Source organism: Dasypus novemcinctus, chromosome 20 (genome assembly GCF_030445035.2).
Source record: "Dasypus novemcinctus isolate mDasNov1 chromosome 20, mDasNov1.1.hap2, whole genome shotgun sequence".
Taxonomy (NCBI): Eukaryota; Metazoa; Chordata; class Mammalia; order Cingulata; family Dasypodidae; genus Dasypus; species Dasypus novemcinctus.
Window position 1 is genome coordinate 53908477 of NC_080692.1, and position 120007 is coordinate 54028483.

General features: G+C 40.3%; 1 protein-coding gene and 1 pseudogene across 1 annotated transcript; both read right to left on the minus strand.

Annotated features, from left to right (window-relative positions):
* Positions 1-26482: 26482 nt before the first annotated feature.
* On the minus strand, positions 26483-92197 carry SYT10 (synaptotagmin 10). The gene is made up of 7 exons (XM_004461948.4): positions 91665-92197; positions 69445-69802; positions 57380-57947; positions 39623-39743; positions 36994-37165; positions 35059-35188; positions 26483-32418 (listed from the first exon to the last, which is right to left on the minus strand). The coding sequence occupies exons 1-7, from the start codon at positions 91813-91815 to the stop codon at positions 32347-32349; spliced, it is 1572 nt and encodes a 523-aa protein (XP_004462005.1). The 5' UTR covers positions 91816-92197; the 3' UTR covers positions 26483-32346.
* Positions 58489-58580, minus strand: LOC111764984 (U6 spliceosomal RNA; annotated as a pseudogene).
* Positions 92198-120007: the final 27810 nt, after the last annotated feature.

Here is a 120007-nt window from a genome sequence, read left to right on the forward strand (position 1 = left end):
GGCTTTGATTCAACCATATCAGAGGATGTGAGTCAGGAAAGAGCCCCTGTCCCCTGGTGGGCTGATATAAATGGACACTCATTTAAGAAGACAAATGGGAAGGGAGAGAAAGTTCTGTCATTTTTTATCCTGGGGCCCTGGGGAGAGATGAGCCATTCAACTGATAGCTTACAGCTGATTTTGGGAGGTGACTGGCACAACTGAGACTGATCTAGAAAGCCCAGAAAGAAACAAGCCCTATGCCAAGAGAGAGAGAAAGCCCTGAGAGACAAGCTCTATGCCAGCCTACAGCTGAGATCTGGAAGAAGATGGGCCCTCAGAGCCCTAACAGGAAGAGGAAGTCAAGAAAGGAGAGACCAGGCAGAGATCCACAACCATCCTGCTTCAACACGTGGCAACTGGCTTTGGTGAGAAAGCAGGCTTGAGTTGGATTCTTTAGGACAGGGGTTCTTAACAAGGGGTCTGTACACTTGAATTGAAGTTCAAAAAAAAAAAAACATTCTTGTGGGGATGTGTTGGTTCAGGTGTGGTATATTTATTAACTAATACACAGTATAGTGTGGACTTAATAAGGGGCCATTGGTTTCCACCTTGACTGGCAAAGGAGTCAGTCCATGGAACAAAAAAAGGTTAAGAATGCCTGCTTTAGGGCCTTGTAATTATAAGCTTTTACCTCAAATAAATACCTTTATAAAAGTCAACAGATTTCTGGTTTTGCATCAGCACCTCTTTGACAAACTAATACAGTATCTTAATTATATCATATGATTGCCTTCTTGCCTCCATGGTTTCTGAAGAGAAATCTGCATTAAGTCTTATTGGACATTCCTTGTTTGTGATCTTTTGCTTTCTCCTTGCTGCCTTCATAATTTTCTCTTTTTCTTTGACATTCTGAATATTATGGGTCTTAGGGAAAGTCTATTTGGATTTATTCTAATTGGAGTATGCTGTGCTTCCTGCACACATATTTTCATATCTCTCATGAGAGTTGGGAAATTTTCAGCCATTGTTTCTGTGAATACTCTCTCTGCCCTATTCCCCTTCTTTTGTCTTTCTGAAACTCCCATCACACGTGTGTCGGTGCTCTTCATGCCATCATTCAACTCCCTGAGCCCCAGTTCAATTTTTTCCATTCTTTTCTCTTTTTCCAATTTCAGCTGTTCTTTCCTATATATCACTGATTCTTTCTTCCATCATTTCAAATAGCTGTTGTGTGCCTCTATTATATTTTTAATCTCATTTTTATGTCTTTCCTATATGCTTTGTTATATTTTTATTCAAGATTTCAAATTTTTCTTTGTGCTCTTCCAGTGTCTTCTTAATGTCTTTTATTTCTTTAGTCATATTGTCCCTCATCTCCATGATTTTATTTAGCAGATTTATATGAACCTCATTGATTAGCTGTTTTAAGTTCTGTGTCTCATCTGGAGCTTTGATTTGTTCCTCTGCCTGAGTCATATCTTCCTTTTTCTTAGTATGGCTTGTAATATTTTGCTGATGTCTAGGCATCTGATTCTGATGCTGAGTTTACTCTGATGCTCATTTTCTCTCTTGCCTAGGGATTTACTGTTAAGTAGCTGTCTGCTACCACTGCTCTTTGACTCTTGGTTCACTTTTCTAGATATTTAAGGATTGTCCTTGTTTAACTACTCAAACTAGGACTAAGGGCCTGGTAATGGTGTACAAGCCAGTCTCCAAGGCCTTGGAGAGGGAGGCAGTAGAGGCACATGATTTCCTCTTTATTTATTTATTATTATTTTTCCCTTTTCATGAACTTTTCTGGTTTGTCAGCAGATGGCACTCTTTAGCAGCCTGCTCAACTCAGACTCCAGGTGGTGGGAGGAATGCATTCAGTGTAGTTCTGTGATGGGTGGTGCAGGAGCACTGTCCTCAAGGCTGGCCAAGCCTCACAAACAAACCTTCTCAGAAGCTGTTCTCCACTTTTAGCTAGCCACATCTTCCCTCCCTCTGCCTCCTCAGCAACCAGCCCAGGACAGCAGGGAGGGTGTTTAAAAAGGCAAATTATTTTAACTCCTTGCTGGCTATCAGTGCAAACAATTTCATGGTCCCACCCAGCCTGGAAGTGTGTGATCCCACCAATGCAGCAGATCAAGTTTTTTTTTTTTTTGGCAAAATCTGGATTTGCTGTAAGCTGTGTCTCTCCCTCTCCCCTTTCTTGGGAAAGAGGAGCCCTGCAACTCCCTTAGTCCACAGCCACTGCAGTCTGTGGCCTGCTTTTTCTCTGAGGGTGGGGGATGGGCACCAGCTGCTGCTTCTGCAGCTCTACATACAGGATTTTCCAGCCAGTTGCGTGGTGTCTCACCTTCCCCTGGTGTCCTGAGCCCCAGAGCAACCCTCCAGGTAGTCTCTGCCTGTCTTCTAGCTAATTCTTCTGAGACAGAAGTAATTCCTCTGCCTCTCAATCCTCTATCTTCCTGGAAGCCCCAAGTTACTGTCTTGGATTTTCCTTTCAACCTGCAGAACTCAATTTAGTAATTCTTAGAGGGCAACTTATTGATAAACTCTGTCATTTTCTGTTTATCTGTGACTACTTTAAACCCACCTGTTTTTTTTGAAGGACAGTATTGCTGGATAAAGAAATGTTGGCTGGCAGTTCTGTCTTTCAGCCCTTAAATATATTATTCCACTGCCTTTTTGCCTCCATGGTTTCTGATGACATGGCACTTAGTCTTACTGATCATCCTTTATAGGTGGTGAATCACTTCGGTTGCTGCTTTATATATGGCATTTGGCATTCTTGTTAGTATGTGACTCAGAGTAAATCTACTACAATTTATATTATTTGGAGTACACTGCACTTCTTGGACATGTGTATTTATGTCTTTCTTAATAGTTGGGAATTTTTTGGTCATTATTATTACCTCAAATATTCTTTTTTCCCCTTTTCCCTTCTCTTCTCCTCCTGGGACACCCATGACACATATGTTTTTGCACTCTGTACTACCAGATACTGTTCAATTTTTTCTATTCTTTTCTCTGTTCTCTCTGTACAATTTAGATGGTCCTGTCTTCTAGCTCACTGATTTTTTCTTCTGCCTCTTCAACTCTGCAGTTGTATGCCTGCAGTATTTTTTAAATTTCTATTATTGTGCCTTTAATACCTATAATTTATATTGTGTTTCCTTATATATTTTCAAATTCTTCTTTATGCTCACATATTGTCTTCTTAATATCCTTTATCTCTTTATGCATATTTTCCATCACCTCCCTAAATTGATTTAGGAGATTTGTTTAGGTATCTTTGATTAGTTGTTTCAATTTCTGAGTCTCCTCTTAAGTTTTAATTTGTTCCCTTGACTAAGCTGTATCTTCCTGTTTCTTAGTATGACTTGTGTTTGTTTTTTTCCTGATGTCTAGGCATCTGATTATCTTGGTGAGTTAGCTTTAGCTCTGAAGAGTTTCTCCCTCTTATCTAACATTTCATTATATTGTTGATTGGCTTTGTGTTAAGGCTATTTGATTCTTTGTCTAATTTATTCTAGACCTTTAGAATGACCCATGTTTAAGTGTTCAGATTTTCTCAGCTCTTCATCTGATTCTTGCCCTGGGTATGTGGTGCAATTTTTAAGATTGCACTTTTTGTACAATTGTTTCACCTCCAGGAGAGTTTCATTTTTTTCTATTTCTTCTCCAGGAATCTTGATATGTTCTATTGGTTTGTGTGAAGATTTTCTTCCCAGCTCCCAGGATTTGTTTAACTTCTCTCTGTCACTCAGTGCCCTATTTTCCTCACACTTTTCAGTTCTGGGACCTGTCCTATCTTAAAGTTCAGTTTAACTCCTGCTTCTTTCTCCCCTTCTGCGAGGCTTTCCTGCTTCTGGTTTCTTCCCTATGAGGGTATTCCGCCCTGGGAATCAAATCATAAAGGTGGTCACTTCAGGCAAATCTGCTTTGTCTTTACGTGGTCCATGGTCCAGCCTAGGAAACAGGATTGGTCACAACAGTGCTGACCAGCCTCTCTATGGTGTTCTCTCTTTTTTTCTCCCCTTACAGGTCCTTTATTTTCGTTTCTTTATTTTTTTGTTGTTACTGAGGGCCCTTTTGCATGCAGTACTCCTCAGTGGCTCATGGTCTGCCCTGGTCTCTGCAGCCTCCAGTCTCTGTGTCTGGATATGTGCAGACTCTGACTTGGGTTCACAGTCCCTGACCACAGTTAGAGGGGCCAGGGCTGTGCTGCCTGTGTCAACCCCTGAGCTGTCAGGGCTGGGCGAGGGGGAGAAGAAACAGGAACTGACTCCTGGTCCACAATGGACTTCTCCTACCTGAGGTTTTTCTGCTGCTTTTGGTTCATTGTTTGTGGAGTCATTCTCCAGTCTCAACCATCCTTCAGAATTCTAAACAAGTGGAATTTGTCCTTGCATTCACATAATCTCTGGGGAGGCTTTTTCATGGGATGTTTATATGACCATGTTTGTAATTAAACATTTTTTTCCTTTTCTTAAAATATGAACCAACAAGGTCATCCACTGCTATTTCTTGTAATTTTCTCCAAGATTTCTTTCAATGGTGACAATAAGTTTAAAAACAATGAGAATAGCCTTTTTAGATAATGCATCAAAGGAATTTAATTCAAAGCATATCTCTTTGAGAGTTTTGATGTTGTTGTCGTCATATGAACAGGGTGAGTATCAAATAGGCTTCAATATATAACTAAAATTATTTTAAATCAATTGGCTTTTTGAGAATATAATAGCCATTGCTTTCTTTCCCTGCTTTCATGAGTATTTGTATTGTGTATTTCTCAAATTTCAAATTTATGAAAAAAAGACATTTTGACTTTCAGAGAATATAACTCTTAGGACCCCCACCTTTACAATTTCTCTAAGTACTTAGTGTGAGACTACTCGATCCTTTCTCAATTTAAGTATAAATCCTTGTCAAGGCAAGAAAAGCTTAAAAGAATCTGCCAGTTTCATGTCTACTTGGTGCAGAGTCAGCCATTGCTGCCTCTGTTAAGACGAGAGATTCCAAAACTATAGTGTTGAGATTTGCTGCCTTTGCGGTCCTTAAACCTACACTTGGGGCTCTTCTTGGCTGTTGTCTTTGGGGACCTTCCATGGATCACCTTCCCCACCATTGCTTTACATCCTTGTGTTCACTCCAGTTTACGTTAGTGTTCACCTCCCTCTATCCACATTTGGACAGGTTCTGAGCTGACTCTTAGACTTACATCCCCTGAGGTTGGTAACAAATAATGTATTCCTGGGTGGGTCTCCTGTTTCACCTCTTTTTCTTTCTGCAGTACTGTGTGTCTACTTGGTAAAGTAGTTTTCTGGTGCAGTTTTCTCTGTTCCCACCTATATTCCAGTTATGATATTGGTGTTTTGCCTGAACATTAACCATCAGTTATTTTGGAGGCCTGAATATTTCTGTTTGTTTATTTGTTTTTAGGTATTGGGGGTCGAGAATTGAAGCCAGGACCTTGTATATGGGAAGGTGGCACTCAACCAGAGCTACATTGGCTCCCCTGAATTGGTCTTTTAGTTTGTTTTGCTTGCTGTTTTCATCTTTTTTTAGGAGGCACTGGGAACTGAACCTGGGACCTCCCATTTGGGAAGTGGATGCTCAACCACTTCAGCCACATCTACTCCCTGTTTGTTGTGTCTCTCGTTGTGTCATCTTGTTGCATCATATTGTTGTATCAGCTTGCCATACCAACCCATTGTGTCAGCTTGCTGTCTTGTTCATCTTCTTTAGGAAGCACCAAGAATAGAACCTGGGACCGCCTATGTGGTAGGCAGGCACCCATCTGCTTGAGCCACATCCATTTCCCCGATGTACTCCTATTTAAGGATATAAACTAGGACAAGAAACAATATGGTTAGGGAATGTATAATTATAAGGAGCCCTGGCACAGTGAGTTTGGGATTCAATCAAAGCCACCTCCTTTCCCACCCAAGTGCTATTTGGTTTACTGAAATAAGGAAAGGAAGAACTATCTTATTTCAGGCCTCCCTAATCCATCCATATAAGCAGACAGAAGTTAATATTCCAATACCCAACACTTAAAGGCCCTATAAGTTAGTGGTAGAAACTTGACAAAGTAGCATCAGATGCCCTTGCACTCTCGTCTATTATCCCTGATCCAAAGGCAGACTTTCTTAGGCCTAAGACACCTTTCAGTATAGATCAAGCCAATAATGGCTGAAATGTTAGCGAGTCCCCTTGGGCTATGACCTGACCTGAGTCTTGACAAAGTTGCTTGCTCTGGGGAAAATCTGGTGGATTGAGATGGATTGCGTGTGTTGACACACCCCAGGAATTGTATGCCTGCATCTCTTCCCACAATAAAGGAAACTCCTGCTCAGACTTTCATCCTTTGGAAAAGTGATGGAGCTGGAGCTTTGGCCTTACTCTCAAGCCCTTTCTTATCTGATTGGTTGCTTCTGGGGACGTATGATCATCCATTGATTCACATGAGACAGTGTTGTTAGTGCATTGTGTCTCTTTCCCTGGACTTCAGTGTAGTGGCTTGTCTTGAATGTCTGGTTCTTAGGAGGTAAGAAATCCAGCAGAACCTTCCTCTAGCAAGTCCATCAGGCCTCCCATTTCACTTCCAGTTTCTTCAGCTCTGATAAAGTAACATGGAAAATGGTCCTTTTCTGTTAATCTTCTTCTCTTTGACTTAGGTAGAGGTGGCCACATTTAAAAAATTGGGATACAAAGCACATTTACCCAGAAGCTTGGATAGTTTTGGGTAATAATTATAATACATTATGATACATAGATTTTCATTTGCATTTTTTATTTTCTGAGTCAGATCCCTGATGGCAGGAAGGGGGGCTGGTACTTCTAAACTAGACTCACTCCTCTAAAACTATCCATACAAACCCCGTTGTTCTTATCTACTCATTCTTATCATTGAAATTATTTTTGCTCCTTGTTGGTCTTTTTTTACCAGAGCTTTTAGACAAGAATAGGAATACTATTTCTTTCTGAATTGTGGAAATGTATTTACATTTAACTTTATTCATTTTGCTTAAGAATCCTAAGTTTACTAATAGAAGGACCCAAATTATTCTTGTCATTAGGTTAGTAATGATCAGGAAGAAGTTGTTCCTTTTGGTATCCTTTGGAACCTTTAATTTATCTAAAAAAGTGAAATAACCATCCTTAATGAAACTTCTAGTGAGCTCTGGTTTTTTTTTTTTTTTAAGACTTATTTATTTAATTTATTTCTCCCCACCTCCCCCTTGTTGTCTGGTCTCTGTGTCCATTCACTGTGTGTTCTTCTGTGTCTGCTTGTCTTCTCTTTAGGCAGCACCAGGAACCGATCCTGGGACCTTCTGGAGTGAAAGAGAGGTACTCAACCTCTTGCCCCACCTCAGTTCCCTGTGTCTCTTATTGTCTCTCCTCTGTGTTTCCTTCTGTTGCATCACCTTGCTGTGCCAGCTCTCTGCATGGGCCCCACTCCTGCATTGCACCAGCACCCCACTCGGGCCAGCTCACCTTGCAGGCCAGAACTCCTGCATGGGCCAACATTCCGTGTGGGCCAGCACTCCATATGGGTCAGCTTACCACATGGGCCAGTATTCTGCATGGGCAAGCTTGCCTTCACCAGGAGGCTCTGGGAATTGAACCCTGGACCTCCCTTATGGTAGACAGGAACCCAATTGCTTGAGCCACACCTGCTTCCTATCTACCAGTGTTTTATGACTTCTAACCTGCTAGTGACAAGACTTTTCCTCTGCTGTTCTAACTTATACTCTGCCCTTTATCTTTTCCATTCCTTTTTGTTTTATCCTCTACCCCATGCCTGGGTCAGGCAGCTCCAGTATCCACCTCTGGCATGTCCTTGCATCCACTGCAAAGTTTTGTTTCAGTCAAGGTGGAAATGTGAGGAATTAAGATAAACCAATTAAGATGAAAAGAGTACAGACTTGGAATTTTATATGAAAATTTTTCAACTTAAGAACAGTATTTTCTTCAGCAAATCTGCTGACCTTTCTGTACTTCAATTTTCTCTTCTGGGAAATAAGAATAATCTCCAGATTGGATTACTTAGATCCTGATGTTACACAAAACATATGACTTAGATTTTGGGACACTTTGATATGAAGAGCCAGTCACCCTTTCTAAAGTTATTCCTTTCTCAGGAAAGGTTTCCATGACATTGGACTGGTCCATTTTTTACTTACTCTCTTTCCCCTTTCATCTGAAGCCCCACCAAGCAGTGTAGTAAAATCAGTTCAGTTAAATAAGCCCAAAGGCAAATTTAGAGAAAAAATTTATATTACATGTTTTTATACCTATATTAGATAGGGGTATGTCTGAGTGAAAATAACAGAAAATCTGTCTACCCAGTGGCTTAAAAAGTAGGAGTTTTATTTTCTAGCAAAACAAGAAGATCTAGGTGGACAGGCTAAAGCTGATGGCAGGACTGTGACACCCTCTGTCACACAGCTATTCCTTCTCGTCAGCTGGCCGTCCTTTGCAGGTACGTCTTGTCTTCACACCTGCCCTGTCATGGCTGCAGGAAAAAGATGAAGAGCAAAGGGCAAAGGGCTTAAAATGTTACCTAGTAATTTTCACATCCTTCATATTGATCAGGGTGGACAAGTGGTCAGTTGAAAAGGGAGCTGATGAATATAATTTTTTAAGCTGAACACACTGTTGCCAAAACAAAATCAGTTATGAACATGAACGAGAGAATGGATGTTGGGTAGGCAACCCACAGGGCATGATGGCACAACTTCTACTTCCTCTACAGCTTTTTTATCATCCAGCTTGCATGACTCAATCTGAGTAATAATTTATTCCAATTCAGGTAATAGCAAAGGGCATGATGGCACAACTTCTACGTCCTGTACAGCTTTTTTATCGTCCAGCTTACATGACTCAGTTTGAGTAATAATTTATTCCAATTCAGAGCAAGATGAGAAACAGGAAGGAATAAGGACCTGGTTAAGAACTGTGCAGGATGGGACAGCAGCTGTCTCTGGTTGGTACAAACCGCCACCAAAGCCTCACAGGTTGAGTGCTGTCTTTACCTCTCAGGAGTTGTTTTTGTTATTTATATACATGTCTTATCTCTCCAAATAAATTATAGACTGATGGAGAGAAGTAGCTCAGAGGAACAAGAGATCATTGTGGGTTTTGAATATTTAGGAAACGCTGTTTGGGAATATTAAGATAAGAACTATAGATTTGAGAATAAGATGAGTGGACAGTGTCGAGTGTACCGAGTCAGTGCAGTCCAGGGTTTGAAGGGATTGCTGGCAGGCAGCTCGGCTCTCTCCCGTTTGTCCTAATGCTAATGGCAGGTGTGGGAAGTCGTGCTGCAGAAGAGGACGGTGAGAACACTTCCTTCTGAAAGAGAAGCTGTGGGACTTTCATCTTGGGCCTTCCTTGTTCCTGAAGGGGTTATTTCCCTTGTCTCTACTCTCTTGCTTCATGCTTCCAAGATCACTAAAGTTCTTAAAGTATTAGGAAGCATGGTATCATTTTGGAACTCTCCCTGTATATAATTTAGGAAATGAACTTCACATATGAGCTAAATATGTTTCGTGGCATGTGGAGTAGAATGTGTTTCTTATGCCAAGGCTGAAAGCTGTTTCTTAAGTCAAAACTTTTGTGAAAGTAAAAAGCATTTATATACCATATTTTAGAACAAAAACTTATTCAAAGAGTACATATAAGGAAATGGTATTTGTAAAATTCTGCAGTTTTATTTGGCAAATACTATTCTTTCACATGAAGCCTTATAGATTAACTCCATGTTTGTGCTGTACACTAGCTAATTGGTATTTTGTGCTCACATCACCCCCAATGTTTATTTTTTTTGCTTACCAACTGTGAATTTTACATGAAAAGCGTATCACAGAAATAATAAGCATATACAGTACCAGAATCTTTTTTTAATTATTTTTTAGAGAAGTTGTAGGTTTATATAAAATACAGCGTACCCATACACCACCCTGTTAGTAACACCTTGCAGTAGTGTGGCGTATTTGTTACAACTGATGAAAATATTTTATGATTGTGCTAACTATAGGCCGTGGCTTACAGCAGAGTCCACGCTGTCTGTGCAGTCCTGATTTGTTTTTTAAACCCTGGTTACTGGACGCCTTAGGACAGGAACCTGGAGGCACAGAAACTGGATGAGGACGTCGCCTGCCCGGCACTGGCAGGAGCAGCCCAGCACCGCGCAGTCTTCTGGAGAAAACAGACCTTGCCCGCTTCTTCATTTTGGGCTTTTTCTAAACTCAAATCCGTTAAGCCAAAACCAGTCTGCGGCATTGGTGCTAACACTGGCAGCCAGGACAGGCGCGGGCCGGCGGGGCCCAGGCCGGCTTGGGAGCAGGGAGCGCGGTGGGCGCACCGCGCGGGGAGCTCGGGGTGCCGGGCCCCCGAAGGTTGCCGAATTTTCTGGGGGACGTGCAGCCTTGGATGTAGAAAAGGCTGGTTTTCTAGACATGTTGGTCCTCCTGTATAGCGCTAGTGTTCATGTGCTTTTAGTCTCTACACCATGCTTTGAATTTTTCTTTAAAATTACCTCAAATGAAAAACAGCACATTTCTTTACATTGATGAGTTAGTTTGACTTTTAAGTCCCATTTAGAAGGAGAGCCTTGCCTTTTTAGGCATCTGCATTTCGATTACAGTTGTCCTGGTTTACTACTCCACAGTCATCTTACCCTCTTGCCTCCCCGCTGCTCACAGGAGACTCACTCCTCAGTCCATGGCAACAGCGTTCTATCTTCACTTACACTCACAGCATTTCCAACACAGTCCACAGGGATCGGACCCAAGATTAACCAGGCACCAGGGCTATTCCACGCTCTCCATTCCCTTTACTGCATTATTGTTACCTTTGATTTCCAGTTTTACCCAACCTCTATTCCCTGTGATAGTGCTGACCATCTAGCTAAGAGAGTAATTTCTGTGATTAAAATTTCATGGTTTCTTATATCTAATTTTTTGCCAGAGAGAACACTGACTATTCTCTAGATCAAAAATCAGAATATATATTTTGTTGTTGTTGCAGAAACTTACCATTGCAAAACTTCTAGCTAGTGCCCTTACCAATTCTCTCCAAGAGATGAAGAACGATGGTAAAAAGTGGCATAGCCAGAATCAGTTTTGAAAATTAATAAAATACTACCTTTGAAATATAGTGTTGTTATCCAGGTTTTATTTCTACAAACAAGTAGAGAATACAACAATTGAAACGATTAAAGAAGAATATTTTATGAGAAATTTTTAGTTCTACATTATTTCCAGTCCCTCTATGGCTATTGATCCTGCTGATACGATCATGTTCCCAAGCCTGTTTTTTTTTATTTGTTTGTTTTTTAAATGAGCCACAGATGTTTTGTGTAATTAAGAATTTGGAGGGGTAGTCTTAATTGAATTTAGAATTGTTCATATCAAATGAAAGGAGAAACTTTTCTTATAACCCTGATGTGTGCCTAGTCCTGTTATATGCTCTAAAGGAATAAATAGCCATTATTGCCACAAAATTTATAATTTTGACAAGGAAAGAAGTAGAAATAGCAATCAAGTATATTATATATGTAGACAATCAACTTCTAGTTATTTCAGTTTAAAAGCTGAAAGATAAAAGAAATTCAGTGTGTTGTTACCTTAAGGGGACAGTAATGGGGGCGTCTAGATTTGGGTTGCCCTTGTGGGGAGGACACACAGAGGGAGAGGCAAGGAGAGGTCAGTTTCTATCAAAGAGCGTAAAGCCCTTCCTGCTGGGGCTGTAAATTTTGATCTAATCCCGAATTTTCAATGGACCAGTTCTCTGCAATATATACAGTATTCTCTTTAGAACTGCAGGATTTTCAGTTTTCTTTCTCCTGACAGAAATTGGAGGACCTGCTGAGGTGAATTATGCCAAGAAAATTATACCAGGTTCAATGATGTTCAATTTCTTTTGCATGTGTGTAGACACAGCCATAGCTCCAACAGGTATTTATATTTCATTCCAGTAACAGCAGGTTAAGTGGTAAGGTCACATTATGATTCAGAGTAGAGAGACAAAATGTTCTGAGCCAGATAATAAAATTCAACTGAGCCTGTGACCAGTTCTCAGGTACTAGAATTTGAAACATTTTTATGTTGGAGAAAAATACCAACATATGAAATACGTTAAAATATGTCACAGGCAAAATAAAACATCTGATGTTGATGTTTTCTACATATAGTGCGAATCACACCAGGGAGCTGTAGAGAGGAGGGTTTTTTTTTTTTTAATAGTAAATGGAAATATTACAGATTTAGTGACTTCTGGGCAATCAGGCTTTTTTTTTTCATGCTCTACTCAACTTGGAATCTGTTCTCTTTTTACAGAAATTCAGGGAATATAGATCCTTCCCGATGTTATAATGCAGATGAGAAAGAAATTGCAAGACAGAAATGGTGAAATATAAAGAAGATGGAGGCGCAGAGAGAGAGAACCAGAGAGAGATGTGGGGGCGGACGGGGCTTCAGCCAGCTCCTCCCCGAGGTCTGCACCCGGGTGTCCGAGGAGAAAACGTGAAACCGTGCGCTCAGCCGAGCTGGAGCCCGCGTCGCCCTGGAGAGACCAGAGAGACGCCGGAAGCAGGAAGTAGGCAGACGGGGAGGGCGTGGCCTGCAGCGCCGCGCCTCCGTCTCTTCCGGTCCTGTACTTGGCGGGCTCGAGCCTGGGCTTCCAGAAGGCGCTGGGGGGTCCTGCTCCTTTCCCCGTGCAGACTCGAGTGTCTGCCTCTAGATGAGCGGAAAGGCAGAGGCCGGGCCTGTCGCGCTGCCCCGCGCGCGGCCCCGCGTGGGCCTGCGGACACGCCGCGAGTCCCGGGCCCGGGTCAGCTGGGCCGAGGTCTGCGCAGCCCCTGGTCCGGCTGGCCGGGGGTCGGCTGCCGGCCTTGGCTCCGGCGCGGGTGCCCTGCTTGCCTTGCCACCGCTCCCCTTACCTGGACAGACGCAGGGGACGGAACGCGACGGCGCTCAAGGACTGAGCTGACCGGTGCTTAGGAAGTAGCGCACTCGCGTCCTCTCGCGCTGTCCCGCTGCCCGCCCAGGGCCCGCGCACGCGTGGGTGGCCGGAGCCGCTCCCCGGCGATGGGCGGTGCGCCCTGGCCCCCCGGGCCGAGCCCTGCGCGCCGACCCGGGACCTGGACGGCGAGGCCCTGCCCGGCCTGTGCCAGGCCGGTTTCCACTCGCAGAGTCGAATCCAACGCGCTCCACCGGCGCGAGGAGCGTCCACGTTTCAGGACGTGGGCAGGTGCCCGAGGCGAGGGGAGGGGCGGGGTCGCCGCCGGGCGCCGGGTCCGGGCGGGCGGCGCTCTGCGCATGCGCGTCCGCCGTCCTCGGCGCGCTCGGCGCTGGCCGCAGGCCTGGCCGCGCAGGCTGGACAGTCGTGGGCGCACAGGGGTCCCTGCAGCCCCGCAGCTACGGGCGCGGGCAGGGCCCCAGACCAAGAGCAGCAAGCCGCGGCCACAGCCAGGCACCGCGTTTCCCGCGCTCGAGCCCCGGAAGGCTTCCCCCGCCGGAAGGAAACGAGGGCCTCCGGGTGAGGGTGACCGGCGCAGCGGACCCGGCCTTGAGCCTCCGCCAGCCCGGGCGACCTGGAGCTGCACCGCGCCCCACGCCAGTTACAGTGAACCCCTAAACTCACCGCAGTCGCAGGAGCAGCTCCCGCCCCTTCGCCCGGCCTGGGACATTGGGGGGGACCCAGGGCCGCCGCAGGGCTGGGCAGCGGTCCCGCCGTGTGCGTGGACGAGCGCTCTGGGCCTCGGGCGGGCTTGGCTGTACAACCCCGACTCCTGCCGCGGCGCGCGAGGCCCGCTCTTCCCGGCTCAGCCCGCACGCGGAGCGAGCGGCCTGCTGCACGCCGCCTCCACCGCCCACGCCGGGGCCTCCAAGCAGGAAGGCAGCGAGGAGCAACCTTTTTTTTTGACGGTCACAACTCTCCCCTGAGAAAAAGTTCATGGAATATCTAGCTGTTTTGCCTATGGAAAGCAGAGGAAGAAAGGGGTGGAAAAAGTCAACTCAGGGAAGGAAAGTTAGTAAATATCTAAAAATATTAACCTGCCACGTGTTTTATGCCATTAGCAGTGGGGTGTGCGCATATGAGCCCCACTTGCTAGCTCCACCAGGAGGCAGTTAAGGAACTGAGGCAAGTCTGAAAGTGGATGGTGTGACGCAGATTCACACCACGGAGAGAGAAGCAACGCCTTAGGCCAGTGCCCTCGAGGGAGCAGCGTTGCGCGGGGAGCTGCCTTTGGGGTCACAGTGATGAGGGATCCTGTCGTTTAGTGAGAAGAGATCAGGGACGCACGGAGCAATTGCCCAGCCCCTTGCTGGCTTTTGAGTGCTCCGCAGAACGCCACGTGTATGAAAACCTAGACCTTCCCTGCTTTATGTATAAACACAAAACAGCTTTTGTATAGTGTTGAAATATATTTAATCATGCAAGGAATGGAGGCTTTGATAGAAAATTGCAGTCTGTTTTGTATGGAAATTTACCAGAAGTTGCTATCCAGTAGGGAGCGTCATGCCTCCAGTGGTAACCAGCTGGTCTGCTGTGGACTGCAGGCTAGTCCCAAGCACCTGGCGATTATGAGTCAAGAGATTTGGCATCTATGAATTTATTTCCGAGTATGAAAGGGAGTTTCACAATTTTTTTTTTGTAATAAGGAGGCAGCATTGGGTCATCTAGGGTTGAGAATCACTTTATTAAACACAGCCAGAAGTGACAGTGCAGGACCTTACCCTGGGAAGAAAGGTAGCTGGGCCGGCGTCAGGGCACGGACGGTCAGCCTCGTCAAGGTGGTGCAGCGCAGATTTTGAAAGAGAAGTTTTTGGAGTTGGGCATCCTGAATAAAAACTTGGCCTTAGTATTTATGAATTGCGTGATTCAGAGAAAGATATTGAAAGGTTCTAGGATTGTTTCTTCACCTGGTGGTAAACTAGGGATTGTGAAAGTGTAGGAAGAACTTAGCAGTCACTGGTAAATGGTGATTGTCAGTATTTCTAGTATTACTAGCTTTTCCTGGCCAACAGCAGAACAATTCAGAACCACAGAAGTACAGGCTGGATTTTGCAGGACACTTCACTCAATCTTTCTGGATGAATTGAGGGAAAACAAGCTGTTTGAAACGAATTCTGAATTCTGGAGATTGAGGAGCCAGAATGGGATCGTCATTTGTCTCCAGAGGGCCTCCTGAGGGCTTTTGTCTGAAAAAAGAGAGTGTTTCCAGCAAACATCTTTCTTATTCCAGAATTGCCCAAGTCCACTGCTGAGTTACAATTGAGGTAGAGATCCAGGGCAGCAGTTTGCTCACACAGTGACTGCTGGACTGATGCTTTCTTTGTGTTGCTTCCCTAGCCCGTGTGGGGGAGCAGCCCCTTCCACCCACAGCCCAGCAGCTAGCCTACAGCCTGACCCCAGAGCACTTTTCTCACCCAGAGTGAGCAAACCGCATTATGTAAAGAGATTTTGTAGTGCTTTAGTCATTGCTTTCATGATATAGATACAAGTTATGGGAATATACAGATGATTCACTTAGTTGAAATGGGTTGCATAAATTGACTTATCAAAAACAAGTTAGAATTAGAGAATCAGTAAATTGAAGATTGTGTGCTACCTCAGCTGAGTTTCCATTTATGGTAGGGGCATATCCCACTTTATCCAAAGTTAAGTGCTACCAGGCAGCTGAGAGTGAAAACGCACACTTCCTACTGGAACACTTGCTTCCTAGATGAACCCAGAGGGCGCTGCCTGGTGTTTGGGAAAGGAGTGACCCCTGCTCCCAGCCTTTACTGAGAGCTAGTCATCTTTGTTCTTTTGGAGAAGTATGTTAACTTTTTCAGAGAACTGAGGTATACTTGAGCATGTCAGGTAATGCAGTTTAATAAAAGAAGAGCTCCCTGGGAGCTTCTCACAGTGATCAGCCACACTGATCAAGAACTCTTGCTCTCTGCTCCATCGCAAAACCTGACGTTGTTTATAGACTTCAGCCACCCCAGGGTATAGAAAGCACGCCCCTCCAGGGACTGCTAGGATGAAGCCTGCTACTTGGCCTTGCTGCTCTCCTCAGACCCTCCGGTCACCCAGCCGCTCCCAAGTTCCCATCCTCCTCACCACTGACCCAGGCTCTCACCTCTTCATATGCCTCACAGGAGTACCCTGGCTTGGTGTTCCTGATCCGTGGTCAGTGGGCTCTTGTGTAGCCTCACTTCTCCCGTAGCATCTCTCAAGCAAGGCTTGGCACTTGCCCCCACTCATGTCCAAATCATATCATGTGAAACACACATGCTATGAGTATTTTGATCTTTTGCCTCAAATGGTACGTGCCCATCCACCTGAGAGTCTCACTTTCATGGGTACCTCCTGTACTTCTTGTCACCCCCAACTATTCTACCTTAAGATTCCCATTTCAGACATCCCACTGAAGGATACAATCTCTTATATGTCTTATCCCCTTAAACAGCCTATTGGGATAATTGTTTTATTTTTATGCTTCAGCCTACCAGCACTATCCTCAACTCAATGTAACTTTCTCAGGCTCTTCAATAATTGTTTCTGATTATCACTTCTCTCTTCAAAGAATTAACTCTCTTTCTCTCTTACTCTCAGCAAATGATTTGCACTTAGATATCCATCTATTTGACATGGGCATTTAGACGCCTTAGTCTCAGGCCTCATTGGAAGTTCCCTCAGCATCCATATTTCTATCAGCATTCTCTTCAAGGCAATCTGAGATGATTTCGAATCATCTCAAAATTGGCATGTGGAAGAATCTTTTTTGAAGATTCATCCAAAAATACCCCTCCTTTGGTGTTCTCTACTCTTGCTTATCTCCCATCCATTCCCTCAGTTATTTCAACATGTAGACATGTTGCTTTCCTGCTGCACACATCTCATTGCCCTTGTTAGAAAGTTTCAGTGCTTAGTAGTCATGCTATTGCATGGGATGACTCCTCCCTATCACTGTAGACTTATCTTATGCTACCCCCCACCCCAGTATTTTTGTCCATTCATGATCAGCATTTTCTTTGCACAGGCAGCTTTCTTTATTGTCCTTAACACCCAGGAAATAGCTTGCAGCTTCTCATTCTTTAGGTCTCAGCTAATATACCCCTTCTTCCAATGAAGCCTCCACTGACCACGCTCTCCGAAAGATTAGGTTAGGTCTTCTTGTTACACAGTATAATAAATAACTGCAAGTCTGAGGACCATTGATTAATACCTCTTTCTTACTCTGAAAGTAGACCCCACAATATTAGGGTCTTGGTCCATTTTGTTCACCCATACAGATAGCCAATAACATCTATGGAACCAATGAGTGAATGACAGTGATGAATCAATCTGTTTACTATGTTTTGCCAACTGTAATCACTACACATTTATTGTGACTTGCAGTGGTTTGACTTTCCTCATAGGCATAAATAACCACAACCCCTTGATATCTCAATTTCATGTGCTTTCCTCTTAGATCTATATATCCTTTTGTTCCAGCACACTCCTTTTAGTTCCCTTGTTTTAGTTTCCTAGGCTGCTGTGGCAGTTTGATAGTATTTGTGAATTACAAAAAGAGATATTGATTATGTTCTCTGGGCATGATACCTTTTGATTGTGTTAAATTCAAAGGCTTTTTACTTGATTAAATCAAGATTAGGGCTTTGATTCTACTATGTCATTAGGGTCTGCATGCCCCCTTGGTGGGCTATATAAATGGACACTCAATCAAGAATATAGAAGTAGAAGAGAAGAAGAATACAGAGGAAGAGAGACAGCTCCATAGACACTGCAGAGGCCCCAGGAAGAGAGCTAAGCCATCCACGTAGTAGTCTACAGCTGACCTTGTGAAGAAAACAGAGCAGCTAAGCCCAGAAAGAAACCAGTTCCAGGAAGAGAGGTGAGCCCTATGCCAGCCAGATCATAAGAAGTTGGACCCATGGAGCCATAAGAGGGAAGAAGAAGGCTGAATCCTTGCAGACATCATCCTCCATCTTGCTTCAACATGCGGCAACAGAGTTCGGTAAGGAAGTAACCTTGAGTTGACTCCTTAGGGCCTTGTAATTGTAAGCTTTTCCCCCAAATACTCTTTATAAAGCCAACAGATTTCTGGTACTTTACATCAGCATGCCTTTGGCTGACTAATACAACTGCTGAATTCAGATACCATAAAATGGGTTGACTTTTAATAATTGGAATTTATTAGCTTACAGTTTTGAGAAAAAATGTCCAAATCAAGGCATAATCAAGGCAATGCCTTCTTCCCAAAGACTGGCAATGCTTGGGTCCTCCGCCATATGGCAAGGTGTTTGGTGGCATTGGTTGGTCTCTCCTCTTTCAGGTTTCATTGCTGTATTAGTCAGTCAAAGGGGTACTGATGCAAAATACCAGAAGTTGGTTGGTTTCAACAAAGGGTATTTATATGGGGTAGGAGCTTACAGATACCAGGTCATAAAGCATAAGTTACTTCCTCACCAAAGTCTATCTTCATGTGTTGGAGCAAGATGGCTGCTGACATCTGCAAGGGTTCAGGCTTTCTGGGTTCCTCTGGGCTCAGCAACTCTAGTTTCTCCACAAGGTCAGCTGTAGGTGATCAGGCAAATGGCCCTTTCTTTCTCCCTGGAGTTCCAGCTTAAGACCAGCATTAAATTCCAACATTAAGTATCCTCAACTCTGTTTTTTGTTGTGCCTTTTATCTGTGAGTCCCCACCCTTTGGTGGGTAGGGACCTACTGGCACAAAAGGTTTACATAATTACTTAATCAAGCAAACCTATGAATCCAACATAATCTAATATGCCCAGAGGAAAAGATCAGTTTACAAATATAATCCAATATTTCTTTTTAGAATTCATCAATAATATCAAACTGCTATAATTGCTTTCAATTTTTTGCTTCTGTGATTTTCTCCCTTTGTCTCTCTGTATTCATCCTGTTTATAAAGGACTCCAGTAAGAGGACCCCAGCCTGGGTCATGCCTTAACTGAAGTAAACTGTATTAGCCAAAGGGGTGCTGATGCAAAATACCAGAAATTGGCTGGTGTTTATAAAGGGCATTTATTTGGGGTAGGAGCTTACAGATACCAGGCCATAAAGCATAAGTTGCTTCCCTCACCAAAGTCTATTTTCATATGTCAACGCAAGATGCCTGCCAATGTCTGTGAGGGCTCAGGCTTCCCGGGTTCCTCTGGGCTCAGCTCCTCTGTTTTCTCCATGAGATCAGCTATAGACTATCAGGTGAATGGCTCTGTCTCTTTCCCCAGGGCTCCAGCTTAAGACTTAGCATCAAACTCCAACATCAAAACTCCAATATTAAGAACCCTCAACTCTTTCCTTTGCCATGCCTTTTATCTGTGAGTCCCTACCCACCAATGGGTGGGGACTCAATACCCTAATGACATGGCCCAAGCAAAGCCCCAATCATAACTCAATCATGTCCAGGTATAGACCTGATCACAAACATAATCTAATATCTATTTTTGTAATTCATAATCATATCAAACTGCTACATAACCTCATCAAAAGATCCTCCTTAGAATAGGTCCACACCCATAGGAATGGATTAGCTCTAGGAACTTGATTTTCTGGGTTATATATAGTTTCAAATGATCACTCCACACTCTGTACCCCCAAAAGTCATATTCTTTCTATATGCAAAATATATTCATTCCATCACAATATCTCAAAAGCCTTAAATCATTTCAGAAACAATGTTTAGTACACAGTGTCATCAAAATTGGCTATAGATATGGTTTGTCCTGGGGCACAGTTCCCTTCCATCTGTGGACCTGTGAAACCTAGAGAACAAGTTATCTGCTTCAAAAATACAAAGGGGGGACAGGCATATGATAAACATTTTCATTCCAGAAGGGAGAAATTGGAAGGAAAACAGGGGTCACATGTCCCAAGCAGTTCTGAAGACCTAAAAGGCATTTACCAGTAGATTTCAAGGTCAGAGAGTCATTTCGAGGCCTATAGGTCCTTTGGGACCTGATGGAGTACAGCCCCCACCTTTTCAAGGGCTTATGCAGTGACCATGCTCTCCTGAAATATGGGATGAAGGTTCCACCCCCTTCCAGCATTGAGTTGGTGACCAGACTCTAGACTCTACTTAGGAAACATTGTGGTGGTCTTTTTCTGTCTCTTTTAGTCCATCCTGGCAGTGGTTCAATTCATACACATCCCACAAAAAGACTTGTCAGTTTCACAGGTAGTACACAGGGTTCCAACCATCAGACAGTAGGAATTTCCACAGATCCTTCTTGAATAAATACATTTACAATCCTGACTTGCAGCTGACTGGTTCCATGTTCAGTTAAACCTTCAAATGGTGAACTATTCTCTGGGAACTGCCTTTCTACAAGCTTGGAATTTTCCAAACCACCAATTTCTGGTTTCTTTGTGCCCAGGAGTTCAGTTTTCAGCTTCTTCTCATATTTACTCTAAGCTAGAAACCAGGCTGCACTTGCCACATTTAGTTGGGACATATCCTCAGCTAAATATCCACGCTTGTCACTTTTAATTTCTGCTTTCCATTTTACACCAGGACTCAATTTTGCCAAGTTCTCTGCCACTTTGAAACAAGAATCGCCTTTTTTCCAGTTTGCAGTGACACATACATCATTTCTATTTCTACCTAAGGCCTCATTTGAAGTACTTTAGCATCCACATTTCCATCAACATTCTCTTCAAGCAACCTAGGCCTTTTCCTGTCAAGCATCTCACAGTTCTTCCAGCCTGTCTACCCATTATCCAATTATAAAGCCATTTCCACAATTTGGGTATTTGCAGTAGCAGCACTCCAGTCTCTAGTACCACATTTAAAAAAAAAAAAGCAAGACCACTTAAAGCAGACACCATGAAATGGGTTGGTTTCAAACAATGGGAATTTATTAGCTTACAGCTGAGACTATGAGATGCTCCAATCAAGTCATCATCAAAGTGATGCTTTCTTCCTGAAGACTGGCTTTCAGCAACACTAGCCACCTCTGCTACATGGCACATGGAGGTGTCTGCTGGCCTCTCCCTTCTCTCCTGGGTTTTGTTGCTTACAACTTCTTGCTTCCATGGCTTTCTCTCCATCTCTCTTCATATTCATCCCATTTAAAGAGGACTCCAGGAAGAGGATTAAGACCCACGCTGGGCCATGCCTTAATAGAAGTAACCTCATCAAAAGGTCCTACTTAAAATAGGTAAATGCCCACAGAATGGATTAGCTTTAAGAACACGATTTTCTGGGGTACCTACAGTTCCAAACCATTGTGGTCTTTCTCCATCAAAACCTTGTACCTGTAACCCTGAAGCTTAATAAGGCTGTAGAAAAACATTACTATGCTGACTTGTTCCACTTTACACTCATGACCAAGAACCTTGAGGAGACCCTTAATTCTGGCCAGCAATTACAGTCCATTTCCCTAGTCTGCTGACTCTCCCACTCTTCTGAAAGAATGTCACAGCTCTTCCTTTCTCACACTTTGAATATTTTCCCTGTGGCCTGTCCTTCTAGCTGACACCTTGATTGCTTCTTCATTGAGAATACTGAAGCATTTAAAGAACTCCCCAGACGCACCAGCTCATCTGCCAAGTTACCAATGTATGTGTCATTTGACTCCTGGTTAAAGCCAGTTTTTCCACTAATTTATTAAGTCCCAGCCCCTCACCCATATGAGGACATTGCTCAGGAAGTCTCCCCACCCACTCTTGGATCATTTTTGCCCTTTTTATGGTATCATTCCCGATGGCATACAGGAATATTTTTTGTCCATATATATAAAAAAAGAAAACTTCTCTTGACCTGACTTTCCCCATCCCTTAGGGTTCCCTTCTTCTCCTCTTCTTTGCAGCAAAACTTCCTTGAGCGATTTCATTGTCTCCAGTTTCTCACTTGTCATTATCTCTTAAATCACTCCAGTGAGGCTTTCACCCCATTTTTGCATTTAAACTGTTCTTGATAAGGTCATAGTCATCTCCATGTTGCTAAACCCATTCGTCAATAATCAGTTCTTCTCTTACTGATCATTCTGCAGCATTTGACTCAGTTAATGACATCTTCCACCTTAATACAGTTTTCCTACCTGATCTCTCCTGATTTCTTTCATCATCTTTGTTTAGTCTCCTCTCCTGCTTCCTATTGCACACCTCTTAATGTTGGAGTATCCTGGGGCTTAGTTCACCTTCTCTTTTTTTCATTTATACCTATGTTCAATATTCAAGTTGATGATGAAACTTGACTTTAAATTCCAATTATATTTTGTTGATTTCCAAATTTTTATGTCACCAGCCTGGACTTCTCTTATAAGTACAACTGCTTACCTAATAGCTACACACAGATGTTTTAATTTGTTCAAAACTGACCTTCTGTTCTTCTGCCCCCAAGTCCACTCTACTGCTTTCCCATTTCAGGTGAGGGCTGCTTAATACTCTTAGTTGTTTAGATCAACAAACTTGGAGTCATTCTTGATTCCACTTTTGTTTATACTCCCCATATTGAATCTACCAGGAAATCCTCATATTTTAAACTTTAAAGTATATTCAATCCCAGTCAGTTCTCCATGCCTCCAACTGCTGTTACTCTGGTGGGAGTGGACTATCATGAGGTTGCTTTCACTGGTGAATACATTTTGCAGCACTGCTGAACTGCATGGATTAGTTTACATTGTAGTTTACACTCTCCCCCAGTACATTCAGGGGATTATTATTATATTATATTTATATATTATTATTATATTATTACTATAATGCCCAGCATCTGTCCCCACAGTATCATTTAGGACAACTCCAAGTCCCAAAAATTCTCCTGCATCTCATCTCTTCTTACCTTTCCCTACCCTCAGCAGCTACCATGGCCACTTTCTCCACATTAATGCTACATTTTTCTTCCATTACTAATCACAATAGTTCCAGAATAGAATACCAGTAAGTCCACTCTAATCCATACTCTATTCCTCCATCCTGTGGACCCTGGGGTGGTTATATCCCCTCTACCTCTATATCAAGAGGGGGCTTAGATTCCTCATGGATGATGGATGAAATTCTGCTTGCAGTTATAGGCACTCTTGGCTCCCTAGTGTGGTGGTTGACCTTCTTCACCTCCCTGTTAGCTGACTGGAGTAAGTTCATTAAACCAGAGGGTAGGAGTTGTACGTCTGTTGAGGCTCAGGGCCTGGCTATCACATGGACAGTCCAGAGATTCAGGTCCCCTGAGCATACACCAAACACCAGTGCCAGCCACAGGTCCGGTAAAAGTAACAGGAGAGGCTTGTGAACAAAGATCACATCTGAGTTCAACTCCATCACATTTAAGAACACAAACTCCAAAGTAGGGTCAACTGACATGGAACTGAACTCCATGGAACCTGTAGGTCTCTGTAGCCCTCAGAAGAACCAGTACTTGGGGTTGTATCTACTTTGGCTGTCTCTGGGACCCTGATGAGGCGTGAGTAAGAGCGACCCCTCTGATGTCCTCCCAACTCTTTTTTGGAGACTCCTAGCCATATAAACTCATTTGTCCTTTCCATTTCACCCTTTTATTCAAAATCAAAAAGCATTTTTTGACACTTGATATTACATATAGGCTTAGATATTCTGCGGGTCTGAGTTGACCCTTTTATTCAAGGTAGTTTTCTAGGTACATCTTCAGCTGATGCTGGGTAGTAATCCCTCCGTGCCAGGGAAGCTCATCCCCAGGAGTCATGTCCCATGCAGGGGGGAATGTAATGCATTTACATGCTGAATATGGCTTTGAGACTGGCCACTTTTGAGCAACATGGAGGCTCTCAGGAGGTAATTCTTAGTCACCCTGAAACTCTAACCTACTTTTTATTTCAGGTGCACAGGCTCACAAGCATAGTCATTAGAATCAAGGCTCATTGTTGGACCATTCTTCTTTATCCTTTATTGGTCTTAGCCATTGCATTTGGGGGATTGTTGCTGTTCCAGTGGGGAATGTGAAAGAAACCCTCCCCCTCCCCCCCAGCTAGGAACTCAGCACTCCCTCAGTTGTTGTTTTTAACTGTAACCACTATAAAAATATCCAAACATTTTTATGTACTCTGTATACTTGCCCTGGAGAACTTCCTTCCATTCATGTGCCCCCTCTCAATAACATCCACACCGTTATTCCTCCCCTGCCATAGTTGCACCTCTCTGTGATCCAAAACTTCTTCAAAAATGAAACCTAATATATTGCCAGGTTGTTGAGCACATTTTATGTCTTAAGAATCCATTCCTTATCTCTAAATCATTTCTATTTTCTTATGGAATTTTGAAAGTTTTCATTTGATATTTAATCAATTTGAAGTTGAGTTTAGTATGTGGAGTGAAAAGGGGATCCATATTGACTTTTTCATATGAATAGCAATTTTATAGCTGAATTTACTCAATAGTTCCATTTTTCCTATGACCTAGTATGTTCTGTCACACATCTTATTTCCATAATTACTTGATCTTTTTACTCTCTTTTGTTTGCTTGTCTATCCTAGAACTAGAACTACACTGTCTTAGTTACTATAGTTTCATAAAAAGCCATGATGCTTGGAAGCTTTACGTCCTTCCTTTTCAGAAGAATGGCTTTTCATAGACTACCTTTCAATGTACATTTAGGGATCCACCTGCCAAGTTCTACTAAAAATTGTTTCCAGTGGAAATTTAAATTTAAAATCTTTATGCTTTTAAGTCTTTCTATGATTGTCACATGTCATTACTAAGAAACTCAAAACCATTGGCCAAGTGTGCCTAACCCAAGGTCAAAGATCTTCCTTGGTCTTCTTTCAAAATTTTATAGCTTTAAGCTTTACATTTAGTCTGATGTGTCTGAAGTTAATTTTTATTAACTTCAATGCCTATTGGACCTATGTAATTTGGTAGCCTGCTTGTTTGTACCTTGTGTTCTCAATATGATTTTTATCTATTAGTGCCTTCACTTGCTGATTTGAATTTCTGTCACTGACTCAATTCTGGCTTCCCAGTTAAGGTTAATTTTAAGTTATATATGTTCTGAAATTTATTGAAAGAAACTTGCTCATAAAACTGTACACAATCTAATCAGTTAGACTCATATACACTCACAGTGGAGATGAATTGCTGTTCACATTATTCATATTTGGAAATTTGGATGATTTTTCATTTGGACAAAAGTAGATTCAGGAAAAAAATCTGTACCTGCACTGTGAAGTGTAAAGTGTGCCAAGTGTCCTATTTGTGTATTATTCAATTGTTGGTTTTGTTTTTATAGACATTAATGGATATATCTTTTCTTTGTATATCAAGAATCGAAGTTGTTCAAATCTTGTATAAAAAGGAATTTTGAACAACAATATTATAATGGTTTATCTATAAATAGGATGTGTTCAAATTCTCTTAGATACACCAGTGGTGACATCCAAATCATCCAAAAAATTGTTAGGATAACAAATCATACTTTTCAACTGATGATAACTTTTTACATATTATATAAATTGATTTTACAGAGTATAACAGAATATTATGCTTTCCTTCTTTACAGAATGGTGATTAGTCTGATATATGGTATTATGAAGGAAATTATCTGCATTAAAAAAAAAAAACAAGAGAATAAAATCTTTAATAATCAATAAAGAAGCAAATCCCAACAGGGAAATAGGAAAAGGATAACAACCAATGAACAAATTAAGAAATCCAAACTATCAATTGATATATAAAAACTGTTCAATCCCACTAGATTAAAAAAGAAATAGGAAAACATTGATGAGATATCATATTTGCCACTTTCAAATTGACAGATATATAAATAATAATGCCAAATGTTTACTAGGTTACTTGAAACTCTCATGTGTTGTTAGAAGGGATATACATTTTAATCCAGTGTGACTGTAAAATATAAACACTCCCTCGGGAGGAAGCTTAGATTTCATTCAGCCTCCCACACTTTCTGGATATGGGAAGTTTAACCTGGGCCAGAAGAGTCAGGTCATTGACTCATTTTTAGCCTGCATCCTACACAAAGGCTTAGACTTATTTTTATTTTTGTCTTCTTGCTTTTTTGAGCTTTTTTAAAAAAACAAAACAAAACAGTGACTCTAGGAATAAAGTATCTGGTTCATTTAAATAATTTAGGAGTTCTTTTGAGTCAGTGCTGTGCTATCAGCTCACTAGTTGCTACACATACATTACTTATGAAAATACTTTTGAAAATCTGAGGCTAAACAGAAACAAATAAAACTAGGGGCTTCACTCCTTTGGAGGCAAGTTTAGCTAATATGTATACATGGCATTTAATTCTTGTAACACTTGACTTATGATTGTTTCACTACTTCTTAATGGAAATAATCCAGGGAGATAAATGAATAATTTTGTGATAAAAATATGTATTAAAAGAAATTTTAAAAATGTATTCAGTTGCTTAAGTTATTGAGTTATTAATAAAGGAATTACTCTGCACAACTAATGGGTGCCAAAAATAATAAAAGAAATAGTTAATAGGATAAAGATCTCAAAATTAAATCTGGAAGATATATTTTCTTCAAATACAGACAAAAATAATTGTTAATCACTTTATTTCTTTTTCAAAATACATATGAAACAGTAAAATTATATTTCAAGTGCAATTCCATTTTCTTTTACAAAAGTAATCATAAACTGTACACTTCATAATAGCTTTGAGGTTTCATTGTTACATAATTCATCTGAACCTGACAAATATGTTTACACATTCTAAAGAAGACATTGTAAAAATGCTGAAATGTGCCACATCTTTTAAACATGGTTGCAAAAACCTTTGTTCTAAGTAATACAATTATATGCTGTCAAGTTTCACAACTGACTGGTTAACATGTACAAAAGCCAAAAGCACGAATTTCAAGACTTAAAAATTTCTGTTCTATGATATGGAAGTCAAAGATACCGATTTGAGCAATGGCTGTGTATCAAATCACAAACTGCAGTTAAAAAGACACCTTAAGAACAATGACTGGAGGGTACCAAAAATGAAGACCTAATAAGATGGATCTAAATTATTTGATGTCATGTGTGAAATGCAGAAGTTTAGTGGTTTCTTCTAGTTTAGAATATTTGGTAAATACCTTGGACTATTCATTAACAGAGTCATCACACAATGTGAGGCAGTTGTTTTCTCTTTGGATTCTTCTGCTCTTCGGTTTTAAATGAACTTGTTTCACTGTATTCTGTAATTTCTCCATATTTTCTCTCAATTGGAAGGGTCAGTAACAAGTTAATGTGAATGATGTTAACTGGGATTGACCTTTTTGTTTATGAAACAAACTGTATATGCGAATATTTTATATATTAGAGTTTTTCTAGTGCACCTTACTTACACAGTGATTCAATTTATGAAGCTACTGACTCTGGGAATAACTATGTTTTTTAAATGGAAAGCTTCTAGAGTCTTATTGAAGACAAAATAAAACCAAACAGTTATAATAAAGTTTACAAAATGATCTATATAGATATAAGGAGAATAAATCATGCAATTTTTATGGAGAATGATTCTGTGGCCAGTTTATACATAAAATCAGAGCCAAATCATAATACACTATGCTGATTTTCAGATTAGAAAAATAGTAAAACAATTTTGCAAACTTTTAAAAAACAAACAATGCATTAACCTCCCAACAGTGAAACACACTTCCCTTAACAATTTGTGACACATCTCTAAAATAATAGGAGTTGACATCCAATAAATTGTTTTTGAGGGCACAAAATTGTTAAGCTGAATAACTGAAATCTATCAGCTATCAAGTTAACAAGGGTTCTGTGTACAGCAGATGCAAATAACAAAGTTGCAGAAGAAAGTGGCCTATTTTCACACTTTTATGATAAGATCAGGCATAGTTTTGCTCTTTGGAGAATTTTCATGATCCAGGTGAGCTTAGAAGAAATTGTTATTGGTATACGATGAAAAGATATAAACACTATCTGCATCTATATATCAATAAAAAGTCTTTTCTAGTGTCTTAATGTAGATAAAAATAGGATTACTCTAATCAGTCACTCCTGGCAGGAGTATATTTAAATCATTTCAGGCATGGAAAAGCCTATTTTTCTCTTAAACATTTTCCTCTTATTTCTTTTCATCACCATTTCAACTATCAAAATGTTTGCACTCAACAAATCTTTGTTATATCTCACCTCAGTTTTAACTTAGTGCTCTGCTATTAGGGATCTATAGCATGATACTATCATTTGAACAAGTCTGATCCTGTTTGTTGATCTTCATGATGAACAGGGTGAAAATGAAAGCAATGCTTTACTTGGATGAGAAGATACTAAAACTGAGTATTAACTAACTGTCCCTGTTCAAATACCTACCTTTTTGGTGAACTTTAATGGCAGATGACAAGTAATTATCAATACATCTTTTATTAAATTACCATTCACTTTAATTGACATAAGATCACATAAACAAAGGAAAAGTCTTTTAATAGAAAATTCTAGTCTTAAAGAGTATTACTAAATAACATAGTGGAAAAAGCATTTAATTAGCTCTGACATGTAATATAGAAATTCATTATTTTCTTTTAACTAATAGGTCCTTAGAGTAGGTTCAGATGTATCATATCCTGAGCAATATCACTGAGTAAATATTAAAATGCTGTGTAGTTGGGTTTTTGAACAATGGTTGAGGATTCATTTTCCTTTGAAAATTAAAATACAAAGATTTTATTTGATTTTGCATCTCAATTTTTTTTATACTTTTAAATGTCTTTTCTTAGCTATAATTATGTGTACTTTTACTCTAAATTATTTCACTTTCAGTACTTTAAAATCATTCCTCATTGGTAACAAATTCTAAGCCTAAGGATTATAAAAGTTTAGATCAAGTAAATACCTCAGAACCACAAGAGCTGTGTGAAAACAATTTGTGAAGAAAGCAGATCTCCACATTCTATTTAGATATAGTAGAGTTTGAATGGTTTTCTTAAATTCTTTTCAATCCCAGTGTTTGTTTTTTTAATCATCAGATAATTGATTAGCGAAATTTTCCCCTTATGTTTCTATTAAAACGTAATAATGACAACTAAGGTGGCAAAAAAAAATATCAGATGGACTTGCATTCTATGAAAATATATATTCTTAAATAACATGAAGTACTGTTTTTAAAGAGGCAAAGAAATTGCCATATGTCCAATGTTAGGATTTTGTGTCCCTATTTGTAGTAATCTGGCTATCTTGGCAACTCATTCTGAAATAAACAAGTTATATTTTGTTTTATGGATAGCAAAACTTGAGTCAAGAGTGGAAGTCAGCTTTTTCATTTTGGAAGCAATCATTAAATAAAAGACTGATAGCTCTTTATTGAGTATGCAATTTTTAAAAATAATAAACATGGTAAGAGATAAACACATTTGGAAATGTCAGTTACAACCAAGTAGGTTCAAATGTGTTTGCTTTAATCTAAAACCTGAGTTCAGTATTGATCAATTGTGATCTCCCTGCAGTAACTATTAATAGAACATGTTCATACTCCCCAAAACTGCATAAGAAGAGGATGTTTGGTGTGGTGTTTCCATCGATACTTCCCTGGCACCAGTTCTAATGGTATCTTTTACTGAACTGTGAATGTATGAATTCCATGATTTTTACATGTAAAACGCAGTACTGGAAATAGGGCTCCCCTGACAAAGAAAGTTAAATTTGTCAAGAAAAGTATTAGAAAACCAGTGTAAAAAATTCTGATCAGTCTTTGTAAACATTGTATATTCCACAAATATTTTAATATTCTTTCCAGATTCAGTTTACTCATTCACCTGACTACCTGTACGTGAATCAGATAAAAACAAAAGAAGAACAAAAAGAAAAAAACAAAAACAAAACCACTGTTGTTATGCTGATGAATTAAACACTCCTTCTATCTAGACTTATATTTGGTAAGTTCCTGAATAAATCCCTGAAACTGGGTGTTCATTATACACCTAAGCGATAGCTTTATAAGGTGCCAATGAGGTCATTAAAATGTATTAGTGAAGGTTATTTCTAACACCAAACCTTATTTTAAATACTGGCACAAAGATAATCCAGCTTTAATCACAAGCAGAAAGAATAAATCACGTGTTCGTGGAAGTGCGACTGTGTAGAGTGTGTTGTGTGGTAAGTGGTAGGGTTGTGTTTCTGTGACGTGAACTTCCATTTTAAGTGGCCATGCCCTAGCAGCACGATGGTGGCCCTCTCCTGTACTGCACGGAAGAGGCATCGTGCAGAATTTCCTCTCTCACCTCTTCTAGGTTAGCAAGCACTCTGGCATGTCAAGTTTATTCTAAATCCTAGGAAACAGTATTCTTTACATTTCTTTAAAAATTTATTTTAATCTACAATCTCCAGTAAAAGTCTCCTGAATGGTGCTTGTTGGCATGTTCCCATCACAAGCACTGGCTTTTCTCCTTAAGAAGCAAAGGAAAACATGGGCTTCAAAGGATGAATGAGCCCTTAAAAACATGTTTTTGGTTGGAAATAAATGTTACACTCATTTAGGAAATGTAATTGCTGATTTGCGTTAAGTTGAAGCTACATCTGCCAATAAAACAGTTGTCTTCAAAAATGGCCTTCTAGGACTAGGTCTTATCCCATTTGACAAGTTTTTATTTCCCAGTTAGACAAAGAACTCCAAAAAGGAAGCATCAGCTTTAATATTTCTGCTTACAGCAAGCAGTTCTTTAAGGCTTCATAAAGTAGCCAACTATTTTAAAACAGGTTTTTTTCTAGCACTTTCAATGGGAAGATATTAGCTAGAAATAAGCATTTTCATTAGGATGGCACAAGGATTTCTGTAAAATTTTAGATGAATTGTGTTTGAAATGTTAATGTATAAAATATTTACATATTAATTAACAGTAATTCTATCATGAGCGATACCAACAAACAAAATTTCAATGCTTTTAAAACTTTTAAAAAATATTTTAAAAATGTGATTTTACTAAAAAAATTGTGATTCCTGTGTTTTTAGTTATATTCTAAGTACAGATTTTCTCACTTTTTTCTGGTCCTTCTCATCTATTTTGGGATAAGTCTGAGATATACACTATCTGTAGTGCACAGCTCACAAGTAAGGTTGGGGCAATTCAATAGGGCCCACAAGCAAGACAATAAAGATTTGACCTGATTTAAAAGAAAGTTCTGTCTTGTAAAAACATTTGCATAGTTTTTACGACTGGTCACCTGATCCCTGATCTTCAGGAAGGCAAACACCTTTCATGAAAGGCCTGTAGGACTGGGCCTTTAGAGTTAATTTGTTTATTTTATTCAATGTTGAAGCTGTATTATTTGTGGTATATTTCTATAGTGTGCTGAAAAATAAGTCTACCTTTCTTGAAGAAAATACTCAATGCCAATGCTTTGTTTCTGATTGAGTTTAAAGTCACTGTTACGGTGCAAAGCCAAGCGAGAGTGGGCACAGGTAGTTTTACTGTTGCTTTGGTGCCTGTTGGTACAGTCGCTCAGTAATAAGTAATCTACACTACAGCTTCATGGCACAAAAATTACATGTCACAGGACTTGGGAACCATACACACACTTAAGAATGAGCAACTTCGATTCTATTCACTTAGGGATACTAATGCCACATGTGAGATGAATATTATTAGAAATTTTAAAATATCAAACAGTCCAACAGATGTTTGAGCTAATATAACACTGAGACAGTATAAAATGGTAGCCAAAGTGGCTCCCTCTCAATTTTCCAACTATTAAATATTACTTTTCAAATTCATATTCAAAATAGTTCTTTAAATTTACAGCTTTATCTGTATGCTTTAAAGAACAAGCTTGAGAGACAAAATTTTGCGTTTGGTAGAGCCAAACCTCACAAAGCAAATAATTTGTTAAGAATGAAAGAAAAGTATATTAACAGATAAGTGATATTAATTTGATTGTTCAAGAATTTAATGCTGTGTAAGTTCAAATTTTCCATTAAAGATTATATAGAACCATGTGCACAGTTATAAATGGATATACCTGTAACCAAATAAACACTATACACATGACATGTGCTATTTTACACAATAGCACAATAACTATATTACATTTTAGACAAGTATGGGCTTAAACTTATTTTTCGTCTTCTGCAAAGAATTACAACTTACTAAAGCACTCTTTGCATTAATAGGCATATACCATGAAGAACAGAATGCCTATGCAACTAAAGACTATTTGTGCTCAAGTAAAATATATTATGATGTTCAAAGTTAATAAATAGACAAAAAAAGTAAATTAAAAAATTGACCAGCAAATTTGTTCATTGCTATGGACATATTTTAAAGGAGGAAACCAAACCTTCCAGTTTTCCTGCTCTGATGAGCACATGGCCCTTGATCCTTATGAGAATGGTCAGACCTTCCAGCTTTCCTGCTCCGAAGAGCACATGGTGCTACATCCTTATGAGGACGGTGGCATTATGGTGTGGGCGGTGGTTTGGGAGATGAGCAGGATCCTTGACTATCAAAGCTGGTGGCCCGGCCAGGTAACTGAAAGACAATCATTTAATAATAACTGATCTAGAGCAGAAAAACAACGAAGTGGGTCACACTGGCTACCTCTGCAAAGTGACTATTCACCCATAATACTCAAATCTCTGAAGGGAAGAGCTACATGACTCCTTGTGCCCCTCAGAACATACCTTCTTGGAGAGCATGAGGTGGCAGAAGGGCCTCACAGAGGTGATTCTAACAGAGTAGCCCTGTGCCGGCACCATGCCGAACGGTGGGTTCAGTTTCATTTAATGATGAGTTTTCAGTTCTTTTCATAAAGCAGGTGATGACGTCCTGTGCCCCCACTGCTAGATAAGAGCCACGAGCGGATCTAGACAGAAGACTCTGCATGCCACCTGCTCCAAGGCTGGGGGTGGTTTTTATGGAGGCAGTTCACGGGAGGAAGAGAACTGAACTCTGCAGTGGGGCCATGACTGATGAAGAACTACTTCTCAGTGTCCCTAAATATCTATGTGTAAAAGGTTAATTATAGCAGAGTCATTTGTTGATTACCTAGATAGAAATAATCAGGTTTTCTAAATGATGCTCTCGTCTCTGTTCCCCCAACTTATCCAGCTCTTGACTAATTGCTCCCTTCTCATTTTCACCCCATTCTTTGCCAAGAACACACTTAATTTGACACTCATTGCTTTCCCACAACGCAAAATCCATCCAGTTCCTAGGACTCTAGTCCACATGTTCTATTTAACCAATGAACATAAAGCTGGGGTTAGAAAAAGGGAGCTTTTTTTTTTTTTTGAGAAAGTATATTTGAATAATCTTTTAGTCCCACCTAATAGTCAGCTCCAGAAAAATTGTTGGTAATATTTTCATGCCCCTCTGGTAACTTAATCTTCCTGTGCATCTTATGATGGTGGAAAAGTGCCCACATACTCTCTGACACAAATGTGTCAGTTCCACAATTCCTCTTCATCAGATAAACATTCACTGCTCATTAAACAGAGCTGTAAGTAATTTTAACATCCCTTTATGACCCATGCAGAAGCTTTCCTCTTATTAGTTCAAAATGCCTATTCACATTTATCTCCTTTCTCCTCACATCATTCCTGATGTATGTAGAGACATGAGTTTCTGTTTTCATAAATACAGAGAAATGCAGTTGCAGGTAGGGACTGCCCAGGCTTAGATAGTCAGAGGGCATGTGTCCTGGGTCCGGGAAAACATTCCCCCCCTAGATTCTGAGGAGTATTGTTGACTTTTCAAACTTTCAGTGAAAACAAGGATGAGAACTGGGGAAACAACAGTAATCACACAAGAGGCAGTAGAGTATACTTTAGGCAGTACTCTCTGTTGAAACGAAAAGCAACTTCCCAAGGCTTGTTGGGTTATTCAGAGAAATACACTAGAATACACTGTGTGAATGTGTGTCCGTCTCTTCTGTGATTTAAGTTGAGAGAGGAAGTGCGGTAAAGACTTGGAATATTCTATATAAGCAAGTAACTCATCTATGATGACAGTTTACCTTCTGCTGTCTGAGCATGTAAAGCTCATACAATGTTTGTCCAGGTTTCCCTACAATATACTGAATCACACAACCAAAACCACATTTTTGTGACCAAGCTGAAATAAACCTATATCCGGTGACATTCAGTCAATTACCCTCCATGATCTGTCCCATACAAACTGGTTCCTCATGCCAGAACAAAAGCAAGGATGCTGTTTTCATTTGCTGAGCAGTCCTTATAACAATTCTTTTTATTGAATTGCAATAATCTATCATCTATCTACCCTGTGTCACCCTGTATTACTTCTCAATTTATCAGGTCATGTAAGTGACTTACTTTGTGAATCTTTAAGAGTCTCCAGCAATTGTGTTTGGGAGAGAAAACCATTTGATCTAGCAACAATGTATATTGAATAGACTGACAACAGACTTCATGGTTAAAAGTCCTGTCAGAAAATGTGTGTGGATACTTCAGTTAATGTAGTATTAATGGCAGTTATAATATACCTAACGTGCCACACTCTGCACAAAGCACCTGATGGTCAGCATTTTGTCTAGTCTTACTCTGTGAGTTTACTACTATTACAGAGAAACAGCAGAAACTTAGGTTGAATAACTCACCCAAAGATTCACGATGCATAGTCAGAACTAGGCTTTGAACTCAGGCAAACTGACTCCCCAATATTTTAGAAATTTGTGAGCAGTTTTCCTCCCTGACCAGAGTTGGGGAAGAAATACCGGTGCCCTTGCACAGAAGAGCTGCATCAGGTGATAACAGCTGCACTTGGGGAACCTGTGGCACTGTAGGGGCCTGTGGCTGCTTTCTCAAAATAGAAGCATCAGATTTAGTTCCCAGTTAGTGATTAATTTACTAGATTGTTCCACCACTCATTTGATGTAAATGTTCAATCTATGTAAAACAAACAAACAAACTTGGAGTTTCAATGGGCTTATTCAAAGATTTATCGACCAGAAAGTCTGGTGGTGTTTAAATTCCAACTAGGCATCCACCATTTTGAATAGTAGACACTAGGGACTGTGGGGAAAAAACAAGAGCACTGTCTGTTAGCAGAAAACACAGGTGCATTCCTAAAACTTCAGGTAAATGTTAGCAGAAAAATAATATTTAAGCAAAAGAGTTAACAGAGTCGACATGAGGCAGCAGAGCCTACCTCCACCAAGGGGTGCCAGTGTGTGATGGGTTTTCTGTGGTAGGCCAGCATCTCATTCCAGTGGTCGCGCCCGAGACCCTCAGCGTCCAGCCCTGCTCGGCACACCCCGATGACCTCGTTGTGTCCCACCCTGCGAGTCACAGAACAGCAGACTTTCATTCCAGCATTCAAAGAGAAAGAAGTTCACACATCCTCATAGAATTTTAAACATAGGACCTAGACATGAGATGATGCTACAGATTCAACTTCTTCAGGTCAAATGAAAAATCTTAAGTAAATGAAAATGTATTAAATAGGATCGGAATTCAAAAATACATTTGAGAGCTCATTACGGGGCAGCACCGTGCTGAGTACTTTGAGCGTCTGACCCGTTTCCCCCTCACACCGTGTCCAGGGGTGTTTTCCCGAAGGTGAGGACTGGCTGGCTTTCCCACCACGAGGTGCAGGGCATCGACTCAGGAGCAGCTTGTGCTGAGCGTTTAGGGGAGTGTCTCTAGGGGTTGCTTTGACAGGCACCTCTGATGAGACTTCTAAGACGATTTTAGGACATTTCATTACTTTCTTCCTGTCACGGACCCAGAGATGTATGTTTGCTATCACCTCCCTTTAAGAAGTTTTGCAGTTTTTTAGAAATCAAGTTTGTTTATCATTTCATTTTATTGATCATCAGAAACCATTTCTCTAAAATCGTCTGGGTGACTAATGCTAAATTTTGACTCCTGCAGTCATTGCTGTGAGAAATCAATAGGGATAAGTGGTAAAGCAGGACAAAGGTTGCCAATAAAAACATTCATGGCATTTTAGGGTTTGAAATTTCAACTAATTTAAGTGCTCTCTCCCTCTCTCTCTCTCTGCCCACTCCCCAACACACACAATCTAAATATTCACAGTTTTTTGGTACTGTGATGTAAATTCATTTCCAGTAGATAGTGTCAATCTTCTTACATTTCCGTGCTCACTTTTGCTCTGAGCCAGAGGACAGAACCAGTTCCCCAGGTGGAAGGGTCCTAGCATGCCCGTGGCACCACAACACGACACTTGGGTTGTGTATTTGTGTCTGTGTGTTCTGCGCCGCTTGTCTCACCATTAGCACAAAATTAATCCAGGAAGGCACTGTCCAGGTGCTGATAATTTTGTAGGTTGAAGATACAGTATTATTTTCTAAAAAGTTTATAACTATAAGAAGCAAAACAATAAAAGAAATATATAGTATGGGCCAAATAAGAGATAGGAAGATTTAGTGGGACAAGGGTCCAGAGGAAGAAGAGGTGGGTCAGCTGAGAAAGACGGAGCAGAGGGCGACATGGGCAGCGCTGGGAAACACACTGGGTCCAGATGCACACAGTGGGAGCGTTTGGGACAAGGGGGCCGTGGGGGGCCATCTGGAGCTGCACTGTGAAGGGCCTTCGGGGTGGCACGGGCAGGCAGAGCTTTGTCCTGTGAAAGGGGAAGTGCCTGAAAGCCCGAGAGCTGGAAGACCAGGCACAGGCGTCCCTGAGGCAATGCGCAGGGGGTCTGGCCTGCCACAGCACTCGCCTCCCACGCTGACGCTGACAGCCAGAGGTCACCTAGCTGACGGCCAGAGGTCACCTAGCTTGGCCTTCGCTGACGCTGACAGCCAGAGGTCACCTAGCTTGGCCTTTGGCACAGCTCACGACAGGCAAGAATGGAGCAACTCGTGCGCCGGCCAAGTTAGTAAAACAAAGCCTGCCGATGGCAGGCCTGGGTTCTGCTGTGACAAGGCTTCACAGCACTTCCTGTAACTTACTCAGGGCTGCTTCTGGACCCATCCGTTCAAGAATAACTTCTTTTGAAAAACGTAATAATAACGAATTTTGGCTGACCCGTTTCCCTCTTGTGGCCTGAACTGCCCGCTGTGGCAGTAATGACCTGAAGAGCCGAGCCCTGCTCCGAGGACGGACGGGGCCCCTTTACCTGTCGTAGTCCACCACCGCGATGGACAGGCTGACCTGGTCCACGTTCTCGGGTGGGATGTCAAAAATGATGGCCTCGTTGTACACGGGGTTTAGGGTGCTCTTCTTGGTGGTCGTTTTCCTCTTTTTCAGTCGTCGACCCTCACACATCAGAGACACCTTGACGTACGGATCTAAGAGTGGGAAGGTGGTTTTATTAAAATCAAAGTAGCGGTACAAAGCACAAATTGCCCTGCAGCCTTTTCTACAGAAGCAGCTCGCTTTGGTGGTGCACTTTTGTGTCTGAGCCAGGCGCAGGCCTTCCCCCTGGCGAAGGGGCGAGGCAGGGCCGGCCCTGCTGCCGACACACCTCTGACTGCATCGCTCCACCTGTGACAAGGGCGATTTCCTGCCTGTGCAGTTGATTCATGAGCTGTTGTGAGAATTCACGAGGCAATGCTCTAAAGGCACGCGTTCCTCTGGTGAGAGGCTCCATATAAATAAAAAGTAATCTTGTCCTTAATTACAGCTTCAAAGCTGTTTGCTTGTCTCAGAATTTGATCTCTTTTGATCCATGGCAGAAGGAGTAGAATAAACAGTAATTTGCCACGTTCACTATTTATCTTAAGCTCTCCAACATTTACTGACTGTAATGGGTGAAACTCTGTTCCCCAAAAGACATGATTAAGCTCAAGCCCCAGTCTCTGAGCATGACTTCTTGGAGACAGGTTCTTGAGGATGCTAGCGGTGAAGGACCCTGCCTGCACGCAAGGCCGGTGCCTCGGAAGGAGACGCACCAGGCAGAGGGGGGACAAAGCCGAGCAGCGCTCGAAGCCCGGGGGTCCCCGCACTACCCAGAAGCCAGTGGAGCAGACGCTTCCTCCCCGGAGCTGCCCTGGGAGCTGGGCACCGGCACTGCGGTGCTGGACTTCCATCCAGATGGCCAGACATTGGCTTTCTGAATTATAAGCCGTCCTGTCGGTGGTGTTTTCTATGGCAACCCTTGCAAACTATGACACTGACCTGAGGCTCTTTCGCCAGATAAACATGGAATTTTGCTGCTGTTCTTTTTTTCAAGATTTATTTTTACTTTATTTATTTAATTTATTTCTCTCCCTCTCCCCCCAAGGCCCAGTTGTCTGCTCTCTGTGTCAATTTGCTGTGTGTTCTTCTGTGACCACTTCTATCCTTATCAGTGGCACCGAGAATCTTTGTTTCTTCTTGTTGCGTCATCTTGTTGTGTCAGCTCTCTGTGTGTGCAGCGCCGTTCCTGGGCAGGCTGCGCTTTCTTTCACGCTGGGCAGCTCTCCTTATGGGGCACACTCCTTGCGCTTGGGGCTCCTCTACGCGGGGGACACCCCTGCGTGGCATGGCACTCCTTGCGCACATCAGCACTGCGCATGGGCCAGCTCCACACGGGTCAAGGAGGCCTGGGGTTTGAACCGCGGACCTCCCATGTGGTAGACGGACGCCCTATCCACTGGGCCAAGTCCGCTTCCCTGTTCTGTCTTTATATATGGACTATGTATTGCAATTTTTAAAAAATGAACAGGTAACTCATGAGAGTTCAAAAATTAAAATTCTATAGAGTTACTATGAGACGTCACATTCCTACCTGTCCCTGTTTCCACTTAATCCCTTAATTTGGGGTATTACTCCAGTATCTATGTAAATTTTAGCAACATGAATATATATTCCTCATTCTTACCCAGAAGGGAGCAAAATATCCAATTTATTTTTGCAAAAATTTTTATTCACGAAATACATCCTGGAATGCTGGCCACATCAGAATTTAGAGAATTTTCTCATTCTTTTTGTAATGCAATTTACTTCTTTTTGTTCTGAAGAACCACAGAATTATAGGGCAGCTCTCCCCTTCCTCCACATGTCATTCTTTAACATAGCTCCACGACTGTTTCTTATTTCTGCTTAATTCAGCAAATGCTTATTGACCTCCCTACACTTCCCTGGAACTGTGCCAAAGTTCACGTGTTAAGTTATAAAAAATCCTCAAAATGGCAGGAAGTTAGGAGGATGGAAGAGCATGATGTGGCTTACCTTTTAGCCAAAATTTGCACAAGGAAAAAATCCTTTAGGAATTTCTTTATGAAACATCAGAAGCATTTGTTTACGTGGTATTGTTTCTCTCAATCCCCACAGATGCCCAAGGTTTTAGTCAGAAGGGAGGCAAGAATGCAAATAAAAGTGGTGGTCTTAAAACATGGCTATTTCTCTGTAGACCAAGTAAGGGAAATAAATTCAACCTAAATATATCTTCATATGGCGTTCACTTACAAAGCTGTGCAAGCTTGAAGTAAATGGCTTAAAGTCTCAGAATTTTCCTTGATAAGCAAGTGAATAGCTGGAAGTGGGGAAATGGATGGTAAATTAAGTATTTGTGAGAAAGAAACTAAATTTGTAGAGAAAGAAATAAAAAGAAACCAAGTTAAAGTCAATCTATATAATAGTCTCTAAAAATTTCACAATGATTATGTACATAAAAGAGACATGTTAGAGCAATTTAATTTGCAATCTTTTTTTCTCCCTTTATAGTTCCTCATTATTGACAAACGAAGTCAATAATTCAATAGACATATATAATTTTAGATAGAGGGAATATTTTACTTGGGAATGTGCTCTTGGGTACGTACCTGATGAGCCAGTAATATCCATAGCCTTCAGATTTCTACACTTGATGACAGTCAGTGTCATACGCCCCGCAGTGGGCAAATAACAAAGGGAAAACATGATTTCACCCAGGTCTATACTTTCCTAGAAAGGCAAATGGTAATATTAGCGATTTAAAACACCAGAGTGAAAAAATATAATTCAGGGTAATGAGTGAAAAATCATTTTAATAGAATATTTGGATGTTATTTTAAATTGTTTCACCTAGGATACAAGATAACACCGCTACAAAGCTCTTCTGAACAGAGGAACAGGTATATCCCTGTTATTTGCCATCTCCAGTTATACTTTTAGCAGGCAGCTCAAACTTAAAATGGCCAAAACCAGACTCTTGATTCCAACCATTTTGCATCATCATCCAAACCTAGCCCTCTGTCACTTTTTCCCAAAATGATCAACTGTCATCACCATTCACTCAGAGATGGACACCTAAAGCCTACTAGTCATTATTCTTGACACTTCCTCACCCTTAGAACCAACCCTTGTCTTGTCTGTGCTGTCTACAAGTACATTCCAGCTAGGATATGGGATCTTCCCAGGATCTTGCCGCTCGGATGCAGCAGAGCTGGGAGTCAAACTTAAGTTTAGCTCTCTCTCAAGTTTATGCCCTTACCGCCAGGCTCTGCTATTTCTGACCATGAACAAAGAAATGAGAATGACAAATCAGAAGCCGAGCTGTAAGAATAAGTCCAATAAATATTTGTCATGAAGAAACTTAGGCATCTCCACTGCAACCACTCAAGCCATCACCCCTTTCCAGGAGTGCAGCAATAACCTCTAAAATTGATCTCCCATCTCAGAAGTTAATCTTCACATAGTAGCCGAAGCGATCATTATGAAACGCAAATCCAGCCACATCACTTTCCTGTTTAAAATTTAGAGCACATTCTAACTCCCTGCCCTGGCAGGGAAGTCCTGCTTTGCCTGGGAAATTCCCGGTCTATACCTGGTGTCCTGGTGGAATTATGAGGTGCATTCTCCATCATCACCACAAAGTCGCACCACGTGTAGTTCCCTGCTGATCTGACCCCTGCCTGCTTCCTCTGCCTCGTGCCCTGCCTCTCACCCCAGTTCCTTCAGCTGCAGACACAACGGCTTTCCTTCCGTGCTCCAAACAGATGAGGCCCCTTCGGGCGTGTGCTCTGCTTTCCTCTCCCCTGCGAGGAGGACCTTTTCCTCCTCTTTTTCATGGCTGGCTCCTCCCCAGCCTGTGCTCAATGAGAGGCGTGTTCCTTCTAGCCAGAGCCCCTAGTCGCCTGTAACCGCTCCAGAGGCGTCACCCTTTTCACAGCTCTCGTCACCTAATGCTCTCTTAATCTAGTTTTGCCTCCTCTGGTTTTCGTACACACGGTATGACAGCACACTTCTTGTCGGTCTCATTTTCTACGTCCTACTGCAGTGCCTGGCGTAGAGCTGGGTCTTCCTACGTATTTTTTGAAGGAATGAATAAATCAATTGATCTGGATAAAAAAACTGTTTTGTTTCATCTCTAAAGTGCAACTGCCCATGGTGACCGTGCTATTGACACTTGAAGGTGCTGCTGTCATTCGCTGAGTTGACGGTGCCCGATGAGCGTGCATGTGGGCGCTGAGTAGTTGAGGAGCTTCTCAGAGCTGCTGCTGCGGATTCTATCACACCCTTCCTGGTGGAAGGTTTGTGGTAGAGTAATTCTGGGGGAAATAAGTAGCTGATGACGCACCCAGCTCCAAAGAACTAGGTTCTTAAAAATTCTTCATTTTAACTCACCACTAATGGGACATACTCCAGCTCTCACTACGATCGAGGAGTCCCATTTCCTAACTTGTGGTCTAGAAATAGCAGAGGCTTGTGCCTAACAGCATACACAACCTTCAGTGTCAGCGAAAATCGGGTTTGACCCCAGCTCTGCTACTTCCTAGTGTGAGATCCTAGAAAATTTCAGCTCTGAATTTCAGAAATTTCATTTTCAAAATGAGGATAAGGCCCACTTTCAGGATTGTAAGTAGGAAATGAAATAGTGTGAAAAAGTCTCAGGCTTTTAGCACAGTGTCTGGCCCATGACAGGAATCAGGGGTCCCCTCTGGACTGCTGGCACATGGAGCAGGCCTTACACACAGTGGGTACTGAGGAAGTACTGGATACATGCAAAAATTAGTAAAGGGAAGCAATTATTTTTCAAGAAAATTAATAAAAAAATAAGCACTTTAAGACAAAGGTGTATCTAGCTGGGTATTCTCTGGACTGTCGGATTGGACTACTACAGATCAAAAGAAGGGAGAAAGAGTTTGTAGGAGAGAGCTGACCACAATAGGGAGAGCACCAACTCCAGCTGAGGCTCAGCTCACCCAACAGCAATGACTGAGCGCCTCTGCTTGCAGTGGTAAGTGCAGAGAAAACAAGCCAGAGCCCATCTCCATCTGATGAGCCTCTCCTTGTTTTCCTTTCTGTCTCTTTTCCCAAGAGCCTTTTCTTTGTTTATTTTGTTTTGTTTTAGGCTATGGGCCGGACTTCTCTGCCTGCCAGCTGCCCCCTTTCCTCCACTTCCTAGCTAGAATATTTCTCCTTACAGGAACTATCAGTAAGAGGAGACATGTTTTGTTGACAGCTGGTCAAAGTAAGAAATCCACCAGTGAGTATAGAGTATTATACCAAATTTTACCAAAAAAACACGGTGAAGGTGGCAGTGAGAAGTTGGAACACAGTAGCCATGGTCTCAGGCAAAATGCTGCATATGAACAAAAAACCATCTAAGTGAATTAACAAAGAAAGCACCCTTTCACATGTGTGATGGATAGGGTTTTACTTTTAGTTCTAAACCATCTGTGGCAGTAATTTTTCTACCTCTCTATGTATATCAGAAGATTATTGGCTGGAACAAAGAAAGTTCACCATGTTTGTTCTGATTTCTAATAGACCCTGTCTATGGATTTTGCTGAAACATAATTTTGGCCATCTATTTTTAATAGATATTGGCAAATATAAAGGTTAAAATGAAAGAGTTCACCAAAGCACTTGACCAAATTAACTGAAAACCACAAGCACCATTTTCCAGCAAGTCTACATTTCAAGCTAGTTGGCTTTGTACCCACAGCAGTAAGTAGGAAATCTACTTAAACATTCAAAGTGCATGTAATACAAAGTTTTAAGGAAAGTGGTAAAAATTTATGTATGCTTGCATAATAACTGCACAAGAGTTTGATTCTTCATTGGACTAAATTCTTCATTCAGGAAGATGAATGTAAAAGAACTGCAACAACTTACATACTGAAAAGGACAGAGTGCTCCTTAAGAAAAATACCAATATTCTTAAACATTTTACCTCTGGAAGGATCTAAGAGATAATCAGGAGGAAATGAGCGTAGTGAATAAAGGGCTGTCCTGTAACGCATATAGCAGAGCTCTAGACTGCAGTCTTTGCTCTGGGCTGCAGCATGCACTGATGAGTCACACCGCTCGAGCCCCTCCCTTCATGGGTTGTCCAACCCCGGTGATGTCCCCCTCCTTGATCTGCCCCAGTCCACTGAGCTCTTTAACGCCCAGCTCAATGCAACCACCTGAACTCGCTGATGCCAGCAAAGAACGAGGCAGGAAGGCGAATGGTCTGACCACGCAGCATAAATGCAGCAAAGCTACACAGTAAACCTATCTCAGGCGAGGAGACAACGTCAGTTCTTACTCTGCACTCGTTCTTACTCTAGACAAGAAACTAACGAGAATGTTGACTTGGTATCAGTCTACAGCAGGTCAAAACCCACAACTCTAACAGTGGTAGGTCTAGTGAGGGCAGCAATGAGTGACAGCTGCAAAGACACAGCACGTAATATAGAAAAGAGAAGTAAACATTCTACAAAGGACAGAAATCTAGAACCATTTTGTATGAAAGGAAACTAACTCTAAGAATGCATTGATACCTTAAAAACTGATTTTTTTTTACATTTTACAGTGCTGAACAGTAATTAATATTTATAATCATGACTGAGTCATCAGGATAAAGAAACAGATCCTACAAATTCTGTTTAAGAAGTTAGAGGACTTTACAGTATATTTTAGGATTTTAAAAATCCCAAATACTTAAAATATATAAAGTAGGAATTTTGGTGGAAAATAAGAAAGGCTCTACATGTCTGGAATTTTATTTATGTGTAATCACATTTTTTTTTACAATTCTAAATAAACATGAATTTCCCATATTTACTGTTGAAAAACTCTTGTATCAAATATTCATTTGAAAGCCATAAAGTGCCTTTCAAATAAGAAGATCTTTTTTCCATGCTCACTAATTTATTTGGCTGGACACTTGCAACAATAGTCTTTTGAGTCTCTTCTTGGAAAAAAGGCTTATATAAAGGCTAACACTGATGCTGGGATTCATTTGATTTCTTCATCCTGGCTCAACTTACCTAGCCCAGTGTAGATAAGGATCATTTTCTGATGATTGGCTATAGTCCACCTCACAGACATACTTATATAATATTTGTAAAGTTTATTTTTCTGTTACTGTCTCTCCAAAATAAAAGTCACTGGAAGGATAAATTGCTATGCAAATATTTATAGTGCACATGCTAATTCAGGTCATCTGAACTAAAGTCAAGCTATAGATATAGAGTAAAAGAAGTGGGTAGAGAGGAGGATTAAAACCTGGTAAATAGAGGATGCAATAATCAAGGGAAGCATTCTTGGAAAGGAATAACCCTATTGAGATTTGAACGGTTAAATGGGAATTCACAGGAATAAGAGGAATAAGAGGATCCATTTCAGAAACAAGAACGGGCAGGTTGCATTGGGAAATATGGAGTTTAGGGACATGCTGGAGGAGGTTTAAGGCTAGATCTATGGGTGGGGGACTTGGCCCAGTGGTTAGGGCGTCCGTCTACCACATGGAAGGTCTGCGGTTCAAACCCCGGGCCTCCTTGACCCATGTGGAGCTGGCCCATGCTCAGTGCTGATGCGTGTAAGGAGTGCCATGCCACGCAGGGGTGTCCCCCGCGTAGGGAAGCCCCACGCTCAAGGAGTGCACCCCGAAAGGAGAGCTGCCCAGCGTGAAAGAAAGTGCAGCCTGCCCAGGAATGGCACCGCACACACGGAGAGCTGACGCAGCAAGATGATGCAACAAAAAGAAACAGATTCCTGTGCCGCCAACAACAACAGAAGCAGACAAAGAAGACCCAGCAAATAGACACAGAGAAAGACAACTGGGGTGGGCAGGGAAAGGGGAGAGAAATAAATAAATAAATAAATCTTTAAAAAAAAAAAGGCTAGATCTATGGTCAGGGCTTCTGTCAGTAGTACAGAGTTCCAGGTAGTGGAAGCATGAATGGGTGGGAGCCTGACAGGGTGGAAAGGACACATGTTCCTGGATCCAAAAAAACTGGGGTTCACATCCTAAATCTTTCCATTACTAGTTCTTAGTACAAACACTGAGACCTCTCTGAAATACTTGGCCCTCCAAGCCTACCTGTTAGTCACAGGTGAATGGGGATCATCGTATCTACCTTGCAAGGTGGCATTAAGACTAAGTAAAATCATACATGCAAAGTGCCTGGCATAAACATACACTAAAAAAATGATGTTGATGAAAATAATATTTGAATAACATCAATTTAGTAGATTATATTAGGATGAAGAAAGACAGAAGAGATAGGCTGTTCCATTAAAAACAGCTGTAGGAAGGTGTTGGGTGAAACAAAGTTTGAATTCAGAGATATATGGGGAAGAAGAGTCAGTAAGACTTATTGGGAAAAAAAACTTTAAATAAATAACTGGTTGCCATGGTGACAGCAGTCCTCACATCTACTTAGCACCATAAATGCAGCCTGCCTTCCACATTTCCTCAGTGCTAAGTAACAGATGGTTTTCCTCACATTGTTACAAGCAAGATGTGTTACTAGATCAAATGAGCTTCTTGACCAAGTCCAAAGTCAGTTTGCCTGCTCACAAAATGAAGCTACAGAGAAATGTAGACCCAGGGTGCGTCTACTGGATTCATGCTACCGTAGAATTTTCATTTCGTACTTCCTTTTCTCTTGAGAAAATCTTCAACCTTGAGCAATTCACTTAGACTCACCTGACCATGGTTGCCTTGGTATGAGGGTATTAAAAGAGATAAACTCATTAACTTTCTAGTTCTAAGACATTATGATGTTAAGCACTGGTGAAGTGCAGTAAACTAGAACATAGAGTTGATAAGCTCATTTACTTTCCAGTTCTAAGACGCTATGATTTTAAACACTGGTGAAGTGCAGTAAACTAGAACATAGAGTTCAGGTGGGACAAGGGATGCCTAGGCAGGCCCCTTCTGGGCACGTTTGCTGCAGAGCTGAGGGTCTCTTTGGAAAGATAACAAAGGATCAACTGGTGCTAATAGCTTGATTTCCAGGTCAAGAATAAGGGGTTTTAGAAACGGCTGTCGCTTGTATTTCTAGACTTTGCACAAGCCGCTTAGCCTTTCTGAACATCACACAATTAGACCACAGAGATAGAAAGAGAGGTCTGTTTAATTTAAAGTGCATGCAATTTGACCTTGTGTTGTAGGTGCTTTTTTGAGGGATTCTTAAGTTTTAATTTTAGGAATTTAGATGAAGGGTACCTGGCTTTCCCCATGAGGACCTGGGAGGGCTTCAGGTAGATGATGTTTAATCTGAAGGTGATGAATGAGCACAGGAAAAGGGAACTGAAAATCAGAGGGCACAACCGATAAAGAGGCAGGAGGTGAGGCACAGGTGTCCAGAGACCAGAAGGTGAAACACCGACCCGGCTCTGATAGTGATGAGGTTCAGTAAATGACAACACACTGGTCTCCTCTGGAATGGTTCATGAGAGCAATCCTGATTTTCTCTGAAGTCAGAATGAGATTCATTTTCATGGCTAATAACAATAACTGGAAAAGTTGCAGCTATATTTCAAAGGGAGAACTTAACAGGATAACATCAGTAATGGGCCACATGGTAGATGCTCGGGGAAAAATACTCCTTTTTCTCGTTCCTAATCAGTTTTTCTGGGGTCAGTGTCTGGGATACACTTGATGTTCAGTGTAAAGCTTGTTGAATGAATAAGTGGGTGAAAACCAATATCAAATCATCAGGTCATGCCTTGACTTCACCGGCAGCAAGAGTGAAGGTTACACAGTGGCCAGAGAACAGGCATCAGCGAAAAATGGCACTTTTATGGATGTGCATGTTGTGTATTGTGGTCTTTGTGAGCGAAATCCACAGAATTGTGAGGGGTCTGTCCATATACAGTGGTTCTGAGTATAAACTAAATTAGTAATAATAGTTTTGAGCCATTTAGAGACACCCTAGTGGGGGCTGGGGAGGTAAAGCTAGAGGATCCTTACGTATTAGTTTTATTGAACCTTCTTTCTTTATTGCCCCTTCTAGTCTCACGTGATCTGGGACTATATTTGCTGTAATTCGATAGCACATTGGAAATTCAGAATCAAATATATCTCTGAAGAACACAGATTGGCTTTTTTCTTTGCGCATCTGCCACCGCCCCAGCCAGCCAGAAGAGCAGTGGCTGGCGAGGAAGAAGCTGTGACAGAACACAATTAGGAAATGTAATTAACTCTACAACCCTTCTCCAGTCTCTCGCCCACTTCTTGCCTTTTCTTTCAAAGAACTGCAGTTTTTCCCACAGCACTTCCTCCTTGCCCTTCCTCCTTTATCCAGTGATTTTGATTAAACCAGATTTACTGTATTCAGTGGGGGTGAGGGAAGAGCAGGAAAAGGCCTCTCCCTGGGTTTTCACGTTGTGGTTCAGCATTGATTCTTTCTCCACCATCTCCTCTTAAAGACAGAGACAATGCTCGTGAGGTGCCCTTTAGCAGGGCCTCCCTCCGTGTGTTCTGCACACAGGAAGAAAGGCATTTTGTTTTGAGCACGTCATGTGAAGCACTGTGCTTAGCCATGGCACAAAGTCCAACTGAAACTTGGCTGAAGTCAGTGCAGGAAGAAGGCAGTGTTAAAGACGAGATAATCCCAAACCCCTCGAGGCTGTAAGTGACTAAGCGTGGCATCCCCCAGCTGTTACTGCCGGCAGGCAGGAGATCCATTTTCAGTTCCCACTCCAAGCAGGAAGCACTTCTGCTGGTCAGAAGGGTTTAGCTCTTATCCTATCCTGAATAGCTGTGGGCTGTGGCGACCAGGAGCCATGACCTTCTCAGGTTATAGCGACAGACTGAGCAAGCCAGGGCCCACGACTGCCTCCACAGTAAGGACTGGAAGCAAATCGGGGCTGGCTGGGCATCGACCGGATAAGAGCAACCTGGGATGTAAGAGGAGGATACAATATCCATGAGAACCCTTTCTTTAACTGTCCTGTTAAGAGCTACCATAAGCTTTCTTGGTGAAAGGACCTGGAGATCTATTCTCAAGCCTTAGCCTTCCTGTGTAGACAGGGTCATAGAAGTTGGTGCAGTAAAACTGAACACAGCTCTTCTCAGTGTGTCCAGTGCTTCCCAGTGCTCCTCTTTTGGCCTTTTAAAATTCCAAATGAAAGAAACCCTTTAGGAACTGCCCTAGGGAGACACCTGAACTGGATGGACTTGCCCTCATTATTTAGAGTTTACCTTACACTGTTTTCTGTGATTCTACCCTTGCCCCTCAAAATCTATACTGCACACAGTATCCAGGGATCTTACTGATACCCCCGTGAGACCATGGGTCTCTTCTAACCAAAAGCTTCCGGGGCCTCCAGGCCCCAGCTGAGCTGACCCTTGCTGGCTGGCTCTCTTACCTCACCCCCTGCTCTCGCCAGGGGCCCCCTCTGACCCCTGCCTAGACTGGTCCCGCCCCCACCACTCTCTATTCCTTGCCCTGCCCCATGTTTCACTTGTCTTCATCAGACAGCTTACATATTTACTTAGTTATTGTCTTTCTCCCTTCTCCAGAATGGAATGGGGCAGCTCATGTCCTAAAACCCGTAGAAGGGTGCCTGGTTTATAGGAGAACTAAGTAAATATTTGTTGAGTTGATGAACATAAAACGCTTGTTGTATGAGAAAGCAGAATAGGTAACTAGCCTCTCTTACAAAATGTTCACTCAGCCATTGTTTCTCTCTTGATGTGAAATGTCACACTTTCTACTCAATACATAATTGTAATTAATATTAAAATTAGAACAGTAGTCTAATTGGCATGCTAACAGCCTGTTTGTGGCTGCAAGGAGAAATAGTTTTCTGTTTCCATTTACCTGAGTTCTTCTGTGACATATTTGATAACTGCACTCGTAAACCATTCATAAGGTATGAGATTTATGCATACAGTATTCAAAAATGTTAAAGAATTCTATCATTAAAAAATGAATATTCAGTCAGTAAGATCTCTGGGTTATGGATTGAATTTATAGAAGGATATAATGCAAAATATGTTCTAGCATAGTCTTTTATAACATTGTCATGTTTTATTCCATTTCAAGATTTAGTAAAGGAGTTAAGGTTTAAGTAACTCTCTCATTTTAAAAAATGAGGGTAATACATTTGAGAAATTTTAAAAATAGGGTAAGAAATTTAAAAAGTAGCAACTGGAAACCACATTTCACAAGCATTTTAAAATTCATTAAATGATTTGATTTTAATGCTGTGGTATTACTATAAACCTTTTATGTTTGAGGAAACAAATTCAGAAATGTTACATGGCTTGTCCATGGCAACGCCCCCACGAGGGCAAGGCCAGAGTCAGCGAATGGTCCAGGCCAGGGTCAGTGACTGGGCAAGGCCAACGCCCCCGCAAGGGCGAGGCCAGGGTTCTAATGTAAGCACTCACTATGATTCCTGTGCTTTTCTGCATCATTCTGTGACTTTTGTTAATGGAAACAGTGCTTCAGATTTTAATTGCCAAAGAAATAAAATTGTTCTCATAGCCTTAAATTTCAGAGGGATCAATGAAGAAATAGGTTTCTTTGAAAATTCTTTTTAGAAATTAGAAAATCAGTGGTGAAATGTGAAATTCCACATTTAAGGAGTTGTTTTGAAGTTCTCTCTGTAATAAAGAGTAGAAGGGTTTGGCAATGGCCCAGGTTCCTCTCATTTTCTGTGGTTGAAGGCTTATCTCATTACCAAGCTTTCCCCAAAGGTAAAGAACACACAAAATAGCTAAATACATGGCATCATCGCTGAAAGTTACAGGAAATTAGCCTGTTTGTAATAAGGGTCATCTTCTTTCCTTAGGACAGGGACCCAGCAGGCATCAGATGGATGGACACAGCTATTGGAGTAATCTCAGAAGGCTTTAGCTCCGGGTGTGAGCAGGGTGTAGGGAAACCACTAGCGAGAGCGCAGCCACTGGAGCTGGACAGCAGAGACTGTAAGGAACCAAGGGCTGGAGGGCCAGGGAGGGGCAGTGCAGGCCTGAGGAGGCTGGGCAGGAAGAAGAGGCTGCCTTGAGGGGAGCGTGCCCTCAGGTGAAGGCCAGGGCCAGCCGAGCCCATCCTGCAGGGAAGGAGCTGAGGAGATCAATAGCCCGCCATTTTCCTTCCTCTTTAAAATCTTTTGTGGGAGCTCAGAGTAGAGAGTCTATAGACAGAACAGGTCAGCTGCTGTGGCACCAGAAGTGTGGAGACTAGAGGAGAGAGAATCTAAAGGAAGAGAGGAGAGGAGAGAGAATCTAAAGGAAGAGAGGAGAGGAGAGCAAATCTAAAGGAAGGGACTAGAGGAGGGCAAATTAAAGGGACAGAATCTGTCCAGCCCTCCGGCCCTGAGGCTTTACAAGATGCACCTTAGGAGATACACACACAGGTTACAGAATAAATACCTGGTAGAAAGGGGAGAGAGCAAAGTTGGGTTTCCAATCGCGTTGAATCTAAAACATGAGGAAAGCAGAAGTAGAGGGAGAACATTTCAGGCAGAGGCGTCAGGAGATGAAAAGGCTAGAGTGAGGTGAAACCAGGCAGAGAAATAAACATGCCAGATTGTGAGGAGAAGGTGTAGTTCCTATCAGAAGGGAAGTGAAGGGTGGGTGTTAGAGCATTCGGGTGCTCAGAGGGTGAGAGCCGAGAAACAACAGCAATTTACTGAATCACAGCTATCGTAATTAAAAAGGTCTAAGTGACCAGAACAGACACTGCGGACTGTGCCCACCAGGAAAACAGGCCATCGCCACGCTTGGCAAAAGTCTTCATTCAATACGCAGCCCACCTTAGCAGCAGCCATCACAACTCTGCCAGCACTTTTTAGTATATGACAATATACTAAATGCTCCACATTCACAAAATGCCTGTGGTTAATCTTCTTATATACTCCATTTTTACAGATAAAATGAATTAGGATTTAAAAAGTTAGTTAATTCCCCAAGGCTGGGCAGATAAGTGGCAGTTTGTTACAGTGCCCAAGCTCTTTCTTGATTAGATACTTTGCCTCTATAGTCACATAAAGTGGCACAATGGTAATTACAATCTTTACAACTAGAACAATGTAGGATTTTAAATGGTAAATTATGTAGATGCAGTGAATTTAGGCTAAAAAATCATCTTGCCTTCTAAACAAATATTTACCCTAAATATTATGGCTAAAATATTGTTGATAACAGTCCTTAAGTAGCTGCTTTGGCTGCCCTTTTTTGAATGATGATCTTTGAATGAATCAAAATATCACACTCTGCTTGCACAATGATTTTGTTATCTGAAGAGTGTGGTATCAGTGATGAATTAACTTTTATTTATAATTACCTGATAAATAAGTACAGAACCATGATATGAACAAGGTAACACAGAATAGGAAATACCTAATTACCTGGAAAAGTCTTTTTGTTCATGAAAAACAATGCTATAATCAATACAAGAGGAAGTTGCTGCTTAAACTGCTAATAAAAGGCTAATTTAATCATGGTAGGGGCAATTTTATAGGCAATTTACTTGCAGTCATTTACATGAAATGAAAGTGGTCAAAATATGCACTGCAGCCTTGTCCTCTAATGTATAGCTGTGATCTAACTTTAAAAATAATATAATATAATGGACTATGGTGATTTATTTAATGCCAAATATTTATGAGTCAGATTTCCTTTTAACAAAGGCTGCCTGTGTTAGGCAGGTGATTAGGCCAAGCAAAACCATGCTTTGGGAACGTTCATAATCTAGCGATAGTCTATGATGGACTCTATCATTTTCAATTTAATTTAAATTGAAATTTATATTGCAACCTAGACGCTGCCTATAAATTCTTCCAAAATGAATAAAAGACCTTATAGATAGACTCATGGAATTTATGGGAATCATTTGTGTTAATCAATATGATGCATTTCTAAACATGAGAAACGTTATGGCTAAGTTTTGCTAGTTTTCCATTATCACAATGTGGTATTCCAAGTGCTTTGTTCCTGGATAGAGGGTTTCTTCTGAAATAGCACAGTGGGCTAGTTCTCTTTGGGGGTGCCGATGGCACGAGCTGCCCATGGTTGCTGTGTCCTGCGGTCTCTGGGCAGCCGAGTGGCAGGGGTGTGATCTGTTGTACTCAGGGTTCCTAGAGTGACCCCCACTGCTCCTAGAGTGACCCTCACTGCAGATGGGCAACAAAGCAGCTGTGCTCCTGCTCACCACTGCCCACCCACGGGCCGACGGCCACACCAGCCGCCACTTTCACTGACCCAAGCAGTCTGCTCCCAACCTCTTTTTTTCTGCAATGACTTTGGAATTTTGGTGCTCTTGAAATGCTATTAGCTAACACAGGATTCCCTAGGTAGCAAACTTCAAAAGAGAATTCACTGATAGCTAAGTGCAAAATGTATAGTAGTATTCTGATCCCAGGATAGAGCGGGATGGCTAAGGATAGAATTTAAAATATATAACTAAAAATAAGAACACTAATTTTAAAAAAATCTGAAACATTGAAAGAGATTTTAATAATGTGTAATAAAATACCTGACTTCAAATCAAAGCTCAGCTCATACCCTTGGCCCTTGAGACGGCTTTTCATTTAGCAGCCCATGCTTTCACAGTTCTTGGCCAGGGCTAGTGACAGACTCAAAACTTATTTTGGAGCTGTAAACCAGGCCAAAATGGTTATGCTACATGTACTTCCTTTCTTCTGAGAATTCCTAAGTGATTAGGACATATTTGGTGGTGAAAAATGTTCACTGAATAGGTGAGTAAATAGTACATTATGCAAAATGAAGTTGGTTCAGTTAAAAAAAAAAGTAAACTTTTTCCTTATTTCCTTATGCTTTCAATGGCTTCTTGACTATGCATGGAAAAACTACATTTAAATATTCAAAATACTTTAGTTTTTATAATGAGTGACCTTTTGAAGAAAAGCTAATTAAACATTTGGATAGTATTATGCATGCATGGCTTAAAAATAAAACGTGTATAAAGCAATACACTGCAAATCATTCTTTCCCATATTTATTCAGTTTCTACCACTTTTGCCAATAGATAGCTACTATTGTTAAAATCTTGTGTGTCCTTTCATAGACTCTTTGTATATACAAAAAAAATTTACAAATATTTATTTCTCCATCCTGTTACACAAGTAGTAGCATACAGCACAGACTGGTCTTCATTGTGATTGCCTTGTAAATATTCCTAGATTAGTACAAGAAGTGATTGTTCTGTCATATTTCTGATATATAGTAGGATGTTCTCTAAAGTGAAAATTCATTTTTACATAGAATAAAGACCCACCTTTATTGTTTCCTGTTTCATCCGATTTCAAATTTAAAAAAAGAAAAAGTGCTAATTCCTGATAAAATAGTTTATGAATAATGAAATCATGAATATAAAATATGTGACTTTTGTTTCAACCTGTTAGATTTATGTTTTATCAACAAAAAGAAGCTAAAGCTGACAAAATATGCCAAGCATATCCTAAAGGGCTGTTACCATTGGGGTCCACCCTTGCGTTTCCCCCCCTGGTGCCTCTTACAGTGGCATGTACGTGCGTTCTCACACTTGGTCGCATACGCTCAATTGGTTATCATGTAACTATTATTTTACTGAGTGACCTCCTAGCGCTCACACCACTAGGCTGTGCGGGATAGAGATGTGCAAGGCGGTTTCTGCCTTCAGGCTCAGAGTCAAGTGGCTGATCAAGCACTGCACCTGGAGACCTTTACGCAGCAAGGGCCAGGCTCCGGCCAGCGCAGGTGAGCCCCACGCCCCAGTGGGTCACCCTCACGCCTCTCCAGCCTGCGTGGGGCGCAGCAGCCCCTGCAGGGCCCAGGCCCACTCCTCTCCACCGTACCCTAAGACAGCAGCACCGCAGCCTCACTCGTGCTTAAAAAGCAATAGCTACGAACCCCTCCTGGTGAGAGCTGACCCCCATTCTTCTTCTTCACTGTTGACTTTTTCTCCCTGAAATAACTGTGCATTGTTTTGATTTATTTCCTTTTCCTCATGTATTTTCTCTTCACGGAACATCTAACTCTACTTTTCAGAATTCTGTCAGGCCCCAAGGGCAACATTGAGCCTGGCTTTCAAGGGACAGAATCTGGAGGTGATCAGGAAGAGACTGGAGAGTAGTATTCACACGCTGGCTTTTATGCATTTGTTTCCTTGTCTTCTCTGTTAGACTTCAGTCCTTGACTAAAAACTTGTATTTTACTAATCTATCTTTCCACTTCAGACTTAAGTATATACTGGGTACATAGAAGGTTCTCAGCCAATATGTGTGTAATCAAATTGAAGTGATTGACTAAAACCTTGCAAATAAAATAATTTGATAGAATGGACTGGCCTACAAAGATGTTTTTGATAAGTTGGACAAATATTTGGATATATGGGGAAAAAAATGATGGACATTCTATGATGAAAATCTGTTAGAAAATGGCTAAAATAATTAAAAACAACAATAACAAGAAGTAGCAACTCTGATTTCCACAGAATTCTATTTTCAATAATTATGAGATATAATTGGCATGAAGAGAGAAAAAGAGGGTCATGGCATTTGCATTAATGTGATAGTAAAGCAGGACCTAATGACATTAAAGAGTTTCATTAAAAATTAAAGATATACAACCACTGCTTTCCAAACTGAAAAATTACAGTTCTATAAAAGCGTTCTTTAATACATCACAAATGACTACCTAAGATATGAGTCTTAAATAATAAGAAAGGTTTTCAAGACCTAGGTCTAACTGCATAGTTCTTTATCTGTGCTTGTCACCAGTATCTCCAGATAGGTATTTTGATTCCAGTCCTTGTTTTATCTGTTTATGTGGATGCCTGTGTCATATCTGCACAGGAGCATCAACTTCACAGTCTCTCCAGGACTTGGATGAGACTTTTTCCCTTTTTTTCTCTTATTTCTGCATGAAATTATTTAAAATTAAAGATGTGTGAGTAGGAAAAGAAAGTTTCTTAAGCAAATTTCTACCCACATCATAGTTTTCATTTTTACTAATATGAAAATAGTAATACTGCTTCATGATTTTTCAGAAACTGAAGAGAACGTTAACAAAACGCTTCATTAACCACAAAGGGACAGTCGTGCATGCTATGAACTCTGGTCAAGAAATTTAGGCCTCATTACTATCTTCCCAGCAAAAACCATGTGCAGGATTTGCACATAGATGCTCCAGTCGAAGGGGAATGTCAAGTGACTAGAATGATTTAGAAGCTTTATTTTCTGCCTACTTCTTTTACACCGACACGAGAATGTCCTCAGGTGCGTTAGTGGAAGAAAGTGTAGTCGTGTCTTGGCTCCTGGAATTGTGAACAGGTCACCTTCCAGGGCTCGCGGGCCCGTGCAGGTGTGACTACACCTGCAGACCTGGAGGTGGGGAGAACACCCCGGACTCTCCCGGGTCAAAGCAGGGAAAGGCAGGGAGTCTTCCCGGAGCTCCAGAAAGCAACGCAGCCCTGGAGACTTTAAGTCCAGTACGTAACCTACGGAACTGTAGGAGCATACATTTGCTTATTTTAAGCTACTAAATTTGTAGTAATTTCTTATAGCAGAAATATAAAATGAATACACCAGGAATATGAAAGAGCTGAGAATAAAACTGAAGAATTTATTCGTATCTACAAAAGAAGAGTACGTATTAGCAGTCAAACATTGAAGTTTCCATAGGAATTTCTTCTATTTTTTAAGGACCAATTGAAATACAAAAACTTATTAATGTAAAAAAAAAAATCCACTGTCATTGTTTAGAAAACGATACCAATTTTTAGACTTCATTTGGGCATTACTTATCTCTGAGCCTAAATACATGAACAGTACATGCTTCAAAATAATTTTTTGTAGAAATGTAATTGTTACATTCCTAGCACTTAGGGCATGCATGCCAAGTCCACAGTATATATTTGTTGAATGAATGAAAAAAGTAACAATGTAAGATTGGGGAATCAGGAAGAGAAATAACCCAATAATCACTTACTATATGCATTTGTTTTCTAGGAGTCATTTAAAAAAATCACTGCTTACCATTTTTACCCTCCAGGAATTTAGTCAATAAAGTGAAAACCAATGTAAAATCAAAGAGTCTAATGTGTCTTTGAATATGCTCCAATTTCAAAAGTCCTCCTTTTTTCCCTAGTAAGTATCACAGTGGAGACCATGAAATAAAAACCCAACTGAAAATGTTCTGATGATGCAAATCTATTAAATTGGCAGTATAAATTTAAAAATTAATCCATATAATTTATAATCAAAGTAGAATAACTCCAAATATGAATTAGTAAAAAATTACAAATTTTTTAAATTAGTAGAAAAATACAAAAAGAGCTATTTTGAACTTAAAAATTATGTTCTTACTTCTTTTAATGATCCTTTGTCTTTATCCAAAACATCAAAATTTTAAGCTTATAAATATAGGTAAAACTTTAGACAAAAGATAGTAAATATATAAACAAAAGTTGATGGTAAAAAATTAAATGCCCCCATTTGAAAACTAATAAACTAAGTAATTTGGCAAAATAATCTAAGAGAACAGTACTCTAATTCACTTCCATAATTCTATCCTGGTCAAGTAATCTTGAATAGAGAAATAGACATAAGTAAAACAAACAAACAAACAAATGCAATAATTTTTAGTATAAGAAAATTTAGACCAAATTAAAAAATACAACAAAAAGAGAATGTTTAAGTAAATGAACCATACATGTAAACATGATGCAATATATCATGGAAGAGGAGCAGCATGCAAGAGTGTAAATGTAGTATAATGTTAATTATTTAAAGTATGTATAGAAAAAATAGGGAAGCAATATCCAAAATACTTTATATAACCAGAATAATTGTAGATTATTTTAGTTTTATGCTATGTACTTTTACTGTTTTCCAAATTTTCAACACTTATTTTATATTTGGAATGAAAGAGAAGTTCCAATGTAAACAATCACTCCTTGATAATTCAGAATTTTAAATGCTATACATATGTCTATTCCATGAAAGCCTCTGAAGGAATTGGCTGTTTTAGATAAGTCCAAGAACTCTACTCAGATTGTATCAATTTTAGGTCTTATCTGAGGAAGAAAATCATTTTAAATCTTGAAAGTCAATATTAACTATGAGGAAATTAAGTACTGGGAATAAGTTATAGGTAAACATTCTATGATAGAAAATGCTTACTGTTCTTGTTAACTTACAGGAACTGTTTTATTTTTTACACAGTCAGAAATGTTATTTATATAGTGACAGGTGCCAGAAATGTCTGTTTATTATGTATTTAACCAAATCCTACCTTTGCAGGCTTTTAGGACAGAAACTCCATAACCTGTAGGACTTATTTCAGTAATATGGTTAACAATTAGTCATATATGCCTGCAGGTCAAATAAAATCCAGTGAGTGCATGCATGGAATTATCACTTACCGTAGTAGCACAGTGAATATCTTTCCATACTGTGGCTTCCCTGGAGAGGTCAGAGACTTCAAAAAAATTATCCAAAATCACTTCTCCAATCATGTCATGTCTAGAAAATCTGTCAAAATCATATACACTGAAATGTAGTTTTCTGTTGTTTAGTTGATCGTATGCTACAGGAAACTGAAAGGTTTCATCAAAAAGAGGATTTAAAGTCTTTCTGTGCACACGGGTCTGAAATTTCTTTTTCCTGTCTGGAAGAAGATATATCTTCACATAAGGGTCAGATGTTCCTGTGAAGTCTTTAGCAGGGAGATCTAAGGCTTTGATAATTTTAACAACTAGAAGTTCATTTTCATAATCATACTGGAGGGTAAAGTTAAGTTTCCCGCAGGTCTTGACATCTTCTTTTCTGTTGCCCTCAGAATCAACTGATCTCTGTTTGTAGAGCTCCGGTTTTATTCTGCCAATGCTGGTTGTTGTTTCTCCTCTTTGTAAAATGGGTTCTGTGCCCGTGCTAAAATCAACACTGGAAACCTGCATCTGCCTTGGGAGATGTCTCCTGAAGGAATTGTGGCTGTACACACACAAACACCATTAGGTAGACAGGTCATCTTGACGACAATGCTACACCTTTACATATAAACTTCCCCTATCCTGAGGATGAGGAATAGAAAATTTTTAAAAGATAAATATATGTATTCAGACAAAAAACTTCTTTTGAAAAGCAGAAATGGAAATGCAAAGAAGTATCCTAAATTTATAAATTTATACAAACATCTGAAACACACAAATGTACATTTTTATGAGCTTTGGGAATTTTGCATTCTCAATCCTAAGCACATAATTAAATACAATTATAAAAAAACAGGACTACCAACAAAGTTCAACATTTCACAAAATATTATGAATGTTATCAATTATCCAGATATCTCTAGATCTAAGCAGTATGTAGCATTCAAGTGGCTGGTTTCTTTTTATCTGAATATTTGAGTCTTATGAATTTCATATTTTAGTGACTACAGTATTCAAATTTAAAAACATAAGTCCACACACTCTTATAATGTTTTAATTATTTCTAATACTTTGGATAATTAAATGAATATATATTTTTTTTTTTAAATATGGAACGCTTCACGAATTTGCGTGTCATCCTTGCGCAGGGGCCATGCTAATCTTCTCTAATTAAATGAATATTTACGTTGAAAAGGAACAGACTGTTGTGACAGCCAAAATGAGTGTATTTTCCTTTGCTCAACATGGAGTGGGCTCCAAAAGCTCTAACTAGAGGAAATGTAGAATTTCATAATTTGCAGCCAATATAATAGAGTTTCTCAATTCAAACTGAACTCCCCGTATTCACTGTTTGTACCTAGTCAACACTTTCAGAGCATCAGCTCTGTGATTAGATTAGCAGTGCCTGGTCATGTCTCTTGCATTAAAACCTGCTTCTCCTTCCTCCGTGACTTCTGGCATCAACAGATGGCATCTCCAGCTCCGTGTGTCTCCTAGAGGTCAGTTCCAGCCTCTGTTCTTTTCTTGGACTAATCATCGGTTCTTGGACTATAATTATAATATTGAATCCCAGATATATAAACCTCAGCTTCATATGTCCAAACCCTAGGGAAGACTTAGAAGAGGATGTCCAAAATTCATCCCCAAAGCAAGCAAACTCATCATTTTCCCCATTCTACCCTCAGACCAGGCTCTCTCCTACAATCCCTGGCTGTAGCTGTAGCATTTTTATCAGTCATTCAGGCTTAGAAACCTGCAGTGTGCTTCATATCCCCTGTTCTTCTCCAGTGGCCAGTTCCTTTGAAACATCTCCTAGTTTCCCTCCTCTCCGTTTCCACTGCCACGTAGTCAAGACCCTGGACACCCACCTGGCTTCCCTGGAGGCAGCCGTCTGCAGGTGTCCCTTCTCCCAGTCCCACTTCCACACACTGTCTGCCCTGCACACTGCCAGGGCACTCAGGTTAAAATCCTCTACTCACACCTTTTTAGAGTGCTAAATAATACTGAGGACATTGCTTAATGAAGACTTGATTCACTGATGCAGGCATGAGGATGGATTTCTTTAAGAGGATTAAAAAATTGGTGGAATACAAAAGTCAGATTCCTGAGCCTGGAAGTATAGAGCTCTAAGAGTTTCCCATCCTAAATTTCTGATATTCTCTATAATTCTCTGGCTCTTTGATAATTTTATGGGCTTGAATAATTAAGATATCATTATATACATTGATGAAATGGAATTTATTAAAATCAGGTTATAATCTGAGGAATATTAATCTAATATTACTGCCAAAATCACTCTCATTTATACAACACACTTTTTACCTTTTCAGTTGACTGTTGAAAGCAAAATCCTCAAGAATTTCTTATTTTTATAGTTTTATTCCATAATTTCACACTCTGGCTTCTCAATATAATAAAACTTTAATCTTCTACCCTCTTCTCCCAAATCAGTAATTCCTTCTTTATGCCTGTGAACATAATTGTACATCTGCAAAAACCCCTTCCAACAGGAATCACAGAGTAGTAACGTTTTTGTTCTAGTAAGCCAGTGCCCTAATTATAGGGTAAATAGTGCATGTTCTAAGTCACAGTTCAGCTAGTCAGTTAAGTGAAGCTTTAATTATTACAAAGTTACACTATTGCCATGACAACACAGAGTTTTTCCTCTTGCCTTTTTTTTTTCTTTTTGGCTGACAGTAATAAGTGGCTATTTAGCTTTAAGCACATATCCAGCCATTTGACTGTTACTATCCCATTCTTGCCCTTCAGTCCTAGCTGGGCATTATCCACACGGCCTTCCGAATGGAGATGGAAAAGCTTTCGCCTTCCTCTGGGAACGACTATGGGTGGCTAGATATAATCAATACTACTTGGTGCCACATGAGTATAATGTATTAAGATGGTCATTTTCAAATATTTATTACCAACGGCTCCTCTCCTTCAAGCAAAATCTGAGACAAGAAGTTGAATACGTAAAGCCAGAGCTCCTCTGGCTGTTGTGGGGGTGGAGTCCTGGAAACCAAGCCAAGCTATTCCTCCCACTACACAGAACACTTTGAAGGTCATTACTCCAGATGTGGTGAAGCTACTGCTGCACTGGCATCAGACCGAGGCTGGTCCCAGGATCCCTTACTGCAGATGTGGTGGAGCTACTGCTGCACTGGCATCAGACCGAGGCTGGTCCCAGGATCCCTTACTGCAGATGTGGTGGAGCTACTGCTGCACTGGCATCAGACCGAGGCTGGTCCCAGGATCCCTTAACCCTGTTTTGTAGACAAGGAGACTCAAATAGTAAGACAAAACCAAATTTCTAGTAAAGAAAGTTTTCATTTCATTCTTCATTTGCTTCCTGATGTCTTCCATTCAATTCAAAACATCTGAGCACATAACCTTGCAAGACACTGTATATATGAGGGGAGACTAATGCATATAAAATACCACATCAGATTTTTGAAATAATCCATTATCTGAATGCTTCTCTCACCTTGTTGGCTTGGTGGAAGCCCTGCTCTTTGCTGAGGCACCGCTCCTGCCTGGCCCCTGTGGGGCTGACGTGTCTCTCACGGCCCTCGTTCTGCTGAGCCTGGAGGTGAAGATGTGGGGCCACCTCTCTTGTGCCTCACTTAGCCCTCGGAGCACTGTCCTTCCATTCCCTTAAACCACCGCCCCAGCTCTGATGCTCATTTCAACCACTTATTTTAGTAATCTACTGATACCCAAGCCACTCTCTTCGACGCCCCGTTACTTTGGAGTCCTGGTTCACCGCCGCGCTCTTCGGCAGTCACGTCTGTTCAAACACTTGGTCCCGAGGCTTCTGGGACTCCTCACCTTCCACAGCCCCTCACCCCCAAGTGCACAGCCAGGCTCGTCGTTGTCACTGACTCAGACCCCATGACCCCGATTCCTGAGCGACCAACCCCGTCTGCCCAGCTCACGCCCTCTCGTACCTCAACGTGGACCTTTTAACTCACCAAATCTCTGACAATCCAGGGAGTCTGTCTCCATAACCCCCAATCCCCTAGGATCACTGTTCCTTCCTCACCCTGTCTCAAGTCCGCGGTCACTGCTGAAGCCACTCTCGAGCATGTCCACAAGCCCTTGCTGCTCTCCACCTTTCTTATTTGCAGGGCAAACCCACAGCCCTGGATGAACTCAAGCCTCTGCCTTCTCTGTACCTGTAAATGCACAAGAAAATACGACTGGAGGAAAACATGAACGGCGCTCCATCTTGCACATTAAATTCGTGACCGCGTTCCTCTTGTGGGCCCGAAGGCTGCACAGCCAAACCTTCTCTCTCAATCCTCTACGTTCTGAGGATCCTCAGTCTCACTTAATGAACTTATTTCCCATTTCACTAAGAAAATTGAAGCAAAGAACAAAGAAACACTTCCAGAGCCTCCCATGGCTTCCTCAGCCCACCTACTAGCCTCTGTACCCATGCGTTCTGCCTTCCTGCCTGATACTAGATAAACACCTGTGCCCCTACGTAATGCCAGCCCTTCCGCTCGTACACTAAATCCTGTCTTCCTTTAGAAACGCTCCTCTCTGTCCTGCCTTGGTAATTCTCTCTACTGGAGGAATCCCATTAGCCTGAGTGATACTGCTATTTCTCTTCTCTTAAGTGGGCTTTTATTCACCCCACTTTTCTTTCAGTACTGTTCTGTTTCTTGGTAATGCCTGCAGCAAAACTACTTGAAAGAGTCGAATCTATTCACTGCTGAGCTTCTCTCTTCCCATTGTACTTAAACCTACTCTAACTTTTCACATGCCCGCCTCCCCCAAACTGCTCTTGCAAACGTCAATCATGTCTCCTCCACAGTGCTGAGCTCACGGGTTTATTCTCACCTGTCCCGTCTGACCAGCCACATACTCTTTGCTTGGTTTTCGGGTTATACGCTGTTGGTTTCCCTCCCACCTTACTTGCCTCTACTTCTCAGCATGTCTTCATCTGGGGTACTTCAGGTCTCGTCTGTAGTTTTCTCTTTTCTACCTGTTTTCACTTTTTTGATGATATCACTCTTGGCTTCAGATGTCATCTCTGTCTTGGGGACTCCACATTTATCGGTTCACCCCAGGCTTGCTCCAGAATCCCTGAGTCACAGCTCTACGTCCCCTTGGGTTCCTCATAGAATCCACCAACTTGGCAGGGCCAGAACTCCTTTTCCGGCCTCTCGCCCGCACGCCGCCCGCAGTCCGGTCTACCTAAACTCCCATTTATCTGGACGTCCAGACAGGCCTGCTGATGAGTAAGGATTTTCTGCTTGTTCTTCCTCCAGCTGCATCTTGCGTCTGGCCAGTCCTCACCGCCGCCACCGGCCTGGCCGAGGTCACCATCGTCTTTGGCCTGCGTTATGGTCTTTGTGCCTTCCCCAATGCCAATTCTCGGATCAGCAGTCAGTAATCCTTTCAAACCAGAGTCAGCCATGCTGCCACTCTGCGTTAAAGCCCTCGGTGTCTTCCCATTTCACTCTTGGCAGAGGTCAAGCATGCTGTGCTCCTGCTGCCTCTGTCCCTTCTCTCCCACCCTCCGCCTTGCTCTCTGCGGCAGCCCACAGGTCTCCTTGCTGGGGCTGGAGCACAGTGGCTGCTTCCCCTGGGAAGTGCTTCCCAGGGACACAGCCTCACTCTTCCACCTGCTTAAGTCTTTGCTCAAATGTTACCTCTCAGAGAGGTTTACCCTGACTACCAAATTTAAAATTGCAATACCCACGCCCTCAGATCCCCCAATTCCTTTATTTTGCCCTATTATTTTTGTAGGAGATATTACCTTCTATATATCATATAATTTACTTATTTATGTTGTCAAGTTCCTTTCCATGAAAATGGGAGTTGGGATTTTGTCAGTTCTGTTTGCTGATGTGTACCAATTGTCTAGAAAAATGGCTGACACATAAAAGTTGTTCAATAAATACTGTTGAATACCTAAATTAAACATGTTCCCTGCAAAATGTAACCATATGACTAAATAACAACCCAATAATGACAACAACTATTTGGAGAAACAACTGGTTTTCTTAACTGAGTAATGTAATTGTTAAAATCCATTTAAGTTTGTTACCTTTATTCTATGAAAAGAGTGTATAGGCAACTTGTTCTTTAATAATCACTAATGAAATAAATGTTTAATTATACTGAAAATATTTTCCCTGACCTCTCTCCATGTTAAAAAAAATGCTGTAAAATTGTAAATATCATAATAAAGGATGGTGAGCAATTGCTTTTGATCTAGCATGTATTTTTTAAAACGTATATAAAAATTAGGTTGTAAATACGTCATGCTGGATTTTAATCTACAAATAATGTTCAGAGAAATAGCACTTTATATTTCAAAAAAAAAATACAGAAGGAAGACTTCAATAGAAAAAAATATCTCTCAATAACAATTGGTCAAAATAATTGTTTGGTATTTTGGACCAACATATCTTAGTAACACTGGACCTGAAGAGGCTTGGACTCAGGTATGTCTCCTGGCCCTGCTGGTGCGGCCTCTTGCACCGCTGGGGCCTCCCCTCCTTGGAACATGCTGCTGGCTCGTGTGAGTCCTCCTTTTGTCGTCATTCCTGCCCCTCCTCTGACAGTTCAACAGGATTCTGGAGAATGGTCCCAGCCCTCCACTGAGATCTCCGCAACTCCATTGCCTCCTGTTTGCAGCTCCATCTTCACTCTAAACATTGCGCTCATGTAACAGCAATCACTGATTAGTAGTCAACTGTTTGCACTTCATAATAAACACATGGTGGGATGCTGGAAGTATGTGTTAGAATTATTGTGAGTGATTTACCCTATGATTCCTGTGACCAATAAATTTAAACATCCCAAGCAATATTTGTATTATAAATAAGGGAGGCCCAGTCAATTTCTAACTAGTGCTTGTGAAGAGAAGATAATATTTATCAGTGTCAGATAAACATACTCTCTAGGCTCAAATCTAATTTCTAAGTTTTATGGTTCTGATCTTAATTTTAAAAGACATCCCATTTCAGAAAAGAAGTATATATGCCAAATACATGTTTGTCAAAGATCACTTAACCACCTTAAGCACCTTCAAAGTGTGTGTTATAAACTCTTATTTCAACTCCTTCCATTGTTTTGAATAAACATTACTTCTTGATATTCTAAGTAGCTTAATCCCCTCTTTTTGCAATGGAATCCTCTTATTTTCCATTCCTTTTAGTGTTCTAGAATGGATTATTTCAATTTTTTTGCTATCTTTTGAGAAGAATTTAATTTAAAAACTCTTACAGTAAAAGAATATATGCAATTTAGTTTTGTTTAAAAATAATTCTTCATTTCCCTTATAATAATGTTCAGTGAGCATTCTTTTTGACATTGTGCATGATGACTTTAAGATTTACTTTTCTATGCAGCCATAGCTAATTCAAAATCCATTGGCACATAAAGGTCAATGATTTCTTCTCATGTACATTTTCCAGTTTTGTTCACGTTCAATTGGATTTGTCACTATGTTTCATAATTTCCCATTTTCAGTAGGTACTTAGAATCCTCTCCAACAGTGGCTAACCTATATATTTCTTTACCCTCAACAAATTGTTTTGCCACTTACTATTCACCTCATCGTTACAGTATTAATGAATAAACAGAAAATTGGTCCTTGTACTTATCCCTGGGAGTATACCATCATTAACCTTGATCTAACATGAGCACAATGTTGCTTTACCACCTGATACTGTCTGCAAAGGAGCTGGTGAAGTGAGAGACAGTCAATCAATCCAAAGCACTCACCTGATGCTATTCTGCACATACACAGCGCTGGAAGTTAGGAGGATGCAAGAATAGACAGTATGGTCCTTCTCTGAGAACTCAGGATTGTGTCTGGCAAACATGCGGAGCTCAACATTAAGACGGTAAGTGATTGCTTGTAAATGACAACTATGACTTTAAGCAAAGGAGGACAATAGCTTCTTGGGCAGGGAATGCAGTCTCTGGGATTCCTTTGCCTTCAAGCTTGTGTAGTAGTCATCACTCTAGACCGGGGAGCAGTACAGAAGGACTGAAGCAGAGCTGGGGTCTAAGGGTGAGAAAGCCCCAGCACCCCTTCCAGGGGCAACGAAGAAAGATCCATCATGAGAGAGAGAATGAGGCCAGGGACTTGTGTATCGATTTTTAAAAATTTAACAGATACTGAGTTCCTAGAGTACTTTATCTAGATGTTAAGTGCAATATAGAAATGGGTACAGCAGATTTTCTGCCTAAGAATGCTCACAACAAGCAGCATTACCTTAGAAGGCAGCATGTGTCCTGTATAAATGGTGCCCTTGGAAGGAGCAGGAGCTCACACGAGAGCAGGGACACTGCCAGCCAGAGTTGGTGGCTCTCGGGCACTTAGAGGAAGACTTTCCACTGGTGAAGGAGGAAAAGAGCCCTTCCCACGCAGGGAGCAGGATGAAGCAAGCTCAGGGCAGGAAAGCACTCTTACCTACAGTGTAGATTCATATCTACACTGTTTGGGGAAATGTGGGACCAAAGTACTATAATGGTAGCGTGGCATCATCAGATTGCAACAGCCTTGAATGGCAGATGTTTAAAAGGTTTGGGCTAGACTAGGAATGACTGAACTGTCACATTTTTGAGGGATCTTAGATTCATCCTTTACAACTTTTTTCAATTTATTTTTTTGTTTGTTTGCTTGGTTTTTGTTACTTCCTGATTTTTATTATGCTGCAGCTGTTATTAGTTCCAAAATAGATTTCTTCTCTGTAGTCTGTCCCACAAACTGTTGCCAGATTAACTATCCCAAGCACATCTCGTATCCAAGGGAGTCTTCTGCCGCAAACTTTTGTGACCAGCCAACTGAACATCTTGACCAGGATTTCAAGTCTTCCCATAATTTAATTTCCTCCAACTCTGTCTTCCATCATTCCTACCTGAGCTCTATTTTCTGATCAAGGGAGCAGATCTGCTTTCTCTAAGCACGACTTCTGTTGTGCGACTTTTTACATACAATGTTTGCATCTGGGATATACACTGTCTTCCAGGTGCCATTTATGTGAATTCCTAGTTTCCTTAAGCCTCAGATGAAAATAATTTCTCTACTGAGTTCTATATTCTCACCAACATTTGGCACTTGTAATTCCTTATCTTGAAGTTGGTATTACATACTTTCGCACTATATTGTAAATTTCTTTACAGCTCCCTGAAGTTTGCAGAGTAGACAGATAGTGCAGAATACATGACTATACCTGGAAGTATTTAAATATCTGTTGAATAAATACTACTGGATGAATGAGCAATCAATTAAGATGGATGCTAGAAGAGTACTGGTAATGAAGAAATGCAAATGCCAGCTGAGTTATTTGATTGCCCGGTTCTTGGAACAATTAGGATTCTATTTAAATTCAGAGAAAAACAAAACTTGAAAGCATTTTCTGTGATTTGCCATCCACTGCCATAGCCAAATACAAGGCAGCCCTGACAGCAGACTAGATCTGTGATGACCCCGATCTTAGGTGAGGACCCAGGTAAAAAGTTAAATTCTTTGTGTATGCATGTGTGCATTAGTTTCATTTTGCTACATACCAGTGTGATGTTGGCTTTTGAGCAAAATAATCTGATTTATAATAGCCTGCCTGGATCTCTATGTCCCAGGGGACTGACTGATGAACTTGGCAATTTCCTCTTCTCTATTTAAAATAAGTTCTAGTATGATGAAGTAATTGATGTAGATGAGGGTTTTTTGAGAACCAGGTTTCTACCATGAATTCATCCCAAGGCCAGACAGATTAAAATCATGGCCCTAGTTATTTGTGAAACAATGTGAAATTCCAGACTTCTGATGGAGAAGAACGAGGAAGATGTTACTGTATTCTAACCTATCCTCAGCAGACTTTGTAACCACTGTCTTTAATTTCAGAACAACTAAATCCCATGGGCTTTGATGCTTAAAATGTGTTCATCAATCTGGATAAATCTGAATTCTAACTCTTGCCAAATGCATGACTCTAGGCAAACTTTTAAAATCTCTGTGAGTTTCAGTTAACTTGCCGTAATGGAGATAATTAATACTACTTCACGTAGGCTGGCAGAGGGCTCCAGGAAGGCTGCCTGGCACAGTGACCAAGTCAAGTGCTCAAAAATAATGTTTGTTCTGCTTCCCCAGCCATCCACATAAACAAGGGGATTCAAAGAGGTGGATGAAATTATGTCAAATTGCTAGCAAAACTAGCAAAGAATTAATACTGTACTTTTTCTTTGATAAAACTTATATTTACAATCCAATTTTTATGTTTTGTAAGATAAAGAGAAATTTTTTTCTGTATTCTTTCAATTCCTCTAGTTAAGGATAATCAGATAAGCTGTTCTCTTCATGTTCAACACGCATTTTGGAGACAGTGTTTTGTTTTTCTGAGGGCTGCCTAAAAAGCACTGTCAAGAAGCAAAGAGAATAAAGCTACTATCACAACTTACCTGTATTAATCTTTATTTATTGAGTGTCCTTAGGTAGGGTGCACTTAACTAAAACAGTTAAATAATTATGAAAGCTACACTGGTATATATATATTCATTCATAGCTGTCGTTAGTATTTTAAAATACTCTTCAGATTAAGGGAACATTTTTCCTTCTCAAATTTCTGAGTGTCTTAATGCATTGTGGATATTAACTATATCTGGCCACAGTTCCCAGTGACAACAATAATCATCAAGTGACCCCATGAGATTATTTTAAAGAAGTTTTCCATATTTATATATATGTGTGTATATACTGGGACAGGGAAATGTTTTAGAGAAAAGCAAGACTTTGCTCCCAAAGGCATTCTTCCATTTCTCTAACATGTTAAAAAAGTAGTATACAGGAAAATTATTTTTTAGTTCATATCCATAATAAATAAGAAAATATCATTCATTGGGTGAATGGTATTAAATAAAAATAATAGGAAAAATTTAAAATGTTCGCAAATGTCACTGCTCAGGACAACTTGTGAAAATACTACATAACTGTACAGCGTGCCTTGGTTATATATTTAAATAGTACAGAAAAGCATCACATGAAAAAGAACCTCATCCATCCCCTGTTAACAATTATTGACAGCTTCTTATGTAGCTCTCTGGAATATATTTCAGAAAGAAATGGATTTATTTATAAATCAGTTCTTTTTTATTTACACAAAAGGCATGTTAAACATACTTTCAGTCCTAGTAGGAAACATGATGCATGTATAGTTTTTCAATTTGATAGATTTCTAAATCCACAAAACATGCCCTATCAGAAAGTAGGGCTGCACCTCATTGAGTGTAGGGAGATGGGAAGAAAAGATTGGGAAGTAAATTGGTCAGCAGGAAATGCAGTCACCTGCCACTGTGGTTGATTTTACCCCATCCTACAGTGGAAACCAGAGAAAAACTACACTACCATGTTGTTTTGCATTTTAAGAACTGAAGATAATGTGCAGTAGAATAAATGCCTTGCACAGGAATCTCATCTTCCTTTAGAGTTAATGCAATTTAAAATTACCATGGCAAATTATTTTCAGGTACCTAAAACTTTTGCTGTTTGCACAGGCTAAGTTGAAAGGTAATCTCAAGGTCTGCCTCCCCTTCTCTGTGTACACACAGCGGTGTGCTTGTGGAACATGCCACCCTCTGTCCAGTGTAAGAGTTTGCTCTCTGTAAGATCAAATAAGCAATGCAGTGTCTATATCTCAGAAAATATAGGTGCTAATGGTAGACTAAGCATTAGTCTCCATCCCTCCGTTGGGATTACGAAATTCTAGACGATTCCTGATTGTTTTGAGCCTCTGTGATAGGCACTGTAAATAAGTGCTCTTTCAATATTTATTGGTTGAATTAAATTGAATTGAAAGATGGCAAGTAGCTAATCAACCAATGCTATTTCAAGGGAAAGAGTTAAAAAATGAGAATATTCTGGAAACGACTTGCTTCTGTCCTACCCGTTCCCTTTTTATTACCAATCACCTATTTCTGACATCTTCCTCGTTGCCCTGTTCTCTTTCCATCCATTTCACCTCCATCTCAGTTTGTCTCCCTTATGAAATCACATCCCCACGCACACACTCAGCTTTACACCGTTGATCTTTCCTTACCGGGATGAAGATGTTGGCTCCGTGGTTTGTCTTTGCACACGGGCATGTTTAATTAAGTGCTCCTTTAAAGCAGTTTGAACCTCTGCTGGGATATCGGGGGAAGTGTGGCTGATTTTTATTGCAGGCTCCATAGCTGTTAGAGTGGGCTTTCCATTTTCTTTAATCTCTTTTTTCTCTTCAGTTTCAAAAACTTCAGTAGGAGCACTTGAAATGCTCTGTGGAAGGGTGCTGACATTCGAGGCCACGGGTTTGCTTTTCCAGCAAGGCCAGCACAACTTCCAGAAGACAAAGAGGGAGACGACCAGCAAGGCCAGGCCACAGAAGCTGACCACCACCGCTAGCAGGCTGACCGAAATATCTGGAAAAAATCACAATGTATAGAAATGGTAATTCATTGATATTGTACACAGAGGGTAGAAATGGTGGTATAATGTTACAGTTTATTATTAGTAATAGTTTCCTGATTTACAGTTTTGGAAATGCACTTTTAAATTAGCTCTTGAGGGAGGAAAGATTAATGATTATGCTTGGAAATTCTCAAACGAGGTATTTGAAAAATTCCATCCCTGGAAAATTTCCAACTATATTCATGAAAATCATATGCATATCATTTTGTTAAACAAATCAATTTTATTGATACATATTAATAAAACATAGAATTCATCCAAAGTGTGTAATCAATGGTATTTGGTATAACGACAGAGTTGTGTGTTCATCACTTCAGTCATTATTAGAGCATTTTCATAGTCAATAATAATAAACAAAAAACAAACTAACAAGAATATTCCTCACTTTCTAACCTCTCTGTTTATCCTGCTGTACATAGTTGCTATTTCTGGCTATTCTTGCACAATTATTTATTTGTATATTAAGCAGTTTTATTGAGATATATTCATATACCATATGGTCCACTCAAAGTAGCAATGGCTTTTTTTTTTAGCTGTTAAAAAGTCCTTATTGTAAAATAAATAGAAAAATAGATTGAAAGAAATTACAAATTTTAAAAGAGAGTGCAAGACCAGGTTAGATTTAATATAATCAATTATTAAAAAATAGGTAGCACAGCAACAAACATTTTAAAATGTAAATAATAATTCAAATATAATAGAAATTATATTGTAATTCTAATTTTTATATTACAGCTCTAACTATTGGACATACTTCTTTGAGATAATCAAATTCCTATTTGGGAATTCTTCACATCTTATTGGAATGAATTACAACAGATAACATTTGCTAACTCATAATTTTATGAGGCAGAAAAACTCAAAATCTTATTCAACAGTAGTCATACTAAATCATTATTGATCCAGATAGATTATTTTAATTAAAGAGTAAAGAATAAGAAAGGGTTAAAGAAAAATGAAGTATCCAAAAATATAGCTCTTCTCTAGCCCTCTTCAATTAAAAGCAAGTGTTTATTTTGTATGAGAAAAATTACAGAATTCTGATTACAGGAACAATTTGCCCAGTTGCACTGAGTAATTATTGTTCATATATTATAATGTTATTGTATTTATTTGGTCTACTCCACCTCTTTTTTGGTTACTATTTGCATGGAATACCGTTTTCCAAACTTTCACTTTTAATCTGGCGTGTCCTTACATCTGAGGTGGGTCTCTTGTAGACAACAAATAGAGGCTCACATATTTCTATCTGTTCTATCAGTCTATGTCTTTTGATTGGGGAGTTCAATCCATTAACATTCAGTGATATCACTGTAAAGGCATCACTTACTTCATCCATTTCGTTCTTTGACTCTCTGTTGTCTTATCATTCTACTGTCTATCTTCTTATCCTTTAGTTTAACCTTCCTAATAATCTTCATTTCTAAACTTTCTCCAAATCTCTTACCCATGTTTTTTCCTTGCAGGCTGCAGCACCCTCTATTGTATATCTTGCAAATCTTGTCTTTTGGTAACATACTCTACCAGTTTTTGTTTGTCTCTGAAGACTTTGAGCTCACTCTCATTTTTGAGGGACAGTTTTGCTGGATACAGAATTCTTGGCTGGCAGTTTTTCTCTTTCAGTACCTTCAGTACTTCTCTCCTCCATGATTTCTGATGAGAGGTTCACACTTAATCTTATCAAGTTTCCCTTGTATGTGATGCTTTGGTTTTCTCTTGCTTTCAGAATCCTCTCTTTATTTCTGATATTTGTCATTCTGAATAGTAGGTGTCTTGGGGTAGGTCTATTTGGATTTATTCTCTTTTGGGTATGTTGTCCTTCCTGGACATTGATGTCTATGTCTTTTATAAGAGTTGGGAAGTTTTTAGTCAATATTTCCTCAAATATTCTTTCTGCCCCTTTTCCATTCTCTTCTCCTGCTGGGAAACTGATCACGTGAATGTTTGTGCATTTTGCACTGTCATTCAATTCTTTGAGACTCTGTTCCATTTTTTCCATTCTCTTCTCTTTCTGTTCTCCTGTCTTTCCAGTTCAGATGTTCTGTCTTCAAAATCACTAATTCCATCTTTAAGCATTTCAAATATGCTCTTATGTACCTCTAATGTATTTTTAATCTCATCCATCATGTCTTTCATTCCCTTAAAGTCTGTTACTTTTCTTTGCAGGCTTTCAAATTGTTCTTTATGCTCTCCCAATGTCTTCTTAATATCCTGTATTTATTTACTCATATTTTCTTTAAATTCTTTGAAGTGATTTAGGAGAGTTGTGTGATTATCACTGGCTAATTGTCTTATATCCTGTATCTCTTCAGAATATTTGGTTTGTTCTTTTCTCTTCCTGTTTCCTAGTATGGCTTGTAACTTTTTGCTGATGTCCAAGCATCTGAATATGTTGGTGAATTAACTCTGCTGGTTAATTTCTCTCTTGCCTATTTTTTTTCACAGCTCTTCTTTGATTTTTGGTACCACTTATTCTCAGTCTTTAAAATTGCCCAACTTAAGTTACCAAAAATGGGCCAGGGACTCACTATGGGGTGCAGATTTTCTCCCAGGGATTGGATACAGAGAGCTTGAGCAGTTTTTGTCCATGTAATTTCCAGAACAGCCAGAAGATGGCGCTAGTAAGCACTTCCCACAGAGGTGTTTCAGTCTCAGCTTTCCTGTGTTCTTGTGTTGATTCACCAGATCAGAGACTGAAAGCAGGCCCTCCTGGTTGAATGCACTGAAGAAAAGACTGCTATAGTGAGCCAGAGGTTTTGCCCCAGCTTAATATCTTACCCCTTCCTGGCTGTCACAGGGCCTTGGTGACTCATGTTTGTCATTTTGGGTTCTTTGTCTCTCTGTCCCTCACCCTCCTGGGAGTTGTGCAGCACTGTCCTACGTGCTGACCCCCAAAGCAGGTCCCTCAGATGGCTTTTGGCTCTTTCTCCATTGTTTGGTGAGAGCATTGAGCTCTGCCTGTCAGTCTGTTGCCATCTTCCCACAATCTCTGCACATCATTTCCAAGTACACAACTAGGGGTCCACGATTTTACAAAATGGAGGTTGGCAACCTGCCGCGAAGCTTAAGAAACTGTGAAAAAGCACACAATGGGAAATAATTGTTTGATTCCTCTTTGATCTAAAGTTTCAGACTTCTTATTCTCTGAACTGGGAGTAATGTTGAATACTGGTGTAAACGGCTTTCTACTGTCTAGATGAGAATAACATATTACTAATGGAGAATTGATACTATTTTAGCTACATTTTCAAACTTCATAGGCCCTTTCTGATAATTGTGTATGCTCCTTTCTTAAGTCCTAAATTAATGATTTGTTATATGGCTTTCTTTAAAATATTATTTTAAAATAATTACAAATTAACATATGCTCATTACTTCAAATGATACAAAGAAATATAGTAAAAAAATGTTAGCAAGATTGGATAAATAAACCAATGGGGGAGAAGAGACAATCAACGATGCAGAATTCATTTATGTAACTACTTCACCTCCAAACAGGTGGAGCATTCATTTCCACTCCTTTCAGGAGCTTTATAGAGTGGCCTCCTTCCAAAGAGTAGTATGGAGGGGGAAGAGGGTAGCTCTACAGTGGAGAAACCTGGCAGTCACCACCTCAGCCAAGTGATCAAGGTCAGCCTCAATGGTGCTAAATCACATTGATGGTGTGTGCCCTTGATGTGACGTGATGAAAATGGCACTTAATTTCTGTATTCTTCCTCCTCAAACCCTTAAGTTCACTCATGAGAAAAACACTGGACAAACACCAATTTAGAGAAATTCTACAAAATAACTAACAAGACTCTTCAAAACTGTCAAGGTTATCAAAAACAAGGAAAGCCTGAGAAACTGTCACAGCCTAGAGCAGCCAAAGGACACAGGACAAATCATGTAACCGTGGCATCCTGGATGAGATCCTGGAACAGAAAAAAAGACATTAACAGAGATGGACCTGGGTAAGGGGTATGAGGAAAATCTCCATACTATATTATCAATCTGTCTGTAAATCTAAAACAGTTCCAAAGTATAAAGTATATTAAAAATTATACTATCCCCCTACCCACTTTCCATTTTCATCCTCCTAAAAAGGTCAATTTTAGCAATCTGGTGTTATGGCATCCTTAAAGTTCTGAGGACTAAAGAGATTTCCTATGAAGGGAAATGTTTCTAGGTTCATATAACCTTGTCATGTTCTTCTACAAATTTGTTTAACCTTAACATCAAATATGAATCCAATTTTATTCCTGTGAATTTTAAACAAAAATGTTAGAAATAAATCTAATTTCCTTGAACCACCACCTTACCACATTGGTATCTATGCGTCCAGCCCAAACACAAATATTCAAAAAATCTTATAAAAATATAAAATATAGTATTGCCTTTTTTTCATTCACTAGTACTTGAGATCTACCTTCATTGTAACATAGTGTTCCATAATACCGTAATTATGACACAATATTTACATTACAGCATAGCTACAATGAGCATCCTTGGACCTTTGTTCTTGGGCATATTTGTGAGTGTTTCTCTAAGGTAAATATCTCGATAGAGAATTGCTGGGTCGTAGGGTATGCACATATTTAGTTTTGTTAGATATTGCTGAAATAAACCCCAGAGTGGCTGTAACAAAAACAGGAATTAGTATATTTACAAATTCATACAATCTCAGAGAAATATTGTTGCATTTTAATTTTTGATGGAAAAAGTGATACCTTGGGTTTTTTTTTTCTTTATTAGAGAAGTGATGGGTTTATAGAACAATCCTCTTTTGTATTTATTTTTTTAATTTTTATATTTAAAGAAGCTTTAGGTTACATAAATGTTACATAAAAAATATAGGGGATTCCCATATGCACAACTCTCTCCCCCTCCCACACTTTCCCACATTAACAACATCCTTTATTAGGGTGTTACATTTGCTACAATGGATGAACACATATTGAAGCACTGCTACTGTATTATCAGCCAGAGGGATGCTAATGCAAAGTACTTGGAATCTGTTGGGTTTTATAAAGGGCATTTATTTGGGGTAGAAGCTTACAGTTACCGTAAAGCATAAGTTACTTCCCTCACCAAAGTCTGTTGCCATGTGTTGGAGCAAGATGGCTGCCGACATCTGCAAGGGTTCAGGCTTCCTCTTCCTCTGAAGGCTCTGTGGTCCCAGCTTCTTCCAATATCAGTCTGGCATAAGGCTCGTCTCCCCCAGGGCTTGTTTTTCTCTTGGCTCAGCTACTCTATTCTCTCTCTAAAGATCAGCTATAGACTATCAGGCTTTCTCTGTTCCTGGGGCCTCTGCCATGTCTATGAAACCTTCTCACATGCCTGCTTCTCCTGTGTTTACTTTCTGTGGTCCCAGCTCAAAACTCCAACCCACTCCTCTGCCTTATCATTTTCTCTGTGAGTCCCCACCCCACCGATGTGGCCCAATCAAAGCCTTAGTCATAATTTCATGAAGTAAGAGTGAAACCTCTGAATCCAATACAATCTAATGTACCCAGGGGAACAGACCAATTGACAAACATAATCCATTATCTATTTTTGGAATTCATAAATAATACCAAACTGCTACAGCTACTAACTACAGACTATAGTTTACATTATAGTTTACATTCTGTCCTGCACAATTTTGTAGGTTATGACAGAATATATAATGGTCTGTATTTGTCATTGCAGTGTCATGCAGGACAATTCCAATGTCCCAAAAATGCCCCCATATTACACCTATTCTTCCCATTCTCTCCCCTCAGAACCTCTGGTGGTCACTGCTTTTACAGCAATGATAAAAGTTCTTCCATTGCTATAATAATAATAAGTCAATAATAGAACAATAATAAGTTTACTTTAGTTCATTTCCCAGTCTTAAGGATTTGGGCATGGCGATGCCCACTCTGTTTTCAATTGAGAGGGGGCTTAGGTCCCATCGGGCACATGGATGGAACTATCTTGCTTGCAGTTGCAGACACTCTCTGTTCCTTGGGATGGGTGTTGTCCATCATCATCTCCTTGTTAGTTGTCCTGGGTGAGTCCAATGAACTGGAGAGGCAGTGTTGCAACTTTGCTAAGAATCAGGGTTCAACTGGCACATGAATTGATCAAAGATTTAAGTCTCTGGGACATATATTTTTAAAGTATAGTGCTAATTATTGGTTCAATTAAAAGGGGCAGAAGAGCCATGTGTAGGGAACCAATAAATGAGTCTGAGTCTGTTACACTGGGAAGCATGAATTCCAGAGTAAGGCCCACTGACAGGATGCTGAATTCCCTAGCTTGTCTGCCCTGTCTACAGTGTTGGGATGTCTCTAGAACCCTCAAGAGCCCTGCTGTTTGAGGCACTGTTAACTGTGGCAGGCCATGAGATCCTGCTGAAATGTGTATAAGCATAACTTCTAGAACGACCTCCCAACTCACTTTGAAACATTTTGCCATAAAAATTCATTTGTATTTAATATTTCTCCCTCTGGTCAAGGTCTTTTTCCAGATGCATTGCTAGTTGGAGCTTGGTAATAATCCCTCAGTGCCAGGGAGGCTCATCTCCAAGAGTAATGTCCCATGCTGGTGGGAAGGTAGTGAATTTATGTGCTGGGTTTGGCTTAGAGAGAGTCCACATTTGAGCAGCAAGAGCTTTCAGGAAGTAACACTTAGGCAATATATAATACTTGGCTAAGTTTCAATTTCACAGGAAAAGGTTCAAAAGTACAATCATCAATATCAAGGCTCTGACATAATGCTCTGTCTTCCTTCACTAGGCACTGCCCTTACACTCAGGGGATTCTTGCTGTTCTATTAGAGAATGCACCAGGACTCTCCAGGCTGGGAATTCAATATTCTTTTGGTTGTTGTGTGGGTGGGTCTCCATCCACTGAAATAATACCCCATGAGCACCTGAACATATTCCTAAGCCTTCGAGGCATGCCCCAGGTCACCCCTCCACATTCCCCCATCACTGACAGCCCGCACCAGCGATCCTGCCACAGCTGTGACCCTTCTGTGATCCAAAATCTCTCCAAAAACAAAGCCAACACAATAACCAAATAAAATTAATAAGAAAATGAAATAATAGCTTCACAAATAAAATACAAAAAAAAATTTTAAATGGAAACAATATAAAACTCTTTTAGACACTGTATCTTTCATCACTAGAAGATACATTTCTGTGATTGGTAAAATAAAATAGTTCCATTTAAACCCCCAATTAATAGCTAATGGAAATTCAATCAGATATTGAAATAATTCCAAGTTTTCATTGAGAGTTACTTCTAGGAGTACAACTTACTTTTGACACGCAGTTATAAATAGGCATTAATATTTTCCTTCATTTTCCAGTCACTCTCTAAAGCAATAATTAAATATTTATATTACATTGAGAGTGGAATGTGTGATCACATATTCTATTTTGTAGTTTATTTTATTTTTACTTTTTTACTCATTAGCACCATAAATGCCTGATAAAGTCAATGTGCTGGCTGATTATTAATTACGGTTTAAAAATAGAGGAATTAAAATTACGGCTTCTGATATAATCTTTGTGTATTTGCAGAACCATTTATACAATATTTTTCTGGATATTTTAATTCGGTCAACTTCTCAACAGGAGGTCTTCTACCCAGGTGCAGCCAAAAGTCTATTTGGGTGAAAATACAGGCCATGTGGACGGGGGAGAAAGCAGTTGTCAGCCTGTACCTGAAAACGCCTTCCTTCTTGTCCTGGGTCAGGAGCGGGCAGTCTTGCATCCTACCCCAGCACTTCAGGAAATCCCTCATGCCCCCGTTCCTAACAGATGGGCCTCACCACTCAAAAAGTCGTATCCAGCCGGAAAGAAGCCTGCGGAGTTTCTGACCCTAGCTCCATTTTCTTCAACGTTGATAATTTTCCTTCTATTTTCTGGGTGATCATCTCGTGTATCATCCAAACCAGGGCCCTTCTGGGAGTGGAAGGGTCTATCCCAACGAGCAGCAGAAGCAGCTGGCCATGGTGGCGGGCTGAGGGCCCTGGCCACCCTTCCCGGGGTCCCTGAGCGCCTTGGTGACCCGCCCACACTGCAGGGCATTCCAGAGCGCCTTGGTGAGCCGGCCCTGGGCAGCAGCAGAGCGAGGCTGCCCACACCTGCACGTCTCCCCAGCCCACACTTTGTTCTAGCCCCAAAGCCACCTCCTGTGTGGCTGCCTGACAAATCTGCATTCGTCTCTCAACTGTCAGACTGGGGAGTACATCCTTCTTGAAGCTCTCTCTGCCTCTTGTATTCCTAAGGGCTTTTAAAACACTTCCACCACTACAACACTAGTATTGTAATTTCTTGCCTAAAATCCTTTACCCCAAACTCTTGGGCCAAATCTTTTTTGTTCTAAAAAGATTCTCTTTGGATTTTGGAAAGGTAATATGATACACATATCAAAATTGTCTGAGATAACACCTAGTAATCACACTAGTGATTAATATATCTGTAACGACATCTATCAATTTTAGTTACACTAAGGAAAATGATTGAAGAACTTAAATAGCTTCAAACCATTTAAGATATTGGTGCCAAATTGCCACAACTTACAAAATAATTTTCAGTTTTCAAAGCTTGGGGGATTTTGTAATTGTAGTTAAGGATTTGTGGAGCCATATTTATTTTGGATTTCCAAATGCCCCCATCCTACCAATATACTAGCCCCCTGATTTTTCAAGGCAGGAACCAAATTTATTAACTTTTTTGGGTTTAGTATATATTACATGCCCAAACAATATTTAGTGGAGCTACCAAATAAAAATTTTGTGACTTATTTGAAAAGGCACTCACGTGTCTTTGGGTTTTAAGTTGCCCATTGACTAAAAGTTACTTAGAGGGAATATACAGAAACCCTTCTACTAGGAATACAGCATAGCAGAGCTTGCATTCTGGAACCCTTCACACCTTGGTTCAAATGCCAATTCCGCCGCTGGGTGACTTTGGGCAAGTTTTTTAGGCTTTATGGATCTGGATAAATAGGGGCAGTTATATTTGTTCATGGGAATGCCATGCAGGTTAGGTAAGATTGTGTGTAAAGCACGTAGCATCATAAATTGCATATTAAGTGGGTCGCTATTATTTTTAACTATGTTTTCCTTAAACAAGAGTGCCTAGGGGACAAGAGGCACAGGATGGGTTGGGTATGGATTGAGCGGTGAGCCACGGATTAGTAAGAAGAGGAGAAACTCGTTTTTTGATGATATTTGGTATTGACAGGAGTTTGTTTAGAATGGAGACAAAATTTTCAAAGTAAATTTTAATGTTTCATGGGATTAATAAATAAGTGCTATTTTCCTAACTCAGAAAAACTGAGATACAGACACAGTGGTCAGCAAATAGTGGTTTTGACACTAAGGATCATACCTTAGGTCTCTCAGAAGGTAAGCTTGCTAAATTATTCCCTGAGTTCATTCGACTGGTTCCCACAGGCCAGCCCTGGCTGGACAACCACAGGGGACTGTCCACTGCAGAGTTCGCAGCATGGAGGAGCAGATGTTTTGCTTCCTGAAAACATCTGCATGAGCCTTAAGGAAGTGAGGAGCAGATAAGTCACTTCTCAGGGAGAGGGAATGGGCAAGATGCCAGGATCATTCCAATTATGCAGCGCCTCCCACCCAGAGACATAAAGCAAGGGGGAAAAGGGTGGTTAATAAGTTGGCTTAATTAGAATTCTATCCTGAAAAAATAAAACTAAAATTACAAAAACAAGTTTATTTTATTTGACATATATTTACATTGCTTACTATTACAATTAGCAGTACTCATTAAAAGTATTTTTTTTAAAAATTAAGTGTTTAATATTTAAGTCTTCTTGACATAATATTTTTCAACAAAATTGTTTACAATAAAATAAAGAATCTGAATATCAAAAGACTAAGTGAGGACTTGAGAGAACTCACGAAGTCATCAAAAATTTTTAAATGACTTTATGAATCTGAATCCATAGAAGAGAAGAGAAAATCTTTTCAACAGAATCCTGAGTATAACATTTAAAGAATAAAAACTTAAAAGGCCAAGGGGACCACAGAGAAGACCGAGAAGGAACAGAATTACAAGGTATGAAAAAAATCAGGTGACTGTGTTTTGACAGAAGCTAAGAGAAGAATAGTTTAAGCAGCTTAAAATTAAAATGGAATAAGTTCAATTAAAACAAAGACTGGCACATGACCCTTAGCTGTACCAAGTCGGCCTTCAGCCCTGGAGCAGAGGCTGTGTTACCAGATCGCTGTCCAGGCAGTGCATGTGGTGAGGAGGTAGATTCTGTGATTCTGTGAGAGTAGATATTTCCTTCAGGAAACTGTACTCAGGAAAAGGAGGGAGAGGGCAGGAAGTGAACTTCAGAAAGGTGTGTTTTTGTTTGTTTACTGTTTTAGCATGTTTTAAAGTTGACAGGAATGACTCATGGGCAAGAGATAGGAAGTGAAGCTACTGAGAAGGCCACAAAGGAAGGGTCTGGAGCAAAGATGGAAAGATTCACTGCCTCTTCTTTTTAAGAAAAGAGGTGGCTCTGGGAGCAGGTAAGTGTGTAAGTCAAGTCAGTTCCTGTTTATATTGTATTCATAGTATATTCTCTCTGAAGTAGGAATTAGAGTGAATTGCCAACAGTGAATATTTGGGGATATTTAAAGAGAATGGGAAAAGTCTGAAATGGAAACTGTAAAGACCAGGAGAGAATTGAATTGGAAAATATAGGATGGATGGGCAAAATTGGATGCTCTTTTGAAAGTGGAGGTAGTAGTCTGCCTGTTTTTATAATCTCCTAAGTACTCTGTTGCTTTGGTGTAGGGCTAGAGAGACAATTGGATAACCAAGAGTAAGTTTTTCTACTCCCAGGAGGATGTGATAAACCCCAGTGGAGAAAATGATTGTAATGAGGAAAGGACGGGACATAAGTATGATGCCATACTATTGCAAAGTGGTGAGACAGGAGGGTCACATAGAAGTGGTAGAAAGGCCAATGGGCTGGAGTTTCCAGATGGGAAGGATGACCACATAGGAGGTTTGATTTTATAATTCTAAGATAGCTTTGTTCAAGCTGAAAAGAGGATGTGACCATAAAGGAAAACAGTGAGGTGGAGAAGAGATGATCACTAGAGGAAAGAGGCCAAACCACTGGGAGACCCAGACAATGAATGGTTTGTCCTTTCCCCATGGACATTTGAGTTACCCATTGTGAAGTGCAAACTTAATGATGAGGGTTTCTCTAGCTTAAATTTTCAATGAGTTTGGTTAAAAAGCATAAATTTTATGATAGCCCTCCTAGTATATCCTGGGGAGATTAAGAATTAATGACAGAATTTAGATTAGGCTCAGAAATAACTAAGTTTAAAATTGGTCAACCTTGGTCAAACTCTAGTTTGATGACATACATATGCATACCCATTGCTCTACTACTATCTAGCTACTTCTCTGTCTGTCCATTTACCTCTGACTCATTTTAGCTCTAAAGATCTTACCCTATTTTCCTGTCTTAATATTTCAAAATAAATTGACACCGTTCAGAAAAACTGAGAAAAGAACACTCTTAACACAGTGGCTCCCAAGGTGCTAATTGCTCAGAAATGATTAGTAAAGCAGAGTTCTGTCACTCCATTATCAGCCCCTAACGTGTGTCTGGACCATTTCACTTGGTCTGTGCATACTTTAGCTCTAATAACCCAGGACCCATGCAGATGGCTGTGGCTGTGCAAAGAAGCACACACACACCTGAAGTCATGCACCTCACTGCTGCTTGTACCCTTGCAAGGCACACTGAGAAATGATACATTTTTGTGTTTGTGCTGCCAAATGCCTGGCCAAAAAGCAGGGATCCTATTATGTGAAATAGAAGGGGGAAATGAATATTGAGAAACTACCCCTCTCTGCCTCAGCTATAAATAACGTAATCAACCAGCATGCTTAGCCTTGCACAATGCCTCAAAATTTCCATTTTCATTTTATTGCCACTGCCTTTCTTTTGAAGGTAAAACTTTATATTAATGCTATATTTTGTTGATTATAAAATGAATATTCTTTTACATGTTTGTGTTTCTGAAATCAGAATGTGTCCTAGTATCAGTATCATTTTACCATCCCTAATAGCCTGGCAGCAGTTACGTTGTAGTTTTCACTGTCTGCACATACCTGAAATCAGAAGCATCAAAACCCATAGAAAGTGTCTGAGTGGCTTGCAGGAAAATACCAGAGAAAATAGTGAAGCACATCCATAACTCTTAACAGCCACAGTTTTACTGAGAATGGATGAGGCAATGGTCAGATGTGTTTGGTGGCAGCCCCAACATTCCACGTTATTGTGCAGCTGGCTTTTGATCACAGCACCAATAGCCTTGATGTCTTTTATTGACTCCCTTAGAAAAAATGTATCATTAATACTCTTGATGGCACAGAATATGAGATTGAGTAAAAAACAAGGGGACCATAAATTCTTAATCAAAAAACCATTCAAAAGAATCAGATTCTGAATCTTAGTTTTAAGATGACCTTGACCCATAATTTCCCTTATGTGTGTTCCTTTTATGTTTGTACAAGAGTGATATATGTTTTTTTAAAAACCTACATTTAATTAAATGTTAAAAGAGCTCTTTCCACAAGTCTAAAAGAAAAATTCCCAGTCATGAGAAAGCCTCATGAAATAAATTAATTAGCAGCTGTCTCTTTCCTTTCTTGGTACCACATAAAATAATGTAACCATTGACATCTTAGATTCAGTTAGATATGATACCATTTTCAAATATGCTAAGTTATAAAAGAAACTTTTGTATAGGCTCCTAATTTTAGGAAATGATTTATAATATGTGATTGCATATTAATTCTACATTTATATTAACCTGAACAAGTCAGAGTATTATGTATTTAATTAATGACACTAATACATTTTAATGGCTGGCACATGACCTTCACATAGCAAGTGCTCAATCAATATTTGTTGAGGAAAAGCATAATTGTTGGACTGCCTCTCAAATACATTAGCAATTCTTACTGTAACAGATGAGAAATTATAATCTGAATCTTGTTTGCCCATTTTTTTCTGTAAATCTATGCTACTGACACAAAACTAAGGGTATTATAAATCCTGAAGAGAAAAACAAAAGTCCTGGTTGTTTGATTAAAATAATGGTGTGGTATAGACTAATTAAAATTTACAAGGTGTTTAAAATTGACTGTAATGTTCTCTATTGAACAATAGAGGGTTGAATTAGTTGAGCCTAACACACTTCAGGATCCACCTGAATGGAAAAATAGTTATTAATATCAGTTATTTTCTTCTTCTTCCAAGACAACTCTGCCCTTCTCTGTAAAGGAGCTATAAATACATTTTTGGTGCTTTGGTTTCAAATGGTCTCCCTGAGCCATATGATGTCACTGCTTATGGCTTCAGTGGCCACTCAGGATATTTACGAATATGGGAAAAGGCAAAATATCCAGTTAGATAAGAGTGGAAGCTACCATTTCAGTCAGGGACCCTGATTCTAAGTTGGCCAGTGCTGGATACTCACCAAGAGAGGACTTTGGCATCCATCAGTTAGAAGCAAGGGAAGAATCTGCCAGTCTTTCATGACACTCCCTGTAAGAAGGTCTGGTTTTCCTGGACTCAGTCATACTAATTGTACTTTGGGATCTTTGAGTAGATAACTCTCAGCTGTTTTCCATTCTAATAATTTTGCTATAATGCCTCATGTTACTGAATTTCAATAATAATGTGGACTGTTAATTATTTAGCCAAAATACAATAGGAAAAAAATGAGATTTTAGCGGATTAGAATAAGACTATTTTAATTGTCTTATACTTTAGTAGCTTTTCATTCTAGGCTTTTATCATCCTTTTAAAGGAGCTATATTCAGAATTATATGATTTCACAAATTTTGCATTTCTAACACACTGATCTATTACACAATCTTACTATTGGTCCAAGTTAATTAGATTTGGCCAAGAATATGAGCACACAATTGTGCACACTCCAGTGCATATGCATTTGTATATTCCAGTAAGTGTGCTACCTTTCTGTGATAGCACAACTAATAAAAAGGGGTTGGTCTGGGGTCATAATTATACCTTTTCACCGTCCACCTGCCACTGATTCATGCCAACAGTAAAACAGTAGTTAGGAGCATGTCTGAACAGACACTGTCCCCAGCACCCTTTAATTCTGAGGACCTCCCCCCGGCTCCCAACTCCCCTTCCTATTTCTGCTTACACTGGGCCAGCATCTGAGGAGGCCTGGGCTCTCCTCCTGGTCTAGGCTGGCTGGGCTGGGGAGCTCCAGCCCTTTCTGTACCCTGGACGAGCATCTGAGGAGGCCTGGGCTCTCCTCCTGGCCCAGGTTGGCTGGGCTGGGGAGCTCCAGCCATTTCTGCACCCTGGGCCAGCGTCCGAGGAGGCCTGGGCTCTCTTCTCTTCCTGGCCCAGGCTGGCTGTGCTGGGGGAGCTCCAGCCCTTTCTTAGGCGATGCTGACTGGAAGCACTGACAACAGAGGTGCAGAGGGTGTGGGGTACCCAGGCTTCTTCGCAGAAAGGACTGTGCTTTCCTTCTCCTGCTATAGATGCATATCAAACGGATATGCCCATGTTTCTAAAACTTCAGTAAACTCAGTACACTGATTAGAACATTTATAAATTTAGCCATGGAATCATCTGCCTGCACACACTCTGAGAATGGATGCCCATATGGTGTTCAGTTGCTTTTTCATGAGGATTTTGCTCATCATATTCTAGCTTTTAAGTGCCTCATGTGCTATAATTTCTGCCCTTACCATAAACTAAGTATTTTGCATGCCTCCCTAGATAGAATACAATACTGTATCAGATACTGGAGAGAAAAATACTGGTATACATAGCGTTAGTTTCAGGTGGGATCTGGCAATTATTAAGTAGGACCTATTTTACAAACAAGGGAAATCAAACTTAATGAGCATAAATTCATTCATTCATTCAAAAACATATATATTGAACCTCTTGTAGGAGCCACAGATATTTTTGTCACTGAGAAGAAAACATAAACTGCTCCCTGCCCACAAAGAACTTATATTCTATTGACTTAATATACACAACACTGAGTGGAGTAAGGTGTAGATCAGGAAGAAAAAATATTTTCAAAATATAGATCATTTTGTATTGGCACTGGAAATTCCATTAAAGTTTATCTTCTGCCAGAATATTGTATATGAAAACATAAGCTTGTAAATGAATGGTGGTGCATTCCCAATAAAGACATTTTTTCCATAAAAGCAAATTACAAGACAACCAGCAAGATGGCAGTGGAGTAAGGCATTCCTAGAGTCAGCTCCTGCTATAAGGCAGTTAGTAAACACCCAGAGCTCTCTGGAGCTGCTGAAGGACCTGTTTCGGGGCTCCAGAAGACCAGAAGAGCATCCTGCCACATCCTTGAAAGAGTTGAAGGAGGAGACTGGCCATCTGCAGAGAAGACTCGTAAGTAGAGGCTCCACACCATGGAGGCCAGTGCCCATCCTCCACTGGAGGCACAAGCTGCCTTGGAAGCTGTTCCTCAGCTGTAATGGAAAGCTCCACTTTCCCAAAATGGGGAAGAGATGGATGCGCACCAACTTCAGCTACTGATGAGTAAATTCAGCAGGCTAAAGTATAATCCTGAGAACAGCTAAAGTTTGAGCCTGTCCAAGCCAGAAAGAGGCCAGTAGCCTCCATCTTAACTCTGCACCTCACACAAGAGAAAGAGGGGCAGACTGAAAATCCCAGTGCTGGTGGGGACCGGCTTCTTCCCATCCAGGTCATATTGCAGGTCTAGCCTAGGCCCCAGCACCACCTCCAGCAGGGAGGAAGCTGCAGGGACCTGCACCAGCCTCTCCAGGAAATTACCAGCCAAGCTGCAGAGGCTGGTGATTATCCTTCTCTGGAGGCACAAGTCGCCCCAGGAGCTAGTCTGTAGCTGGAATTGGAAGCTCCATTTCCCAGAAACAGGGGAAGAGGAGACAGTTGGTTGCTGATTTTGGCTACTGATTGGTAGAGTCAGCTGGCTAAGAGATAACCCTGGGAACAGGGGTGTGTGAACCAGTCCAAGTCAGAAAGAGGCTAGTAGCTGCCATTTTGACTCTGCCCCCAGCTTGAGGGGAAGCCAGGCTGAAGGAAAATCATAGTGATGGTGGCAACCAGTTTCTTTCATCCACATTGGCCTGCAGCCCTAGCCTAGGCTTCAGCCCTGCCTCTGGCAGAGAGGAGGCTGGTGGCCCCTGCACCACCTATCCAGGTAACTGCAGGTACATTTGCCTGGCACAGACTGAATAATTGGAAGTCTACAGGGGCAAATGAGGTCATCTTGGACCAGCACTGCATAGACTGCTACCCACACCTGCAGCTCCATCCCTGCCCCAGCATAGGAGAATAGGGCGTGAAGCTTCTTCAGGCTGTCTGGGCAACTACAGTCATGTCCTGTGTGACTTGGATTATTCCACATAGCTGTGACTCTGTCCCTACCCCTGGCAAAGGAGAGAGTTGGGAGAAGCTTCAATGGTCCCTGACCCAATGATGGCAGCTTGCGCCTCTACAGCTTATATTACCAATTACAACCTTGGCTCCTACTGTACAACCAGCAAGGGAGAAAGGGCAGGAAGCCCGAAAATAAAAACTGCACCTAGAATAAACAATCCAGATGCCAAGACAGCAACAAAAAATTACAATCCACACCAAGAAACAGGAAGCTATGGCCCAGTTAAAGGAACAAGATAAGCCTCCAGATGACATAAAGGAATTGAGACAACTAATCATAGATGTTCAAACAAATTTTCTTAATAAATTCAATGAGATGACTAAAGAGATTAAAGATATTAAGAAGACACTGGATGAGCACAAAGGAGAATTTGAAAGCATATGTAGAAAAATAGCAAATCTTATGGGAATGAAAGGTGCAATAAATGAAATTTTAAAAACATTGGAATCATATAATAGCAGATTTGAGGAGGCAGAAGAAAGGATTGGTGAGCTTGAAGAAATGGCCTCTGAAAGTAAAAATATGAAAGAACTGATGAAGAAAAGAATAGAAAAATTGAACAAGGTCTCAGGGAAGTAAATGACATCAAAAGACATGCAAACATATGTGTCATGGGTTTCCCAGAAGAAGAAGAGAAAGGAAAGGGGACAGAAGGAATATTTGAATAATGGTAGAAAATTTCCCAGCCCTACTGAAGAACATAGATATGTATGTTCAAGAAGCACAATGTACTCCCAACTGAGAAAATCCTAATGGACCAACTCTGAGACACATACTCATCAGAATGTCAAATGCCAAAGACAAAGAGAGATTTCTGAGAACAGCAAGAGACAAGCAATGCATAACATATAAGGGATACCCAATAAGATTAAGTGCTGATTTCTCACCAGAAACCATGGAGCCAAGAAGACAGTGGTCTGATATATTTAAGATACTACAGTGGTCTGATATATTTAAGATACTACAAGAGAAAAATTTCTAGCCAAGAATCGTATATCCAGAAATTCTGACTTTCAAAAATGAAGGTGAGATTAGAATATTCACAGATAAACAGAAACTGAGAGAATTTCTAAGCCAGAGGCCAGATTTTCAGGAAATGCTAAAGGGTATGCTAGAGCCTGAAAAGACAAGACAGGAGAGGGAGGCCTGGAAGAGAGTCTAGAAATGAAGATTATATCAATAAAAGTAACTAAAATGTCAAAAGAGTAATGTTTTGACAATGCCCTTTAATCATTAGCTGAAAAGGTATAACAACAATGCAGGTTACTGGTGGTAGGGTGAGTTATGAGAGTCCTGTATGATGTTTATATATCTTTGTTTTGTACGTTCACAACTATTATTATATACTTATTGTTTATGTATGTTTATGTATGAGTGATATACTTCAATAAATAAAAAAGCAAATTACAATGATGATTAGGTTTTTAAAGAAATACAATCTGAATGAAATGTACAGCTATATACTTTGTATATAAAAGCAGTGTCATGAGAACCTGATATTTTTGAGATTCATACTTCATATAAAGAGGAATTACAGATCTTAGCTTTCCAGAAAAAAAAAAAAAAGGCTAGGAAAAATTCTCGCCAGTACTGTCAAAATATTAATGTCCCAGTATTAAGAATAGAGATGTTTGCTGAGACCTGCTTGGCCTTTGAAGACAGTTGGTTTCCCTTTGGAGTCAGTGAGGGCAAGCGTAACAGTAGTAGTAAAAGCTTGCTTTTCTCCAGCGGGATGTCAGTGTGCAGGGAGGGGAGAGGCTCACTCTTCCTTCTTCAGATGGGCTGTGTGCCTCTAATTCTGAGTTCATTAAGGTTCTGTTATTCTTTATAAGACCTACAACTCTCAAGGAAAGATTCCCACCACTATATTCTCTAAATTGTACTTCTTCATGTAATTATAAGATGTGTACAACTATAGTGTTCACAAAAGGAATAATTTAACCAAATTAACTGCCTAGTCACTTGCTTTATGCAAATAAAACCTATGTCCCTTACTTACTCATTTTTAGCCCTTATCATAGGTTTAAAATGCCCTAATATCATGATGTAGTTTTTCTGATCAGAAAATATTTAAGTAGAATTTTACGATTAATCAAGTAGTTTTAATGAAATTCCTTGCTATTTACCTACTCATTGTCCACACATCCAGAAAAATTGAAGAACACAAGAATTTGTTTTAACTTTTGTTAGAACTTTTAATCCCAAATTAAAATTGTGTAGAAATGCAAAATGAGAACAATGATGATGTAAATGCTTACTAAAAGAATTTAAATTAAGGTTACATGTAAACAATTGTGGAGTGTGAGCCTAAGGGGTTAGAGTAACTGATTTATGAAGTCTGCTTTTCAAGCAACAAGGAGCATTGAGCCACATAAGCATCTGATAGGGCCAGCAATTACAGACTGACCAAAAATTAACCCAAATCCAGTTCTATCTGAAAAGTAACATGCAAAACCAATATATTGCTTGTATTTTCCCTAAGCATTCTAGTTGTAAATCATATTGTGCATTAGGATGAATTTGGAGAGTGACATATTTGGGGTGGTGATCATGGTGAATAAGTAGATAAAAGGCTTCCAAAAAATGATTTTCTAAAAAATGCACATGATGAACTTTCTAGGGTACTAGTGATGCTGAAGTATATAATGGGACTCAAACTATTCCCTAAAAGTAAATTAACTAGTGCTGGCAGTAGCAGCCAAGACTTCATGTATTTTACTAAAATATGGAATTGGTTAGCTCAATCAGTAGATCCTGAATAGTAATTACAGTGCTGTGGTTTTTGCTACTGCTGTTGTGGTAGAGATGGTGATGCTTGCTGTTTATTGGAATTTTAAAAATATATAGTAGGGCAATATTTGTACATGTGATTCATAGCTCCTTAATATAGAATAACTTTTCCCTCTAACCCTAAGTGAAGGAATCTAAAAATGCTCACAGTCTGGAAGCATGCCATTGTCACTGCAACCTTAGAATAGCTGACACCATCTGGACAGTGCTGATTAACATTCAAAGTAAATAATCACTATTCCATTCAGTGTCCATGCCCACCTACCTCTAAGTGCTTCTCATTAAACAAATGAGTAGAACAATCACCTACTGGAAACGCTTTTATTTAGAAACTTAAAATAAAGGCAGAATTTATTTTTAAAAAATCGACTTTAGAGAACAATGGGAGGCTGAATAGCTAATATAATTAAAGATTATGTAAACAGTACTTGCATCCACTCCAGCTATCTATCCATTTTGGCTGTTTATTTGCAGATTAAAGTATTTTATTTCCCACTGTTGCACAAATTTGCAAATTGAAAATGTAAAGTTATCTTGTTCATCTTTATATCTTGCACCCCACCTAGTAGAACGTCTTCTCTAGAAACAACCATTGAAGAGATATGTTTATATATTAAATTGAATGACCTGCTTGATTAGTTTGCATTTTCACTCAAGAGGAAAAAAACCATGCAATTTTTTATATTTATTTTTCCCTCCTTTTGGTTCCCAAGGAGAAGTTCAAAATAATTAGGGACACAACTACTTCTGGTGCTGAGGAAAAGCTCACAACTTTTTCTATAGTCCATATGCTGTGTTTCACCTTAAACTGATACAATTTTTGTATTTTAGAACGACTTAGATACTAGGATATGTTTTCCAACATTTACAGTTTTCCACATTATCAGCCAATCTGAGACCCTGGAAACCATTTTATGGTAAAGGATCCCAAAGGGGCAAGAATCCATGGTTTATCCATGGCACCAACTGTTAGATGGCCGAAAACTGGGTCTTTAAACTTAAATACTCGTCTTTAGCATGTAGGTAGCGCCATGAAGACGTTTCAGCAGAGCTTACACCCCCCACTCCCACCCTCAGGACGCGGGGCCCGCCGCCTCGTGTCCACTCCCGCTCAGCCGCCGCGCGCACCCGGCTGAGGCTCGTCCACCTGAGGACCCTCACAGCGGTCCTGAACAGACGGGAAGCCCCTCGGCGGCGTCCCTTCGCAGTCCTGAAGCTTCAGGCTGGCGAGCGACAGGAGGTCTCTTTCCGCGCCAGCAGCTCCGCCCAGGTCCCGCCAGGGCGGCCAGAAGCGCCCTGGGCTCGGGTGCGCTGGTCCCAGGACGTGAGAGTCCAGCACAGGTCCACGTACAATGCCAGGTAAAGGCCGAAATAAAGCCACCCCTCCCCCGTCCTTCGTCTCCACTGGAGGGAGGACGGGGACGCGAGTGCGGAGCTCGGCGGCACTTCACTTCCAGGAGACCAAACTGACCCGGACAGGCAGGACGCGAAGTTCGCTGCCCGAAGGCTGCCAGGCCCCGCGCAGAGGAGGAAAGGCAGCCTGCCCGCCGCGGCCGGCGCTCCGGAACGAGCGTGCGTTCGCCCGCAAGCAACAAGTGACGCTCGGCGGTGGCTCTGGAAACGGCGCGGCGCGCGAGCCTGTCCCCGGGATACGGCCATTGCGCAGGCGGTTGAAACCCTCCTCCGAGCAGCAGCCCACAGGGCGCGGGCGCTGCGGTCTGGTCGCCCCTGCCAGTCCCTCCCAGGCCTTGAGAAAAACCTGTCACCCGAGACTTCTGCCCGCCAACAAGTTTCTGGCAGTCGATGTCTTCCTCTGTCCCATCCCATTTCCTTCCAAGTTTCCTGGAGAGGAGGGGGGCATGCCCGGTGCCAGGGTGTGTGGGGGGGCGTGCGTGCCGAGGAGGTGCGACCTTTCCTCTTCCAGTTACTCAGGACGTGCCCAGGACCTTGGTTCAGCCTCGAGCATGGCACAATAACCCCTGCTGTTTGGCCAGTGCCATGAGGCCCTAGAAATTCACGCGGTTGCAAAGGCTCTGGAAACTGCCTAGTGTGCTACAGGTTGCAGCCCCCGGTCACCCTCCCCGAACCCTTTCATCCTTTCCGCTCTCGGAGGCCAAGCAGCCCCCGGGCACAGGCTCTGCGCGTCCCGCTGAGATTCTCAGGCCCGTCCCCTGGGCCAAGCCAGTGGCAGCGGCCCGCGCGCGAGCGAGCGCAGTCGGGGTCCCACCGGCGAGGCGCCCGCGGACCACAGTGCCGGGAGCCCGGGGAGCGAGACGGAAGGCGTGGGGGAGTCGGGGACGAGGGTGGGGGAGTCGGGGACAAGGGTGCGCGAGCCAGGGCGCCAGTGCCTGCGCCGGCGGGCAAAAGCAGCCCCGAAAGTGGATGCAGCGGGGCAGGCGGAGAGAGGGAAAAGAGCCGACGCCCCACGCTCCAGGTCTCCAGTGGCTGAGCGGAAGGAAGCAGGGCGGTGGGGAGGTGCTGCGCCCCAAGGAGGACCCCGGTGCGCGCGGGAGGCGCAGGACCCCGAGCCGGGAGTGGAGCGCACGGTCCCCGCGGCGCGGAGGGCCCCGTTACCTGTGCTGCCTCCGCCCTGGCTGCCCCTGTCCTGGGGGAAGATGCCCGAGCACTTCTCCCACTCCACCTGGCCCGCGAAGCACAGCTCGGTGACGATGTGCAGCGCCTTCTGGCACAGGCCGCTCACGCCGTCCTCCTTGTGGAGGCTCATGGTCTGGTTTCCTTCTGGTTCCCGCTCTCTTCCCCCTTGGCCGCCCTCTGCCCTTCCCGTCGCCTCCAGGCTGGCCCCTCGTGAGCCCTGAGCATAGCCCGCCCGCGGACACCGGGGCCGGGGCGCGCTGGTCAGAGCGGGCAAGTCTTAGGGGCCCCCAGGCGGCCCCATGGCGGGGCCGAGGGCGCGGGCGGCGGCGGCGAGGCTGCGGCGAGGTCTGCAGAGCTGGCGCGAGAGCCCGGCACGGGCGCCGCGGGGAGGGGGCGTGGAAGAGCGAGGCCCACGACTCGCCCCAGCGGCCCCCGCCTCTCGCCGCGCGTCTGCGGCGCGGGCGCGGGCCGGGCACGCGGCGGGCGGCAGGGAAGGGGCGGCCGCGCCCCCCGCGCGCCTGCTGAGCTCCGGGGCGCGCCTCCCCGCGCCGGGGCGGGCGCAGAAACCTCTGCGTTTCGTCGGTGCCTTTCCCAGCCTCGGCGCTCTGCCCGGCCCCTTGTCTGTCCTTCAACTTTCCTGCGGACGCCTCAGCTCTGCGCTTTGATTCTGTTTTTCTGGAAGTCGTACCATGCCATCCCCAACAGAAAAGCCGAAAAGGTTGAGTTTAAAAAAGAGCATGAACGAATAAATGAGTAAATGAACAAACCAGACCAACTTATAGGAAGAAATGATTTCAGACCGCGATGGCGTAGGGTCAGAGGACACTTAACGTGTGAGCCTTCGTTACCGGCAGGGAAATCCACCGGAAGGTGCATACCCTGTGCACTCAGTGTGATTCCTCTTTATGCATATATACTGTAAATAAGCAAATTAAAAATTGCCTTGGCTTTTTTTTCCCATTCAAATCCTCTTAGGTAGATCACAAAACGAAAGTTACTTGTATTAGTATTTTGTTAGTATTTTGATTAATCTGTAATTGGCAATTGAGAAAGCACTATTTGGCTCTCTTTATCAGTTTTGTTAGCGATTTAAATGTTGCAGATAGATGAGGCATGGGGGTGGGGAGAGGGTTAAATTCAGCTCTGTCGTGCACCCTTGTGTAACCTTGAAAAGCTGCTTCTAGGTCACTATCTCAGCATGTAAGATGGGGAACTTGGGCTCGGGGTCTCAGCTCACATGTTCTTTTAATGCTCTGATGAGAGAAGGTGCAAAACACTAATGGAGCTAAAGCTACAAAATAAAGTTAATAAGCATGTGCCACAGAGTTACAGTAAATACCTTTACATGAAATTTGTTATTAGAGCAATTGCAAGTTTATAGAAAAATCATGTAGAAAGTAGTTTCCATATAACCCCTCCACACAGTTTTCCCTATTAGTAACATTTTGCAATAGTGTGATATCTTTGTTACAGTTGATGAAACAATATTATTATAAATAAATTATTAACTACTGTCCATAGTTTACAAAGGTTCACTCTGTAGCTTTTTAAAAAAGTTATTCTGGTAATAACCTAAAATTTCCCATTTTATCCCCTTTCAAATATACAGTTCAGTGGTGTTATTTGCATTCACATTGTTGTGCTACCACCACCACCACCCGTTACCAATACTTCATCACCCCAGACAGAAACTCAGCAGCAGTTAGACATTAACTCCCCATCCCTTGCCCCACAGGCCCCTGGTAGCCTGTATTCTACTTTGTGCCTGTTTGAATTTGCCTATTCTAATTATTTCCAATAAGTGAGATCATATAATATTGTCCTTTATTTTCAGGCAGAGTTTGATCCCATAACTTAAGGATTAATTCATGAGTTTTTAGGTGGGGGTTCTTTACTTTTGAAGTGGTATGTCTTTGACTTGTTAGTGTATCTATACTAGTAAAATAAATGGTCGTTTTGAATTGCTAATCAGTTCATGGTATATTATTTCCTTTATACAGGACACTACAGTAAAACCTATTATAAATATTAGACTTATCACCTTGGTAGATAAGCATTCATTAGTTGAATCATTTTGACCTGATTCATAGGACATTCAGTTAAACCAGGCCTATTTTTTTACCATGAAGTAAGCAAACTAAAACCTGCAGGCTTCATTTGCTTTTTGTTTTAATGCCCATTGATTTGAGTAGTTTTTAGATCAGCTTGCCCCAATTTAATTTTGCTGTCAATTAAAAATATATTAAGCATCTAATGTATGCTTGAAGCTAAGTAACACTTTAATAAAGCCCTTTCTAATTGCCCCTGTACTCCAGTCCCCCACAATCTACTGGACAGACAGACAAACACAAAACAACTTGCAATGCAGTGCTGTCCTTTCCTATTTCCTATGTGAGCAAATTGCTATGTGGGAGGACCGAATGAGTAATTTATCTTTATACTACTTACAGAGTTTAATTGCTTGAGTGGAGTAATGCAAAAGGTCTTTCCAATGACCCTCTTACATTTCATTTCAGTGTTAAATATTATTAGGTAAACAAATTCTGAAAATAAATTTTCTGATATTTATTTCTGCTGGTACTGGCCTACTGCACTCTTTCTGCTCTGTTTTCACAACAAGCAGAGTTAATTTCACTTGGATATTCATTTTTCTGATTATTTTTTGCTTTCATATAAAATTAATACCATACGATTTTGGCTTTTTCTATGTTCTTTAGACTGTCTCACAGCTCCTTAGTGGGTTAATCAAACCAGTTTTTCTTGCCACTCATTAACAGCTCTCTTAAGAGTTTTGGGGCAAGTAAAAACTGCATTCTAAGTCATTTAGAATGCTGACAGATAACAATCACAAGAATTTCAATTCAAGAATTTCAAGTCTTTAAAATTTTGGGCTCTTTCAGTTACCAAGAGCTTAACTCCTTAACTCCAGTTACCAAGGAGTACAGGTGGGCATTTACTTCCCTACTTACACTGTAAAGGAAAAAAAAAAGTGAAAGGTAAAAGGAGGGGAAGGCAGGTTAGATGACATTTACAGAGCACTGTCTGCTGTACCAAGAGCTATGCAGGCATTCGCAGGCTGTCCGGGTGCCTGGCACAGCTGCCTTCCCCACAACCTGTGCTGTCAGCATAGTAGGGACTGAGAGAATTCCTGTGTGATCTGAGGCCTGATGGTCATTTTGATGTTCAATACTGTAAATTCCCCGCTTGTTTGTTCTTCCCCCAATTCCTACTTCCCCTTCCCAGGCCTATTTCAAAACCCAGGGAAGGCGAATTGTCTTTTTAGGTAGAGCTCTTCCTAAGGAAGGCGAAGTGGGATTCATTTCACTATTAATTGACCACCAAGACAGGCTCTAAAAGGGAGGGGTGACTGAGGGCATCTCAGAGCCAAATACTAAATTTAGCCTACAGAAAGCTTTACTACTTTTGTTTCCTGTGTTCTTTAGGCAGCTCAAACTCAAAACAGGCCAGTTCAAACTCCGTGTGCATCCTTGGGCCTACTCCAGAGCTCATTCCTTAATTCAGAGACTGTGCTGCCACTCACCCCTGCAGATGGCGGGGGCGGCGTGGCGGCCTGGCTGGGTGTCTCCACGGGAGTGCAGGTCCGTCCTGAGTCCAGATCCTTTTCACACAGGCACTGGGAAGTTCCGGTGCCTTCTGTTTTCCTTCATTCACTCGGTTCTTTCATTTTGATGGCTACTCAGCCTTTCAAACTGAGACTCAGTTTTGAGTCCTTCAATTTTGAGAAATCCCATGGCTTTACTCCTTAAATAATTCTCTGCCTTCCAGTTTTCTGCATAATCCCTTCCTGGAATTACTTGTTACTGGATTTTTGACTGCTTGGACTGGATTGCCAGTTTTCGTTTCTCTCCTATTTGATATTAATTCCTTGGAGCTAGTCTATATTTCTCTGGCAGAATATCAGACTTGGCTGTGGTGGTTGGTGCTCTTCTCACATACCTTCCTGTACCAGAGAGACTGGAAAGCTAGAGATTCCACTTCTCAGACTCACTCTAGGCCTAGTTCTGTACCAACTGACACCCACTCCCTTCTAACCCTGAGCCATTGCAGATCTGGACAGGGCAAGAGAGGCCCCCACAGCTTCTGCGGGCAGCCCTGGCCACCGGAGCATTTGAGTTTAGCTGTTGCATCATCGCCTGTCACGTGGTTGCGTTGAACAGGGCAAGGGGCATCCTCTCCGCTGGTGTGCATGGCAGCAGGCCAGGGGCTTCCTGGTCCTGGCAGTGATGACGTGATTCTGAGTCCTAACTTCTAATCATAGGAGAACCAGTGGGCCCTGGCGGTGAGGCTTTAGATTCACTCATGGCTCCATCTCTTCAGATCTCTTCTGGTTCCCACTGGCAGAATGGATTCTGTTCTCTGGAACTTGACATTGACACAACTAAATTATTTTTATTTTCATCCTTTACCTTATGTATGTAACCTAAATTTTTTATAACAGTCATATATTACTATTGTAATATGAAATAAAGGATTTAAATAATGATATTATTGTTTGGGATAAATCTAAACTTACAAAATGACTTATTTTAAGATTATAATCACCTTTGGAATAAGGTATTAAAAACTTGGGCTCTGGAGCCAAACTGCATAGGTTAAAAAATCAGCACTGACCCTTCCTCCTAAGGGAGAATTCTTAAGCAATAACCCTTCTAAAATCTCAGAATCATTTTCTATAAATTGGGGATTATAACATTTTTTAATGGTATGGGGATTAAATGAGACATTGTATATAAATATTAGGCTCTCAATGCCTAATATTGTGCAGAAATTCAATAAATGCAGTCTCCTCTAAAGCACTCATAGAGCTCACATCTCCATCTTGATCATAAGATACTGATGCATAGATTTCTTAATGCTGTGCTTTGAACAACCTTTCATTATACTACATTAAAATAAATACAGATTTATGTGCTAATCTCATTTAAATTATGAGAAACATCATGAAAATATTAAATGAAAATAATTTCTCCTTTGAGCTGGTATTTCATTATCATTGGCGTTGCTTAGGAAAACAAATTCTGCTTCAGATTTAAGTAATTTTAGGATTTTTCCAGCTCACTGATTGGTTCAAATTGAAACAAGTGCCAGTCTGATGTTGACAATACGGCAGTACATCAGCAAGTGATAATTAAGCAGTCTGCTCTTTTCTGGATGGGATGCACATGCATAACTCTTCGTGACATAATAGCAAATGAGGGTCTCAAATGAGCTTCCCAGGAATTGAAATCAAGAACGTTCTTCTGAATTTTTAAACCTAAGTGTCCAGAGACAGTAGAGTAACTATCACCCCTAAATGTCACCTTAATATTTCAGGACTGCAGGTGGATACCTGAAAACCACAGTTGTTGTTTGTCCTCAGCCTGGGAGAGGAGCCGAGGGTTCAGCCACCGTGGGCCTCTCAGGCGCCTGGGGAGAGGAGTGCAATTTCTGGCCATGATATCTACCTTACATGGGACTTAAACTTATCACTTTGGTTTTTATGGCATATATGCTAACCAAAATGAGCTGATTCATTGTTTTAAATATTAATAAATTTCTGGAGTCTAGTTGTTTGGTCAAGCAAGCACTGGCCTGATTGGTACTGTGAGGGGATTTCATGGATTCAAATCAGTCAGTTGGTTGCTCTATGAATGATTACATCTACAATCAACAAAGGCAATTACCTTTGAAAGGGGTACCTCATCCAATCGAAGGCCTCATAGGGAGAACTAATGATTTCTGCAGCCCGAAAGAACTTCCCGTCTCTACTTCAGCCAGCCTGCTTCACCTGGGGAATTCATTTTGGCTTTCCCTGGAGTTTCCAACTTGTGTCTTCACAAGGGGTGAGTCCAGAAATCTGCATTTTACTGAGTACCACAGGCGACTTCAAAGCTTGGCTAGGACTGAAAAACACAACATTAAGAAAGAAGAGGCTTTGAAACTGAGGCATGTTGCTTTCCACCTGCTCCACTTTTCCAGCCCAACCCCCCATCCCACACTTGTTCCCAGTCATTTTTATTAGATTCACTTCCGCCATCACTTTTGCTACAGGTTTCTGGCTTACCATAACCCTTCCAGTCTGCAGGAGCTTCTCCCTTGATGATGCCTTCTTGTCTGGCTTGAGGATATTGTAGATCCTTGGTGTATCCGAGCCTTGGTTTGGTGAGTCCCTTCTTTTTAAAATACACTTGCCTTTTCATTCATATGTGTGAGTGTATAGATGGGCCAGCCCCGACTGTTTCTTTGAGCTGATTTGCTTGTTTGCTTCCTTGGAGGAAAGGAACAAGCAGAGTTTGTGGACAGTCTCAAGCAGCTTTTTCCGGCTAGCTGAATCCTAGATGACACCAGAAAGCGGTGGTGCAGGGACCTCAGGTGAAGAAACACGCTCAAGCTGAGTGTTCCCAGGTGGCACAGACAATGTTGTTTATATGTTCATTTTTATTTTTATTTTTCTGGATAATAAAATTCAGACATGGGCAACACATATCCTATTTTTTTAAAAATGTGATGTGAGTAAGTAGACATGTTTGGTGGCTACATATGTGGAATTTTCTGATTGCTATCAGAATAGCACTGTAAACAAAATTGGAATTAAGATTTAAAAATTCTGTTACAAAAGAATTTCTATTTATGAGCTTATTTGTCATTTCAGCTGGACATGAAAAAAACACTTACCTGATCTGCTGCCTGTGCAGTGTGAAACCAGCCCCCTTCACCTGAGTTTCTCATACCTTCTCAGGAAGAGCACAGTTGTTAAGGCAGGGTTTAAATGTTTGCTGTCACTTGTAACTTAAGAGTTTTAAGATGTTTAATCTCAGTCCTAACAGATGCAAACTTGCATTCATGATTATATTAAAATAAAATTGTAACTCCCTTTACAATTTTCTCTCAATGGATGTTTATAAAATGTTACATTCTTGAATTCCAATAGAATGCATTAGAAACAAAAAATCCATTTAAAAGACATTTACTAAAAGATGTTACTACTTTTTTAAATTTACTGAGTACAATTCAGAAAACATTGTTAAAAGGGACAATAATTTGATTGCATTATAGGATTCAAAGTTTTAACAATTCTTGTCAATCATTTAGATTATACAGGGAATATGTGCAAAGAAGAGAAAGATTTCCATTTGTAATTTGAGAAATATGTTGTATAATTTTGTCCCACCATTTTGTATAAAACGTTTTAAAACAGTACTTCAGTGAACTTATTTAAAAACTAATGGCTTGAAATTGAAAGTTGGATCAGTCAGGATCCAACCAGGGGACAGAAACCACTCAGTAATTTCAACAAGGAATGTCTACTCTGAAGAGTCGTTGATTACCTGCCAAGAGAACTCCGAGGAAGATAGAGGAGCAGGTAGCGGAGCGTCCATCTTCAGGGCTGCAGCAGAACAACCGGGGAGACCCTTCCTCCCAGGGTGGAATCCAGACCTTATGGAGAGGGTGTGGCGAGGGCCACGGGTGGGCGGGGAAGTTTGCTGAGGTCACCCGGAAACGCCAGATTGCTGCGAGGGGCTCTGCTGGGAGCTGCCCCCAGCGAAGGCAGTGCCCGGGAGGAGGCTTCCACCGCCTGTCTCGCCAGAACTCCGCAGGAACAAAGCTTAAATTGTGCCTCCTGCAGATGAGAAGCGTTTGCAAGCTCCACTTCCATTATTGCAGAGCAGGAAGTATTAAAAAGGTGGATTTTGAGATGAGAGAAAATACATTGACAACTGGAAAAAATATCTAATACATTATGTTTAGATAAAATAGTTCACATGGTCTCTAACTCAAAAAGCCTCAACATTAATTCATGATTCATGTAATAATCCATATCTGATTCCTTCATTGCCTTCTGGAATTGCGATATTCCCCCAATCATTTGGGAGTTGGAAAATATATATTCCTTAGAAGAAAAATGTAGGTTAGTTTTTTTAAGTAAGCATATTAGACTAAATACTCAATTGAAGGCACTAGATTAAATGTAATAATGAATTTTAAAGCATTTTATTATCAATAAGATCTGCTTATTGATAATAAATGACATAATATGACATTCAGACTTTCAGATACTATTATTTTCAAGTAAATCTTATATAGGGTATCTGTAGGTATTAAGATGATGGCCAGTTGCACTGAAAAATACACTAAAATAAACACTTCTAAGTGTCTAAAATTTTTAAAAATCCATATTATGATCAAGTTGAATAACAGAACAATGAATATGATAACAAATGACTGTTAGGATACAATTACACACCTCTGTTACAAAGTGATTGCTTTTCCTAATAGCTTTTACAGGAAGGTATAATGTATCAGACAAATTATTTCAATAAAACTTATTTAATGGTTATTATTTCACAGGGTAAGAATTCCTGTCTCAACTTTGACATTTGCTTTTGAAAAATGAACTTCACTGCAACATTTATGTGGCAGCAGGATCCCATTGTCTTGTGACAACACTCTATTGCATTGACATTATCTGTTAATTATCTTTGTCAGCACTAATTGTGAGCCTGGTGTGCTGTGATATGCTGGCCTTGCCAGTCATATGGTGGCTCTTCCTTCCTCGCTGATGAGTCTGAAAAAGACAGGGACCTTAATTAAAAGTGAGACCCATCCAGAGGTCTACTTTGTAGAGTTTGCTGGAGATGCATTAATCACAAAGTCTGTTTTCAGGTATTCAGATGGCCTCTCCTGTGCACTGTCAGTGACAATGTTTACAATTGCTCTACACCCCAATCCCTCTCTCCGGGATGTGTGCAACCCTCCAAAATGACACGGAGTGCAATTCATACTCTCTTCCCTAAGTATCTCCCACTTGTGAACACGTTCCACCTGTAAGTTTTGAGCATTTTTCTTTATTAAAGAATAACCAGCTTTCGACCCGCCCCTCTCTGCCACAGGACATGTCTTGCTGCTCTGGTTCCCACTGAGGAACGGGCTCCACTCGTGGTCTCTTGCCTGGCAGGGTAGCTGTACTCTGACCCTTCTCGTCATTCCTCTCAGTTTAAACGCCCCTTTCTGGCAAAGGTGTTACCACACCGTCCTTGATCCCAGGATTGTTCCATTCTTCATAACATTTGTGACTCTCTGGAATGATTGTGCTGTTTTAATAATTTTCCATGGGATGTTAGCCCCAGAAATGCATACAACATTTTTAGTTGAGTTCTCTATTCCCATCACCTAGAATGATGCCTGGAGCACGGTCACAGCACACAAGGACGTCAACTGTGTGGTGAGAGACTCACCCTCTTCCTCTGAGGAGAAGCTCTGGCTCTGGACAGCTCTACCCAGGGACTGCTGGCTCTGGGGGTGGAGGCTCCAGGCTCAGGGACGCCGTCCCCTGGGGGTCACCTCGGCAAACCTCGCCTTGTGCCTGGGTGGCCCGTGGGAAGGGCCAGCGGCCCCTGGAAGCCCCTCTGTGGACTCCTGTGCAGGAAAGCAGGAGCTGGCTCGCTGCTGCGATGCGGAGGCAAGAGAAGGCAGCTCTCCTGAGCTTGCGAGTCATCTCAGGGGAAGCTGAGCACCCAGGAGGATGGGTCGAGTCACTGGGTTATTAGGGCAGCAATTTGGGCATTAAAATCTCCCCTTTAAACACTTCCTAACCCGCATTAATGATTTCCATCTTCTCTTATTCAGCTCAGAGAGGCCGTGCAGGATCATTGAAGAACCTTCGATTTTAAGAAACACTGTTCATCACATGCTACCCATTAGCACTCCTAAACCAATGTTGAGATTTTTGTTTCCTATTTTCTCACTTTCATGTGTTCTTTCTTTAGATGAATGCTGCTTTGTCAATATCCCTAAGTAACTGTGGCCATGAAGCTTATCTTTTCTTAAAATCATGTCTTTTCCTCTGGCCATAGGTCTGAAGCATCCCAACCTGCTTATAGATTATTACAGAAAATGCTGTGTTATATAATTTTGTAATTAATTTTTCATTTTCATTCATTCCTTCATACATTCATTCATTTATTTAATAAGAACTCTGTTCTTACCTCAAATATTTAAATTGTTTTTGTGAACTATATGGACTAGGTCAAATCTGAAAACATTTAATTACTAATAGCCCAAACATTTAGTAAAAGAGAAAACCCTGTGAATACAGTAATAAAACACAGGTAAACAGATGAGTAGCGTGAAAGGAGATTTACTTTTGTTGACAAGAAGCTTGATGAAATCCTGGCCAGGAGCCCACCCTTCCTGATGTTACTAAATTCCCTTTTTGTCAGTGTCCTCATTAATTGGAAACATTTTAAAGAGGTAATTGTTAGCTGTCTGTGTGTGTGTACGATTTTTAAAAAATAAAAGATTCCTATTGAAGATATAATTTCCTCCTTTTTGATTCACATATCACTAGTTTACTAATACATTTATATATATTTTTAACTTGCTCAGGTTTTCCTTTTTCTGGAAAAACTTTTTAAAAAATGTATCTCTCACAAATTTATAATACTAAAAAGCAACTCTAAAGACTAACTGATGTGCTTGTCTTTTAGAGATGAGGAAATTTAGGCAAAGGGAAATCAAATAACTTTCCCAAGTGTGTGCAATTAGTAAGATTACACATACACAGGGTACAGTTTGGTGCCTGATCATAGGCATTGTTGAAAATAACCAGGTATATAAAAAACTATTGAATATTTGACCACAAATATGAGAAATTCACTGACATTTATCCAAAATTAATCCTTTATTGCTTTTCTGAGATATTTTAATATTTGTGTGTGCATCTATGTCATTTTCCACTGTAAAATATTTTTAGTTCAATATAAAGGTATAAGATAAGAGTTAGAAATTTAAAGATACAATATTTTAATGGGAAACATACTCAGAAATATATTGTAAACATCACATATTTAAACAGGAGAATGCAGCAAAGTAGTACTTTGAAGGAAATATGTAGTCATAAATGCATATAAAAGTAAAGAAAGATATACAGAATATTCATGAGATAAGCATCTATGCTCAGAAGTTTGAAAAAGAAATGACAACAAACATAAATAAAATAGAAGGGAAAAGAAAGAAAACACAATTTGATGAAACAGCAAATTTCCACTCCTGACTGTTTGGAGTAATTGGTACAGGACTTGTCTTCCTGTGGGATAAAGTGCAGAACTAGAAAATGGGACAGAATATATGAAAAGACTGTTCTCAGTAAGCATTAAAGGATTATTCTTCCTAGAAAAAGGAAACAAAGGAGGTGAGCCTCAAAACCCCCCGGTGCTTCTGTCTGAAGCCAACCTCTGAACCCCAGCTCTAGAAGGATCAAGTCTTTGGAGTAAATGGGGCAACAAAAAGGTATCTTGAGTCTCTCCTTAAAGTTAAAAAACCTGTCTTGATAGTCCAAGTGTATCTGTGGGATAATTAATTGCCTGATGAAGCAATCTCATGACTATTTAAAGGAAGACAAAAATCCAAAAACAACAAAATTAACCATGCAATTCAAAACTTACTATATATTCCAGAAAATTTAAAAATTGGAAGCATCCTCAAGTTCATTTTACAAACCTAGTGTGAAAACTTACAGGCATACCTCAGAGATATTGCAGGTTTATTTCCAGATCACGACAGTAAAAGCAAGTTATACAAATTTGTTTGTTTTCCCAGGGCATATAAAAGTTATGTTTGCATGATACTATAGTCTGTTAAGTGTGCAGTGGCATATGTCTAAAAAAAAACAATGTGCAAACCTTAATTAAAATGGGACACAAAGTCATGTAAGGAACCCATGCTGTTGGACAGATGGCACTAATAGACTGCTTGACACAGGTTTGCCACAGATCTTCAATTTGTAAAAAACGCAGTATCTGTGAAGTGCAATAAAATGAGGTATTCCTGCACTCAATAAGGAAGGTTTAAGTATACAAAGGAATATATAAGCAAAACAGCAATTTGCGTTTTCAGTTGAACTGTAACAGTACCGAGTTGAATTTGTCCTAGGAAAGCAAGGATGATTTAACATTAGGAAAAAAATCTATTAATGTAATCCCTATATTAACAGGTTTAGGAGAAAAGCAGTATAATTTTTATCAATAAAGAAAGAAAGGTATTTGAAAAAATTCCATTGCAATTTCATGAGTTAAAAACAAATTCTTAGCAAATTAGGAATAGAAATTAGCTCTCTTCATCTTTTTTTTTTTTAAAGATTTATTTATTTATTTCTCCTCCCCTCCTCCACCCCGGTTGTCTGTTCTCTGTGTCTATTGACTGCGTCTTCTTTGTCCGCTTCTATGGTTGTCAGCGGCACTGGAATCTGTGTTGCTTTTTGTTGTGTCATCTTGTGTCAGCTCTCCGTGTGAGCGGCGTCATTCCTGGGCAGGCTACACTTTCTTTCACGCTGGGTGGCTCTCCCTAGTGGGCGCAACCCCTGCGCGTGGGGCTCCCCTCTGCGGGGACACCCCTGCGTGGCACGGCACTCCTTGCATGCATCAGCACTGGGCACGGGCCAGCTCTACACGGGTCAAGAAGGCCCGGGGTTTGAACCACGAACCTCCCATGTGGTAGACGGATACCCTAACCACTAGGCCAAGCCCACCCCCCTATATAAATGTTAACTATTTTTATTATTATAAAGAAATTAAAAATATATAGTATTACTGTGTAAGAGAAGGAAAAAGCTAAAAATTAAAATGAAAAATATAACGTTAATAACAAACAAAATCTAAAATATCTAGTAAGTCTAATTTGCACAACACTTTAATGAGATAATAAAATGTTATCAGAAGGCATTCTAGAAGTCCTAAATATTAAAAAAAAAATCCATGCACCTGTGTGAATTTTAATGATTTCATACCAAAAACTGATAATTAATCATCTCTTGTTGGGATTCTTAGAATTATTAATTAGGAAAATAAATATGATAATCACTTTAAAAAAAGAGAAGTCCTAAATATATGGAGAAATATAAAATGTTCATGGATTGGAAGACTCAATTTACTTTTGGCAACAAATCTGCCTAAAAGAGGTGAAAAATTTAACCAAGTTAAGCTAAACTTTAGACAAGTTTTTTGCATGTGTGTGGTCAAAATTCTAATGATGGTTCTACAATATAAATGAGGGGCCTAGGAACAATAATAGACTAAAAGTATCCTAGTGAAGAACAGGATAGGGAGAAAGGGGAAGGGGGAATTGTTCTAAGAATTTCAGGACCTATTTTAATGATATAGGAGTAATACGCTTACAAGAATAGACAGATAGCCCAACAAGTGGCCAACTGTTGTTGAAAATGTAGAGCAACAAAAATTCCCATACTGTACTAGTGCAAATTTGAACTCTAAATTTTGTAAAAGCTTATAAAATTAATACATTCTTACCTTTTTCTTACTAGGCATCCTCTTAGATACATGCCATAGACTCATTTAGTGAAAAACAAACATTCATAGGGATGTTTAAAACAGCAAGTTTTGTAGTCCCCCAAAATGGAAATAAAGTAATTATCTACCAAAAGAACAACATAAATAAATTGTGATATAGTTAAACAATTGAATATTAAATGGCTTTGTAGAGGATATAAAGCATATCAACATGAATAAATATCACTAACATATGTAGAATACAGTAAACAATGAGTTGAAGATGACATGTAAAATGACATAATTTATATAAATATAAAACACATTCCAAACATTCCAATGCATTCCTTAAGTATGCCTTCATTTGACATTAAATTATGAAGAAGTGAAAGGTCATGAAAAAAATTAGGGATAGAAGTCACATGTGTCAGAGAGGGTAGAAAATGAGATTGGAGAGCAGAACATAAAGAATTTCAGTTTATTGGTACAGATTAATATTTTAGAAACATTTAATGAATTCATACACATTTATTATATTATTCACTATATCTCTTTGTAAAATGTTTTAATTCAAACAAAGTCATCACTTTTTCATGAAATTGTTTCTTAGCAAAAACTGAGTGGTACCATTCCAAAAAGCAATATTTTTTGAGTCCACGTACAACCACACTTTGACTCATGCAACTGTGTGCATTGGCCAAAAATGTAAAATTTCTTTTTTGGTAAATAAAATAAATGTTTGGATATACAGCCAAATCCTTGAACAAATTTGGATTGGTTTTCTTAGCAATTTCAAGACTATTTGGGAAATACAATATTTATGCCAAAATGACCGGCCAACTGGAGAGTTATGTAGCACAAGTAGCTAAGATGAGACCTGTGTCTATATCTTGTTTGTATTGACTATTGCAAGCAAATATCACATTCATCTTTGTTTTTAATACACTGTATCAGAGTAATGGAATAAATGAAAGCTTTAACACAAATCATGGGTGAATATAGAGGCTATGATTTACCCAAAGTCATTTTTAGCTATAATGAAACTAAAAATGTGAGCTCGTTCATCTAGCATATGTTCACTATGCTTTACAAAGTAAATAGGATATTCCCAAATATAAAAAGAACATAAAATTATGTCTGAAACTCATTTTTGGTGGTTACAGCTTACTTTATAGTTGAATAATTTATTGATCCTAAAATTAGGATGTTTGTTTTATAAGCTAAAACTAACCTACAAATTCATTACTTTGAATATGGTTCTAATAAGTTAAATATCTTACGGAGGAGGTCCTGAACAACCAAGTAGACAGAAATATCTCGACCTAGTGTAAGAAATGAGGACTGTAATGAGCTACCTGAGTTTTCAGTTGAACTCTAAATATTATAAACACCTTTAGTTTTCTTTGTAATCTTTAAAGTTCGATTCTGGTTGTAGGGATTGAATTATGTGAAAGATGACCTCCTTGTCATTCAGTTTTGGAAAAATGTATTCCTTTAGAAAAAAAAAAAATATATATATATATCTGTGGAGGTATTTGAAATTCAGAAGGGGGAACCTTACCTTGGAACCCTGATTATAATGTATAGTATTGCTTTTTATGGTATATGACCAAGAGGCATAAGTATTGGTTAATTAATTTAAAAATGAAATACATTATCTTTTACTATTCTGCCTTTAAAAGAATAATGAAGGATTATCTAAGATATGTATTAAATTAAGAATACTATTTTTAAGACTAGCCTTCAGGGAAATAATTTGATATTTTAAATTATTCTAATCTATATTTCAATGTTACACTAAATTATTAAACATGTTCATATGGATTTTCCATAAGAGAAACTTCAATGACAATTTATTTATTTATTTATTTAGGATTTAGACAGGGACTAACAGGAGCATCCAAATGTGATGAGCATATCTTCATCTTCTTTTTTTCTTGTTTTATAAAAGCCAAGTAAAAATGTAGTATGCCTGAAAGATGCTGCAAAAGCAGTTTTGAGAGGAATATTTATAGCCCTCAATGCTTACGTTAAAAAGGAAGAGCTAAAATCAATGACTTAACTACACAGCCAAAGAAACTAGAATAAGAATAGTAAAATTATTCCCAAAACAAGAAGAATGAAATAACAAATGTTAGAACAGAAATAAATTGAGAACAAAACAACAACAAAAGCAATGGAGAGAATCAACAAAACAAAAAGTTGATTCCTTGAGAAGATTAACAAAGATGACAAATTCTCAGCTAGACTGACAAAGAAAAAAAGAGAGAAGATGCAAATAAATAAATTCAGAAATGAAAACTGGAACATTGCTAATAACCTCACAGAAATAAAAGTGATCACAAGAGGATACTATGAACAAGTGTATGCCAACAAACTAAACAATACAGATGAAATGGAAAAAGTCCTAGACTCATACGAATAACTTACACTGAGCTTAGAAGGAATAGAAGACTTTAACAAATGAATCACAAGTGAAGAGATTGAAATAGTCATCAAACAACTCCCCAAAATGAAAAGTCCAGGACCAGGTGGCTTCACAGGTGAATTTAACCAAGCATTCAAAGAAAATTTAATACCAATCTTACTCAAACTCTTTCAAAAAAGTAAACAAGAAGGAATGCTACCAAACTTATTCTATGAAGCCAATCACCCTAATACCAAAGCCAGATAAAGATATTACAAAAAGAAAAAAGAAAAGAAAATTACAGGCCCATTATTAGTGAATATGAATGCAAAAATCTTCAATAAAATACTTGCTATTAAAACCCAACAACACATTAAAAGAATTATTCATCATGACCAAGTGAGTTTTATCCCAAGCATGCAAGGGTAGTCCAACACACAAAAATTCAATCAGCATAATATACCACACTCATAAATAAGACAAGAAAAATCACATGATCATCTTAAATGACACAGAAAAGGCATTTGACGAAATACAGCATCCTTTCTTGATAAAAATATTTCAAAAAATAGGAATTGAGGGAAACTTTCTCAACATGACAAAGGGCATATATGAAAAACTCCCAGGTGACATTGTACTCAATGGTGAAAGACTGATAACTTTCCTGTTGAGATCGGGAACAGAACGAGGATGCCCACTGCCACCACTGTTGTTCAATATAATGCTAGAGGTCCTAGCTAGAGCAATCAGGCAAGAAAAATAAATAAATGGTGTCCAAATTGGAAAGGAAGAAGTGAAACTTTTGCTATTTGCAGATGATATGATCCTATATTTACAAAATTCAGAAAAATCTACAACAAACCTGCTAGAGGTAATGAATGAGTTCAGCAGAGTGGCAGGATACAAGATTAATATGCAAAAATCAGTGGTGTTTCTATACACTAGAAATAAGCAATCTAAGGGGGGAATTTAGGAAAAAATTCCATGTACAATAACAACTAAAAGAACCAAATATTTAGAAATAAACTTAGCTAAGGATGTAAATCAATTGTATTCAGAAAACTACAATATATGGCTAAAAGAAATCAAAGAAGATCTAAGTACATGGAAGAACATTTCATGTTCATGAATTGGAAGACTAAATATTATTAAGATGTCCATTATACCCAAACTGATTTACAGATTCAATGCAATCCCAATAAAAATTCCAACAGCCTTTGTAAAAGAAATGGAAAACCCAATGAACAAATTTATAAAGAAGGGAAAATGGCCATGAATAGTCAGAAACATCTTAAAAAAGAAGAGCAATGTTGGAGGACTTCCAATTCTGGTCTTCAAATCTTGTTTACCTAGCTAAGTGGTAAAAACAGCATGATACTGGCATAAAGATAGACATAGAGAACAATGGAACCAAACTAAAGGTTCAGAAACAAACCCTCATATCTGTGACCAAGTGATTTTTGCCAAGGCTGTCAAGTCCACTCAGCTGAACCAGAAAAGTCTATTCAACAAATGATGCTGGGAGAACTGGAGAGCTATATTCAAAACAAAGAAATAGGACCTCTTTCTCACACCTTACAAAAAAATTAACTCAAAATGTATCAAGGACTTAAATATAAAAGCTAGAACCATTAAACTTTCAGAAGAAAATGTAGGAAAACATCTTTAAGACCTGGTAGTAGGTGGGGATTTCTTAAAACTTATCCCAAAAGCACAAGGAAAGAAAACATGGATAAATGGGACATCCTCAAACTTAAACATTCTTGTGTTAAGGACTTTGTCAAGAAGGTAAAAAGGCAGTCCAAAATGAGTTTATATTGCTATAAGTCTCCAAAAAAGAGTCGGGAGGTCATCAGAGGGGTCATGCTTACATGCCTCAGCAGGGTCCCAGAGACAGCCAAAGTAGATACAAGCCCAGGTAATGGTTCTCCTGAGGGATACAGAGACCCACAGGTTCTACAGTCATGGCAGATGGCTCTGGAGTTCGGTGCCTTGTCAGTTGGTCCTACTTTGGAGTTTGTGTTCCTGAGTGTGATGGAGTTGGACTCAGATGTGACCTTTCTACACATGCCTCTTCTGTTACTCTTGCTGGTCCTGTGGTTGGCACTGGGGTTGGCATATACTCAGGAGACCTGAATCTCTGGACTGTCCATGTGACAGCCAGGCCCTGAGCCTCAGTGGACTTGCAACTTCTACCCTCTGGTTTATTGGACTTACCCCGGCCAACTAACAGGGAGGTGAAGAAGGTCAACCACCACACCAGGGAGCCAAGAGTGCCTACAACTGCAAGCAGGAGAATTGCATTCATCATCCACATGGAATCTAAGCCCCCTTTCGAAATAGAGGGGAGTGGATAACTATCCCAGGGTCCACAGGATGAAGGAATAAAGTATGGATTAGAGTGGACTTACTGATATTCTACTATGGAACTATTGTGATTAGTAATGGAAGAAATTGTAGCATGGATGTGGAGAAAGTGGTCACGGTAACTGCTGAGGGTATGGAGAGGAAAGAAGAGATATGATGTGGGGCATTTTCAGGACTTGGAGTTTTCCTGGGTGGTAATGCAGAGACAGATGCTGGACACTGTATGTCCTGTCATGGCCCACTGGGTGGACTGGGGGAGAGTATAAACAATAGTGTAAACCATTATCCATGTGGTGTAGCAGTGCTCCAAAATGTATTCACCAAATGCAATGAATGTCCCACAATGATGAAAGATATTTTTGATGTGGGAGGAGTGGCGTGAGGAGGTGGGGGATATATAGAGACTTCATATTTTTTGAATGTAACATTTAAAAAAAAATAAAGAGTGAGAGAAAAAAAGGCAGTCCACTCACTGGGAGAAAATATTTGGAAACCACATATCTGCAAAAGATTTGATTTTTATGGTGTGTAAACAGATCATACAACTCAACAATAAAATAGCAAGAAGAAATGGACAAAAGACTTAAATAGACATTTCTAGAAAGAAGAAATACCAATGGTGAAAAAGCACATGCAAAAAAATGTTCAATATGGCCATCTTTTAGAGAAATAAAACTTAAAACGACTATGAGATATCAGCTCACACATCATAGAATGGCCATTATTAAAAAGATGGGAAACAATAAATGCTGGCAAAGATGTGTGGAACTAGGAACACGCCTTCACTGTTGGTGGGAATATAAAATGGTGCAGCTTCTGTGGAAGACAGTTTGGCAGTTCCTCAGAAGCCAAATATAGAACTGTCTGTGATCTGAAAATCCCTCTTAGGAATATATCCAGAGGAACTGAAAATAGAGATGTGAACAGACATGTGCGCGGTGATGTTCAATGCAGTGTTATTCACAACTGCCAAAAGAGGGAAGAAAGCCAAGTGTCCACCAAGCAATGAATGGATAAACAAAACGTGGGTATACATACAATGGAATACTATGCTGCTGTAAGAAAATGAAATTGGAACACATATGATAACATGGATGAACCTTGAAGACATTATACCGAGTGAAATGAGCCAAACACAAAAGAACAAATATTGTATGGTCTCTCTAATATGAATTAAATATGAAGAATAAACACATAAAGTTAAAATCTAGATATAGGTTGCTGGGAGATTGGATGAGGGCTGTGAAGGGTTAGTGATGTTTAATGTACGAAAAACTTTTCATGTGCTTGACTGTAAACGTGTGGAAATGGATGGAGTTGATGGTAACACATTGGAGTGGGTATGTCTAACACTGCTGGTTTATAAATAGGATTGTGGCTGAAAGGGGTAATCTATGGATGTAAGTCAATTGAAAGAAAGCTAGAGACTAATCTAGGGACTGAATAACACAGTGAACCCAGAGGTGGGTGAGGATTATGGTTAATAGTATAAATACAGGAATGTTTTTCTATGAACTAGAACAAATGCATGTCAGTATTACAAAGTTGTATGGAGATGCATGGGAAAAATACAAATAAAATAAGTTATGGACTATAGTTAACTGCAATATTCTTGCATCAATGTCAAAGAAGGTACAGTATTAATAATGGGGGGTATTGAAAAACTATACTGAATGTATGCTCTAGACCATAGTTAGTGGTAATAGTTTGATCATGTTCTTGCATAATCTGTAACAAATTGTTCCACAACAATGTAGGTTTTGGTGGAGGGGTGATGTATGGTAATTCTGCACATTATGCATGATTGTTTTGTTTTGTAAGCTCACAACTTCTCTAATAAAAAAAAATGTAGTATGCATGAAAAAGGAGGCTTGTTATCTACCATAGCTACCCAATAGGACATAAAATTTCTTTCAAAGGAATTGAATAATAGTATACAAGATACCATAGTTCTACGGTTAGTAAGTTTAAGGGAGATGTTTAACTCTTAAAAATACATTTCTCTCATTTTGTCTTCCAAGAGTTCTTTGAGGTGGCTATGACAGATGTCCATGTACATCACAGAGTGTGATATTGGAGTCATTTTCTAGTGAGAGACAGATTTAAGTTGTGTGCCTATTTTCCAGTGGAGCATCTGAGCTTTTTAAATGTAGCTACTACAGTAAAAATTCTTGGTACAGAATTATTTGACTAATAGTATTGTATACTATTTATACTAGTGTGTTCAAAGAATAGGCACTGAAATTACAAGAGCTTAAAAATTTCTGTAAGCAGGATAACTTAAAATTTATATGTATTTGATGAGAAATATAGTTGAAAAAATGTACAGATAGATTACAATACATAGAGTCACAGAGAAACCAAATTCTTTGTGGGAAGGTAATAAAATAAATAAGCAAAACGTGTATTAGGTGGTGAGAAGGTCCATCTCCTTAGTAAAACTCCTTGATGCAGCAGCATTATTTGTGTGATCACACATACAACAAGACCTTGGGATAATCAATTTTCTTTTAAAAGTTCTAATTTATTATACTTCAGATATAGTAAATAGCAACTTTATCTCAGTTTTCAGCAGAGGGCAATGGAACACATGATGGAGGAAAATAACCTAATGGGAAAAAGTAATCAATGCATGAAATACAGTTAAAAGAACTGCACTTTAAATAAACTATTATAAATGGACATGTGATAAACTTATAAGCACATTTTTAAAAAGTCAGTATTTCACATCATAATAACTTTGTGGAAACATCTGTTTTTATTGCAGTCTCAAAGCACCTACTTTGTTCTTTCATGGCATGACATAAGTAACCTATTCTAATATGGTTGCTCATTTATATGGATTAGGTATCTAGATATGATAAAAAATTTAACAGCTCTTTAATAAACTAAGTCTATCTGTCTCTGCATGTAATAAATGGATTTTCCAGGTCGCAGAAACTGATACTTTTTTTTGTTTTGTACAAGTTCATTAAAATATGCATGACATGGAAATGTTCTAGCTTGTTTCTGCCATAAGCCAAATGATATAGAGAATGTTCCTTTTATACCATTACACTCAAAAGAAATAGCTAGAGTTTTAGTGGCTTTAATAACAAGATTCTTTGAGCATTCAATGAAAGAGGCAACCTTTTCATTTTAGTAAGGCATTTTTAATAGTTGCATAGTATTACCCAATTGAAACAGTTGTTTTGAAAACTTCAACTTTAAATGAAGACAAAATACACAATTATATAAACAGATCACCAAAATAAGAATGCAGAGTACTTTTTGAATTTCCTAAGTTTTATAATGAACTGGTTAAATGAAATAAAGCTGAATGAGTATTTTAATTACTTAAATATTTAATTTTTGTGTTATTCTGTATTGGATGTAAGAATTAGTGATGTTGGAAAATAATAACTTACAGTAGATATTTAAGTATAACTTTTTAACCATTCTCAGAATTCCACTATTGGTAAATACTTGAATTCTAATTTTTATGTTGTAATATTAATGTATATTTCATAATTTGATTGCCATCAATTGGGAAAGAAAATCTTTGTTACCCTCTGTATTTGAAAGAGGTGGTATTTGTAGTTACAGAATGAGGAGACACAGTTAATTAAATCAAAGTTCTTAATACATTTAAAGATTGAGAAACAAATTTCCCTGCTAAAGAAATGATCCAAATATGCGAAATCACAGTAAGAAAAGATATACATTAACATGTTTTAAATCTTATCTTTTGCTTTATGTAATGGATGTAGGAAAAAATAGAGCAGAACATAATATCTTCAGGGCACTCACATATTTCTTAAGTTACTCCATGGGAAGAAGATGCTGTCTGGACAGCAAGTAGGATAGTGAGTCAGGGCATAAAAGGTAAAAAAATAAATAAAATAAAATTACTAGTTCGAGGCCAACACCAACCCAAAATAAACCAAAATTATAGAAGAGAAAAAAATGTAATTATAATCTTAAACGACATAGGAAAATGCTTTCTGGCACTTTGAGGTATAATGGAAATAAAATGTCAAACGTATTCTTAAAATTCACAATTGTATTGGAAATTCTTGGGTCAGGCAGAATAATATCCTGGCAATTGTGAACATTTCTAACATCAGCTGAGTTGAATTATAAATTTTCTCTGTCATGTAAGTCATGTTTTCAAATGGCATTGGGTCTGAAAAATTGTTGGCACTATTATTTATGCTAATTTTCTTGTTTACTCAGATATCTTACTTGATGCAGGACATTTTGAATGTTTTTACAATATTCATTTGAAATAAAATGCCACTTACTTTTTTGCATTTATAAATCTGGAAACTAAGTCATGAAAATAATAGAACAAATACCAGGTAATAGATACAGACTTAGGACTAGGTAGGTTCCTTTTTGCTAAATATAAAATTTGAGGAAAAAAATAAAATTTGAGGAAATCATTGCAATGAAATAATATTCAACATAAAGCATTTTGCTATTGCTTTAAAACTTTTGACTTGACATGTTACTGAGTTATACCTCAGGATTATAGATTCTGAGTCGATGACTTCTACACAGCAGCCATGTGGAATCATTCAAGAATGTACATATGCCTGGAAAGAGTTTCCACTTCTTCCCATTTCTAGCATTTCTTTCTTCTACATTCTTTCCTAGCTCAATATACTGAAAGGTAAATATTTGTTTAGGACCCATAAACTCTGAATTGTTTTCAAAAGAGAGCAACACAGAAAAAAATCATACCAAAATAAGATGAAAAAGAAGTTGAGAAGCATTTAAAAATTTCGTTTTGGGTCTGCTGACTCATTCTCATTAAGACTATCTTCTAGATTCTTAATAAGACCGACCACTGTAATTTTCTTTTAAGCTCTGCTCAAGTGGTCCCATACTTATTTTTATAGCTAATGTGCAGTGTGTCTTTCGGAGGACTCTCAAATCAGGTTTTAAGTGAATAGTAATTAACAACATTTCCTATGTAGGAAAATGGTGATGAGGTACAGAAATAGTTGGCATTGACTGGGAGTTGTTTCGTTATACATTCTATTATTAAAACTGAGTATCCGTGGAATCAAGGAGTGAACAATATTGATAGGCAAATGATAATAATTGCAAGTTCCTTCAGCACAGTGATTTAACACAGTTTTCATTTTGGACAAATTTATTTATTCCCGAAGTATAGATTTAGGTAGACAGGTATGGAGCAAATCAGCAGTATCTTTTCATTTTCTTCGCTTACTTTACTTTCAAGTGACCAAGTTATCACCATCAGGTCAGAGCAAGATAAATTTAAGGCAAACCAATGCCTCAGTTTTCTTATTTTGGAAATTAAAATAATGGAAATAATACGTACCTTGCATTGTTCTAAATTCACATGAGTTATTATCTGTGAAAAGGGCCAATATTTATATTTTTAAATGGAAATTCCTCGGGGGCAGGACTATGATTTATTTACTTTATGCAAACTGCTTTATAATATAATATATTGCCATTGTTCAACGAGTACTTGAAAAATAAAAAAAAATATCAATGAATTTTTAACTGTAAATGCTAATTATTATAACGTTCTAAAACTTATTAGCTAGATATAATACCTTCAACTATATAATGTAGGTAATGCAAGGTGAATAAATGCTTTATTCCAGGGAGCTTGTAGTCATAGAAATCACAGAATAATAGAATTCAAAAAGACCATGAAAACCTGCTAGCTCAGCCCCCTTCGCTTTACATGCACAGTAAATGAGAAATAGGGAGATTAAATAAGTGTAAAGTTACAAAGCTCTTCATTTGGGGAACCTGGGCTCCAGACAACAAAGGCCAGTGATTTTCCAAGCACATGTACAAATAAACTAAGTACATGACAGCTTGTGCGGTGTGCTCGACCGAGTGCGTTCCATGATTATCTGGGAAATGCTACATGATGAAAGGAGCTTCACCTCATGACCCGAGCAGCTCACCCATCCTATGTGACTGTGTGAAAGTTGTTCAAAGACTCTAAGTTTTCCATTTTAAAATTTGTAGAATAATTAACACCTTGTAAAGCTGTGAGTTTTAGATACAAAAGGCATTTACTAAATATTGCTTATAATTTTCATAATAAGGGTACATTACTGCATAAATTTGAACAAATAAATTCTATTGTATTATAAGCTAAATGTGTGCATATGTACACACAATCTCACCCAGTATTAAAGCCTCTCAAACAGAAAGCTCTGCTTTGAGGTCTGGTGTCTGAGGAATCTGGCATATTAATAGGTGTCGAGATACTCCTGCTAGCGAGCAGGACCAGCACGTGCTGGAGGAAAGCCTAGAGGAGAGGCCAGAAAGTAAATCTCATTTTAGGAGGAACTGCCTTTGAAAGAATGAGGGGGAGATTAGAGTTAAGATGTGGGATTCTACATCTTCCCTCAGAGGAGAGGAGTAAGGCAAGTCTAAAACATTCCTGAGACCAAAGGGAAAAACATAAAGCTGAATAATAATGTAATGAAAAAAATCAGCTAAATATAGACTCAAATTGAGGTCATGCCTTCAAACTGCAGACTTACTGGTACAGTTCATGGATCGGTGAGTCTCCTGGAACTGGCAGGCTTTATGTGAGCTGTTTTATTAAGTACAGTTCCACTGTGCAAAGGAACACAAGTGGCAATTTATTGTTTTATAACAAAGCCACCTTTTTTTCCTCCTCCAGTTTTCATTTGCAGGGATTGAAGTACAGCCTTAATTAAAGGTGTTTGGGCACGATACCTGGATGAGCCTGCTGTCTTCAGAGCTGTGAACAAGAAATGGGCAGTTCTGACAGGAGCGGTGTGAGCTGTTCACAACTGCTTTCCTGTTAACTAAGGAACCCCTGCTCTAGAATTCATGCCCAATAGACAAAACCCGAGAAGGGCGGTGTTTGTGAAGCAGGTGCAGCAGGACCTGAGATGCCTGGGATGAAGGGTGCACATGCCATGCACCTGGATGGTGTCCAGGCTTTGGTGTGCTCACCTGGTGAGTGTCCCTGCCTTTGCTGGCACCTGCGAGCTTGGTATTCCACGGCCAGGGGCTCTGGGGACAGGTGGATGGAGCCACCTCTGGGGAGCAGTGGATGAGGGAGGCAACCGAGATTACAGGTGCTGCGAATGGCTCGACACTCACAGCTGAGAGGTCTGCGCTGCCTCCCCTGGCTCTGCGGGCTCGGACTGCTTGGAAGGTACTGGAAGAGGTTCTGTGGAAGCATCCAGGCCGAAACCTTGAGAAATTGGGAGCTACCAACCTCTGTCTCGGGATACTCTGGGGGAAACCAACCGCAGCCTAAGAATTCTGACCCTAAAGGTGCCCGTCCTCTCGGGAAGCCCAAGCTGCTAACACAGAAAACTAGGAGAGAGAAAGACCAGACACCCCAGGCAGGCCCCGACCTGGAGCAAAAAGTGCCATCTTGAGCAGTCCTTGTCCAGGGCGGTGGAAAATACACGTGCAAAGTGCAGCAACTGTCACCCTGGTACCGTGAGTAACAGAAAACTCCTCTACTGAACAGATAAGGACATTTCCAGACAGAAGGTCAAAACTGTCAGCTGGTTCTTTTTATTTGCTAATCATAAGGTAGAGATGGAGAGATGCGAGTGAAAGAAGCATGGGTTACTTTATATGAGAACTTTAAGGCAACATAGAGGAGCCGGGAGTTGCTGAGTTAGAAAATACAACCATTTTCTTATGCCTAGTCTCTTCTGGCAGAAGGGTCTCCAAGTGGAAAGGGCAGCAGGACGCAGACAAAAGCCGGAGCCATCAGGAAAACGCGATTTCAGTGTAACGATGAGACCAAGTGGATGAGCCTGGCTGCAGAGCCCCTCGTGGAGACCCCAGGACGATCTCAGTGAGCCTCACAGACCGCTTCGCTGGAGCGCGTTCCAAGAGGCTCGGGGACTCTGTGGGGTCGTCTGCTCAGCACTAAATACTGTGTAAGTTTGAGCGAATGAGCTGAAAGGCCAGAGATGCCATCGGGAAGTGCTTGGCGAACATTCTTAACAAGTGGGGAATGAGTCACTTTATTTCACATGGTGCAAAACGTCAAAGAAGGACGCTGGGAGGACTTAGTCACGGCACCCGGCAGCACCGCTGTGGGCCACGTCAGGCTGAAGCCAGGGTCCTCCTAATTAATAAGAGTGGGTAAAACTCCAGAAGCCTGTCTTCAGCCTTTGTAGGATTAGAACTGAAAGCCTGGAAATGAGCAAGAATTTCTGAGCACACTGGAGTGGGAAGAGCAAACCTAATTTTAGACCTAACTGAGCTGAAGAGCCTCCGTCTTGGGGGCTGCACTGGAGCCAAAAGAAACTTGCTAGGAGTGCACTCTTGGCCAGTTCCAGTTGCATGTATTTAAGAAGGCAGAAATGGTGGGAATTAATCATATCATCTGATGAGTTCAGGTCAAATTCTTACTACCTTTTGTAGCATAAGAAATCTATCATTCATTTAACTGAAAATGTGCATCAGCTTTACTCCATTGTTACATTTCTAAGAAACATATTTGAAGATTCAGAATCATGAAGCAAGAGTTCCCTTGTGTAGTTATTCGATGCTATCACGTTAGAGAACGGTAGAAAGTTTGTTTCTTGTCTCTAAGTCAGGGTTGGCTTTCCATGGAACTGACTAATGCCCGTCTTCAGTTCTGTCAAACACCCAGTGACGCAAAGTGGCCTAATGTCTGCAGGAGGGGAGTGTGAGAGAGGTCAATGTGGCTTGACCCAGATAACTGGCTCTTTCGTGTCTACATATAGTGAGTCAGACTTTCCCTACTTGTTAACTTCAGATATTTTCAGTGAATTTCCTTCATAGTTGGTGTAATGAAACGATAATGTCAATCTGAGTAATTCTGCTGCTGCCAAAAGAAAAAAAATAAACATAATCTAAATGTAGTAACTGTAGAATAAACATTGTTTTGACTTTTAACCGTGTGTTATTTTGAAGGTAGCACACTTGGAGATCATGTAAGAAGGCTTGGAGTTGGTTATAGCCCGTGAATGGAAGGATTACTCCTAGAGCGGTCGTCTCTGAGGCGGTCATTTCCAGGGAGCCTGTGCCAGCCAGACCCGGTCAGTCTTTCTCATTTTATCCTCATACCTGAGTCTCCTTTCCTATAATTCAGCGGCATTGACTCTGACGTGGCCAGTCTTTTCCCATGGGCTAGGGCATCAGGGGAATAGACTGAGGCACGTCCACAATGTTCCCATTCTGAAGGGAAACCTGCAAGGGTCCCGCTTCTACTCCCAGCCCTGGGAAGACCCTTCAGCTGCCCAAATCGAGAAGTGAATGCTATTTTCAGGCAAGTGAGATGGCGCAGGAGGTCCCGGACCAAGGTGCTAAAACACGAACCGTTTCTGGCTAGCTTAGTCTGTAGCGACTGGGTCGTTCAGCGCAGGCGCCTGGAGCCCAGGCAGGGCCGGCCTGCTGGCGCGGAGACCCCAGACGCTCAGAGCCTTCGGGGGTTCACTTTCTCACTCTGCACAGCCTCCCCGCCGGGTGTTACAGGAATAAGCCACGGCCCCGCCCCAGCACCAGTTCTGTGCCTCACCCCTAGGCTCTCAGGCATTAGCCCGTTTCCCGGAATCCTCCAGATGCCCTCCTGCTTCTGAGGCTACTCGCTCGTCATCACAAAGAGGACCGATAGATCACTCTCCTTCCCCTCCCTCCTTTGCTGTCGGTGCTCCCCTACATTTTTTTCCAGCATAAATTTAGTGACAGATGACTCTCCTGGGGGAGGAGGTGAAGAGAGAAAGGAATTTGGGGACCTGGCCCATATATATAGCATTCAATCAAGAGAATATGCTTTGTTTGGAGTTTCCAGTGCTGTTGTAGTAAAGTGGTAGCTTTGCTCGAATCCCTCCAGACACTCCTGTTTTCAAAGCATTTATATGTAGGATGCAAAGGCTTCTCCAAGCTTCTCTGTTCATGAGTGTTTGCTGTGGATAAACTGTTTTGCTTTGCTCTCAGTGTACTCATGCTCTCAGATCTGCCTCAAGGTCCATCCTTGTTAATGTGATAGCCTTTTTGCTGTAGGACACTAAATCTGCTTGAAAACATATTGACAAATCAGATTCCATAGCTTCTCATTATTTTAACAAAAATTTTTCTGGAGTTTTCTGTTAGTATTTTATCAAATATAAATATGCCTTGATATAGAATCCTACCAATTCCTTGTAATCTGATTCAAGGTCCCTCCTCTTCCTTTAAACTTGCTCCATTAAATCCTCTAACTATTAAGGCCTTATTCCAGTGCCTCTCAATATTTTCAGCCTTGTATTCATTTAATA

Bases quoted from the DNA above. Each gene is read 5' to 3' on its own strand.
- SYT10 (XM_004461948.4), bottom strand. From the start codon at position 91,815: ATGAGCCTCCACAAGGAGGACGGCGTGAGCGGCCTGTGCCAGAAGGCG. The intron at 37,166-39,622 runs GTACGTACCCAA...TCCCACTCTTAG, and splicing joins GGATATTACTGGCTCATCAG to ATCCGTACGTCAAGGTGTCT. The intron at 32,419-35,058 runs GTAGGCTCTGCT...ATTGTCTTTCAG, and splicing joins ACTGGCACCCCTTGGTGGAG to TTACCTGGCCGGGCCACCAG.